Here is a 144,179-nt window from a genome sequence, read left to right on the forward strand (position 1 = left end):
AAAACACCAGATTATCTCTCATGCTACGGGCTTGTAAATCCATAACGGTCTCTTTTATTTTTTTATTTTCTATGTTTAATTGGGTCACATTTTCGGTTAGAGATTTGACCGAGTCCCGTAGCGTGACGTTTTCCGCAGCAAGTGTTTCCACCTGCCGCTGGCTGAACTCCAGGGATTCTTTTAGAGATTTAAATTCCCGGTGTAAGATCTCCACCAGGGACAGCCTTGCATCAAAACTGGACAATCACTTATCAATTGACTCCAGGATGTCGATGATATCTTTGCTGGCAGGCGATGTTGTGCCGGGGGAGTCTGCCGGGCGATATCGCCCGTCTCAACTTTGGCCGGGGAAGACGCGCTCTGGGCCTTCTTCATCACTAAATCTTCGAAGCACCGGTCGATGTAATCTTGGAGAGCGTCTAAACTCTCCTCGTTGTCCTCCAGGGTGTTAGAGATGATAGGACAGATGTTGTTAGTTATATGACAGTTGGTTAGTTTATTTGGCAATACTGAAGCTTGAAAAAACTTTGTTAAACTCTATGCTACCATTCACTTTTTTTTTTTCCCGCCAAATCTCCGGCGTCTGACGTCACCTACAACATGGGTCGCTTACCTTTCCCCGTCACTTCCGTCACTTATCTCACCTTCCGTCACTTCCCTCCTGGACGTAGCGTTTTCAGCGGCTGAGGGCATCAGCCACTGGCAGGGAGTGTTGCTCTATTTTCACCTGTAAAGCAGGAGTGAGGTAGGCGGAGGTTTACCCTGGTGCAGGTGTGCCGCGGTCAGTGGAAGAATCCGCGAGTTTCTCTGTGAGTTTCCCATTACGTCGTAGCTACTCGGTCCTTGCTCGGAAGTTTAGGGGTTTTTTCGCTGTAAAAAGAAGTTTTCTTCCCACGCACGATGGACACTAATGTTTTTGTCACTTTTTATGGAATCAAACTCAGAGTAAGGTCAGTACTTCCACGCTTTAAACGCTGCACGCTCATACTCTCTCCCGGACTCGATATATGATCCACTGTTGATCTGCACACAGCTGTTGTCACGAACGTCGCACTCGGTTACGTCACTGTCATGAGACATTCTCGCAAAAAAAAAAAAATCACGGTTTTCGTAACGCAGTAACGCAGCGTTCCTACGGGAAAGTAACTGTAATCTAATTACCGTTTTTGCAATTGTAATCCCTTACTTTACTCGTTACTTGAAAAAAGTAATCGGATTACAGTAACGCATTACAAGTAACGCAGAACAACCTCCAGATCAACACTAGCAAAAACAAGGAGCTGGTGGTAGACTTCCACAGGCACAAACATCCTCCACTGCAACCACTGGACATCCAAGGTATGGACATTGAGACTGTGGACAGCTACAGGTACCTTGGTGTTCATCTGGACAACAAACTGGACTGGACTCATAACTCAGACGCCCTCTACAGGACAGGGCAGAGCAGGCTGTACCTGCTGTGGAGACTCAGGTCGTTTGGAGTGGAGGGCCCACTCCTGAAGACCTTCTATGACTCTGTGGCGGCCTCAGCCATCTTTTACGGTGTGGTCTGCTGGGGCAGCAGCATCTCTGCCGGGGACTGTCATCCCTGTTGGACAACATCTCCCACCCCATGCAGTAGACTCTGACAGCACTGAGCAGCTCCTTCAGTGGGAGACTGCGGCACCCACAGTGTGGGACGGAGAGATTTCACAGGTCTTTCCTCCCCACTGCTGACAGACTCCACAACAAACTGTCAGGGCTCTGTGTGCGGGGAGGTGGAGATGTGGATCCAAGGACTCTGAGACGGAAATATAACTGAAAACCACAGCTTTATTGCTGGCACCAACAAAACAGAAACCAAACATGAAAACACTAACTGGAACACACAGGCAGGATCTGAGGGTACGACGTGACACTGGGTTGAGGACAACACAGGGCTAATATACACAGGGTGGTAATCAGGGAATGGGTAACAGAAGGGAGACACAGCTGGGGGAGATCAGGGCTAATGAGACGGGGGAGCTAAGCTGCACACACTAACATAAGACAAAGACTTTCACAATGAGACAGGAAACAAGAAACCACTAAACAAAGATGCAGACATGACACAGAGACAGACTAGACACTGAACAGAAACTGCAATACACATGAGAACGCAAAACCTAAGAACTGACACCTCACCAAGAATAACTGAAACAGATCTATAATGATAATAATAAGAAACTCAAAATGCTGACCCAGAACCGTGACACAAACACACACATCCAAAACACAATGATAACTTTCATCCTGTCTCTGCATGTTATTCTATCTTATCTTATTCTAGTCTATTGTTTTTTCTTTTTTTCTTCATTTTTACTGCTCTTGTACTTTCTACCATGACCAGATAAAGGTTTATCTTATCTTATAAAGTTAAAAGATTAAAACTAATAAAACAAGTTTTAAAAAGAGCCTTTTTTATTTGATTCAATTTCATATGATGGATTAGGCAGAAAAAATAGAATTGGCCTGAAAGGTCTGTTGCTTTATCACGTATTCAGGTTGTGTATCATGTTTTTAAAAAGTAACCAAGTAATAAAGTAACCAATTAGTTTTGAAAATAAGTAATCAGTAATGTAACGGGATTACTTTCTTGAAGAAGTAATCTGTAATAAGTAACTAATTACTGTTTTCAAGTAACTTGACCAACACTACTCACCAGTTAGTTAAACTTCAGGAATGTCTGAAAGACACACAAATGATGATCTCTAATTCCCTGCTTTGTTTGGGAAAATACTGAGGTCACTCTACTCTGTAAAAATCTTAGAAACATGGTGTTCATGCTTTTGCTAAAAGTAAATCATCTTTACTCTTAATCAAAGATAAAAATCCAAGTATAAGTTTCATTAATATGTATGTGTGTGTGTGTGTGTGTGTGTGTGTGTGTGTGTGTGTGTGTGTGTGTGTGTGTGTGTGTGTGCTTCTGTGCCGTCTGTACCAGAGAATGTGTGCAAACATGGCAAACAGCCCAGATCCTGTGAGGGTTCCTCAGACATACGAGGGGTGGACATCAGAGGCAGTTAGAACTCCTCACCCAGCAGCTCCATCTGCACTGCCTACTGGTAAAACTCAGCATCAGGAACTGGACTTTGCAAACAGAGAGTCAATCCATACTTCATGTATTGGGGTGCTGGTTTCACAGACTAACAGAAGGTAAACTGTAAGAAATCTTGGAGTCATTTTTGACCAGTATAATTTCTTTAATGAGCATATTAAACAAGGACTGCTTTCTTGCATGTGTGAAATATAACTGTTAAATTAAAACAAAAAAAAACCTCAGAGTGATACTACAAATTGACTTGATTTGCACTGGTTGCATTTCTTAACATTTAAGCTGGACTATTGTAATTCATTATTATCAAGTTGTCCTTTCAGCTGATCCAAAATGCTGCAGCAAGAGTCCTGACAGGGACTAGAAAGAGAGCAGAATTCTCCTGTATTGCTTCCCTTCATTGGCTCCCTGTTAAATCCAGAATTCAAAATCCTGCTCCTGTCATGGTCCTGAGTCTGACGACTCTTTATGCTTTTGTTTATCCTGAGTATGTATTCTGTTATGATTTGCCATTTCTTAGGTTTCTGTTCTGTGCCTGCCCTGGTCCCACTTCTGTCTATGGTGTCACACTGTCTGTGTGTGAATCTGTCTGTTCAGTTCAGTGTCTTGTCTGGTTCTCTGTGTCCGAGTTTCCTGTTTTATTCTGAAGGTCTCTGTCTCATGTGAGTGTGTCCAGTTTCCGTTTCCTCTGTCCCGTCAGCTCTGATTCCTCCCAGCTGTGTTGCCCTCCTGTCTCTCATCCCCTGATTACTGCTGTGTGTATTTAGGCCCTGTGTGTTCTCCTGTTGGTTCTGCGTCTCTCTGCCTCACACACCGTTTCGTATGTTCTCAGGTTTGTTATTTAGTTTTCCCGGTTTAGGTTTCTTTAGTCATTTGTCATTCCTCACTCCTCACTGCCTGTTCCATCACCCTATTACTTGCAAATAAACGTCACTTGCATCAGTCAACTGCCTGCGTTTTGGGTCCTTTTCCCTCCAACACCACACGGCTCGCCTCGACAGCGTGACAGCTCCTCACATACATCTCATCTTATCTTAATGACCTCGTAGTACCATATCACCCTATTAGAGCACTTCGCTCTCGCTCTGCAGGCCTACTTGTTGTTCCTAGAGTATTTAAAAGTAGAATGGGAGGCAGAGCCTTCAGTTTTCAGGCCCCTCTTCTGTGGAACCAGCTTCCAGTTTGGTTTCAGCAGACAGACACTGTATTGTAGGTCTACCTTACAATATAAAGCGCTTTGAGGCGACTGTTGTTGTGATTTGGCACTATATGAAAAAAACTGAATCGAAGTATACAGAACACATGTAGACAGGTTGGTCATAGGTTGGTCCCATCCACTCTCACACACTCTCAAGAGGATAAGGACCTGGTCCAGTGTTCCACAACCAGGACAAAAAAGATCTTGCTCTGACCGGACCTAACATTGGAGACTTAGGTCCAAAATTCAGTGTTCTGCTGACCCGTCCATCCACCTTAAACTTCTTGCAATACGTTCCTCATACACTCAACAAAAATATAAACGCAACACCTTTGTTACTGCTCCCATTCCCCATGGGATGGACGTAGAGACCTAAAATTCATTCCAGATACACAATATAACCATCCCTCCCAAACAGTGGTCACAAATCAGTCCAAATGTGTGGTAGTGGGCACATCTGCTATATTGAGATAATCCATCCCACCTCACAGGTGTGCCACATCAGGATGCTGATCTGACATCATGAGTAGTGCACAGGTGTACCTCAGACTGCCCACAACAAAAGGCCACCCTGGAATGTGCAGTTTTTTGCGCTATTGGGGGTCTGGGGACCCAGAACCGGTCAGTATCTGGTGTGACCACCATTTGCCTCATGCAGTGCAACACATCGTCGCATGGAGTCTATCAGATTGTCAGTTGTGGCCTGTGGAATGTTGGTCCACTCCACTTCAATGGCTGTGCGAGGTTGTTGGATATTCGTGGGAACTGGTACACGCTGTCGTATACGCCGGTCAAGCACATCCCCAACATGCTCAATGGGTGACATGTCCGGTGAGTATGCTGGCCATGCAAGAACTGGGACATTCTCAGCTGCCATCTGCCCTGAACAATGTGAACCATGATTCATCCGTGAAGCGCACACCTCTCCAACGTGCCAGACGCCATCGAATGTGAGCATTTGCCCACACAAGTCTGTTACGGCGACGAGCTGGAGTCAGGTCAAGACCCCGATGAGGACGACGGGCATGCAGTTGAGCGTCCCTGAGACGGTTTCTGACAGTTTGTGCAGAAATTGTTTGGTTGTGCAAACCAATTGTTCCAGCAGCTGTCTGGGTGGCTGGTCTCAGACGATCTTGGAGGTGAACCTGCTGGATGTGGAGGTCCTGGGCTGGTGTGGTTACACGAGGTCTGCGGTTGTGAGGCCGGTTGGATGTGCTGCCATATTCTCTGAAACGCCTGTGGAGACGGCTCATGGTTGAGAAATGAACATTCAATGCACGGGCGACAGATCTGGTTGACATTCCTGCTGTCAGCATGCCAATTGCACGCTCCCTCATTGCTTGTGGCATCTGTGGCATTTTGCTGTGAGACAAAACTGCACATTCCAGGGTGGCCTTTTGTTGTGGGCAGTCTGAGGTACACCTGTGCACTACTCATGATGTCAGATCAGCATCCTGATGTGGCACACCTGTGAGGTGGGATGGATTATCTCAATATAGCAGATGTGCCCACTACCACACATTTGGACTGATTTGTGACCACTGTTTGGGAGGGATGGTTATATTGTGTATCTGGAATGAATTTTAGGTCTCTACGTCCATCCCATGGGGAATGGGAGCAGTAACAAAGGTGTTGCGTTTATATTTTTGTTGAGTGTATTTAAAGACCAGAGATATAGCTTAACAGTCTGTGTGTCACACCCATGTCGCTCTCAGCCTCTTTTCCAAAGCGAAGGCTTCGCAGATGGTCAGTAACATAGCACAGGAAACCTCTTTTACACTGTTTGGTTCTGAAACTTGATTTTGGTGTGTTTCAGTATATGATTCATGTGGACAACCAAAACATTTAGTGACGTTTTTGTTTTATACTTAAACCTAATGACTGTGACGATTCATTTTTTCGTATTTGCTTCATCACCTCACTTAAGTCGAGTGTGGCTAACATACACAAACATTTGAAAAAATCATTTTCTGTCTGTACGTAGATAGCTGTAGCTAGGTGTTATCATTATCTGTGCTCACATGTTGGTCCAGTTATTTTTGGCCAATAAACACCTGTGAAAAATTCATTAGTAGCACCAGTATTATTTACGGCTTGAGTTAAACATCTGACAGAAGCTTACATCTCTTGATTTCAGCTATATCAAGCTTCATGCCACAACTAGGTCTGCGCCAGTGGAAATGCTTTTTGACCCACTTAAGTTCAATAATTTAATTTAATTGTTTGACAGCACTAATATTATTATATATGTATACTTACCTATTAGTATATGGGTTGTTAAAAAGTTGTATTTCACAGGAGAGAACCTGTGCTGACAGACTGAAGAAGACTATTCAAACTCTCTTTGGATTTAAGCATTTAACATTCTTTGAGTTATGTTGTTTAGATGTCAGTTACAGGCTTAAATATAAAGTTGAAAAAAAGTAATTGCAACCAAGCTATTGATCAAGTAATTGTGATTAATCGAGATTTTTTTTATCTATTGACAGCACTACTAATAATATGTTTTGGGGTTAGGGTTAGACCCCAGCCTGATTGTTCGGTAGAATTTCTAATAAAAAAAATCCAATTTTCATCCTGCAGACATTAAACATGTTATTTATATTAAAAAGGGAAATCACGTGATCACTAGTGACTACTGATGATTATACACACACCACATGGGTGAAGTAATCGTCTGACCTCCCTGAAGTGCACCGTGAACAAGTGTCTGTGCTCCCTAAACCCATTTTAAACATTATCCTTTGTGTTGGGGGTGAATTGATTTATACTGTGTATGTTTGCATTTTTGGTCATGGAGAAAATGTTATTGGGAGTATTGGGAGTTATTGGGAGCACTCCAGGTCATTTTCCCATTTGAGTGTTGGTAGCGCGATAGATACATCAGTGTTGGAAATTACTTTGCATAGTTTGGAGGTTATTCTTCTGGGGTGAGTGATTTTCATTATTTCTTCAGCTAATCTGGAGGGAAGCAGTGGATTAATTGTTTTCTTGGATTGGATTTAATCTTTCCGTCAGCTTCCACCTTGGGAGCGCTGTCTCCTTGAGCTGGCCTTTTCTTTTGCAGCAGTCAGTGAAAACAAAGTGTTTTCGCCTTTCGTGCGATTGTGTCGTTTTACATGTTGGTTGCCTTTCAGTCATTTTGATTTTGGGGAACATTTTCTTCAATCCCATCATCATCATCATCATCATCATCATCATCCATGAAGTTCTACGGTGTAATAGCATTTCTGTTAGGACTACAACCTATTCTCCTGGCAATTCTCGCTCCAGCTTCAAGCTCAGTGCTGTGCAATTGCAAGAGCTTGATTTACACTTTTCACATATACAAGTCTGTACCATCTGTAAGCTCTGGTGAGCGCAAACAGCATGTAAATCTCTCGCTCAGCTGGGAGCGCTGTCTCTGTTGTCCTCTGTTTATGCTAGATGAAATCGCTCCCTGGGCCACTCTTGCTTCCCCAGGCTTCAAATGCATCTTTTAACTTGTGCACAAGGATTCAAGAATCTCTGAGGTAAAGCCAAATTCAGTTGTCTCTCAATGTCAGCTGAAAATAACAGGATGTCAAAAAAATTAATGAATCTGAAATCCTCTGATTGTCGGCACATGTCTGCACCTCTCATTCTCCCCTTTGGCTGAATGGGGGGATAAAAGCTTAAGTGACCTTCTTCTGATAGGTTAAAAAACTATAGTAATAGCCTTAAATGCTTTGCAATCTTCTTGGATTGACACAGAGATGGTGATCCACTGCTTCCACAGCTTCCTTAAGTAAGCCAAGAAGCGCTCGCAGCATAAATACTAACATTCAAGTTCATCTTCCATCAACTGCATCTCAACACTGCATGCAGAAGGTGAGGAGATATTTCTCACCTTAGGCAGTAGACCATATGTTCTGTGCAACCAACCTATATGGAGGCGGAGGAAGGGGGGGGGGTCATCTCAAGTCATTTTATTCACCAAAAAACCCCAAAACAAAAACGGCATGTATATGCAACCATTTGCTCATAGTTCACTCTTGGGGAAATCTGCTCCAAAGCTGCTCCATCAAACATTGATCTCTAGTTGCGCTGCAATAGCTTATCAGCATTAGGGTGTTTAGGTTTTCATTTCCAAATGATATTCATCTGTGTAAGTTGTAGTAGAAGTGTACTTTCAGATTTCAGCTAAGGGGCTCAGTGACTTATTGGCTGGGCCTGGATGGCGAGGCTCATCCATACCCCAACACTGCTTTAGCAAGGTGGTGCATTCAGCGTGGCTTGCACATATCTGCATGAGTATGGAAGTCTATTCAGTCCACCATATTGAGTCTTTTATTTTTAATCTGTTTTTATTCCATAGTTAATTAATCCTCCTTCCTAGCCTTTTGACAACCACTACGCTTGGTGCCATCAGACACCAGCAAAGAGAAAAGCAAGCTAGTGACTCATACTCACGCTCCCTGTCTGAAGCTTCCCCAGCCTCCTCTCATAGCATCAGTTTCTCTTATTAAGCCTTTTGCATTGTATAGCTATCAGTCATGTATTGATTGTTATCCTGTGTAAGGACAGCAGAACTATTTCCATGATTATTCTGAGCAGATTATTAAGAAACCGTGATGTGGCTAAAAGGGGGATTTTATGTCTTTAAGAGATTATTTGGGGATATTACAATAAAATGATGTTAGAAAACTTATCCTACAATGCTACTATATATGGTTGGGATTAGGGGAAAGTGATGGCGATGACTCAGCATTAGACAGTGTGACTGACGTAACACAGGAATGTAAAAATCCACCAGTGTGACTTCTCACTTACTGACTTAGGAACAGACTGTATTAACAATGAACAGCATATTAAGCGCTGCATGCATTAGCAATAACATTTGGTACAGATGTAAAATAACAACAGAACCTCGTCCAGTACAAACTCAGTTTGAAGCATTGCAGTGTTTTACGGGTAGAAAAGCAAAACGATGCATTCCTGCCAACAGCTTAGACCAAAGCAGCAGCTACCATTCAAACCAAGTCAAAGGTTCTGAGTATATCAACAACAAAATAATAAAAAAACAGCAGTTTTCAGCACGTGACGTGTATGTTTGATCTTAACTCTCGAGCTGTAGATAAAAATGTACATGACAGCGGCCACATGTTTCCTGTAAAGTGTGGTGGAGCAGAATCGTTACATAAGAGCTGATAACGGGGTTACAGTGAGGACAGTTTACAACACTGCTGATAACTTTGGTGATCGGTCATCTATCCCTGCTGCTCTGGCCTTTTCATCTCAGCCTATCAGCACAAGAGACACTGAGAGTAAACCCGAGAAACACAAACACAAGTATTTTTACATTCCTGTCAAAACGATTCAAAGAAAAAACAAAAAAACATCAACAAAGAATTAAATACAATCAAATTTCAATTCCCTGAAATGAAACAAGACATCAAACAGTATAATAATCATCTAGACACGTGAGACAAGCACAGAGACAGTAGCTGGAAACAACAGTTAGCAGTTCTTTAGAGCCTCGGGTTTATGCTGTGTTCACACTGTGAGCAACAAGAGAAGCACTTTGTGATTCAAACAGGAGACGCAGGTGAAAGAGCTGGATTCTGTCTCTAATTCGCCACCTGGCAGGTTTAGCAGAACGCTTGACCATCAGCCTCTCTGGTATTTCGTCACACGTTCAGTTGGTAAAGTGACAAATGCTCTAACATCACCTGTAGACTCAGTAAGCAACCTGCCCTCAGTGTGAACACGCAGACCTCCACCACGTTGACTCTATTATTACATTTACACCTGAAGTCCTGCCAACTACAGTTTCAAGGACACATGTGGCGTGTCAGCCACATGTGTCCCAGTAAGGCATGGTTTATACTGAGAGCAGTGCACAAACATAATACCTCCTGCAGACATTTTACAAAGATCCTTGTCATTATTAAAAGCGAATCCCCGTGTTTCCCACCCCCGGACCCACACCCACCTATCCATAAAGGAGAGCATTAGTTTCAAGCCACCCATAAGAAAAAGTTCCGACTGGCCGAGATCACAGGCCTGACACCACCGCAGAAATGAGCAGAGCCAAGCCTGAGAGGAGGTGGGCATGGGGACAGGGCAGTGTGGAGGAGGCATCCTTCTGCACCATCATACCAGTCCCTACAACACAGAGAGCACATGGACAGCTCAGCGTACATGTGGCTATAGCTCTGACTTGAAACAGCATTACTATCACAGCTATGGAAGCCTAGACGACAACAAGAAACGTGCACAAATAAAAACATCTCCTGGCTTGACCTTCATTTATAACCAGCATGCACTAAACGGCTAACATTTAAAGCCATAAATGTTTATGATCAACATTATAAATATCCTTATCAAACCATATCTCGGAGATAACATGGCCTTGGATAAATGCAGGTTCCAGGGGTCGTTTTTCTTCTGCATAACTATTTATCGATAAGAGCGTACGTGCATGGAATCAAAGTGCTGCAAACAGGTAAAAAGGTGAATAGAGTTTGTATAACGGCTTTTCACTGGTCCCTGAGAGTGCACAGTAAACATGTTTCTATACACAGTCCCCAAAGTTAACAGGCTTCAAATGAGCTGGACAGCTGACCAATAACCACATTCAGGTGAGGCCTGCTCATTTTTTCACTGTCATCGTGAATATAAGCGAAGGACCCAATCACGAGGCTGGAAAAGCTATGAAAACTTTCCAAATCGACCTCAACCTTAAAAAAAGCAGAGCAGCGTGAAAAGGCCTGCAAGACCACAGAGGACTGAAGTGACAGCTAAAACAAGTCTTTGAGGAGGGGAGTGTATCACTGAGAGGCTCTGGAATCACTGCCTTCACCAATGGAAATACAGGGGCACAAAATCCATGTGGCTGGTTTCCCTCAAGAAGACTAGAGCAGACTCTGTCATAGCTAACAGAGTCTGTACAGTTTAGAAACCTTTAGACTGCGTGGAGACGATGCTGCAGCAGAGGCCTGTGTTGGAAACCACGAAGCAAATCTGGCCTAATGTAACACAGCCAGGGAGCAAAAAGTGTTTTCCTTTCATTATTTGCACTATTTTTTAACTAATGAACTATTAAACCGGAGAAATATATGGTTTGTGCTTCCTGATTTGTCACCTGAATCCCGGGACACGATAATCTCGTGTGCTGGCCCGTCCCCGCCCTCGCCCCATGACCAAATCTCCAACACAATGTAAGCCTTGTCTTTGGGCAGCGGCAGGCTCACTGACGTCTTCGTCTTGTCCAGAAACTTCAAAGCTGCCTGGTCCTCGTGCTTGTACAGAACCTGGAGACAGAACAAAGTCTTTTTACAGTGTTTATCTGTTGATTTGATAAAGTTATCTTTGGGTGATTATAACATGACACAAGCTTATAAACAAGATCTTTGACTTTGTTTTACAGCCAGTTTATTGGTTCACATAATTCCACGATGAGGTGAGCTGTTTCACGATGAACCTTACCGAGCATGAGCGCTGCAGCAGAAAGAAAGCAGTTAATCCAACACACCTGTATGTGCTCAGAATACAGACATGACAATCCTCGAGTCCCTGAATGCTGGAGGAAAAAGAAGGATTTTCCCCAGGATAACATTTTTATATTCCCAAAGCCAAATCACAGCACTGCTAACTGTCCAGCTGTGAGCTCTGATTGCAGGCTTGCTCTTTTCTTATGATCGACTGTTACAAACTTTCTTTTAAGTCACAAGTACTGTAAACCATGCTACATGCAAGTGGCTTTAAGTTCCGACCGTAAATACAGATTCAAATGTATAAAGCATATCAACCACCTCCTGCCCACAGAGTGACAGAACACGTTGGACCATTACAAATGAACAAAAGCTGCAGTTTAAAATAAGCACAGATCAAATGTTCTTGGGCCACGTTGGAGACATGCTCAGACTAATGGGCTTTCCTGCACTTGGTCAAGCAGCCAGTGCAGACCATCCTGCTGACTGGTATCCCAATCCCACTACAAGTCTTTTATTATTGTTAATAAGCATGCAGGTGGGTGACAGGTATCAACGTGTACTCCATATGAATATTAGGAGAAGATAACAACGTTCTCAGGGTCACAACCATTTAAGATTTTCCAGGGGAAACTCCAAAATGTGAGAAGCTGATGATGCTTCAGCATGCATGCACAGAGAGTGCTCAGGACTGAATAAGACCAAATAAACTGATCAGGAAGGCTGGCTCTGTGATTGGCTGCACGCTGCAAACACCTGCAGATGTGACGCTGCTGGTACAGGGTGGTGAAAGTGTATCACAGCTAATCTTGACCACCATCTGCATCACTGGACAGGCAGCAGCTTACTTCTGTAACAGCCTGGCCCAGCTCTTATGCATTAAGACTATGCAACGCGCTTGCCTAGCAAACACTCGGATTATTTCTCCACATGTGGGATCAATAACATAAATCGTATTTAGATCCAGGACTCACTTTGTAGCCCAGTATGGCTGACTCGTTGTGCATGGCTGTCACTTGGTCCCATCTCACCGTGACCCGCGAGCCGTGAGCCTTCCACGACACGCTGCCCGGAGGACGATTGGGAGCTGAGAAGGAAAAAGCACATTTCAAAAGAATCGAGCTCATCCCTTTCAGTAGAAATGATGCATCCTGAGTAACAGCAGCCATTTTCATGTGTATCACTGTGAGGGTATTGACCCTGTATAACAAAGTCACACCAGACAGAGTGGTGATTAGAAGAGCACAGACTGCTGGACGCAGCTTTACAGCTGCTCCATGAATGCAGCTTCCAAAGGGAACATTTGCATCTGAAGTGATTAAAGCTTCAGATCTGCTTTAACTTTAGTAAGCAGAGTAAACTCTCCTATAAAAGCACGTGGTTGACTCAGTCAGCAGAAGCAAAGCAGGATGGTTTCCTGTCGGGCATCACTGTGCTGGGGCCTGCTCGCCTCCAGGACAGAAACATTGAATTAATCTGATTTTAATGAGCTGTCATTCAAAATAAGTCCTGAGTCACTTACATGTAATGAATATTGAAGATATAAAATATGACATTTATGATTAAATTACAAGAAATAAATGTGTTCATGACATTCTCATTATCTGAGATGTATTATCGTGAAGCGCAAACACCAACGAGCAGCCAGCTGGATGTTACACCTGCATAATTTAAACGCAGTCGTATATGGTCTGAAAGGTTCGTGTGTCCTTTGCACGGGTGTGAGAGCAGACGTCTCTGTGAGTGAGTTGTCTTTGCTTTATGTTACGTGCTCTGTGCTGTCATCTTTCTAACAGAGAGCGCTGCACCCGTACGTGGTTTCCTGGTGGTGACGGCGGTGCGTGGCGAGGGCGGTCCTGTGCCGGCACTGTTGTATGCCAGAACAGCGACGTGGTATCGAGTGCTGGGTCGAAGTCCGGACACCCTGGCTGTCGGCTCCAGGCCCGCCGTCCTCACGCGGTCCGCTGCTGCTTCTCTTTCGTGCTGCCGCCAGTACCGGATCTGTTAACGCACAATGACACATCACTACAGACCTTTCACTCGTCTTTCTTCAGCTTATACATTTATACTCTTTTTAAAGCGTCCTTGGGTTTCTTCAAAGGTATTATTATTATTATTAATGTTGTCTTATAAACTCCATGTGAACAGTACTCAGAGCCTTCACTTTCAGACACACATGCTGTCCACAGCACATGACAAAGTTTGAAATAACACAAGGTTTTACATGATACAAAGCCATCAGACTGCTGTCATTTTCTATTATTTCCTCCACATATATGTTCCTGCTGTTTTTAAGCTCGTAGTTTGATATAAATTGATGATACATGGCTGCACCCTGTGGATGAGCATTCACTCTTTAATGAGCACACATACTGTGAGTATGCATGCATTGTGCTACTGCTCCAGCTATCTGTGTGCTATCAATATGTCAGGTTATTTAGCTTCCTTTCCTTTGACATTTTCCTGGTCTGTTATATTCTGAACATTATTTACTGAAACGTTTTCCTTACTGTGGTCATTTAGGCCGTGCGTGTCCCATACACACAGTTATCACCTAAGAGACCAGCTTTTTGTGACTGCACGATATGTTTTCTCAGTTGTCCACATATTTGTGATAGTTACAGGCTATGCTGCTTTACAGGGATGAAGTCACTGAGTTCGTCACCTCGTATCCTCTCAGGATGCCATTGGTGCTGAGCTGCTGCACAGGCTCCCAGGAAACCTGGATCTCAAAGGCGGACAGTGCCGTGGCATTGATGCTGGAAGGTCCCACGGTTGGCTCTGTGAGGAGTCAGCCAGAGTGTAAAAGGTTAGCAATGTGCAGTATGTGCACTGTCTCACATAATTATATACTCTTACAGTGTTGTCCACTTTTCTGCTGCAGCTTTGCTGACCATGTTCTTACTGTGCTTGATTAACCAGCCCATATGTATCAGGCTTTTCATTACATGGACTACTACCATCAGTCAAGTTGTAAGTGAGCTGACTGTGACCCTTTCTAAAACTATGGCTGCCCTCTAGTGGTTACAGAAAAGACTGCAGGTGGAGTTACATTAGAAATCTTCTTGTGATCTTCAGAAACACTGGAAACTGATCCCTGCCCCGTGCTCTCACAGCCTTCCATCGTGCATGGATCTGAAATGTTGTTTGTCTCATGTCTCTAAGTATAAGAATGGTGTATGGACCTGCAAGTGAAGTAGGAGCTGACTGTACACACCACTGTGTCTTGTCTTAATTAAGTACACAGATGTGTAAACTTGCTAACGACATATAGAACCAATTGAGCTTATATAGATTATGTATTGTAGACGTGCAGGTTGGGAGCTTCAGCTAATGTCCTCATTAAACATTCAGGTGAGACTTCCAGTATCTAGAGTTTATTCAGAAACACTGAGTGTCAGCTCTGCAAACAGAGGCAGGACCGCGGCTGGAACAAGACTGCAGTAATAATGAGAAAGTCTTTGCAGCTGAGTTAAAGAGGCATGGGTGCACTCCCACAGTTTGAGACCTCTTTAGGCTAGACTTCAGTCAGCCATGAACAGCTACAGAAGCTGTTCATGGCGGTGGTTTCAGTTCCAGCTCTGTACACTCGAGTTAGCGCGTCTGCGTTTCTGTATTCCTGCTCCACAAACTCAGACATGAGGAGGAGAATGGATGGATGCTTTCTTGATACCAGGTTCTTTCTGTTTCTTGTCCTCTGCGTCTCCTGTGCAAATCAGTCTTGTCTCTGTGTTCTTTTACCTGTCTGAGTAATCACCTGGTGTATTTCACCTCCCTAACTACCTCGTGTGTGTTTTAAGTCCAACATGCTAAGATGCTGCTGCTGGTAAACTGGACGTTCACTTCAGAGTGCTCTGGTAGAGTAGAAACCAGTACATTCAGCTTTGAATACCAACCTGCTGTTGACTGAATGTCACACAGTATCTGAGCAGTGTTCAAACCTCATATCTACAGCTGGGATGTGGTGGGATGGTGGACTGGTTCCATGATAGAAGCAGATTACACTGGAAACAGGAACCGTGGCACGCTTCTCATGTGGTCCCACAAACGTGTTTAGTAAGAAACAGTTTCTTGGTTCATTCATGTCATTTAAACAGAACGCTGTGCAGGTGAGCTCAGAGTCACTGAGTCAGTTCAACGTTTACAGTGAACCAGTCGACATCTTCGTGTGCACAAGCACATCCACCACAAACTACTTCTGTACAAAGCAGTGATGCGATCAGAGCAGTTCGGACGGACACTGGGACATCTGCCACAATGATCACACCGTGGTGGAAGTAGCTGAACGTCAGCGGTACTCACCTTCCTCTGCAGAGTGCACCACAGCCACCTGGCTAAACGGGCCTTCTCCTTTGCGGTTATAAGCTTTGATCTTCACTTCAAAGGGAGTGTACGCTGCCAGACTGCTGTTGTAGTAAACATGTCGAGAGGACTCTACACGTGGAACTCGCACCTCTGTCCATGATGATGTGTCCTTCTTTCTGAACCCCAAGATGTACCCGAAGCCGTCACCGTTCTGGTATTCTCTGGCCATGGGCTGGAGACAAAATCAGACATCCTCACACACCAAGTCTGAACCCAGCTGTCCCAGTAACACCATCATGATCACAGTGATACCACAGTATCTCCAGTACTGATCATGGTTAACTGCTCGTGTTTCTGTCTTTCTGTCTAATTGAATCTCTGTAAGTGTCTTATACTGTTTCCTACTTGTAATCGGAATACCACCGTTTTGGGTCTGGCCCAAGAGTGGACGATTAACACCTCGGTCTCATTAACACTGCCTCTAAAATCACAGTATCTGTTTGTACTGGAACACCCGACAATAACCTGGCCCATAACACTAGAATGAAACAGTAACAACTAACCTGATACTAGATTACATTTTATGAATGAAACGAAAAGAAAATGACTATTTGTTAACGAATGAATGAAAAACTTTGAAAACATATGAACCTAAATTCAGCTCTGTTTGGAAAATAGAGAAAACCCATTTGGCCTTTCCACTCACCGTCCATGTAACGATGAGCTCATCACGGTCTCCTCCACCACCTCCCAGTCCACTCGGGGCCACAGTGGGAGCTGAGGGCCAACAGGACAAAGACACAAGATGAACCACGAGTGTGGATCAATGTACCAAAGTGCCTTTGAAAACTGGAAAGTACTGCTTTCAAGAGACAGTGACACACCAAATCTTTTTTAGTATTTATATACTCTCAGAAAAAATAGAGTACAGCATCAAATCAATGAAACTTCCTGCTCAGGAGAGTGGGTTGTTAATCAGTTTCATATGCGTCAGTGTTAATGAAATGAATGGTGCTGTACACGGGCATATATACTGCCTGTGACACTGTTTAACGTGAGCGGTTTGATGGTCCGGGGAGGAGGATGCACAGACCTCTACAGTGCAACGGCTCAATCCTTGGACCTGCTGTCAGACCCTACGCTGGCTCCTCCTGGTGCATGAGGATGTGAGAGCTTGCAGGCACTTCCTGGATGATGAAGGAATTGATCCAATGAACTTGCCTCCAAGCTCACCACACCTCAATCCAACACAACATCTTTAGCACATGTTTCTGTACCTAAGAGTTTTCCAGCCTGAGCTCAGCGATGGTCCAGACCTGGGAGCAGATGATCAGGACACCATCAGGCATTTGGAATATGTCCGGATTAGCATACACACAGCACATGGAAGCCATATAAACTACTATCATTTTGAGTTAGATGGCATTTTGGCTTTCCACGTCATTTTTTCAATTCCAGGTTGTCTTTGAATTTAGCTCTCTGTCTTGGGTTGGGGGGGGGCGGGTGTCTCTGGCTCCGCTGCAGTGGAGGGGTGGTGCCAGGGCAGCTGCTGCCACTCAGTAATCAGATTCTCCCTTTTTTCAGTGACGTTGGGGCTGGAGTGGACCGCAGAGTGTGGAGTGGAGACTGAAACGCTGACTGCCCCGACGTCAGAGTGACGGAAAGGAAAAGTACGTGGGGTGCGTTCATTTCACACAAATGATGTAACACCAGATCTCAGTCCGTCAGAGGTCCTCTGGGATGTGACAGGAGCTGACAAATCAACTGCAAGATGCTACGATATCAGTACGGGCCAGAGGAACCATGGTGAACCTGTGCCAGAAAGAACTAAGGCAGCTCCGAACCAGCTGGTTCTGATGTAAACATCTGGTTCATGAACAGCTGTCCAAACTACCTCAAATGTGCAACTTACCTGCTTGCAGTGTCCGAACGATGTGGGAAGGCATGCTAGGCTCTCCACTGCCCAAGATGTTGCTGGCGATAACCTGGAATTCATAATCCGTCCAGGGAATCAATCCTGTCACACGAGCTGACTCTGCGTTTCCTTCAATGTTCACTGGATCTGGTGCACAGTGACACGTTTATTTCAATCAAAAACACTGATAGGAAAGTTTTACTGACCAACACTGTGCTAATGTATGAACACAGACACACCCAGTTCACTTTAATAACAACCCGACCCGATGAGTGTGTGAGTATACTGATACTAATGCTGTACAGGTTTCATGTATGCGCTTCCATCAGAAGCGTGTTAAAGAAGTCTGACATGCAGACGGACAGCAACATGTTTGAATCGCCACCATCTTCACTCGTCCTGTACGTCCGTCTGAGTTTCATCGTCAGCATTATTCCCTGTTTCACAGTGTGAGTCTGCCCTCAGCTCTGCTGCAGGTTTCCTCGCTGTTGTCACGGAGGGCTTGCTAACAGGGGCTCATCTGTTTGTTGGGGTTTTTCTCTGGGTCTTTACCTTCAAATATAAAGTGTCTGTATGTGACTGTACGCATGTGATTCAGGGCTGTATACATTTAATTCCAACAGTTTTTAGTTCCAGTAAAAACTGTCCTGACAAACATCTCAGTGTGTTATCTACAAGACCTGATAAATGACAAATACAGAAGAGAAAACAGAGTTATTTATAACAATGTTGGAGAGGCTGGAGTGTGTGCTACTGACTGACTGAGTCTCTGAGCAGGGATGTGATGAAAAAGCTGAGAACACCAACATCAGCCTGACATCTCAGAACAATCGATAAAAACTCCGTGAGAATGAAATCCTTTTGCTGCATTCTTGTTATCATTGTATTGTTGGTTGTGTTATTACTGTGGTTTTGTTATTACTAGAAGCACAACAAGAATACTCCTTTTGTTCAGGTGTATGGTTAAAGACACACACACCTGTCCTCATCTTCCTCCACTCAGACGACAGAGGAGAGCGGCCCATGATGACGTATTTGCCGATAGGACTGTGGTTATCGTAACCACGGCTCCACCTGAGTTCCACTGATGTCTCAGCCACGTTCTTCACCAACAAACCTCCAGGAGGTCCTGGGGGTCCTGTTCAAACCAGAGACAAGTTTAAACATATGACACAATCTCCACATCGACAGAGTAAAGCAGTAAAGGTTGGTTTACCATAACACACGTCACACAATGTCAGATGTCTGCCTACTGCTACGTAGATGCCAAATCCTTACTTTAACACCAGGAGGCGCTATGCTAACTCCAGACTTATTACAGCTGTATAGGTTGAGCTACTCCCCAGTAAAACCTGTGATTCCTTTTCTCCTTTGCAAATCCACCTCCTATTATCTTCTTGCTTTAGTGTGACTGCCCATCTTATCATTGTTCTGTGATTATTCTTGTCCAGCAGCTTTCCAAACCTTTGAGTTGCCTTTAATAAACACAGGCGGCTTTAGTGCATAGAATAAAGTGCTGTCTTTGAAAAACATGAGTGTGACAACTACAGTTTCATCTTTTTTAAAAACTACTATGTGAGTTTAATTACATTTGCTTTCATTAAAACAGAAAGCTATCATATGGGTCTCTTTGCCCTGAAGCTGTCTTCCCATGCAGTGTTAGCTTAAACATCACACGAGTCCATAGACGGGACCCTCACAGGTAATGCTTGGCAGTGTTCTGAGTGTGATCTAAAACTCATGCTCACAAGCATTATAATCTATGTTCAGTTCAATTCATCTTTATTTATACAAATCACAACAACAGTCACCTCACAGGGTTTTATATAGCAAAACCAAAACAGGCCTTATTATGTAAATGCAGAGTAGTGAGAGTATGACATCAGAGGACAGCTGTTTCACCTCGAACCACCAGCTTAGCTGAGGCTGCGGCGCTGTCCACCACGGTCTGAGCTGTGCACACGTACGTCCCCGCCTGGCTCAGCTGAGCCCTCACAATCAACAGGTCACCAGTGTTTTCCTTCTGAAAGGACACACACACACAGACACACACACACACACACACACACACAGACACACACAGAGACAGACACACACAGAGACAGACACACACACACACACACACACACACACACACACAGACACAGACAGAGACAGACACACACACAGACACACACACACACAGAGACAGACACACACACACACACACACACACAGACACACACAGAGACAGACACACACACACACAGACACACACACACACACACACAGACACACACACACACACAGACACACACACAGACACAGACACACAGACACAGACACACACACACACACACACACACACACACACACAGACACACACACACACACAGAGACAGACACACAGACACACACACACACACACACAGACACACACACACACACACAGAGACAGACACACACACACAGACACACACACACACACAGACACACACACACACACACACAGACACACACACACACACACACAGAGACAGACACACACACACAGACACACACACACACACACACACACACACACACACACACACACACACACACACACACACACACAGAGAAAGAAAACAAATGTCATGAGTCTAAGTGGAGTTCGGTCATTCTGAGTATATTTGGGGAATCGGATTCTTGAAGAAAACTGGTTCCCAGTACTCCAATTCCCACTTGTCAGTTCTTGCTCTCACTCTGATCAGCTGATTTCATTTCAGGTGTCAGAGGAGAAAAACAGTGAGTCCAGAGCGTGGACATGGACATTTATTTTTATTGTGCAAAGACGAGATAAAAAACGTGGAAAAGCATCCAGGGCCGAAACAACTGCATATGCTGATAACACAACTTCAGTTCTTTGCAAGCATCTGCACAGACCAAGAACCAGAGTGAAAGCTGAGGGAAAGCGACTGGATAAGTGATATCGGTACTGGAGGTTTAATACAAAGAACATGTTTATTATGAGGAAAAGATGCTATTTCTTCAGTGCTCAGGTCATGTGCATTCAAAAGCTTCAATGAAACTGGAACTTAAACATGCTAAAGAACAGCTAGGTATGCAGCCTATCCTTAGCCCTGACAATAGCTAGCCAAGACACTGCAGCCAGTTTTAAGCTAGTTCAGGGGTCACGACCTTTAAGACCCAAAGAGCCGTTTGGAGCCGGTTTCCACGCAAAAGAAAACTCTGGGAGCCACAAATACTTTGTGACATCTAAGATGAAGATAACACTGTATATACTGTTTTTTACCTTTATGCTTTGTGTGAACAACTAAGGTGTGCTGCTTATGACATCCATGAAGTGCTACAGAGAAAATTACATTTTATTTATGTAACTAACACATTTTGAACTCTTAAAGAAATATAACAAAAGGAAAGCTGAACTAAAATGATCCAGCAAACAAAAACTGCTGTGAGCCGCCCTTATATCGCCTTTGGGCTTTTGGAGCCTTGACCTGACTTTTAAAAAAGATATATATATATATATATATATATATAAAAAGATATAAACAATGAAAAATAGATATTTGCAGAATTCTGCCTAAATATGTATTTTACCTGGTTAATGTGTGTGGCGGGGCGTGGTCTGCTGCACCGCTGCAGGGGAGGCGACACACCTGAGTGGCACCCGCAATCATGCCTCGCCGCCTTAACGTCTGTGCTGTTGTGTTGGTGTGTGTCGGGCTGTGAGCTGCAAAGCTACAGCCGGCTGTGTGCGCACAGCAACCGTGTGTGAACAGTGGTCAATAAAGAGATGCTGAAAAGCGCGTTCATGGAAACATCGTCGGGTCTGCCGTGATATGTTTACAACGGGACGTCTGCTCCTGAACCTCTGCGCACAGCGTCTGCAGGTCGGGGCTGTACGAAGTCACTTTATCTTTACAGGACTGTAAGCTGTCGTCTGTGAGGCGTGAGCGTGTTTGTTTTAACACAGTTCACGGTGGAGCTGATGTGACACTTATTTTGAGCGATAATAATAGAATATAATTTTATTTTTATATTTTAATATCACAATAATCTTTCAATTTAGAACTACAAGTTATAAAAGAACATAAATAAAATACACTTCAGCTAAATACTTCTAATTTATTTTCCCAAACCACGTGGAGCCGCAGTGTAAGGACTAAAGAGCCGCGGCTCCGGAGCCGCAGGTTGTCGACCCCTGAGCTAGACCTTTATAGCAACATCTTATTACATCAACTTTCATGAAACAGTTAAATGTAAGGAGCAGGGACGTGAAATAGACATTAATCTCATTTAAAAGCATATACCTGTGAGTTATGCCACCGTTATATTCATTAATGAAGTAACTAGATCGCCTATAGCAGTTGTTGTTAAAGACTAGTAGTCAAACATATGCCATTTTATGACCAGTAGTCAATGTAGTAAATTAGCTTAACAGCTGCAGGCCATATATTATCCTTTAGTTCTAATGGTGTGTTATATACGTAGTTTAGTCTCTATTATACTCTTGAATAAAAGAAACATAATCATTTGTAGTTCATTAGACAAAATGTGCATTACTCTGTATCCTTGATCAGCTGTGAATGTCTGACACTGTTTTCTTGAGAATGTTTTACTGCTGAATCATGTGAAGAAGGCCATAAGAGGGAGACTAGGTGTCTGAACAGAAGAGATAAAACACATTCTTTACCCCCCTTCCAGTTTCACACAGAAAGACAGGGAGGCAAGGTCAGGAGCCAGGCTCACTAAGAATTAGAAAAACATGTGAAGATGCAGCTTTTATGACAGAAAGGGGGGCTGGGATTAGCTATAAAAGTCTGTGAAAGTTGCCACCATTTTGAGACATGCTGTCGAACCTCTGCAGGCATCTCTCCCGTCCGGACGTTGTAATGCTCTTATTGTGAATTGTACCGAAATAAATGATTGTTGATTGAGCATATATACACCGAGTATTGTCCTTCCTTCAGCCCAAAGATTCAAAGAACTGCTTGTTTTCAACAACTTGGTGCCGTGTGACCCGGATCTTTGGTGTGCTGAGGAGGTGCAGATTTGGCCTTTGGTGAGATCGTGGGGCAAGGCGAACGGAAGACCGGTCTAACAACAAAAAGGTAAGCACAACCTGTTGTATTATACCAAATGTGCATATTGGGCTTTCCAAATTAATCTGTTCGCTGAGTCACATGTATTTTCACAGTAAATTTGTCGGTGTCTGGTTTTTGGCGCAAGATACTAACAACATAAGTTGAGGCTGAATTCCAGTGTGTTAAATAAACTGCTTCTACCGAGATACTAATAACATACTACGTTGGTCTAGATTGCAGTAATCTGCCTCTACCGAGATACTAATAACATACTACGTTGGACTAGAGTGCAGCCACTTTACCTTCCACATTTAATTTTGTCTAATACTGGCTTCTGTAGCAATAATACGTTAGAATTTCTTCTGAAGACGCGGCCATTAGTTCAGTACATTGAAGTCGAGGTTTGTTTATTTTGTTTATGGTGTCAGTGACGTCCTGGCTTTTGCCGGCTATGAAATAGAAGTTGATTTAAGGACAAGCAGATACTGGCTTCACGGTGCAGTTGGACGCTGGCAACGCGAGAGCGAAACACGTCCGTAGGTTTGGTTTATGATACGGCGTGTTCCGGTGGTGCGGCCGTGAAGTGCAGTAGTGGTTGGTGCTAGTTTTAGTACATTTGATAGAGGTTTTGACGGTGGTTTGTGGCGTCAGTCGAGTATAAAGGGCTGCGGTCATAATACAAAGTAAAAATTTAAGTACAGAGCAACACCTGGTTTATGATGTCAGGTATAACTTCGGGGATGCAAGCATCACTTTTATGATGCGACTTTGCCCCGTGGTGGCGGTCATAATCGCAGAGAAAAGGGTATTTTGGTCTATGGTGCAGTGTGCTTTCAGAAGATCTAATAGTTGAGCTCAGAGGTTTCTGTGTAAAATTCCCGCTGAGGAAAAGTGTTGTGTGTGAGTGTCAAAGCGCGCTCTGGGTGAGAGAGTGTGTGTGAAGCTGCGAGGCGCGCTCTGGGTGCTGTCTTGTGGGTGAAGCGCGCACTGAGTGAGAGTGTGAGTGAGGCGCGCTTTGAGTGTGTTTTGTGTGGAGTGTGAAGCGTGAACACAGTGACAGTGACGGTTAATGTGTTTGATTAGGAGGACATTAGAGCAAACACACATTTTAGGATCAAAGGTTGATGCCTAGTGTACCTGTGGAACTTTGCCTATGGAGTAGCGACCCTCCTGTCCGTGGACGCGTGGCCAGGACCGGCGTTGTCCGGGTGCTGAGGTGGTGACTTGGGGAGGTGAGGGCCCCCGCATAGCCACGGAAATAACACTGGAACGACCGTGTAATCACGGGTTCACATTTATTTCCGGACTAGAACAAGACACATTTTGCGAACAAACGTTGAGTCTAGATTTAGTAAAGAAATATAAAAAGGTTGAATTACTCGTTTCAGTGGTTGAAATTGTTGTGTGCCTGTCCCCTGACGAGTGTGAAATTAGAATAAAGAGGGAATTCGGAGCCACATAGAGATAGACGGGCATAATTGGGTGTATTACTCTGTGGTGTAAACATTTAAAGTATTAAAAATAAAAAAAAAAGAGGGAGTGAAAGGGCGAGAAGCGTGTGGTGGTGTGAATATGTCGGGTCCTAAATCTGACATAGAAAGAGGAGAAATGCAGGGTGAGTGGAAAACTGTTGATGAGCAGGTGAAGGAGTTGTTGCGGGCGCTGAGGGTCATGCGACCTGGCAGCGTGGGTGAGAAAAAATCAAAGGCTGCAGCTGTGGCAGCCAAAGTAAAAAAGTTGTGTGATAAGGAAGGAGTGAGAGGAGAATCAAGAAGTTCGTTGGCAAAATTACTTCTGGGAATAGCACAGAAGCGCCAGGAAGAAGAACAGGACATTAGTACACAGTTAGAGGAGGCTGCTTTTTGGAGCAGGCGGAAACTCGGGAAAAAGTTGCAGGAAATTCAGGAGGAGAAAGCCCGTGTAACAAGGTGGGCTGTGACATGCCAGGGGGTGGAGCACTGGATGAGGGAGAGAAGGGAGGAGCCTGAGAAGCTGATGCTGCCGGCTTCTCCGGTGAAGTCATCGCTCACTGGCTTTCCCCCTCCCTATCAGGCCCCCGCCCCCCTCTACCCTGTGCTGAGGGTGGAGCAGGGCAGTCTCTCTAGTGAAAATGGCCAAGTTTTAGAAGTGACAGGAGGCTATGTAGATTGTGATATATCTAAAGAGCCCAAACGACCTACTCCACCCCCGAGGGGTGAAACAATAAAACAAAGCTCCACTTTTGTTAATGAAGAGGGAGCTTGTGGCGGAGTGCAGTCACCGCCCATGAAACAGTCTCCCCAGCAGGCAGAGTCTGAAGAAGAGCGGGCTGTGCGGCTGCTTGAAACAGCTATAATAACTCTAGAGCAGCGTCATCAAATTTCTGAGGATGAGACATGTAGTGGAGTAGTTGTTGCACCACAGGTTGAGAAAGGTGAGGTGTGCGGGCCCGATGGGGACGCATACGAGGGCTGGTTATCAGGCACACTGGATGATAATACACCAGTAAGTGTCTGGGAAAAGCAGAAATTAGATGCAGTGCCGGAGCTAGAAGAGGCCTTTTACAATAGAGCAGCTAGAGAAAAAGCAGGAAGAGGCAGAGTAGTTAAACCTAAACTTCCAAACAAACCACACCCCATGACACGTCGGAGCCAGGATGACAGGGACACTTTGTCTCTGCCGGGATCATTTCCCCTGGTGGTGACCGCTGGGGGTCACATGAAATACAAGCCATACGGGGTGGGAGATGTAACTGCATTGATTGAGTTATTACCTCCTATTACAGACGGAGGTGCAGGGTGGTTGAGAGAATTTGATAGAGCAACAACAGGTGTTCAACTGGCCATAGGTGATTTCAGAGCTGTGGTGGCCAGATGTGTTAAAGGCACAGCACTGGATGACATAGAAAAAATAGCAGGTACAGCATTGATGGCTGATAGCATCCCGTTTTGCCGTGTTGTGAATGAAATATCTCATGCATTACGTGAAAAATATCCCACTCCAAATGCTGCTAAAATTTTGAAGTTGTTGTGGAAGCCTGATCAAACTCCAAGGGAGTACATAGAACAGGCTAAAGCCACATGGGCCCTTAACACTGGCCAGCATCCTGGTAGAGAGGGGATGCAACAATTGTGGTTTAGAGACGCTGTGTTAAAAGGTGTGCCCGAAAAGGTCAGAGTGGCCATGACTGATAATCCCGACATGGAGGGAGCAGAGTCTCATGTGTGGGAGAAACATCTGGTGCATCGCCTGCAGACAGCTCATGATGAGGTTATGGCTAAGAATGAGGATGCAGATAACATGAAAGAGCAATTGTTGAAATTACAGCTGGGTGAAGCGAGGCTAAAAGCACAGGAGAAGAAAAAGGAGGAAAAAATAGCAAAAGTAATGGTAGCTCAAGGTTTCCAACAAATGGGGACTGATGTTGATCCTAATGCATTGCCAGTAGACACACCGGGACCCGCGCGAGGCACAAATTGGGGTGGCCGTGGGGTCGGTAGAGGAAATTGGGGCTCACGTGGTGGTCAACGGGGAGGAGGCGGCGGCATGGGCAGACAAAGGGGTGCGCCAAGAGGAGGTTTATATGTGCCAGGGACTGTGTGCTTCAACTGTGGTCAGACTGGACATTGGTTTCGAGAGTGCCCAGAACCACCTCAGCCGTTCAGCAACAACATGCCACGTTCAGCCAGAAGGGGGCGTGGACAATGGTCGGCCCCCAACTCACAGATGGCTCCTCCAGGCCAGTATTCAGTGGAATACGGGCAGCAGGGACAATACTGACACACCCCACAGAGAGGCCTGGAAATAGGGGGAGGGGCAGACCCCCTGTTGCCACTAAGGGTTCATGGACGTAACCTGCCCTTTTTAGTGGACACAGGAGCAACGTATTCCACCATTCGTACGGCTCCTGACGACATCCCACTCACAGACACAAAAATCAGTGTTATCGGCTTCTCTGGGGTAACCATGACTTTGCCAGTGACTGTCCCTCTAAAGACGGAGTTAGGACGTCAGTCCTTAACACATTCATACATGATTTCATCACAAGTTCCAGTTAATCTGTTGGGCAGGGACCTGCTCATTAAGCTTGGAGCTACTATCATGTGTGGAGCTGATGGATTGACAGTGACTTTGAGAGATGGCACACAGCTGTCCTGTTTGCAATCAGGAATGAGAGGACAGTGGCTGTTATCTGAGGATTGTGAACGTACAGCGCAGATTTACTGGGCGCGACTGACCACATCAGATGGAATTCTGGCACAATACCAACTCTGGCGTCCCTGGATAATGTCCATGTCTGTTTACTCTCCCTTGCGTGACCCCTACCACGTGACCTTGTTTTATGATCGCGAGCGCACTGAGTGCTTTGAGGAATTGTTTAACGAGTGTTTAGATGAGACAACTTGGGAGCTTAACTCTCAGGACATTTATGTTGGTACAGCTGGAGTGGCAGCGTTTGTTCCACTCCCTGAAGAGAAAATGAGCTGGTATAGAATGGGGGATGAAGCGGTTCCCCATGTGTCTTTGGCAGTACACGAGGGTCATCAAGCAAAAGATTTAGGCCCCATGGTGAGAACAGCCACAAGGGCCACAGATTGGCAACAAACACAACTCACTGATGTCTCATACTCACCCAGTTGTAAAACATATCGAATTTCTGTGACTGCTACTGATCAGAGTGTGTTAGAGCACAAATTTTTAAAGCGCACACATGGCAGGGAGAAATCTGATCACGAGGAAGCTGTTAAAGGCTTAACAGAACTCCCAGACACTCTGTGGTCTAAAGGTCCAACTGATGTGGGTTTAACATTTTGTTCACCCATCACATTTGAGTTAAAGGATGACACCCCTATTTGGCGTTCACAATACAGACACAGTCCAGAGGCAGATAATGGGATTGCAGAAACAATTTCAGGGCTCCTGCAGGTGGGTGTGCTGGAGTCGTCTTCCTCTGCATGGAACACTCCGATCCTCCCAGTTGAAAAGTCAGGCACGGGCAAGTATCGCATGGCACATGACCTTAGGGCAATAAACGCTGTCCTTAAGACACAAACAGTACCGGTACCAAACCCCTACACAGCTTTGACTAATTTATCTCCAGACCAGCGGTGGTTCACATGCATAGATTTGGCAAATGCTTTCTTTTGTCTCCCTCTGCATCCATCCTTAAGAGATATTTTTTCATTCACATACAGGGGCCAGCAGCTGCGTTACACACGGCTGCCGCAGGGTTTTGCCCTTTCGCCTGGCATTTTCAATCAGGTACTAAAAAATGCTCTTTCTCCATGTGTTTTACCTGAAGGATGCACACTGATCCAATATGTGGACGATTTGCTGATTGCCGCTAAAACAGCTGATGCTTGTTTTCAAGCGACACTGACGGTGCTTCGCCAGCTGGCTAAAACAGGCTTTAAAGTAAGTAGAGAAAAACTCCAACTTGTCAGAACTGAAGTTACATTTCTAGGTCGTGTGGTGGCGATGCAGACGGTGGGCATGTTGGCGTCCCAGAGGGAAACAATTATGTCACACCCCCAGCCACGTACAGTCAAAGAAATGTTGTCATTTCTTGGGCTCACAGGTTACAGCAGACACTACATTCCTGACTATGTGGGCAAAACCAAACCTCTCAGGGATTTGGTAAGAGAACACGGCATGAGAGATCTCACAGCTAATCTCAACTGGACCACTGAAGCTGAAATGCGGTTCATTGAATTAAAGCAGGCCCTGTCTCGTGCAGCAGATTTGGCAATCCCCGATTATAACTCTGATTTCTCAGTTGATGTTTCTGAAACAAATGGAGTAGTAAATGGTGTGTTGTTTCAGAAAAAAGGGGGAAAGAGACAAGTACTGATGTATATCAGCATTGGCCTGGATAACACAGAAAAAAGACACCCCATGTGCACACAACATGCAGCAGGGGTAGCAAAAATAATTCAGAAAGTGGCTCACATTGTAAGAGGGCACCCACTGAAAGTGCTCACAACACACAGTGTGGTGGCCTATGTGAACTCACAGGCATTTACAATGACCCCATTGAGACAACAGAGACTGACTAAGATTCTGGAGTCTCCAAACTTGACCTTCACACATGAAGGGATTAACATGGCAGATCAAATGGGGGGGGGAACACCTCATGACTGTACACAAATAGTAGAGGTTGAAGAGAAAGTAAGATCTGATTTGAGGGCAGAACCGGTGAGTGACGCAGATGATTACTTTACAGATGGATGTTGTTTTAGAGATCCGAGTGAAGGATTGAAAACAGGCTATGCAGTGATGAAAGGAGTTGGAGAACAGCTGCTGGTGGAAAAATCAGGAACATTAGAAGGGCCTCAGTCAGCACAGAGAGCAGAGCTTGTTGCAGTGATAGAAGCTCTGAGATTAGGGAAAGGAAAAAGAGTTAACATTTATACTGACTCAGCATATGTTTTCGGAGCAGCACATGTAGAGTTGGGGCAATGGAGAAGGGCTGGATTCAGAACAGCCACAAATAAACCAATCAAACATGAGGAGGAAATGAGACAGCTGGAGGACGCTCTGAAAGAGCCTCTGGAGGTCGCTATCATAAAGTGTAAAGGGCATGACGACTCTGACACTTGGGTGGCGAAAGGAAACAGAGCAGCCGACGAGGAAGCAAAACGGGCGGCAGGCTATAAGGAAGGAAAACAAATGGTAAGTATGGGTATGGAATGGGGAGACCTGCCAGCCCAAAAGCGAGAGGACATCGAAAAGGCGCAAGGGGGAGCCTCACCCGAGGAAAAGGCGGTGTGGCAGGAAAGAGGGGCTGTACAATCAGAAGGATTGTGGAGAGGGCCCGACGGGCGACCAGTGCTCGCAGCAGGAGTGGCCCAGGAGAAAATCAAAGAAGCTCATGGGTTAGGTCATGTGGGCGTGGCCCAGATGGAAAGGGATTTGTGTCATTGGTGGCATCCCTACATGAAAAACCTGGTAAGGGAACATGTGAGAGCCTGCCTGATTTGTGGACAACACAATCCGAAGCCCACCGTGAAACCAGAAATGGGTAAGTTTCCTTTGCCAGAAAGACCAGGCCAGGAAATTGTGATTGATTACACTGACATGATAACCGCCGTTCGAGGGTGTAGATATCTGTTGGTGTGTGTGGATGGACTGACTGGTTGGCCAGAGGCGTGGCCTACCCGCAGAGAGGATAGCAAAACAGTGATCAAATGTCTGGTGAATTATTATGTCCCTTGGCATGGATTCCCAGAGAAGGTAAGATCAGATAATGGCACTCACTTTAAAAATCGAGATCTCGCTGAGGTGGAATGTATGTTGGGGTTGCAACATAGATATGGTACAGTTTACCATCCACAGTCTCAGGGAAAAGTGGAGAGAATGAACCAAAATCTTAAAAACAAATTGGCAAAAATCTGTGCACAGACTAACATGAATTGGGTTGATGCTCTTCCCATAGCCTTAATGAGTGTAAGGTGCGCCGTTAATCAGCGCACTGGGTTCACTCCATATGAGCTGCTGACAGGAAGACAATTTCCAGGCCCTGCAGCAGGTGTAAGAGAATTGAGAGAGGAAGTAAAAGTGTCTGAACATGTGAAACAGTTTAAAGCACTAAAAGCTCTTGTCTCTAGTTTCACTACGCAGGTGGGAGATCCAACAGGAAAGGAGGTGACCACGCCAGAGGCAAAGTGGGTGTGGCTGAAGGTGTATAAGCGAAAGTGGGACGAGCCAAGGTGGACAGGACCTTTCGAGGTGACCACTCGAACCTCTCACGCGGTCCAGCTGAGGGGCAAAGGCGACACCTGGTACCACTGGAGCCAGTGTGCAGCGGCGGAGGAGCCTAGGCGATCGGAGAGGCTCTTGGCGAAAAAGGGGGACACGGCTGTGACCCCAACAAAAAACACAGATCTTAGTATAGAAGGGGAAAAATAATACCCTGATCTGTGTAACGACCAAAGGGTAGTCTACCCCTGAGGTTGAAGAAAGAAGTCGAGAATCACCCGACGAGAAGATAGAATTAGCTACAGCAAAATTAAAATTTAAAAAAAAAAAAAAAAAAAGTGCCATAGGCCTAAAGCTATAGTCTACAAGTTATTAGCAAGTATTAAAATGGGGGAGGAAAAGTCTAATGTAAAAATAAAGCTTCTGGAGAACTGGAAACTGATGGGAGTGTTAGCTATGATCACTATTGGTGTGCTAACTACTGTTTTTCTGTTGTGTGAGTTGCCCAGTTACAGAACTCATCCACCTCCTCTTCCTCTCGCGGACCCTGAGGCGACCAGCTCTGAGCGTGATGTAGGTGAGAAACCAGATCCTTGTTTGGAGTATTATGGAGGCATAGAGGTGGATTACGTTAGAGGATCCACCACAGCCTTCACTTTTGATCTGTGTTCTGTGATAGACTGTGGAAAGGATCAGACCAGTTGGCGCGGGTACGAAGTGTGGACATGTCATGACAGAAGATTCACAAATGCTTGTCTTGTAGGTAAACCCACCGCCACGGGGTACACCCCGTGTGAGGAGTGGGACATGGTGACCGGTTACACCCTCCCAGGATGGGATACACGGGGCCGTTGGGAGGGGTTTGCAATCCAGCGTGATTTCAGTAACACACAAAATCCACTTACAATGTCTATTGGTGGGTGGCAGGTTACACCGCAGCGGTACAGGAAAGAAGATAAAGTGTTTTATTTAGTGTTAGGAGTAGATGTATTTGGGAAAGACCCGAGGGGCGTCATAAAGATAAACTTTAAAGATCCACCCTGTAAATTACCTAGCCACAACACCACATTGAGCTGTAATTTCTCTAGCAGCGACACCGCATCAACCAAAGCCCCACCTTCCGTGTCTAAGGTAACAAAAATGGACTACACAAAGTGGAAACCCCGACAGCTGATGTCTCGTGCCACAGGATATGTGGACAGCAACCTGTGGTTGGACTGGCTGATTGAAACTACAAAAGAGCAAAAGGTGTCGGATTGTGTGGCATGCGCTACAGCACGCCCACGTTTATTTATTGAACCGGCACCTCTGTATCCAGAGGACCCCTGGGGTTTTGATTGCATGCTCCGACTTACTCGGAGAGCAGTAAATACAGGAAAATGTGCTCCATTATCTGCTTTATTTCCCCCAATAGATAATAACACCATTCCCGGACCGTTCACACCTAGGAAAGCTAATTATACTTGTTTTAATTTTACTGCAGATGATCCAGGAGAGCAGGAGTATGACGCTGGAGAGATCCCGGCAGATTGGTGTGAGGCCACATTTCCAGGAAGAGGAGAGGCAGCGCGTGCGAGCGCCACGGTCGTGGGTACTTGGGCTCGAGCCGGTTTGTACTATTATTGTGGAGGTGGGAGTCTGCATGTGCGAATACCAAATGAAGCGGTTGGTGTTTGTGCCATGGTCAGACTAGGAGCGCCTCTGCTGATAATAGGGGGTAAGGATAATTCTGAGAGGGTAGAGGGACATGCGCGACGACCACCTAGGCGCAGGCGTCAAGGGTGGCCTAAAGGATCATCTTGGTCGTTTGATTTGACTGTTAATTCGCCCACATATATAGATTCTATCGGTGTTCCGCGTGGCGTTCCAAATGAGTTTAAATTAGTAGATCAGATAGCAGCCGGCTTTGAAAACATTCCAGTACTTTCTGCCTTGTTTCCCGTCACCCCCAACAAAAACGTAGATAGAATTAACTATGTCCACTATAACGTTCTCCGACTGTCAAATTTGACCCGTGATGCAATTCAGGGTTTAGCAGAACAAGTAGGTCCAACCTCTCTGATGGCAGTGCAGAACCGGATGGCGCTGGATATGGTTCTGGCTGAAAAAGGAGGGGTTTGTGAAATGTTTGGACACATGTGTTGTACTTTTATTCCCAATAATACAGCTCCGGATGGCTCTGTAACTCGAGCACTGGAGGGGCTACGGACTCTGGCCCATAATATGCATGAACATTCAGGTATCGATAATCCGCTGGAGGAATGGATGACTTCTGTTTTTGGGCAATGGAAGGGATTTGTTATGTCAATCTTGGTCTCACTGTCTGTTTTTACTGCTGTCTTAACCACATGTGGTTGTTGTTTGATCCCATGCCTCAGAGCTCTGGTAGTTCGTCTTATTGACAGGGCCGTAACCTCAGGGCCGGAGGGCCGGGGGGTTATGATGCCTCTGTTAAAGGATGATCCTGAGGAATGGAGAGACGTGGACCTTGTGACCCTGGAATGCGTCTTGTAAGTGATCTCTTTGAGAAAAGAGATCAAAGGGGGTGTTGTTAAAGACTAGTAGTCAAACATATGCCATTTTATGACCAGTAGTCAATGTAGTAAATTAGCTTAACAGCTGCAGGCCATATATTATCCTTTAGTTCTAATGGTGTGTTATATACGTAGTTTAGTCTCTATTATACTCTTGAATAAAAGAAACATAATCATTTGTAGTTCATTAGACAAAATGTGCATTACTCTGTATCCTTGATCAGCTGTGAATGTCTGACACTGTTTTCTTGAGAATGTTTTACTGCTGAATCATGTGAAGAAGGCCATAAGAGGGAGACTAGGTGTCTGAACAGAAGAGATAAAACACATTCTTTACCCCCCTTCCAGTTTCACACAGAAAGACAGGGAGGCAAGGTCAGGAGCCAGGCTCACTAAGAATTAGAAAAACATGTGAAGATGCAGCTTTTATGACAGAAAGGGGGGCTGGGATTAGCTATAAAAGTCTGTGAAAGTTGCCACCATTTTGAGACATGCTGTCGAACCTCTGCAGGCATCTCTCCCGTCCGGACGTTGTAATGCTCTTATTGTGAATTGTACCGAAATAAATGATTGTTGATTGAGCATATATACACCGAGTATTGTCCTTCCTTCAGCCCAAAGATTCAAAGAACTGCTTGTTTTCAACACAGTTCAGTCCACCTAAAATCAACTCTGACTTTTTAACTGCTTTTTCTAACTTTCTCGCTGAAACCCTGCTCTTATCTCCAAATATACTACTGCTTTTAACATGGACAACACATCAAATTCAGCCACAAGAGATTTTATATGCTGTCTGGACAATTTTGGCTTACACCAATATATGAACGTTCCCAAACACTCCAAAGGACACATTTTGGATCTTGTTTGCTGCATTGGTGTCACCCCTAAGAACTGTGCTGTTTTGGCCTCTTTCAGACCATAAATTAGTTTTATTCAGTGTTAGTCTCCCACTATACAAAAATAAACAAAACCGCTCAATTACTTTTAGAAATATTAGGGGCATTGATCTATCAGCTCTTTCCCATGGCATTAATAACTTACCTACCATTGATGCCTCAGCTTCCATAGACGACCTGCTATCTCACTATAACAATGAACTTATCAACCTCTTAGATACCTTGGCTCCCCAAAAAACTCGAACTGTTTCTTTCTCTCGCTCTGCACCATGGTACTCATCTGAACTTCGCCAACTTAAAGCTACTGGACGCCGCCTGGAACGTCTCTCCAGGAAAACAGGACTTACTATTCACAAGGACATGTATCTCAGTCATATACAACACTATAAAGAAGCTATTCATCATGCTAAATCTGCTTACTACACCTCTGTTATTGAATCCGCTGAAGGAAACACTCGCACTTTGTTTTCTACATTACACAATACTGTTAAACCCCCAGATACCTTTGCCATACATACACACTCTGCCAGTCTGCAACAAATTTATGGACTTGTTTTACACCAAGACTGAGAATCTTCATCAACACTTGCCCTCGTCCTGTGATATGGTCAAATGTATCTGCATTTTTTGTCCTTCTCAGCTGTCATCCTCTCTGTCCAATTTTGAACTTCCCACAATAACTCAGCCATCTTCCATAATTACAAACTTAAAGTCGTCATCGTGTAAACTTGATCCACTGCCGACAATTCTGGTCAAACTCTCATTCCCGTCTCTTGCCCCACTGATTGCTAATATCGTACACTCCTCTCTTATATCTGGTTCTGTTCCTTCTTCCCTTAACCCTCTGAATCTGTTCAAAAACACCACCCTTTCAGCTTGTTCGTGGCCACAAGTGGCCACCTACAGATTAGGTCTGTAATTTTTTATTAATTTTGTTTTGTTGCCATTTTTTTTTTGCATAAAGCTTTTAAGTAACTTCAGTTCTTTCCATAAATATAAAATAATTATTACTTTTTTATATTTTAACCCTTTAAACACCAGTTTGTTTGTCCACTGCACCAGCTGGACGACAACCTCAAATCTCGCAATTTTATATAATTGCATTGCTACTGAAATTTCTTGTATTATTAATAGTAGAGTCTGGGGCATGTAATTGATTCACATCAACATTGATTATAATGCATTGTTATTTTAGTGCAGAGAGAGCAAAAACATAAAAAACCCCTTTCAGACTGTTCGTGGCCAAAAGTGGCCACCCCTTGTTTACATTTACAAAATGCTATAAAATTATTATATATTAAGAAAAATGTCCAGTTTTTTTTACATGATTTTTTAGATTAGCATCAGGGCTGTTCATCAAAATCAAAATTTCATTAAAATTCTGAAATTTAACCCTTTAAATACCAGTTAGAGCACATAATCATAACAACTCATAAATAGAGAAAATCATAAAATCCCAGTTTTTTTTCTAAATAATACATGCCATCTGATTTATTTGCTAACCATGATGAAGGTTAGATGCATAGCAATAATTAACACCATCAATGACATTTATGCAACATTGTTTTTTTCTGCAGTGGCAGAAAAACATAAAAAAAACCTTTCAGACTGTTCGTGGCCAAAAGTGGCCACCCCTTGTTTACATTTACAAAATGCTATAAATGTCCAGTTTTTTTTACATGATTTTTTAGATTAGCATCAGGGCTGTTCATGAAAATCAAAATTTCAATCAAATTCATAATTTTAACCCTTTAAATACCAGTTAAATCACATAATTGTAATGATTTACATAGGGATAAAAGCATAAAATCCCCATTTTTTTCTAAATAATACATGCAAACTGATTTATTTTCTAACCATGATGGAGGTTAGATGCATAGCAATAATTAAAAGTATCAATGAGTTTTATGCATCTTGGTTTTTTTGTGCAGTGAGAGAAAAACAAAAAAAAATCCCTCTCAGCTTGTTCGTGGCCAAAAATGGCCACCCCCTGTTTACATTTACAAAATGCTATAAAATTCATATATATTAAAACATTTTTCTACTTTCATTGACTTGATTTTTTAAATTAGCACCGCTTCTAGTCATAAAAACCAAAATATAATTCAAATTCTGATATTATACCCTTTGAATACCAGTCAGGCTATGTATTATTATAGTAAAAATAGTAATAAAGTTCACATCTTTTAGCATATAAATGGTGAAACCTAATATGTTTTTTTTATCATCATTGCAGGTCAGTAACAGTAACTGTTACAATGATTTATTTTTACTTTATTTATTTATGTATTTATTCTTTCTTTTGTTTGGGGGGGGAGGAGGAGATGAATGGCCAAAAGCAATGTCACACATGGTGTGTTAGTGGCCAGTGAGGCAATTTAGTGACCAAATAAAAGAGCTCAATATTGAGCCGGAGAACGCAATTTCATTGTTCTTTGACAATGACAATAAAAATAAATACTTGAATACTTGAATACGATCCGTGTCCTCAGCCAGGGAGCGATAATCCTTCGTGCCCGGAAGCGGAGAGTTGGCGAGGCCGGCTCTCACGAACGCCGGCAGCTGTCTGAGGAAAATGTGGGCGAAGAGAAATCCCCCGTCGTCCGGTCCGAGAAAGGACAGCATGTGCGCCATCAGTTCGAGAGCCGTACCACCACCCAGGCCTGAGAGGGAGAGGAGCTTCTCGGCTCGCTCTGCGTCGGTGAGGGCATAGCACCGAAGAAGAAGCTCCTTAGGAGCGGCGTACTCGGGTGGGTGGGTCCCGGAGGAGCGTCAACGCACGACGGGTTGCTAGCGGGTCGAGAAAAGCCACCACGTGGTGATATTTCGTGTCGTCAGCCGAGATGTCACGAAGGGAGAACTGGGCCTCCACGTGCACGAACCATGACGGGGGATCGTGAAGCCAAAAGTCCGGTGTTCTGACAAGGTAGGACGTTTGCGCCACAGCAAACGTAGCTGCAGCCGGAGGCAGAGGGCTGGCGCTGCTGATGCATCCAGAGCGGAGTCTGCGCCACCATCGGACTGCAGCATGTTCGAGTCAGGGGTCACCAATGTGGAGGTAAACGCAGACGACACGAGAGCTCTCAATAAACACTGCTCGTTTATTGCTCATCACCACAGAACTCAACACTTTCACTCCAAAACACAACAACAACACTTCCTGAGAACTGGGTGTGAGTGGAGCCCTCCAGTGGTCTGGAGTGGAGTGGAGTGAGTGGAGCCCTCCAATCATTGGGGGGGGGGCTCCACCTCCATGCCCCCCAACCCCAATCCTCCCCCAAAGAAGAGGATTCGGGCACTGGCTAGAACTCATCAGTGGTGATGCAGTCAGCCTCTTTGAAGATTGTCCCCTCATCTTCTGGAGAGGAGGTTTCTTCATCTTGGGCAGATGTATTTTCTTCAAGGACAGATGACTGCTGCTGTCCTTGCTCTCTGACCAGATCATATAGGCAGTGCTTGAAGCAGTGATGACCTTCTTGCCATATTGCCAGAATAAATGATCTGGAAGCTGTTAGGCTTACTTACAGCAGTAGCTCTGTCTGCACCTGCATAAACTCCAGGACACGTTTACAAACAGTGTTTGTTGTTTGCGCTCCAGCTGCAGCTGCAGGTTTGAACTCTGCAAAATGTCCTGTGATTGGGGTTTTTTTTTGTTTTTATTTCTAGAGTTAATATTTTGGGTATGGTATCTTTTGATGAAAAATACAAGAGTAAAAGTGCTTTTAGCATGTGCTTCAAAGCTAAGTGACTGGGAACCTCAAAGCTCAATATCCTGCATCCACAAAAATTCACTGCAGCCTATGTAATGTTTGAATTTATTCCAGTCTATCTTGCAAATACATGTTTGTACTGCAATGTCATGCATAAACACAAACTATTAGATCCTTAAGATCAAACCTATGTCAAAATTGTTTCATTATTTTGGTCCATTGGAGTGTGGTAGGCCATCAAAGGCTGCTACTAGAAACTCAGAATATTACATGAAATTGCTTGCTTGGCCAAAAATGGGTAAATGATGTCATTTGGTAAAAAACATTAAAAACTACAATTTTCATGTGTTGACTTTAGAATGAAAGCAATTTTACCTAAATTGCATGATATAGTACTGTCAGTAACAAGGAATCAAAAAAGGTGGTTATAATGGGTTTCAATTGGCCACAAATGGCCACGATAGAACCCAGAGGAACTATTTAGTGTATAGTGAATATTATTGACATTATTAAGGAGCTGATGTTGAAAATTAAAAAATCTGACAAAAATACACACCTTTGGGAAGTTTCATTCCACTGGCATTAACAGAACAAAAATGGTTGAAAAGCGAAAAGCAAAGTGGCCACAAATGGCCAGGATAGGATTCAGAATTTATGGACTTGTTTTACACCAAGACTGAGAATCTTCATCAACACTTGCCCTCGTCCTGTGATATGGTCAAATGTATCTGCATTTTTTGTCCTTCTCAGCTGTCATCCTCTCTGTCCAATTTTGAACTTCCCACAATAACTCAGCCATCTTCCATAATTACAAACTTAAAGTCGTCATCGTGTAAACTTGATCCACTGCCGACAATTCTGGTCAAACTCTCATTCCCGTCTCTTGCCCCACTGATTGCTAATATCGTACACTCCTCTCTTATATCTGGTTCTGTTCCTTCTTCCCTTAAAACTGCAATAATAACTCCCATACTAAAAAAGAACGGTTCAGATCCCTCCAATCTAAATAATTTCAGGCCAATTTCAAATCTCCCTTTCTTAGCAAAAATTCTTGAAAAGATAGTGGCTGCACAGGTTCATCGTCATCTCACTGGAAATAACTTGTACGAACAGTTTCAGTCCGGCTTCCGTTCATGTCACAGCACAGAAACATCTCTAGTAAAAATCACCAATGATCTTCTGCTTGCAGCTGACTCTGGACTCATCTCCATCTTCATTCTCGACCTTACAGCAGCTTTTGACACTATCTCCCACCGCATCTTTCTTCACAGATTAGCATCTATTGGCATCAATGGTACAGCACTCGCCTGGTTTACCTCTTATCTCTCTGGCTGCTCACAGTTTGTTCAGTTACTCCCTCACAGATCAGCATCTACTCCAGTTAATTCTGGTGAACCCCAAGGCTCTGTCCTGGGTCCTTTACTTTTTATCATCTATCTCCTACCCCTAGGTAATATTTTTAGGAAGCATAACATCCAGTTTCACTGCTACGCAGATGACACCCAGCTCTACTCTTCGTCCCTCATTCACACCACACAGTACCGCCATACTTGTCAATGCTCTCGTCACATCTCATCTGGATTGCTGTAATTCTCTTCTCTATGGTTTACCTCATAAATCATCCATAAACTGCAGTTGGTTCAAAATACAGCTGCTCGTATTATTTCCAGAACTAGATCCACTGAACATATAACACCAGTTCTTAAACAGCTCCATTGGCTCCCAGTTCACCTCCGTGTCAAGATCCTGCTTCTCACTTTCAAAGCGCTTCATAACCTCGCTCCTCCATATCTATCCGATCTTCTCCACACATCCTCGCCCCTTCGTACACTCCGCTCTTCCTCAGCTTCCCTTCTGTCAGTTCCACCTGCTCGCCTGACTACCATGGGACTCAGAGCCTTTAGTTGTTCTGCCCCGAGACTTTGGATGCACTCCCACTTGCTCTCCGGACCACACACTGTCTCACCACTTTTAAATCACTACTCAAAACCCATCTGTTTAGAATTGCATACACCTGATCTGTCTTAGGCCATTTTTACCTGCTCAGTTTTTATATTTGCTTTTATACTTTTATGACTGTTTATGTCTAAATTTTATCTGCCATGTTTGCTATATATACATTTTTCTTATGTTTTTTATGGTATTGTTTACGTGCTACTGTGAGGTGACCTTGGGGGTCTGAAAGGCGCCTATAAATAAAATCTATTATTATTTATTGTTATCCGGTTGTTCAGTCTGACGTCACTAGCCGTGTCTGGGCCTAAACTCCGCTGCAGGTCCATATATCAAACGATCACTATGGCATTACTGAGAGTTGAAAAACTGTCTAAAGTCTTTCATATTTAATAAAATGATCAGCGTTCTGCTCTACCAGGTGTAACAATTGAGTTTAACATCCAGGCATCCATGAAAACGGAATTTATGACATTTAACGGAGTTAGAAGTTAGCAGGAAGTTAGCTCGCTAGCTTCTATCTAAATACAATATAGCATGTCCTGACTGCGGGGTTTTGGAAACAAATTAAAACGTACAGCTCTGTTATCACTTCCAACATAAATGAAGACAGAAAACTAAACAGCAGTGACGTTTGTAGGGTTACTGAAGTTTGGCTAGCTGGTATATAATGATGTGCTACGTGACCGCTAGCGACACAGCTATGTTAGCATAATATAAACAAGCTAACTTTTTTCCCACTCGATAAAAGTTAACGTGAGTGTTCTCGGTGGTCAGGAACAAATGTAATCGCATGGCAGGATGCTGTAAAAGGACCAAACTTCAGCCAGGAGAACAACTGAGATAATCCATCCACAATACGAGGTTAGTCATTCATATACTGCTGCATGGGCTGGGCTGTAGCTACATCCTAAGGGTTTAAAAACTGAGCTTAAATAAATGATTAGCGGTAATAAAAGCCGAGGGAGGTCAACAGGGATCACTGACTGTTTTAGGAGCTTTTTGAGATCAAATAGAAGAAAATACAAAACATTAAACATGTTAACAACACAAAAGCCATATTAAACGCAGACTACTTTAGGTCCGGAAGTAGGATTCGTCGTGTCATCCCTGAACAACCGGATAGTTTCTTTCAGTGTTTTGGAATTTTGGTTTCTTTACAAAATAAATTCAGGTGAAACTACATTTTCATGGAGCAGCAGTTTTCTGTCACGCTTGTTTCAGACAAGCTGCCGAGCTGTGAACCAAAGACTGAACAGACTGGGTCACTGCAAATCTGTGTGATGGAAATACCTATTTATTGATTATATCACATATGTGTTTATTGCACACGGTCGTGAGACAGTTGGAGACATCCGGGCACCGTTTATCGGGTTAAACAGATGGTGGAGCCTTTTGTTCTTGGCACCTTGGGGGGGACCAGCGTAGCAGCGCCCTGCTGAAGGCCCACTCGCTCTCATCCACACCAGAATAAAGGTGTCGATTACAGCTGACTGTGTCTGTGGACTTTGTTAATTAAACTTCCGCCACACCTGCACGTTTCACGATCAAAGCCCTGTTTAAAAAAAATGAAAGGATTTTGGTGATATTCCTTTTTTATTATGATTATCCACAAATACTTCAAAGCTCAAACTAACATTCACTGCATCCTTCTAACAAGCATAGATCTGTGTGTGTAACCTATTTATTTAGACTGAAGCTACATGCAATGTTTGCTAGCATTTAATTGGAGGAACAAGTGGATCTCTTTCTTTTATCTGGATTCATTCACCCTAACACGTGTGACCAGAGGCCTGGATTTTGGCTTATCCCAGTAACTTCAGTGTAAACTCAGACGAGCAGACTAGGCATGAAATCACCGCCTACTGACCAATCAATTCTCAGAAATAGCGCCACCTGGAAAATCTCTCTGCAGGAAGGTTTGATAGGCTTTTCAGTTGCATCTAAAGTCTTTGTGTTTCCATGATAAGCAAGCGAGTGTGAGATCCTGCATTCAAGGTGGAAGGCCAAAGCGGGCCAGCAGAGAGGCGAGTGTGAGAGCCTGAGACCAGGCTGGAGGGCTGGCATAGATCAGGAGGGAGGCAAGTATGAGAGTGCAGAAAGGCTAGAGAGAGAGGAGGGCCTGCGAGAAGGTTGCAGGGCCTCTGGAGACCGGGATGGTGAATGGATAGCATAAAGAGATGCAGCAGCAGATCTCAGAGAATGACTCGGCCTCTGTGTGGAAAAGTTTTAGGAATATTACAAACTACAAGCCTAAAACCCCCCACTCCACTGATGACTGGCTCTTGGCCAACACCCTCAACGACTTCTACTGTCGTTTTGACGAGCCATCAGGCAGCCTTCACACCTCCAACGGCCCCAACAATAGAGACACTTTGGACACCCATTCCCCCACCTCCCCCCCCTCCATAGAGCCATCACCACCTTCAAACTGTTCACCTGCAACACCCGCCCCCTCACCCCACACAAAAGAGGATTTCACACCACCTCCTCCCACCACAACTCTTCATATTCATGAAGCAGATGTGAGGAAGCAGTTTAAGAGTCTGAATGCTCGGAAAGCTCCCGGCCCAGACGGTGTGTCTCCTGCCACCCTCAGACACTGTGCAAACGAGCTGGCCCCAGTGTTTTCTGGCATCTTCAACTCCTCACTGCAGGCATGTCATGTGCCTGCCTGCTTCAAGTCCTCTACCATAATCCCTGTCCCCAAGAAACCTAGGATCACTGGACTAAATGACTACAGACCCGTGGCTCTGACATCTGTGGTCATGAAGTCATTTGAGCGCCTAGTTCTCTCCCATCTCAAGACCCTCACGGCCCCCCTCCTGGACCCCCTGCAGTTTGCATATAGAGCCAACAGGTCTGTAGACGACGCCATCAACATGGCCCTACACTTCATCCTGCAGCATCTGGACTCCCCAGGAACCTACGCCAGGATCCTGTTTGTGGACTTCAGCTCTGCCTTCAACACCATCCTTCCAGACCATCTCCGAGACAAGCTTTCCCAGATGAATGTGCCTGATCCCATCTGCCGGTGGATCACTGACTTCCTGACGGACAGGAAGCAGCACGTGAGGCTGGGAAAGAATGTCTCGGACTCCCGGACCATCAGCACCGGCTCCCCTCAGGGCTGTGTTCTTTCTCCTCTGCTCTTCTCCCTGTACACCAACTGCTGCACCTCCACCCACCAGTCTGTCAAGCTAATCAAGTTTGCAGATGACACCACCGTCATTGGGCTCATCTCGGACGGGGACGAGTCTGCCTACAGGAGAGAGGTTGAACGTCTGGTGTCTTGGTGCAGCCACAACAACCTGGTGCTGAATGCCCAGAAGACAGTGGAGATTGTTGTGGACTTCAGGAAGCACACAGCCCCACTCCCCCCCATCATCCTGACTGACACCCCCATCACCTCTGTGGACTCATTCCGCTTCCTGGGTACCACCATCACCCAGGACCTGAAGTGGGAGCCCACCATCACCTCCGTCATCAAGAAAGCCCAGCAGAGGATGTACTTCCTGAGGCAGCTGAAGAAATTCAACCTGCCAACACGGACGATGATGCAATTCTACACTGCAATCATCGAGTCCATCCTCACCTCCTCCATCACCGTGTGGTACGCTGGAGCCACTATCAGGGACAAACAGAGACTGCAGCGTGTTGTGCGCTCTGCTGAGAAGGTGATTGGCTGCAGACTCCCATCTCTGCAGGACCTGTACACCTCCAGGACACTGCGGCGTGCAGCCCGGATCTCAGCTGACCCTTCTCACCCTGGACACAGTCTGTTTGACCTGCTCCCCTCAGGCAGGAGGCTCCGGTCCATTCGCACCAGAACCTCTCGCCATAAGAACAGTTTCTTCCCCTCTGCTGTTGGACACATGAACAATAACCACATGATTGTCCCCGCCACTAACATATGACCCTACGCTGTGTAACTGCATCATTTCATGTTTGGCACTGATCACCACCTGCACTCATGTATATATCTTTCTACGTAGCACTCATAATTCTTATTCTCATGTATATATCTCATGTATATCTCATGCACATATCTTTCTTTCTACATAGCACTTTAATTCTTATTGTCTGCACTGAAGCACCGCAGCAATTTCCTAATGTTGTAAACCTCAACATCTGGCAATAAACCCATTCTGATTTCTGATTTCTGATTTCTGATGCAGCTCAGAGGATGAAGCACTTGTTAACAGGAGCACAAATGTGACTTAAAACAGACGAGACTTTGATAACACCATCTTGAATGCCAGCTTTATGTTGACTTACCCTGACTTTAAGATTTGAGTGCCTTAGGAACAGGAAAAGCAGAAACCATACGTAGAAGAAGAGAAAACACAGAAACAGGATGGACTGCGGGTCAGCGGTCCATTTGTGGAAAAGAGGAGCTGAAAACACCAAAGGCACACATTTCCTGCCTATATATTTCTTTAGTGATGAGCTTTGAAATGTGGCCATGGAACATTATGAACAGAAATAGAAGCTTGCAGGTTCTAATTGAAAGCCTATCCTAAATTGGATCTTGAATTCGGGACAGGTGATATGGTGACAGCCAGAATTTGCCAAGGGGAGGATTTAGCCCTCAAAAAATGTCACTCATCCAAGCAATCTGAGTATGAACGACTGGAAAAGGGGCTACAAGGGATCACTAAGGGTTTTGTCTTAGGCAGCAGTTGTCCTTCTCTCCTGGACGGCCTGGAGCTTTCGTTGGGTGCCCTCCCAGCTGGGATAACTGCATTTACTTGATGTGATATTCTTCTGCTTCACTGGGCGCTACATCTGGTGACACCCAGTTTGTGCTTCTGTGGATGTGTCAAGCTGATCCATATGCACTGGTTTACAGTACATCATCAATGTCCCCCCTTACTCACCATCTGCATATGATTGATCGTGAAACTGACCTCCCAGCCCATTGTTCCTTCAGTGGGCTGGTTTCAGTCACTGTGCAAATGTCCTGTTTATAAGGTTGAAACCTGCAGTCAGCTGAGACTGAAGACGTCACCTGATGAGTGAAAACGCGACGCCCTGATGAACTGAATCAACCTTTGGAACATGGATGACTGAGCATGCATCAAGATGGAAAGCACATCACAGCAATTAAAATTCTGAAATGACCTCTTAACTATTACTGACTCCGGGAAATCTGCTGCTTTAGTACTTTTAGACCTCGGTTCTGCTTTTGATATCATATATTATGGTGTCCTTATCTCCTGGCTGTAGGACTTAGTGGGCATCAGAGGGACTGCACTGGAATGGTTTCAATCTGATTTTACTAATCACCTTTGGCTCTGCTTTTAAAGCTCTCCTCACTGAGGACAGGTAGCTAACAGGTGACCAGTTTGTCACACAACCATTCACACTCATGGGAAATTTAGACTCACCAATTACCTAACTACTAATGGCATGTCTTCAGACTGTGGGAAGAAGCTAGCTACCAAAAGGAGGACCTACACAAACACGGGAAGAACATGCAAACTCCAGGCAGATGACGGATTTGAACCTAGGACCTTCATTCTGCGAGGTAACAGTGCTACTCGCCATGGCACAGGGTTAGCCTAAAGCACCAATAAAAACTCAAAACTGAAATTTGTGCTGCTATTTTCTGTGCTGTCTAAGTTCAACTCAATTCAATTTTATGTATATAGTCACAACAACAGTTGCCTCAAGGTGCTTTGTATTGTAAGGTTGACCCTACAATAATACATACAGAGAAAACGCAACAATCATATGACCCCCTATGAGCAGCACTTTGGCGACAGTGGGAAGGAAAAACTCCCTTTTAACAGGAAGAAACCTCCAGCAGAACCAGGCTCAGGGAGGGGCGGGGCCATCTGCTGTGATTGGTTGGGGTGAGAGAAGGAAGACGGGATAAAGACATGCTGTGGAAGAGAGACAGAGGTTAATAACAGATATGATTCAATGCAGAGAGGTCTGTTAACACACAGTGAGTGAAGAAGAAACACCCAGTGCATCATGGGAATCCCCGGCAGCCTACACCTATTGCAGCATAACTAAGGGAGGATTCAGGGTCACCTGGTCCAGCCCTAACTATATGCTTTAGCAAAAAGGAAAGTTTGAAGCCTAATCTTGAAAGTAGAGATAGTGTCTTGAAACCTTGATGAAGCTAAAAGTTAAATATCACAGTCTCAAGAGTGAATGATAGAAGTTACCAAATCAGAATTTTCTGCAGGCTTTCAAACCTGCACTGGTACTAATATAGCACTCCATTTAAATACTCAGAGTTCTTTCTACTACAGGTCACATACATCCAAGCATACACACTCATGCTTCAGTATTTTGCCCAGGAATACTTTGACACAGAGACAGGAGGAGCTGGAGATCGATCGACCATCCTTCCGATTGGTAGGCAAGCTGCAGTATCTTCGCAAGAACCTTCTTTTCAGCACAAACATTATAGGACTCACCCCCTCCACCCGATGGTAAGGCCCAGCAGAGTTCTCCAGGTCCAAAAGGACACCATTGAGAGACCATGTGAAGGTAAGATCCATAGCTGCATCATGGGAGGCATGGCACTGGAGCGTCACATTCTCGCCCTGATTTATGTCGGCATTAGAAGGGGCCAGCGTGATCTTGGTGGCATCTGTGAGGGGGTAAATAGTTCTGATTAGCAAGACCTTGTCCAAATGTCTGAAGATACCAAAATAAAAAATAAACAAGTCTGACAGTTTGGAAAATGTATTCATAGATGTTCTTGTGTACCATTCAAATGCTTTCTTGTTTTCTTCAGTCAGCGGTGCAACATGTCCTGGCCTTACAGAGGGCGTTTTTTAAATCGACAAACAAACTCGTTTTTTCCAGGATAAATGAAGAACTTCTAAATAAATGAGACACCATTTCCTCTCCAGCTTATCTGGAGGGGTAATGTTGGGTTTGATTATTATTTGGGATTAATATAATTAAAAATCTTTTACTGATTGAATAATTATGTAGAAACCTGCAGAAATATCAGTGAAAATGTAAGAATGTGTGGGGCAGATGTAGACATGATAACTGGTACCAGCAGCTTCTCCCCACCAGATTGAACCGGTTAGATAGACAGATGCACGTTCACATGTAAAACTCTGCCAGGGGGTCACTCTCTTTTGGGAAGACTGAGTGTTTTACGCCTGTGGTTTTCTAAACAGACCAGTTCCATGTACATGATACTTTTTAATTATTCAATGCTTTAATAAATAGTAATCAAAAGAAGAAGTGTTTTACTGGTGATTCGTCAGGGTGGATAAACAAACATGTTAACAGCTATCTGCCTTAAGGTGTGCATTTAAGGTCACCAGGTCAAATAATTCTGATTGGAGGCTTTCTTTTTCGGAGGAGCCGCAGTAGTGAACACAAGACAATCAACCACTGTGGGACTAGAGCAGCGGTCCCCAACCCCCGGTTCTCGGACCGGTACCGGTCCGTGAGTCGTTTGGTACCGGGCCGCGGTACCGAGGCTCAGGTGTGAAATGTCTGGTTTTCAGGGTTTTTATCGGTTTTCAGCGTTATTTTGTTATCGTTTTTATCGTTAACTCGGTTTTCCTGGGTCTTTTCACGTGTGTTATGAATAAATCTTCTTTTTTTCGGTACCGGTACTGGTTTTATTTTGTTGTATTTATCTGCGACACCTTAAAGGCCGGTCCGTGAAAATATTGTCGGGCATAAACCGGTCCGTAGCGCAAAAAAGGTTGGGGACCACTGGACTAGAGGACTCATATCCTTTCATTACAGGGACACTGGTGTTCCAGCAGTCTCCAGTTCACGTACACTTTTTTGAATTGGTGGGTTGATCTGTGGCTCCTCCAGTCTCCATGCCAAAACTAAGTTTGATTAAGACAGTGAACCCTGAGTTCCTCCTTTTGCATTCATCAGAGTCTGAATGTTATATATTGTCTCGTTCATGCTTGATACAGTCGAAGGTTCAGGACCACTCAGTTCTATTAATTTACGAGAATGCGTTTTCAAACATAATTACATTTCAATGAAATAATTAATTCATGGACGTGTGTCAGAAGAGAACACAAGCAATCCAAAGTGCACAGTTAAGCTTATCTCGACTTTGAGATGATTATAGCGACTAGCAATAGGAACAAAGGCTTCAACTCACTGACATGTGGCATGAGGTTGTTTGTTACTTATGGCTGAGTTGTTGAGTTGTGTACCTCTCACAGACAGGTGTCCAGTGCTGTTGGCTTTGCCGAGGTAGTTTTCAGCAAAGCAGGTGTACTTTCCTTCATCTGCTCTGCTGATGTTATAAATCCACAAGATGCCATCTGGAGTTACTGCTATTCTGAGAAAAGACACAGTACAATATAACCCTTAATTTAATCTAAAACATTGTATGTGTTTGTACATGGAAAACTTAACTTATTCCAAGTTGTCTACGGAGCTTAGAAAGAAAGAAAGACAGCGACTGGACTTCTTAAAGGTTCGTGAAGACATTTCTTTCCTCGCCTAAGAGGTGTGTTCAGTGCTAAAACCAAATGTTTAAGAGTCCCAGGTATTTAAACTCTAGAGGGGTTGACCCTTTAGTCGATACTATTTATCATTTACCTCATCACATGAGCCAAGCTGTCATTTCCACCAGAGGTTTCAGGTGAAACCACTGTGAGCCCTTCTCCCACCATGTGACCTACTTAAGTCACCTAACGCAACAGTCAGTACGAGACTTATCAGTCTTTTAAGTGTTGTGGATGTTATACATGGTTATGCTGAGGATATGTCGGCCAGTTTCTACTGGAAATGCCTTTTGTTAGTGAGGAATTTGCATTTGCACTGTTACATTTTTATATTTTTACTGAAGAAAACAGCTGCTTGTTTCAGTGAAAATACATTGATGGTTTTTTTTGCACTAATAAAGTTGTGGAGTTGTAAAGTATTTTGTCTCACGTCAATTATGTTGTCAGTTATATCGTTATCGCAAATTTCCAAATATATATCGTGATAAATATTTTTGGCCATACTGCCCTGCCGTACGCTCAAATTAAACTTTTCTTTGCTCAAATTAATTTTCTCCCCAAAATGCAATGTTTGTATACAGGCACAAACATAACATTGGTTTATTTTGAGTGTTTTTCTTCTTCATGGGAGGCACATACATTGTTCCATATGCTGAAGTTGAATGCTTTTTGGCAAGTGCTGTTGTGCAATACATATAAACGTCAGAGAGCTGATATTTGACCTCACTGAGATGTTGAGTTCTAGTTTTGTACTCGCCAATGAGGAGTACATTCTTTGGGAATTAGAGTATAACATGCTAACATGCTCATTATGAACAATGATCATAATGCACGATGCGATGTGCTGCACAGTTAAGCATTATAGCGGAACGTGATTACTCGTTTTTTTTAAATGCCTTTGTTATTATATTTTGACATTGTCCATTAAATTGTTCTTAGTATTTCTTAGTTTCAGACTCAAATGTTTTTCCTCATTTAGTCAACTAAGAAATTGGTCACCAGGAACATCCAACCTGGTAATGACCCACGCCTTTTTTCACACCTTGGCTCATGTAATGAGGCACATGATTAAAACAGGTCAACAACACTCTTAAGGGACAACCCCCACTAGGGCTTCAATCCCTGGGACTGGTTTTAGATTTAAAGAAGCCTCTTGGATGAATCCAGTCGGTTTCTTTCCAAGCTCTAGGGTTTAAAGTTTGTCTGCTATTATTGTAGCCAAACAACTTTGAATTCACACCATTTGCAGATGAGTTTTTGAAAGAATGACAAACTTACATATATCATTAGGTGTATAAATGTACACCACTAAAGTGAATTTTAAATCAAACAATCAATATGTAATCTACCGTACTTTTTGGACCATAAGGCGCACCGGATCATAAGGTGGACTGTCAATGAACGGGTCTGTTTTCATACATAAGGTGCACCTGATTATGAGCATTAAGCAAACAAAACAGTCAGATAAATCAAACTTTACTCAGCTCATTCTTCTTGCTTCCTCCACTTCTGTACCATTGATTCATTAATGCTGTATTCTCTCACAGCGGCTCTATTCCCATGTTGTTGCAGTATATTAATGACTAACCTCATATTGTGGATGGATTATCTCAGTTGTTCTGACTGAAGTTTGGTCCGTTTACAGCATCCTGCCATGCGATTGCATTTGTCTCTAACCATCAGGAACCTTCACGTTAACTTTTATAAGTGGAAAAGTGTTAGTGTTCGTCCTCCAGCTTCACTGTTTATGTTTATGCTAACATAGCTGTGTCGCTAGCGATCACGTAGCACATCATTATATACCAGCTAGCCCAACTTCAGTAACCCTACAAACGTCACTGCTGTTTAGTTTCCTGTCTTCATTTATGTTGGAAATGATAGCAGAGCTGTACGTTTGAATTATTTCAGAAAAATCTCAGTCAGAACATGTTTAGGTGGAAGCTAGCGAGCTAACTTCCTGCTAACGTCTAACTCTGTTATATTTAATAAATTCTGTTTTCATGGATGCCTGCATGTTAAACTTAATAGTTACACCTGGTAAAGCAGCAACACTGATGATTTTATTACAGATGGAAGAATTTAGACTGTTTTTACCTCTCAGTGTTCGTTTGACTTTAGGACCTCAAGAAGAAGGAGTTTAGGACTTGAAGCAGGCAGAGTCTGGGACCCAGATCACTCCGCGAGGCTCCTGACTACAGTAGCTGTAATGCTCCAACAATCCATCAAGCGGTGCGGCTTCGAAGCTTAGCAAAGTCATACTAAAACATTTTTGACAGATTTTTGAGCGCCGTGTAGCACATAAAATCAGTTTGAGGTCAGTAAGCACAACCAGAATTCATACATAAGGTGCGCTGTCGATCTTTGAGAAAATTAAAGGATTTTATATATATATATAATCCTTATATTGCAGAAAATACGGTAAGTGCACACTTTAAATTTAAATTCAAGGTATTTAACAAAGGTACTATATTAATTGTTATGTTATTACAGCCAATTTTGTATATTGTCTACCATCTCCAAAAACTTAAAATTAACAAAACTGTCTCTGTCTATATATTGTTTTTTAAGTATAGGTTATATATACTTGGCTACTCTGACTGGTATGATAGACTCCTTTACTTGCAACAACATCTCTCTGGACCTCGTGTTGAAAGTTCCATTAAAAATAATAATATACAAATCAATGAGTTCAGTGCTTGGAACAACAGATATTTTATCTGTGTCATTTATCATAGAATAGCATGGGAACAGGCCTCAGCTAGCTGTGAGACTGCTTTCAGTTGTTCTTGTACTATTCATGGAATAGAAGCTTACAAAAATGAAAGACCAAGCAGCCAATGTTCTTTTGCAGCCATCTGTGTGCATCACACTTTGGCCTGAGATGCTACATGAGGGTGCACAAAACAATCAGTGCTAGGATCGACTTTACTGACCATGGTAGTTGACCATACATGCTGTTTACACTGTAGTATGAACTGTAACACTGGCTTAGCTAGGGAAATACCTGCTGCTGTTGGTGAGCAACTCTGTTCCACGACTCCAGAACAGACTGGGCTTCGGGGCAGCTCGAGGGCGACAATCAATCATCACCTGTCCCCCTCTAGCTGCTGGAATAAGCTTCCTTACTGGATTCAACCGGAAGTCTGGAGCCTGAACTGAAAGGAAGAGACACACAAGGATAGGGGAACAAAAGAGAGTGGTGCATTGCTGTCAATTGTATCTCCTGTTTGTTTTAATCCAACGAAAAATTAATACGTTTTTTTACACGTAATGGCATGCTTTTATTATGTTGTCTTTAGGAATTATCAATACACCTTTTTACAGGTAAAAGTAGAATAGATTGAAGTAACAAGAGTCCTATTTATGGGCCAGTAACTAAAGAAACGGGTATCTGTGTCTATCACATAGACATAAGTGAGAATGCTGAGACAGTGACAGTCAGTGAGAAGGACTCTCGCTGGGGTCAACCCACAAAAAGTTACTGGACCAGACAATATACCTGGACGTGTGCTCAGAGCCTGTGCCAACCAGCGGACATTTTCAACATCTCCCTGAGCCAAGCTGTTGTGCCACAGTGCTTTAAAAACACCACCATCAGACCAAACTGGACCCACTACAGCTCACATACCACACAAACCGATCAATGGATCTCAGGTTGGACATACAAGATCCATCACACTGAGCACAGGAACTGTGTTCGACCCCTCCAGAGGATTGTGTGGAGCACATCGTTGGCAGCTCTCTACCCAGCCTACTGGACATTTATACCTCATGCTGCATTCATAAAGCCACTACCATCATGGCTGACCCGCATCACCACCCCCTCCAACTTTTTACTTCTCCCCCATCCAGAAGACGACTCTGCAGCATCAGGAGCAGGTTGGCGAGATTGTGCAATAGCTTTTCCCCCAAGCAGTCCAGCTCCATGCTGCCCCCCTCCACACTGGACTCTCTTCTCCACACACACTTCTTTGGACTACATAACACTTTCCTCTCACTGTCCTCTGTGCATCTTCCTTTTGTTTTGCATATTATAATTTGTATTTTTATTGTGTTGTTGTTTGCAGTGTATTGTGTTGTTTCACTTTCAATTAGTTTAAAAGGAAAAGGCTGAAAATTTAAATAGTTAAAAGTTGAAATGTAAATAGTTGGTCTTTGTATTTTATAATTTGTTTATTGCATTTTATGTGGAGTAAATAAATAAAAGTATACTTACGGTGGCCCCTACAGACAAAGCCCGTACAAACTCCGAAGCATGTGAAACCTCCAAAACGCAACAGAAGTGCTCCAGGATGCTAGGGGGCAGTGTGGAGCTTTTGTTACCGAATGGCTACACAAGCCAGGAAGTGACAACGACCGATTTGGTGTGTGGTAGTAACAGGTGAGTGCTTGTGTATAAATACACAAACAATACACATATGCTTTCAATTGTGTAATAATAATAATAATGGATTGGATTTATATAGCGCTTTTCAAGGCACCCAAAGCGCTTTACAATGCCACTATTCATTCACTCTCACATTCACACACTGGTGGAGGCAGCTACGGTTGTAGCCACAGCTGCCCTGGGGCAGACTGACAGAAGCGAGGCTGCCATATCGCGCCATCGGCCCCTCTGGCTGTAATTTAAGTGATCTTGGTAGCTCTGTTTTGGAAGTTCAGTTAACTCTAGAAATGTGTTTTGGAGTTTGTACGTGTTTTGTCTCTAGGGGCCACCGTATATATTTATATATAAACATATATAAATAAAACCACTTTTTTTTACATTAGTAATTACTTTTGTCCATAATTTTATATTGTTGTTGATAATAAATTAATTAAAGCAACAAAACAACCTGAAGAGCCGGCTGGGAGCCGAAAGAGCCGGAGCTGGAATTCCCATCACTAATTCTTACTCTATTTCTATTCAAGTACAATACTGTTGTACTTATTCGTAGTTTATCTTGTTTCTGTATAGTTGTACGTATGTATTTGAATTTCTTTCATTGTACAGTCTGCACCTTTGATATAGGAGGACGATATTTCACCCGACTGTATACTTGAGTGTATATTGTTGGGTTGACAATAAAAACTACTTGGCTCGAGAATGAAAAGTCTCTATCTACCTTGGACCCTGAGCTCAGCAGTCGAGTAGATGGTGCCATGCTTGTTTTCAGCCACACACTGGTACATGCCAGAATCCTCCAGAGCAAGGTTGATGATTCTAAGATGAACTCCATTCACCTCCACACGATCCTTGAGGTCCGAAGAAGGTAAAGAAGAGATAAAGTTACAGAAAGCACAAACCGATCTGTGACATGTGTAACAAAGCATGCTGTACAGTACTGCATTATTCAGCTCACTGTTTGCAGAAATAACTAAAGTGACAATTAAACTATTAAAGGACAAAAGCCATATTCATACACGCAGGTGTTCTTAGGTCGAATCATTAACTGAAGCACAGCTTTCCTTATTTGTCTGATTATGCTTTGGCTCCTTTTTTCACTGCTTTTAAGAGGCAGTATCCATGGTTGGGATCAAGACGAAGTCCCTAATAAATAAGGAACTTATGAAAGTTATGCCACAATGTGCTCATAGCCCTCTCCATAAACCCCATGCCCCATTTTAAGGAGTTTTCAGATTTACAATATCTCTAAGGTCTTGGAACTTCAGAATACTATTCCAGAAGGTTAATGAAGCCATTTCTGAACAACTGCAGATTTTGAGGTCAGTTCTAGAAATTGGACATAAATACAAGTTATTCTGATTTGCTGTTGTACTCAGAATCAGAATTCTTTATTAATCCCTAAGGAAATAATGTGGGTTACAGTTGCTCCTGTACAGTAACAAAAACAGACAACAAACTATTTAACAATACAATATGTTACAGATTTACAAATTTAAGAAATAGCACAATATATACAAATCACTCAATAATAAATATCAATGATTGACAGAGGTGGTTATACATAAATATCAAGAAAGTTGAGAGCAACATTAGCGAGTAAGAGAAGAGCGTGTGCAAAAAGGTGTAACTATTACAGTGTTTAAAGCCTATTAGATGGAGGAGTGGTGCAGCGATATCCTATGTCGTTCAGTGGTGCATCATGGGTAATCTCAGTCCCCCACTGAGTGTGCTCCTGTGACTGGCCAGCACGTCATGGAGTGGGTGGGAGGTGTTGTCCAGTATTGTCTTTATCTTGGACAACATCCGCCTCTCAGACACCACCCTAAGAGAGTCCAGCTCCGTCCCCACTACGTTACTGACATTACCCTATTGTAGGGTACTGTAGGTGAGGTAACTGTTGTTGTGATGATGTGCTATATAAATAAAAACTAAAAATTTAAATTGATCTGATTGAAAATCCAACCTGTCACCCACCCATGAGAGGAAATTTGTTAGGATGTAAGACCTACCATAGAACCAAGTCCGCCAGAGCTTACTTTATATTTTTACATGCTGTGGAGCCATTTTTGGGAGCATTTCAAGTTTCTATACATCAATACAACTGTTATAGCCCAGATTTTAATAATATGTATGCATTAAGTCCATAGTAACTACATTAATTACAAAAAAGTGCAATAAACTACAAAAGAATTGAAAATCGTTTTTGGTTTTTTTACATATATTTCTACTTGGAGAAATTTAAGAGGCTTATCCCTCAAAACTTTAAATACAAAAAAGTTGCAAAAATAGTTTCCCACCACAGGAAATTTATTTTGAGTGTCTTCATAGTTTTATTTTGGAGATACAGCAATTTCTATATACTGCAGGAAAAACAAAAAACAATCCTATGATGCAAATTTGCAAAGAAAACAGCATCAAAATAAACTATTTCCAGCAGTGCAATTCGAGTTCTAAGCATCCCAGCAACTATTCAGAAAAGCATAAAGTCAACCATGACTTATAAAAACACCAGTATAGGCTTTTAAGGCCTACAAGTAAAAAACTATATTTTTCACGAATGTGACGTCACTTCCGGTTTCAGGCAGGAAATGGCGGACATGTGACAGTTCGCGCTGAAGTCTGTTTCACTGTGGGAAGTGTTACGAACAGCTGATCGGATCGGCAAAGCGTGTTTCTGGAATATTATGTTTTTGTTCCTGCAAGGCTTTTTATGCAATTTTTGCAAAGCTATATGTGGAACGAAACCGTGACCGAGGACAAGCTGATGGCATCAGATGTAAGTACAACTCCTCCGGTTTCATATGCAAAACAAATTATTGCGCTAGCTCACGCGGTTCCGGTTCTACAGGGATTTAAAAATAGTTACGCAAAACAGAGCGTGCCGCTCTGACCGGCTTTAAAGGGTTAAGGAACAACACAGAAAGCACCAAGGGTTGAGGCTGCCACCAGCTGGAACTACTGGAATGCCCACAGTACCATCATGATGGGCTGAGAGGTTGTTATCAAAGAAATATCTCTCTGCTTCAAAATCGAGTCCAAAGGATAACTGTACCCACATGGTCATGTCAAATGCCTTCTTCAGAAGTTTTATGGTCAGGTGTGTGTGTGTGTGTTGTGTTACCTGTGTACTAAGTGGCTGTCCATTGCGTAGCCAGCGTACAGAGGGTCGAGGTTTTCCAGCAGCCACACAACTCCACTGAAGATCTGAGCTAATCTCCACTTCTGAGTCGGTCATCACCTGCAACCACTCTGGTTGAGCTGGACGAGAAGAAAGTCAAGAAAAAACAAATACACATGAGCTATAAAATGAACACGAGTGCATTAAAATGAAATGACACATGCTTTGCTGCACAATGAAGAACCTGTAGTCACCTTGGACATTAATGCGTCCCTGGTACGTGTCCCTTCCTTCTGAGTTGTAGGCTTCACACTCATAAATGCCCTCATCGTCAAAGGAGAGTTCAGGAAGGGTCAGGGTGGGACCCTCCACAGTGGGGCCTGCCTTGGATGGCATTAGACCATCCACCTTCCTCCACCGCACCTTTGGAACTGGACTTTAAGATGAAAAGCAAAGCGAGAGTTGAGAGATGGAAGTAAGAGGTCAATAAAATGCAGTGCAGCGATCAGAGAGTGATAATTAGGTTTGAGGTATGAGGATGTAAAAATGGCTGGACATGTATTACTACAGCTGAACCGCATCACTCTATAATATAAGACACATCAGAAGCATCACACAGCAATTTCTGCGATGGACACTTACTTTCCATAAGCAAAGCACTCTAACTGGGTGGTGTGTCCAGCCAGGGCATAGGTATCTGCCAGGAAGCGCACTTTAATGGTTGGAGCTGACTTCCTGGGATTGGCTGGAATGAAAAAGCAAATCTTCTTAGATTAGATTATCACTTAATTCTGTGCCATAACCTCTTTTTAGTGTAAAAATCCAAATCCTTTCAGTCTAAATGAGATCCTTAGTGGAAGGCTTGGGCCAGTATTCCATGGGCTGACCAGCAGGGTTACTGATGAGAAGGAGAAAGTCAGCAGCTGTCTCTGAGTCGACTTTGCTTCAGCCTTTAGTAAACTGATAACAGGCAAGCTAATGCCACAACTTAAAACTGGACGTTGCACTGGGCTATCAGTGAACAACAACACCCTGTTATCCTATGTTTTTAGAATCATTGATGCTCAACTACAGACAGCGGAACAACTATACGTTAGGATGCTAAGAGACGAGTGATGCAGCTGTAGGTCTTTCATACCATCAGGGACTACCGTGAGCTGGTTGGCCTTGCTGAATGTGCTCTTCGTGCTAACTTCCATGTTGATCGTTGTGAAGCAGAAGTAGTTTGCTGTGTCATTAGGTTCAGCTTTGGCCAGGTACAGATTCCCCGTGACCTGTGACACAAACCAGCGCCCATCATCCTTCCTGATGAAGTTGGGAAACTCGTTGAGAAACCAGCGGTAAGACAGCGCTAGAGAAGAAAAGAATCGCCGTCAGTCACTTTAGTCGTTTCATTCTGTCAGCGCTTAGATTTCACTGTAAAAAGTCACAATCATGACAGTCACAATGTATCAGTGAGAGATTTCATTTCATATTTACTGTCATATTCTGCCCCTCTGACCTGTTAATCACCTTCTGGCCCTGGGCACTAGTGGTGAAGTGGCTAGCTGCAGCACGACTCTTTTTTTCTTAGTCAAGGAAAATGATGCAAAAGAAAAAACTAATGTTCCAGCCACACACAGGACTATTCTGTGGCTCTCTGACAATATATATAATAAATTATCATTTTCAAGAACAATGAAACAGAGAGGTACCTGGGTAATGTGGAGGAGGTTGGCAGGCCAAGAACGTTCCTTGACCTTCAATTATTGTTTGAGGACTTCTGCCATCTGGAGGGAAGTCATGGAGGTCTGGAACAAGCAAATGCAGACAAATAAGTAATAAATGCTGAAAAAAACAGAGAAAAGTCCTAAAACCAGCGAGCTCTGATCCAGAAGCAGACAAAGAATGTAAACTCGTGTTTTTGTCTGGTGCCTTTTCTGCCATGTTTTTAAAGCCGGCAGCTCAAACAAGTAAAATGACTGAAAGGTCTTTATTACTTACAACCAAACTTGAGGTTGGCTGCTCTGCTAATGATGGTGCCACAGCGGTTGATAGCTAGACACTGGTAAGAGCCTGTATCCCGGATGGGGTCGGGGCTGCTTATCACCAGGGTACCAGCCACCAGGGAGTATCGGTCCAAATTCAATGGAACCGCAGTCCCATTCACAAGCCACCTGCATGATAAATGGAAATAATCATTTGATTCAGGCTTTTTTTTATCCTGCAGTATAAAAAAAATAATTCAAATTTTATGGTAGTTTCATTTTAATGGAGTGAAAAAGAAACATTTGACTTTAAAGATCCAAACTGATTTGGATGTCACTGAGTTAAAAAATTCCAGCTCTCACAGATTAGCTGTGTGCCCATGGAGCAGTCACAGATATGGCTGGGCAGGTTTAGCTAACAACTGAGTTTGTTCAGCCTGAGATGCTGCAACTCTGGCTTCCTGTTGCAGATAAAAAGTTCACTTCAACTTTGAGTCAGTCACTGGGGTCTGTGATACTAACATACTCACGGCCAGCTTTTCTCAAACAAACCCCAAGTTTCTCTCTAACTCCTCCCATCCTGCTGACTGACTCTCCGATCCATGTCCTCACTCATAAAGGAGTGGACACATTTCCAGAAGGACTTGACCTTAGCAGCTAAAGAAGGGCAGGAGACTGATGCTGTCCAGTGGAGCGAGTGATTTATTCACCATTTTGTGACCAAACAATATTTACAAAACTTAATAAGAAACTCAACTCCATAGTTAACTCAGTTCAAATAAACATAACTGAACTTAATTCAATGGAAATGAAGGTGAAAATGTAAACAGCTACACTGACCTGGTTCTTTTCTGCTTAAATGGTCCACTTAAACAATCTCACCCTGGACTACTCCATTAGATAGGTAAGACAAACATTTCTGGACTCAGACACCATACGTATTACAACAAATCTATTTCTCTATAAACACAGTCTAAAATCAGTTTTATTAAATTACAAAGGTTCTCCTGCTTCTTCACCTGGTGTCTTCCTGTGACCTCAGATTAACCAGGAAGCTATAAATACAGTAAAACTACATTTCCTGCTTTTGTTCCTGGCACACTGGTAGGTAAGGTGAGTTCAAACTAAACCAATTAACAGTTGAAATGAAAAAAAAAACATGTTAACTTAACAAACCTGTCAGAATCGATTTAAACCAAGATTTTACATGATATAATCTGTAAAAGTGGAAAACATAACCAAACTCGGCCAAATGAAGCTTTCTGAAGTATTGAAGCACGTTTTCATTACTCGAAGCTTTTAAACACAGTCCTCTCTGGTTGACATCTGGTGGCCAAAGATATGAAGAGCAGCTTGAATCCACAAAATAAAACCAACTGCTTCATTATGACTGCTCACGCTGCAGAGTGGAGTTCTGTTTGACACTGGGCCACCGCTGTGCTGCTTTGAACATGTTTTTGTTTGTTTATTTATTTAATAAATTATTGTGATCAATAAAGTTCCCTTGTTCAAACATGCACCATGATGTGGTCTTTCTTTACTTCTGACTTCTTGATGTTGGCAAATACAATAAGTGAAAAATACATATAATAATGTACAACACATTATTGAGTATGCTTCTGCTGTGAGGTCCTGCCTCCATGCACTAATCGCTGGACAGCTGGACAGGTATGTTTATAAATAATATTATATTAGGCCAATTTTCTTACACATATTTTTGACCTGGGGGTAGATTGATTGTGAACTGGAAAGAGATCATGCATATGTACTTGCAAATTAAAGACATGATCCATTTAAGGAAACCCTTTTAAATTTTTATTTAAAAAGAGAATTTGTTCCTTCGTGTGATGGCTGAGATGATTTCTCCTTTGAAGAAAATCCTCTCACACAGAAACTGTAGAAATGCAGGTGTACGGTCTTCCTGGGTCCCACAGACTATCAGCCAGAAAACATTTTGAGATTATTTTTAAAATAAAATATATTTTATTACATTAAATAAAAAGAGTCAAATGGATGTGTTTCTAAAGTTATTTAATGATATTAAATAACGTTTCACGTTTTCAGAAAAAATAAACACGCACTAAACAAAAACAAACAACAAGAACACAAAGCTGGAAAACCCAACCAAAACTGACCAAAATCAACTCTAAATACTCCCACGCGACAGAACCTCCTCGCTTCCTCGCTGGCTCCAAATCTCTCAATACAATAATCAGTGGTTTGCTGTCTCTCACCATCAAAACACTCCATGAATCCCGCGAATGATTCACTTCCCTATAAACCACCGAAGCAGTTAGGTTCTAAATGAAGCTTCGGACGTCACTGATCACGTGACTCTGGCCAAACAAATCAAGTCTCCACACAGTGCTTCTTTTTGACACACACAGCGTCAGCTTCAAGCGGGCCACCACTAATGTTTGATATTACAGAATACATATGAGATATGGCTAAATCAAAACAAGAATGTTAACTAAGAATATAGACAAGTGGTGTTCTCACCCACTTGGTTTACATTAGTTGGCTATTCTGTGATTTTCCAGTCGCTCAGTTATCAATATAAAAGGACAGAAACACAACAATGTGTCTAACGACTGGATCTTGGAGAAAATGTAAATATTAGAGTCAGAATGAGGACTTAACACCTGAAAACATATTAAAAGTATTAAAACTAATAACTGAAATTCAGAGTCTGAGTCTGGCCTCAGCGGGCTGATCCACCCAAAGATATCATAGGTTCTGTAAGAGATCGGCTACTGTGTCCAAGTCTATTTGCACGGTAGGATGAATCCAATGAGGAACACATTTCAAATCACAGATTCAGCATGATCAGTCAATGCTGACACCTGTGTAACCCATATTTAAGTATGGCTTGGATAAAATGTACCAAAACATAAAAAAAGACTATCAATCTTAGCAGTCACACTCGGTTTATAGTGAATGAGCCACAGGTTCAGCAGTGAAAGAGTTAAGAGTTCTGAAGTAAACGTGGGTTGCTCTTAGCCAATGAGCTGCTGCGACGTGGTGCAGTGCCCCGCACGCCATCTACGGCTGAGAGAGCGCAGGTTTGTCCTCCTCTCTCACGAATACCCCATGAGCACGCTAGCGAGGAAAAAGAGACGGAGATTAACTGAAACGAGGTACGGGGAAAAGTGATATAAACGGAAGAGTTAGCACTTGCTGCTTATGAAAAATTGTTTTATTGCATGTGTATTGGTAAGACGAGTAACTAGTTTGGTTCCTTTTACATTGTTAGGTCGGGGAAGGTCGAGAATTAGACAACGCCATTTCATCGTTCCTGCGCCATCTCGCGCTCCTGCGCCATTCTTTTTTGAGATCGGTGAGCATTTTAATTGTTTATTGTTTATCTGCACTTTTCATGAGTTCATTGTAAGCAAAATTTTCTAGTATTTATTAGGAAATTGTTTACAATGTTTTGCGAAAAACTTTATTTTACTTATTGAAAAAAAAAGCTTTTGAAACTGTTGCACAGATTGTGTGTTTATTTTCAATTTGTAACATGGGTAACGTTACAAATAGTACATCTTAAGTGATAGCAAGTTGTGATCTGTGATTATATGGGAACTTAATGTCCTATGACACTGTCGTGGACAGGTCAGATTTTTTCCTTTGTGTCCTTCCTATCGATGCATTGCAACGGATCCTGTAATCGATGGCGAGCCAACCCCGTTGACGGACCAATTGACTTTGTTCTGTGCTGCACAGCAGAGTGTGGTAGGCCAGCTGCAACAAAAAAACACACCACGCCACTTTGATATTACTGTTCCCTTTCTTCACACAAACCCCCTGGACTTATGGACGGTTTATTTTAAGGACTTTTTACGGACTCTATACATCCCATGAACAGGAAGAGAAGTGGGTGTGGGCCGTTGGATCTATTTTTCCAACTCAATGGTTGTTGCAATCAGCTAACAAAGTCTGTGAAGTTGCTGATGAACGTTGCTATTTGGATTTTGGTAATTGAGATTGTGGTTTATCTTGAACTTGAACCCTGATTATACACTTAGAAGGGTGCACCCAGGTAAGGTTTTTTTTAAGTGATTACTGTGATTGTACCACAGGGTCACTGAAGGAAAATACTGGTACCAAAAAGGGATACTTTCATTTGAAAAGTATGTTTGTTATTAATTTTCATTCTTTTATTTTCTGAATGAGTAAAAATACACAAGCCAGCGGTTTTCTAAACTCACAGTTGCCTGAGTCTCATTCAGTTTGCCTCTCCTGTACGTAGCCGAACCTACTGGTCCAAAGCAGTGAGCTCTTTTGCATCAAATGTGGGTGAAGTACAGTTCAGTCCAAACTGAAGGCCTATAAAAAAGTGTCTCATTACCAATGCACCCGATAAACAGCTTGTGATGGGTAAAACCAATGAGCTCTCACAAGGTCTTTGCAACCTAATTGTTGCAAAACATACTGATGCAGTGGTTAGTCCACAAGTGGAAAGAACATCATTTTGACATAAACTGGCCATGACCAGGTGCCCCCTGCAAAAAGAAGAGTGAAAAGAATTTTTACAAGGGTTGTCCCAGAGCCAAAGACAACCTGTGGAGAGCTCCAGGAATCAGCAGGTACAACGGTTTCAAAGAAAACAATAAGTAATGCACTTAAGTGCCATATGCACACTCACCACTCCAGACAACATTGCTGAAAGAAAAAGCATGTTGAAGTGTGTTTAAAGTTTGCTGAACAACATTTAGACAAGCCTGTGAAATGTTGGTTGACTAGAGTCTGGTTAGATGAGACCAAAACTTCAAGATCAAGTTTTTGAATGCAATAATATGAACCATGTTTGGAGGTCACAAGGCACTGCATGGACATCTGTGGCTTGATTTCTTTACACGTGTGAACTGGATGTGTTGTTACTGATATCTGATGAGAATTTCATATCAAAAGCACTTTTAGAAATATATTTACTTAGAAAATTGGTGACGTGTTCAGTACTTATTTTCCCCACTGTACAAATTCACCAGGGGATCAAAAGATTATTCGCCCCATTCTAAACCAAAATAAGACAGCAATTTAATATAGGAATCAAAGTAAGTACCCTAAAACAAACTTAGAAGACCAACTCATTTTATAAAATGTGGGCTCCACAGGGAATGAGTGTGTAAGACTCACCTATAAGCAGCAGCTGGATTTGCTCTGGCCTGACAGCTCAGGGTCACTTTGCCTTCAGTCAGGCCTTCAGGGTAAATTAAACTGCTCGGCTGTTCTTCAAACACTGGCCCGCTGTCATGACCTGCCACACACACATCTCCACCTGGAACCAAAATAACAATGATAACATTATAAAAACACCCAGCACGCCCCTGCGGGTGGTTTACCCTTCAAGCTCGGGTCCTCTACCAGAGGCCTGGGAGCTTGAGGGTCCTGCGCAGTATCTTAGCTGTTCCCAGGACTGCGCTCTTCTGGACAGAGATCTCCGATGTTATTCCCGGGATCTGCTGGAGCCACTCGCCTAGCTTGGGAGTCACCGCACCTAGTGCTCCGATTACCACGGGGACCACCATTACCTTCACCCTCCACATCCTCTCGAGCTCTTCTCTGAGCCCTTGGTATTTCTCCAGCTTCTCGTGTTCCTTCTTCCTGATATTGCTGTCATTCGGAACCGCTACATCGATCACTACGGCCGTCTTCTTCTGTTTGTCTACCACCACTATGTCCGGTTGGTTAGCCACCACCATTTTGTCCGTCTGTATCTGGAAGTCCCACAGGATCTTAGCTCGGTCATTCTCCACCACCCTTGGGGGCATCTCCCATTTTGACCTCGGGACTTCCAGGTTATACTCGGCACAGATGTTCCTGTACACTATGCAGGAACATTGGTTATGGCATTCCATGTATGCCTTGCCTGCTAGCATCTTGCACCCTGCTGTTATGTGCTGGATTGTCTCTGGGGCATCTTTACACAGCCTGCACCTGGGGTCTTGCCTGGTGTGATAGACCCCAGCCTCTATGGATCTTGTACTCAGAGCTTGTTCTTGTGCTGCCATGATTAGTGCCTCTGTGCTGTCTTTCAGTCCAGCTTTGTCCAGCCACTGGTAGGATTTCTGGATATCAGCCACCTCCTCTATCTGCCGGTGGTACATACCGTGCAGGGGCCTGTCCTTCCATGATGGTTCCTCGTCTCCCTCCTCTTTCTTGGGTTTCTGCTGCCTGAGGTATTCACTGAGCACTCGGTCAGTTGGGGCCATCTTCCCAATGTATTCTTGGATGTTCCTTGTCTCATCCTGGACTGTGGTGCTGACACTCACCAGTCCCCGGCCCCCTTCCTTCCGCTTAGCGTACAGCCTCAGGGTGCTGGACTTGGGGTGAAACCCTCCATGCATGGTAAGGAGCTTTCTTGTCTTTATGTCAGTGGCTTCTATCTCCTCCTTTGGCCAGCCTATTACCCCAGCAGGGTACCTGATCACGGGCAGGGCGTACGTGTTGATGGCCCGGATCTTGTTCTTACCATTCAGCTGACTCCTCAGGACTTGCCTGACCCTCTGCAGGTACTTGGTGGTTGCAGCCTTTCTAGCGGCCTCTTCATGGTTCCCATTCGCCTGCGGGATCCCCAGGTACTTGTAACTGTCCTCTATGTCTGCAATGTTGCCTTCTGGTAGTTCAATCCCCTCAGTTCTGACTACCTTCCCTCTCTTTGTTACCATCCGACTACACTTCTCCAGTCCGAACGACATTCCAATGTCATTGCTGTATAGCCTGGTAGTGTGGATCAGTGAATCGATGTCTCGTTCACTCTTGGTATACAGCTTGATGTCATCCATGTACAGGAGCTGGCTGACAACTGCTCCGTTCCGTAGTCGGTATCCGTAGCCTGTCTTGTCAATTATCTCACTGAGGGGGTTCAGGCCTATGCAGAACAGCAGTGGGGACAGAGCATCTCCTTGGTAGATCCCGCACTTGATGGTGACTTGTGCTATGGGCTTGAGGTTGGCCTCCAGTGTTGTCCGCCACATCCCCATTGAGTTCCTGATGAAGGCTCTCAGGTTCCTGTTGATCTTATATAGTTCTAGGCATTCCAGTATCCAGCTGTGGGGCATTGAGTCATAGGCCTTCTTGTAATCAATCCAGGCAGTGCACAGGTTGGTCAGTCTGGTCTTGCAGTCTCGGCTGACTGTTCTGTCTACCAGTAGCTGGTGTTTTGCGCCTCTGGTATTCTTGCCAATTCCTTTCTGTGTCCCACTCATGTATTGACCCATGTGCCTGTTCATCTTAGCCGATATGATGCCTGACAGGAGCTTCCATGTAGTACTGAGGCAGGTTATTGGTCGGTAGTTGGAGGGGACCGGTCCCTTCTTGGGGTCCTTGAGGATCAGGACCGTTAGCCATTCCGGGTGTCTCTCGTTAACTAGCAGCTGGTTCATTTGTGCTGCCAGACGCTCGTGGAGTGCAGTCAGCTTCTTCAGCCAGTAGGCGTGAACCATGTCGGGCCCTGGTGCTGTCCAACTCTTCATACTGGAGACCCTTTCTTGGATATCTGCCACTGTGATGGTTACTGGACCCTGTTCAGGGAGGTCGCTGTGGTCTGCCCTCAGATCCACTAGCCACTGAGCATTGCCGTTATGGGTTGCGTCCTTCTCCCATATGCTCTTCCAGTATTGCTCCGTCTCCAGCCTTGGTGGTGCTGTTCTCTTATTATTGTTCCCTTGCCACTGAGAGTACACCTTTGCTGGTTCTGTGGAGAACAGCTGGTTTATTCTCCGGGCTTCTATCTCTCTGGTGTACCTCCTCAAGCGGCTGGCCAAGGCTGTGAGTCTTTGCTTGGCAGTTTCCAAGGCCTCAGGTATGGACAGCTTGCTGTATTTCTTATGCACCTTCTTTGTCGCACCTTTCTGCAACTCCGTTAGTTGGCTAACCTCCCTCCATGCTACTTTGAGCTTGCCCTCTAGCCTCTTTCTCCATGGAGGGTACTGCCCATTGTGGCTGTTCAACTTGTAGCCAAGCATCTCACTGATCACTGACCGTATTGTAGATCAGCTTGTTAGTGTCGGTAATCGTGGTTGTAGGTATTGTCCGTAGTGCTGCATTAACATCATCTAGCAGACCTTCTGAGGGTACTTCACGTAATCTCGGTAACCGGCTACGGGGGATCCAAGTTTCAAGCTTGGCCATTATCCTATTTTTCAGGTCAGTTCCTCTCGCACTCAACGATCCTTCTCCTATCGCCCCAGGCAGGAATCTAACCACTACGCTATCCAGCTATATATATATATATACACACACACACACACACACACACACACACACACACACACACACACACACAGAAATGTCTCTTTCCAAAATAAAAGCTATACTATACGCTTCTTCTGGGCTATATTCTCAGCAGCATATTAAACATATCAGGTCCCCATAAGGAGAATCATGTGCTAACGGCTGTCTAAATGACTCGGGTAAAGTTTGTAGCATGCGTGCTTGTTGTTTTTGTCTGCTTCCACTTGTCTTTGCACTAGGATGATGTCAGCGTAAATGTGCAGTCATATTCGTTGTGTTCCCACTAGTGCTGTCAGCGTAAATCTCGTTGAAATGACGTTAACGCCACAACACGGCAAATCTCCGTTAACGAGCTACCGCGGATCACCCCGTGCATGGGGCTGGACGGCCAACACGTTAACGAGCTAACTGCGCTAACACACTAGCTCCCACCCATGTAATTGAGCATTGCGTGGCACATCCAACATACTGTTTTACTTTAGTCCATGACGCGCTTACCTTCAGGGTCATACGTCACATGAAGACCAAAATAGTTCCAAACGCCAGATCTGAATGAGGGTGGGGGAGGTTCAATTTGCCATGTTGCAAGGAGAGCTTAACTTCTGTCTCGCTAGCTTGCCCTGCGCTCAGTGAATCTGCACTCGACTGCTCCGCTTAGGTTGCACTGTCGAGTGCAGATCCACTGAGCGCTCAACACAGACAGCATCGTCAGAAGAAAAGTTGATAAAATAAATTAAAAATTTTGTATTGTTCGATACATATGCGTACCGAACCGAAAGCACTGTATCGAACGGTTCAATATCGATACGAATATCGTTGCACCCCTAATATTTATATATATATATAGCAGCAGTGATCAGTGAGATGCTGGGCTACAAGTTGAACAGCCACAAGGGGCAGTACCCTCCATGGAGAAGGAGGCTAGAGGCTAAGATCAAGGTAGCACGGAGGGAGGTTAGCCAACTATCGATCGGAGTTGCAGAAAGGCGCGATGACGAAGGTGCCTAGGAAGTACTGGAAGCTGTCCACACCTGAGGCCTTGGAAACTGCCAAGCAACGACTCACAGCCTTGGCCAACCACTTGCGGAGGTACACCAGAGAGATAGAAGGCAAGAGAATAAACCAGCTGTTCTCCATGGAACCAGCCAAGGTGTACTCTCAGTGGCAGGGGAACAATATGAGAACAGCACAACCAAGGCTGGAGGCAGAACAATACTGGAAGAGCATATGGGAGAAGGCCGCAACCCATAACGGCAATGCTCAGTGGCTAGTGGACCTGAGGGCAGACCACAGCGACCTCCCTGAACAGGGTCCAGTAACCATCACAGTGGCAGATATCCCAGAAAGGGTCTCCAGTGTGAAGAGTTGGACAGCACCAGGCCCTGATATGGTTCACGCCTGCTGGCTAAAGAAGCTGACTGCACTCCACGAGCGCCTGGCAGCACAAATGAACCAGCTGCCAGTTGACGAGAGACACCCGGAATGGCTAACCGAAGGCCGGACAGTCCTGATCCTCAAGGACCCCCAGAAGGGACCGGTCCCCTCCAACTACCGACCAATAACCTGCCTCAGCACCACGTGGAAGCTCCTGTCAGGTATCATAGCGGCTAAGATGAACAGGCACATGGGTCAATACATGAGCGGGGCACAGAAAGGGATGGGCAAGAATACCAGAGGCGCAAAACAACAGCTACTGGTAGACAGAACAGTCAGCCGAGACTGCAGGACCAGACTGACCAACCTGTGCACTGCCTGGATTGATTACAAGAAGGCCTATGACTCAATGCCCCACAGCTGGATACTGGAATGCCTAGAATTGTACAAGATCAATGGGACCCTAAGAGCCTTCATCAGGAACTCAATGGGGATGTGGCGGACAACACTGGAGGCCAACCTCAAGCCCATAGCACAAGTCACCATCAAGTGCGGGATCTACCAAGGAGATGCTCTGTCCCCACTGCTGTTCTGCATAGGCCTGAACCCCCTCAGTGAGATAATTGACAAGACAGGCTACGGATACCGACTACGGAACGGAGCAGTTGTCAGCCACCTCCTGTACATGGATGACATCAAGCTGTATGCCAAGAGTGAACGAGACATCGATTCCAAACGAGGAGATAGAAGCCACTGACATCAAGACAAGAAAGCTCCTTACCATGCATGGAGGGTTTCACCCCAAGTCCAGCACCCTGAGGCTGTACGCTAAGTGGAAGGAAGGAGGCCGGGGACTGGTGAGTGTCAGCACCACAGTCCAGGATGAGACAACGAACATCCAAGAATACATCACGAAGATGGCCCCAACTGAAAGCGTGCTCAGTGAATACCTCAGGCAGCAGAAACCCAAGAAAGAGGAGGGAGACGAGGAACCATCATGGAAGGACAGGCCCCTGCACGGTATGTACCACCGGCAGATAGAGGAGGTGGCTGATATCCAGAAATCCTACCAGTGGCTGGACAAAGCTGGACTGAAAGACAGCACAGAGGCACTAATCATGGCAGCACAGGAACAAGCACTAAGCACAAGATCCATTGAGGCTGGGGTCTATCACACCAGGCAAGACCCCAGGTGCAGGCTGTGTAAAGATGCCCCAGAGACAATCCAGCACAGCTAAGATACTGCGCAGGACCCTCAAGCTCCCAAACCTCTGGTAGAGGACCCGAGCTTGAAGGAATGACCATCCGCAGGGGCAAGTGGGGAATTTTTAATTTTTTTTAATATATATTTCTGTGCTCACAAATGATAAAATCTCTAATAAAAGATTATTTTTTGTGTGTGTATTTAATTAGGAAATAGTAAGTGGAACCCCCCAAAAGACGTTTCTGTTACCGAGACTAGATAAAATATTTATAATCTTGAAAAGTGGAACTTACCAACAGCAGTCATCAGGGCCACTGAGCTGAGGGTCAGGAGACAGACCAAGAGCCACATTTGGACCATAAACAGATCTGAAGCAGAAGGAAAACCATTCAGACAGGACATGTAGGTATGCAATTTATGCTAAAAAGATAACAAGACTGCTTTAACGAAAGCACCAACAGGAAATTCCATCCAGAGACAGAAAACCATTCAGGTCTCTTTACGGTCACAAATTAGCCTCACAAGTTCACCTTTGGACTGTCAAAGGATGTCTTAATATCTTGAGGACGGTGCAGGCACACAGAGAAATTGAAAACTCTACAGATAAAAGACATAAAATAATACCTGTGGTTGCCAATTCTACCTGTTAGCCTACCAGTAGATGCACCAATGGCATCTATTTCAAAATCCTAGGTGCACAAGGTAAAACTTGAAGTCTGATCTTAAGGATCAAACATAGATCAGATGAAACTAGACCGTACACTCCATTCATATAAGCCAAGCACACTGAAAGACCAACATTGTTTTCATGGCCGTGCATGGCCGTGGATGGGGACCTGTAGTGTTGGATTATTTTTCAGGAGCTGGGTTTGAACCCTTAGTTCCAGTGAAGGGAACTCTTAACGCTTTAGCATACTAATACATTTTGTACAATGTTATGCTCCCAACTTTGTGGGAACAGTTTGGGGATAGCCCTTTCTTCTTCCAACATAACTGTGCATCATTGCACAAAGCAAGGTCCATAAAGACACAGATGTGTGAGTTTGGTGTTAAAGAACCCTGACCTGACCACAACCTGATAGTGAAACTTTGGCCTCCTTGTCCAACATTAGTGTCTAACCACACAAACGCAGTTGTGAAAAAATCAGAAATTCCCATAAATATACTCCAAACATTGTGTAAGGCCTTTCTAGAAGGTTTGAAGATGTCATAGCTGCAAAGGGTGGGCCAACATCACATTAAAGCCTATGGAATGGAAATGGGACATTACTTGAGTTAATATTGTATGGTCTTAACCTCACAATACAAAGCAGCTTGACACAACTGTTGTTGTGGGCTGGTGATATATGAACACAACTGAATTGAATACACGTGTGAAGGCAGATGAGAAAATGCTGCTTCTTCTAACCAGGTAGCGTTGTTTAACTTGGTTTGGCAAAGAACAGAAACTTCAGTCTCCCAGGTAACAGCCCTGTGTTTGATCCCTTCATCCAACACTAAAACAACATTCACTTCAATAAGGAGAACTCATTAGAAGGACTTGACTGATAGTCACTTGATATATTTTTGGTTGATATTTGAATAATCTTCAGTTTTCTGGGTCAGGGAAGGAGATTCTCGTTCAAGTTATTACAGTACATGGCCGATTCCATTGATCGAACTGTTAAGGACTTTGGATTAAAGTTGCCCTTTTGAAAAAATATGTGGGGATTCTTTTGCAGCTCAAATTTCTGTGAGTTTAACTGTGTTTTGTCCTCAGATCATGTCTTATGCATGTGTATCCCATATGGAAAAGAAATAGTAAAAACTTCTATGATTTACTCATGAAAGTGGCCACTTTCTCATTACTTTCATATATTGTTTTAGTAAGTATCCAAAACATACAAGTTTCATTTATATAATTTTTCAAGGGATCTTATATCTGTTTTCACTCTTGTATGCTTTTCATACAAGTTTCACACAAGACAGATAAAAGCTTTATAAGATTTATATATATATCTTTTCCATATGGGATGGATTTGTCCTGAGGTTGACCTTTACAAGAGCCCACACTATGAAATTACTGTCTACGTCTCTGCTCTGTGTGTATCCCTTTGCTTTGGGAGTGGCACATCACAACCAGAACAAAAAGGTAATTTTTTTATTAATTTCTTTTGATATTTTAGACTAAAACAACCCAAGGGTCTAAATGAAAGCTGCTTTCAGTGAGTATCAAGAGACTTGTCTTCAGCTTCTAACAAGCAGCTGATTTCACAATTACAGATCAAGATCTTTCTTAGATTGTTAAGAGATTATCTCGTTATGGTGTCCATTAAACCTTTCCATTTTCTGGACAATCTGGCATAGTGTGTTTTTTTCTTAGTTTTATCAGTGAGGAAGAAACAAGTGCTGCAACTGCACATCAGAGTGATGAACTGTTGCTCCCAATCAATGTGGTTAAGGCAACACATGATGTGATGTCAAATTCAGCTGGCGACACAAGCAATGCGGTGAGCTTAATGGAACTGTTACAAGACCAAACAATTTGAAGTCCATCGTTCTATAGTAAGCATGATTATTCGTCAGTGTCAAAAATTCAAGACAGCTTCCCATCAGCAGTCCCAGGAGTGGATGTCCCAGCAAATGTATACCACGGTCATGCTGTGCATTGCTCAGAAACACTACAAAATCCAAACAACACATCTTAGCCAACTAAGACTCTACAGTTGCCATGTTAAATTTTAAACTTTGTCCGAATAAAAAAATACTAAACAAGTATAGCTTGTTTGGAAAGGTTTGCAGGAGGGAGCAGCTTATCTCCAAAAGTAAAATGGCAGCATGGCATAGGTTTGAAAAGTTGCATCTGAACAAACCACTATACTGGCACAATGTCCTTGGAACAGATGGCAATGGTGCAGAGTGCCATGTTTAGTCCCACCTTTCTGGTGGGAAGGAGCTTGACCCAGTGCGTGAGTTAATAAGAAATACTGACTACATTTAGTTGGGCTGACCTCAAAGCACAGCTCGGGTTCTAGAGCCAGTATCATGGCGAGGGGCGGTTTCTGTCTCGAGTGAGAGGTGAGAGGCAGCAAGCAGGGGTAGGTATCATAGTGTCCTCTCGAGGGCTGGGTATCGTCACTGATTTCTAGAATCGATTCGATTCACAAGGTCCCGAATCGATTTGATCCACGATTCGATTCGATTCAATTCAATTCGATTTTGAATCAGTCTGAAATATTATTATATGAACCATAATATATATAAAATTATGATTGTTCACCTTGTATATGTACTGTCAAAAGAACCCTCTAAGCCTTGTGAATGAATTACATAAATTTCAAAATTAAGAGCAGATACTAAAGCAGTTACAATAATGTAATTTTTAATTAACATCAGTATATATTTATTTTCATACATACATTAACAATAGTGGATCAGGGATCCAGTGCAAATAGAACATATCTTTTGTAAACATCAGTAACGCCTCAGAGAAATAGTTTTGCTGTTCGTGTCTCACACAGCTTTCCTGAAATCCACTCTTGTGTTTTGGAGACACACAGGATAACACAGCGTGTACAAGTGAACTGACAGAAACTGACCGATCACAAAAGGAAAAACTGCCTTTTAAAATACTTCAAAAAATGAAAACATACTGAACAGTATTGTAAAACCTCTGTGAAACTCTTGCAATTTAGCCTCATTTATAACTACCCCCTCACTTCTTTGAGACTGTAAGGTTTTTCTGCAAGAAGAGAAGCTGGTCTACATGTTGTGGAGTCAGGCAGCTCCTTTGTGCGGTAACAGTGTCACCAGCAGTTGAAAACACTCGTTCAGAAGGAACACTGGTCCCAGGTATGGAAAGATACTGCTTTGCTTGAAGAGCCAAAAGCGGATACTCCCTTTCATGGTCCCTCCACCAGATCAAAGGATCCTCAGAAAGTGCAACAGGCTCAACGCCCCTGTATCGATTCACTTCTTCCTTTGCCTTCTGAGTTGGTGTTTTCTGTGGCGCTGTGGTTTTTGTTGAGTAGGCGGGCCCAAGGAGAAAAATTAATGCAGAGTCCTTTGACCTCTTAATTGGAGGGGCATAATCCACTTCATCAACACCACCGAGAGAGATGTCAGGGACAGTTTCTTCAGATGTGTCACCATCAGACTGTCGCTGTAGAAAAATGAAAACTTAATTAATAAAGAAATTACTATTTATATTCTAACTCGAGTAGTGCAAAAAAACCAATAATTTTTTGTTTTTGTTTCTGTAACTCACAATAGCTGTGTCCACGTTCTCCAAACCTGCTGCTTCCAACACCAACTGAGAGAATGTGTTGTTACAGGTCTCTTTGGACAAGAATGGCAGGGCCTTAAAGCGAGGATCTAATGCTGATGCAATGTACAGCTTGTCCTTTAGGGCCACATATCTTGAAAAGAGATTTTGCACATTTAACTCAGTTTATTATGTTGGATATACATGTGCATGGTTACATACACTCATGCAAGATCAGAAACATTAATATACGACTTTGTTTCCATAATTTATATATAAACATCTATAGATAGATAGATATAAAATCAAAAGGCCTATTACTGGACAAGAGGGCTTAACTAACATTTTTATAATATATAGATTTTTTCACTATAATAAGAATTTTCATGTAATACATGCATCCATACAGTTGCACTCATTCATGGCATACACACACAATTCATAAGCATACCTTGACTCCAAGTTGTCGTATACAGCAGTCTTGAGGTCTTTAATCAGTGAGGAGTCGTGAGAGACACTGATCCTCTTCTCCAGCAGCTGTGCATGCAGAGGTGCAATGATGGAAAGGGTCGGGGACTTTTCTTCAGACATAACCAGTGTGGCTGCTTTCAGCGGCTTCAAAGCTTTCACTATATCTTCTCCATGAGTTATGTCAGCCTCTGTAAGACTACAGCGATTACTGTCACTTCTCCTCACTTCAGGTGAGAGTAGAGCTGCAGAGATTGCTGGTTGTTGCTCCAGGAAGCGTTCCAGCATCTCCAATGTGCTGTTCCATCTGGTCACCCCATCAGTCACCAGCTTATGGGCAGGGAGATTCAGTATCTTTTGCTTCTCTTTAAGCTTGCGACTTGCAACAGTGCTGCGATGAAAAAAGGATGCTATGCGTCTCACTCGGCCAAGCAGCTGCGCAACAGCTGGAACTTTCAGTCCTGCTTGTGAAGCTAAATTGAGTGTGTGGGCAAAACAACCAATGTGCAACCAGCCCGTTATTTCCACAGCTCGCACCATATTTGCAGTATTGTCAGTTACGATGACTGGATTTTTGTTTGTAAGCTCCCATTCTTCGATTGCTTTGAACATAATTTCAGATAAATTAGCTGCTGTGTGGCTTGCTTCGGTGGTTCTTGTCTGTAAGACATGAGACACGAGTCTCCACTCCTGGTCGATATGGTGTGAGGTGATAGCCAGGTAGTTACCTGTTGCTCTGGATGTCCAGCTGTCACAGGTTATAGCGACTCTCTCTGCTGACGTGAGTGAGGCTGTAACATCGTGTTTCACTTTTTCATACATGTTTGGGATTACCACTTCACTCAAATGTTTGCGTGTTTGTAAAACATAGCGTGCTTCTAGCGTATTAATGAGGTTTTGGAAGCCATCATTTTCAACAACGCTGTACGGACGTATATCTTTACATATGAAAGTTGCCACAGACTGGGTTATTTTTTGGGCACGTGGAGAAGTGGATGCCAACTTCACTGCAATGCCTTCAATGCCTTTTCGAGTGAGCGTTGCTTGGTGTCGGCCGTTTTTGCTAGCGGGATATCTGGATGATGCCTCGTTAAATGATTTCTGAGATTTGTGGTATTTCCACAGTGCTTTACCTCCATTTTGCACATCTTACATACGGCTTTGCTTTTGTCCGGCTCTTCACTGTCTTCACAGTTCTTAAGGTCAAGGTCAAATTTATTTATATAGCACATTTCAAACAGCCGATTCTGCACAAAGTGCTTAACAATATAAAAATGGTATTAAAAAGCAACAATGTAATACAATAATAACAGTAAAAAACAATAATAGGACAATAAAATAATTAAAACAATAACTAAAACTAATTCAAATAAGACCAGAATGCTTGGGTCATAGTGTGTTAAAAGCCAGGGCATAGAAATGTGTCTTTAGTAAAGATTTAAATTGATCAAGTGTTTGTGCAGATCTAATATTTAGGGGGAGACTATTCCAAAGTCTGGGACCTGCCACAGAGAAGGATCTATCACCACGGGATTTGAGGTCAGTCCGTGGGATGGACAGCATTAGTTTTGAGTTGGACCTCGTGGTTTGTCCTGGAGCATAAACAGAGAGGAGCTCAGACAGGTAAGGAGGGGCTCGGGCATTAAGTGACTTAAAAACAAAAAGTAGAAGTTTAAATTGGATCCTGTAGGAGACAGGAAGCCAGTGTAGAGAAACTAAAACTGGGGTTATATGCTCTCTCCGTTTGGTACCAGTTAGCAGGCGAGCAGCTGCATTTTGGACCATCTGAAGACGATGAATGGAGGCCTGATCTAGACCATAACACAATGAATTGCAGTAGTCCAATCTGCAAGTAAGGAAAAGGTGAATAACACGCTCAAAGACGTTAGCCGGGAGGTATGGCTTTACCTTGGCCAGCTGTCTTAACTGAAAGAAGCAGGACTGAACTACTGCACTCACCTGCTTATTCAATTTAAAAGAACCATCAATGTAGACACCGAGGTTTTTTACATGTGTTTTACGATACGAGGAAAGGGCGCCCAGAGTGCTGTCGATATGATTCAAGTTGCCAAAAATGACAACCTCAGTTTTATTTTCATTTAGCTTTAAAAAATTTAATGACAACCACTGTTTGACATCATCAAGGCAGCGTAATAAGAGCTGGGGATGGTCTGACCCTGCTTTTAAAGGTAGATAAATCTGCAAATCATCAGCAAAACAATGAAATGAAATGCTGTACCGCGAGAAGATGGAGCCCAATAGCAACAAATAGAGTGCGAACAGGGCAGGACCCAAAATGTGTTGCCAGACATCTGCCTTTAGGCTCGGTGGCACATTCTCGGGAGTAGCCATGATGGTTCATGCGTCCAGGTCACTTAACTCTCGCGTGACTTCCTCATGTTAACCGCTTGCAAGTTTCATACGCGGCAAACTACATATGTATAGAAAAAATTGATTTCAGGATTTAATGAATCGATATCGTTTTATTCCAGTTAGAATCGATTTTAATCGATGAATCGACTTTTTAAACCCACCCCTAATCCTCTCAGTGCCTATACACTGGGGGCTTTGGTAGTAGACAGACAAGTTGTGTTTCCGTGTCTTTGGGTTAAGGATTTGGTCCAAACTATTGTTTGTGTTTATGTGTCAAATGACACTACAGAGTGCACAGCTTGGAGTCACTGGGTGGTGTGCTCGAGGGTGCTCCATATGGTAGCTCTGCTGTCCTGCTGGGAGACAATGGCAGCAAAACGTGGAGGGGCGTGATTGGGAGGAACTACCTGCCTGAGCTGAACTAGCGTGTTGTTCTGTAGAGATGACAGTTTTTCCATAATGAACTCATTTCAATTCAATTTTATTTATATAGCGCCAAATTTAAAAAAACACAGTATTATTATTATTGTAAAGTAATGACCCTAAAGTAATACAGAGAAACAGAGAAGAACCTTGGTGACAGTGGGAAGGAAAAACTCCCTTTTAACAGGAAGAAACCTCCGGCAGAACCAGGCTCAGGGAGGGGCCATCTCCTGTGATTGGTTGGGGTTGAGGGGACGGAGACAGGACATGCTGTCCCAGAGATTAATAATAACTAAGTGGAGAGTAGTATACGGACACATGGTGGTTGAAAAGGGGTGAGAGATGCTCAGTGCATCATGGAAAGCCCCCAGCAGCATACACCTATTGCAGTATAACTAAGGGTGGACTCAGGACCAACTGATCGAGCCCTAACTATATGCTTTAGTAAAAAGGAAAGCTTAAGTCTAATCTTTAAAATAGCAGGAATGTCTTAAAGACATAAAGACCTGGATGGCCGCTAACTTTCTGCTTCTTAATTCAGATCAAACTGAGGTTATTGTACTCGGCCCTGAAAAGCTTAGAAATATGGTATCTAAGCAGATTCTTCCTCTGGATGGCATTACCTTGGCCTCCAGTAACGCTGTGAGGAACCTTGGAGTCATTTTTGACCAGGACATGTCCTTCAATGCACATATTAAACAAATATGTAAGACTGCGTTCTTCCATTTGTGCAACGTCTCTAAAGTTAGACACAGTTCCACCCAGACTGGGTCTGATCATGTCTCAGGTGAACATAAAAAGGGAGTCACCTGTTGTGACTGTTTGTTGTCTCAAATATAACGAGTGACGTCTGGTGCTGCCAGTGAAAAAGGTTTACTGCTGAAGCAACTTTCAGATTCACTCAGAGATTATTGTAAATTAATTAGTGTTTTTTCACAGGATTACTGGGTTTATGTGTGAAGGAAACTGTGTTCACAGGTTATATCTTGGTTATGCTATTATACTGTGTTGTTGAGAAAATGTGAATATTACTGTGAGAATGTGTAAACAATGTGAGACATACTGTGTTGAAACCAGTGTCACTCCTTTTCACTGCTGTGGATGGTTAACTTTGACCTTTCTGCAGCACCTCTGGAATCTGTTGATCAGCACTGACCTCCAGGATGCTTCATGTGTTTTGCTAATGTTTGTTTCCCTCTAAGAGTGCTTGTGAAGGATTCAGCACAGACAGACAAGTGATGTTACAGCAGAAGTGCAATGATTAGAGGACATTTTTAAAGGTTGGGCCCATTATCTGACTATTGTTGAGCTCATAGTGATGAAATGAGTGAGTGGCATTACTTAAGGAAAGTCACTGATTACAGTAATGTGGAATAAATAATAAATAAATTTGGGGCACATTATGGCAATAGTAGTGGTTTAATGATTTGAGAAAACCTGCACATGATACTTGTCTCTGTGTTGCTGAATACTTTATTAATGAATACTTTATTGAGGTGGAAGGTCGTGCTGTTTGGGGCCCTACTAGTCATCATGTGACAATTTCAGAACCACAGCAATGATCATAAAGCTGCGTTGGAATGAGAGCTGTGCCATGAGGCTTTCCAGAGGTCATCAAGAGATGATTGTGGACAACAGATGGGCATCTGAAGGATGAGGGGAGCGTGCCAAGCTCCGATCGACAGCGCAGAGGGAGTTCAAGGATGCCATCAGAAGAACAAGAACAGGAAATTGTTCGGGTTACATCCGAAGCAACCAAGCAAGGAGCGCTTAAGTGGGAAAACTGCACGAGTGTTTGCACTAATGGAGCAGCAGCCATGGTCAGGCGCGCCAAAGGTTTCGTTAGCAGAGTGAAAGTGATACAGCCAGATGTTATTGTTACACACTGTTTCTGCACCACGAGGCACTTGTTGCCAAGACTTTACCAGCAGACCTAGCTCCTGTGTTGGATGATGTTGGACCTCTGAAAACTCGCATATTTGCATCTCTGCCACGTGACAACCATCGGACCTCTGCGTGGAGCAATAAGGCTTTATGATCCGCTCCCATTTCCTCGCACAAAGTACTGGCCCATGTGCATGAGCTGTGGGAACAGCTAGAAGTGTTTTGAGTGATGAGAGGTACAATGATGCAAAGCTGCTTGCAAGTGATGAGTGGTGTGCAATAGGGCTGGGCCATATCACACCATTCACGGTAATACCAGTATAACGTTAGGCAACGATAAGAAAATGAAATATGGCGATAGAATATGGGTAAAACGCACATGTGCAGTGCCTTTGTTTTCATACGCACATGGTGGAAAAAGCATGGCGGCGACGGAGAATGAGAAGGGCGAAAGCAGATCGTTGAGTGAAACAGATGAACCAGAACTGGTTTGTAAAAACGCTGCAGCTTCAGTGGTGGAACTGGTTTAGCTTTCGTCCGTCAGATACACAACAAAGCACTATTTTTGGTGGCGCATGCTAGCGGGCCGTCGTTATTACCTTTATTACCGAACTGATTTTATGTGATACACTGCACTCAAATCTGTCAAAAATGTTTTAGTACGACTTTGCTGAGCTACGAAGCCGCACCGCTTGATGGATTGTCGGAGCATTATGGCTACCGTAGGCGGAGCCTCGCGGAGTGTGCTTCAACATAATATTACCGTATTGTGTGTGCATATAACCTCTTTTTATACATGGTTATGCTGAGGAACTGTTAAATTTTTATATAGCTTTCACTAGCTGGGACCACAACCTCGGAACGATGAGCAATGAGGGGGGGAGGGGGGGGGGCATGAAAATGAGAACAGCGGGTATTGGAGAAGGAGACATTTATAGTCTGAGGAGACTATATATGTCCCTATTTATACGCTTGAGCAGAAGCTGTCCGTTTATTTTGCCTCAGTCTCCGCTGAATGCCATAACTGGGTAAGGGACCCGTATAGCTCAGCAGCAGTTTCTGGAAGGATATGACTTTGCAGGAGCAGGAGGAACTAACTGAACTGAGACAAGAGCGTGGTTTAAAGCTAAACTTTGCTGATCTGGACAGTTTTTGGTTGACTGCTGCCAAGGACTTCCCCATTCTGGCAAAGAGATATTGTGACATTGCATTTCCCACAACATATCTATGTAAGCAAAGCTTTTTGAGCCTGCCAGAATATCATCTTTGTGTTCAACTAGCCAGGCCGATGTTTGTTTTTTTGTAACGGTATAAACAATGAAAGGTGGTGGATTGGCCAGATGCTGGCTGATGTGTAACGACAACTCAGTTGTTTGGTGGTGGCTATGGCGGAGCTTCCACAGAGGGAAGGAGAGGCAGGAGTAGGAGAGACCAGAGTTATTCTGCGTCTTTACGCTGCAGCTGCCTCTTCTCCTCTCATTCTCTCCCCTCCCTCTCCTGTTTCTACTTCAATCCTGAAACTGATCAATGATCAGCTGATCATCTCTCTTGTTTGTTTATCGCTCACTTTGCGCCAGAAAGAGGAAACCAGCGGATGTCGCGCTAAACAACAGCAGCACGTTTAAGCTTGATCAGCTGTTGTTAGAATTTATTTAATATTAATTTCTAGTATCAGCTGATGTTTGCTGGAGCCACAGCTGTAAAGCTGCTGGTCATGATGTCGGTTTGGATATGTGGTGAGAGGGAAACATGAAGATGAAACCAGGAGATGTCCTTACTGAATCATCAGAGCTGAACAGGTGATGGAGAAACAGGTTTACCTTTTAGGTGACATGGATGAGTTGAAGTTATGAACTGTTTCTGAGAGACAAATAACACCTGGATCCTTTTCTAAGTAGCTGACAGCTGGTAACTGTGCAGGGGCGGGTCTAGCAAAGTGTTGCCAGGGGGGCAGGTAGGGCATTAACAGGGGGAGGGGGGCACAAAGAAATACTTTTCTTTCTTATTCTCATTTAAAATATCTAGCTTTTATTAAATAATTATCTGAATCTTACAACCAAAGTTTTAATCTGATGTCAAACGTATAGAAATCATACATATACCAACAAGACTGTACATCACTGTCACCACAGTGTTTGTTTTTATTCAAAGGCTTTATGGCTTTAATACCTGGTGGGCTGAGTTAATCTGAGAAGGTGCATTAAAAAATAAATGACCAGGCCAGCGGTGCACATCGCAAATCAGCTCGCATAGACACATTAGCTGTGCCGCTTCTTAATGACGGTATCTTAGCTAACAACCCCAACTACCAGATTCAACTTGTAGTTGGCTAAAAATAACTTAGCCTACAGGTGAGAGGGACGTTGTTAGCTGGCATTCTGACACTTCAAATGCTTCAGGAGCTGTCCGCTCAGCGCAGCATCAGCACCACGGATACATCCGTAGACTTTTTCGGGACTTTCAGGTGTTTGGACCAATGTTTTATTTTCTGATCAAACCAGAAGCTTTAATGAGCAGCTGGATTTGTCTCACATTAACTGGCTGAGTTAATGCCAGTTAATGTAACATCGAAGCAGCTGGAATCCACAGCTGTGCGTGTTCATGGAGCTGCATGTTCACCTGCTGGACGTCACTACCTGACAGGTTTAACTGGCTTCAGAACATTGCAGAGGCCTTATTGACAGTGTTTGGCTCCACATGTCTGTGTGAGCAGGTTTTCTCTCACATGAGTCCTCAGGTAGCCTCTGAATGCTGGACACTCGGAGACCACAGATCACATTAACATGTGTGTCTCTGTATCAACAAACATGCCATATTGGCCCAGTTTATTTTTCTTATCATTGTTGTGAGGAGACCATAAATAGCATTTGTATTTTCTGTTGTACAGTTCATTTGCTGTTATGGATAAAAAGTCTTTTTTTGTTTCAAAATAGCTGATAACTATTCGCTGATAGCTGCCAACATCTGCGAACAAATATAATCCTATAAAGTTGTTCTATATAGTGTTTAACTGTTAATATAGAGCATTATTAAATTTGTTGCTAATGCAGTCATATGGCACACTGACCTCTGAGGAAATTTTAGATGCACTCGTCATCAGAAAGGTTGCCGACCCCTGGGCTATAGTGTGTCATTTTGATACGTTTGGTTGGTGGTACGCCTCGGGACATTTTCAGGACATTCTATAAAATGTGCCATGACTCAAAAAGGTTGAAAAACACTGGTCTGAAGAATTACCAATAGTAACTTTATTAGTGAAAAATGCACAAAGTCGTTACTGGTTAAAGTTAAATGAACACTTGGCTCGATAGAGCTCTGAATCTTTGTCAGCCTGGCTCCAGTGCTGAAGAGAAACCTGGTGTTGTTCTTCTTGTTATCGCTGATCAATAGTAAAATATTCTATCCTTATGGAGGGCTTTTGGAATTTTAGTAAGATGCCATTTCCTCCCTGCTTTATGGATTATCTGATTTAAGGTGCACATTGAGAGTTATACCAGGGAGTCAAGTACTTCTTATTTGTGGCTTTTGTTATCAGAGGAGCCACAGTATCCAGAGTTGTATGTAAGGTTGCAACACTATTAACATGATAATCAATCTCTGTGGGAGTAGTAGTTCCGTAGCTGCTTTGAACTGTGTTGGCACATTTGAACACCATGTTCAAACATAAGGATGTCCACATGTGACAGCAGGGAAACCTAGGTCACATGATCGACATTATAATCGTATTATTGTATCTGCAGCTGTATGTTCTGCACAACTGGGTTAAAAGAGATGCTGAGCTATCCATTCATAACCACCGGGTTGTGAGTTGGATCACTGGGTTGGGGAAGAATGCTGTGTGGAAAAATTTGGTGATGCAATGGAAAAAGACGTTCAGTCTGCCTCGAAGCGAACCATCAGACAGCTTAAATGCTGGGCTCAGATCTACCCCCCGGCCCAATCCCTTTTTGTCCCCCATAAACCCCCCACCAGAGCGGCCAAAGGTTCGCCATCGAGCCCCACCCTCAACAGAGCAATCGAAGTCACATTGCCCAGCCTTGCCCCCCTTAGTTCCTCTTCATGCCCTGTCTCCACAGTCTGATGTGTGATGTGTGGAGGGTCCGAGCTGCGAGGATTATGGCAGTGGTGACTTTTCCCAGGAGAAGCTGGGACCCTGTTTACTAGAAGGTTTTAAAATTTCTGTACTTTTAGGTGACAGAAGGAGACATGTGGCCTGGTCAAAACACAGAGAGCTGCACTCTAAAAGATCTTTAAATATAGTAAACATACCTTGTGTGCCACAGACTGCTCCCAAACACGAGGGGACAAGTAATGCCTCTAAAACACTTAAGTTGGCTTTATTAAACGTTAGATCTTTAGCTGGGAAAACATTTTAATTAATGATTTAATCACTGAGCACAGCCTTGATTTTATGTTTCTAACTGAAACTTGGTTGGACCAAAGTAACAGTGGAGCTGTTCTCATCGAGACGACCCCTCCTAACTACAGTTTTATCAGTGAGGCCAGGGCGAGCAGGAGAGGAGGAGGGGTTGCTGTCTTATTTAATGAATCATTTCAATGTAAGCAGCTATCTCCTGGAAGTTTTCAGTCTTTTGAATATGTGGCTTTACAGCTGAAGGCCCCATCCAAAGTTGTGTTTCTTAATGTTTACGCCTCCCAAATACTGCACAGACTTTTTTAATGACCTCAGTGAACTGCTGTCTGTGATCTGTGTTGATTTTGACTGTGTAATTATTGCTGGGGATTTTAACATCCATGTGGACAACCCTCAGGACAAAGGGACTAAAGACCTGAGTAACACTCTGGGCAACTTTGGGCTGACTCAGCATGTAACAGAGGCCACACATAATAGAGGACACACTCTCGACCTACTGATCTCCAAAGGCCTGAGCATTTCAAAGGTTACTGTGTCTGATGTGGGCCTGTCTGATCATTACTGTGTTTTCTTTGAAAGTAAAATCTCAGCCCACACAAATATATCAACAGCAGTGATCACAAAACGGTGTGATCCCTCAGGTCATCTGGATCCGGTCTTTTATCAGTTCCCAGAGTCAGAACCAGACACGGAGAAGCTGCATTCAGCTTTTATGCTCCTTATATCTGGAACAAACTCCCAGAAAGCCTCAGATCAGCTGAAACACTCAGTTTATTTAAATCCAGGTTGAAGACTCACCTGTTCTCAGCTGCATTTGAATAAAGCACCAAATCCACACTTTTAAGCTTAAATTTCAAAACTTACACTAACTACTGATCTTATCTATTTCTGATTTTATCTGTTTGATTTTATATACTGTTTTGTTTGTTTGTTTGTTTGTTTGTTAAGTGGGTTTAGAGCTCTGGGTAGCTCCCCAGCTGGGTCTAGAGAGTATTTTAAATTCAGGGAATTTAAAATAGAAAGTAGCTCGTCCACAGAAGGACTGGTAGCTCCCCTTACGATAAGGGTTCAGATCGCGCGAACAGGTGTGAAATGTGTGTGTTTAGTTAGTTTGTTTGTTTGTTTGTTTGTTAATTAGTTAGTTAGTTTGTTTGCTTGTTTTAATCAATTTTAAATCGTGCTTTTTATTTGTTTTTGTTTCTAATGTCTCTGTAAAGCACTTTGAATCACCTTGTTGTTGAATTGTGCTATACAAATAAATTTGCCTTGCCTTGCCTTGCCTATAACTGAACACAGTAGTGCAATTTTTAACCAGGTCTTCCCATTAAACAAATGTCAGTCCTAGTTTTACTGGATCTCAGTGCAGCATTTGATACAGTTGACCACAACATATTACTCAAACGACTGGAGAACTGGGCAGGTCTTTCAGGAACTGTACTAAACTGGTTCAAAACATACGTAGAAAACAGGAAATACTTTGTATCAATAGGTAACTTCACATCTGAGCAGACAAGTATCACATGTGGAGTTCCCCAAGGTTCCATCTTGGGACCCCTTCTGTTTAACATCTACATGCTCCCACTGGCACAGATTATAAACAACAACAAAATAAACTATCACAGCTATGCAGATGACACACAAATATATATCACAATGTCACCAGGAGACCGAGGCCCTGTACAGGCTCTTGGTAAATGCATTGAGGAAATCAATGACTGGTTGTGCCACAATTTTCTCCAGCTAAACAAAAACAAAACTGAGGTAATAGTCTTTGGCGCCAAAGAAAAACGATTACAGGTCACCAGAGAACTTCAATCTATACATCTAAAAACCACAAACCAGGCGAGAAATTTGGGTGTAGTGATGGATGCAGACCTAAACTTAGAAAAACACATTAAGACAATAACAAAGTCAGCTTACTATCACCTCAAGAATATATCAAGGATAAAAGATCTGATGTCTCAACAGGACCTGGAAAAACTAGTCCATGCATTCATCTTTAGTAGGCTTGATTACTGTAACAGCATCTTTACAGGTCTACCTAAAAAATCAGTCAGACAACTACAGCTCATTCAGAACTCTGCTGCTCGAGTCCTCACTAAGACCAAAAAAGTGGACCACATCAGTCCAGCTCTGAGGTCTTTACACTGGCTGCCTGTCCGTCAGAGGATAGACTTTAAAGTCCTGATGCTGGTCTATAAAGCTCTGAATGGTTTAGGACCAAAATACATCAGTGACCTCCTGACCCAGTATGAACCTTCCAGATCCCTCAGGTCATCTGGATCCGGTCTTTTATCAGTTCCCAGAGTCAGAACCAGACACGGAGAAGCTGCATTCAGCTTTTATGCTCCTTATATCTGGAACAAACTCCCAGAAAGCCTCAGATCAGCTGAAACACTCAGTTTATTTAAATCCAGGTTGAAGACTCACCTGTTCTCAGCTGCATTTGAATAAAGCACCAAATCCACACTTTAAGCTTAAATTTCAAAACTTACATTTAACTACTGATTTTATCTACTGTTCTGATTTGATCTGTTTTGATTTTATATACTGTTTTGTTTGTTTGTTAGTTTGTTTTAATCAATTTTAAATCATGCTTTTTATTTGTTTTTGTTTCTAATGTCTCTGTAAAGCACTTTGAATCACCTTGTTGTTGAATTGTGCTATACAAATAAACTTGCCTTGCCTTGCCTTGCCTTAAAAGGGGAAAGCAGTGCTCTACTCACTGTTCTCACTTACTAGTGAGAACTTGGGCTATCTAGACAGGACCAACTTCACACCCGATCAGATCTGCACACTGTTAGACCTCTGCCTCACCACTACATATTTCAAATACAACGAAGGCTTTTACAGACAAAAACATGGCTGTGCCATGGGCTCCCCCGTATCACCTATTGTAGCCAACCTTTACATGGAGGAAGTGGAAAGGAAGGCTCTTGGCTCTTTCAAAGGAAGAGTACCCAGCCACTGGTACAGATATGTGGACGACACCTGGGTCAAAATCAAGACACAAGAAGTGGAATCCTTCACTGCGCACATTAACGCTGTGGATAAAAACATCAAGTTCACCAGGGAAGACACAAAGGACGACTGTTTGCCTTTCCTGGACTGCGCCGTGCACATTGAAGAGAACGGCAAACTCAACATCGAAGTTTACCGGAAGCCCACACACACGGACCAGTACCTCCTGTTTGACTCCCATCACCCTTTGGAACACAAACTTGGAGTAATTAGGACCCTACACCACCGGGCAGAACATGTTCCCTCTAAGCCTGAAGGAAAAAAGAAGGAACACACACATGTAAAGGAAGCACTCAAAACGTGCGGCTATCCTAAATGGGCGTTGTTAAAGTCAGCAAAGAGGCACAGAAAAGAAGACCAGACACCAGCGAGGGAGGATAAGAAGGACAGACGCAACAACATTGTCATCCCCTATGTAGCCGGCGTATCAGAGAAACTCAGGAGAGTTTTCTCCAAGCATGACATCCCAGTGTATTTCAGACCCAGCAACACGCTCAGACAAAAACTGGTTCACCCGAAAGACAAAACGCCAAAACACAAACTTAACAATGTGGTGTATGCTGTACAGTGCAGCGAGGAATGCCCAGACCTCTACATTGGAGAGACCAAACAGCCACTTCACAAGCACATGGCACAACACAGAAGAGCCACCTCCACAGGACAAGACTCAGCAGTCCATCTGCATCTAAAGGTCAAAGGTCACTCTTTCGAGGATGCCAATGTTCACATTTTGGACAGAGAGGACAGATGGTTTGAAAGAGGAGTGAAAGAAGCCATCTATGTCCACTGTGAGCGACCATCTTTGAACAGAGGCGGGGTTTACGACACCAACTCTCTGCCACCTATAATCCAGTTTTGAGATCCCTTCCCAGACGCCTTAACGCCCACTCACATCCTGGGCCATCTGACCTCAGGAATTCGCATGATAAGGTGGGGCCAGGTTTCACAATGAACACACCCGAAACTCTGGCTGATTGGGACCCACACCCAGTTTCACACCTTGGCTCAGGCGATTAGAGGATCATCAGGGGGTCCTTTTGTCCCTCTGTGGGGGGAAACTCCCACTAGGTTTATATCTGGGACTCTCCACCATTTGACCTTAGAACTGAAGAAGCTTCTCGGATGAGAGGTGAAACGTCTTCAAGCAACTTAAAGAAGTCCAGACTAGGGATGGGTATTATTTAGGTTTTATTCGATACCAGTGCCAAACCGGTACTTTTGAAACGGTGCTCGAACCGGTGCTTAAACAATGGAAAAAACACAAACTTTGTCCAAAAACCTCTCATGTTTAGCTGTTTTCCACTTTTTCTTTGGTCATTTTAGTCTTTTTGGCCAGGGTGAAGGGAGTATCTGCCATCAAACAAGCTTTAATATTTATATTAATAAATGTAAAAGCAACTGAGATAGTATTTTATATAATTTCACTTTTAATCGGAAAAATGAATGAAATGAATGAATGAAAACCTTAAAATGAATATGGTCTAGTACACCCCTTGCCCCCCTTTAGACTCACCCTGTCCGTGTCCATGTAAAACAGGACAGCTGCCCTCAGCCTTCAGTAAGCTGTATATTTAAACCATTCTGGTCTCAGACTGAGTTAACAGTTCCTCTGCGTATTTTAAACACCTTCTGGAGGCTTACTGCAGATTGTTGGCTGTGTAAAACAAATGGTGGTGAATGTAGCAGCTACAAAGTTCACTTTTCTTCATGTCAGAGTTTGTCGATCAGGTGCTTTGATTTTTGTAAAGTTTTAATGGTGATCACAAGAACTGTGCTGCTGTTTTAGAGGCTAGAAACGTATTTTCTTTCACTCAGCCTGAGCTCACCATCACAGTGACGGCTCCGCCTCTTTGCGCTTTACGGTGTGTAACAGATACTGGTTCCAAGAGTGCAAAGCTGCAAAAGTGAGTGAGCTATCTGGAGCAAGTACAAACTGATATTAATCTTTAATGGGGCTGTCAAAATTGAGAGCAAACAAAAAACTGCTGTACAATGCCGTCCGCCATCTTAGTTGAATTGGTCACATGACTACATCATATGACTAAAATGCGTCAAACAAAAGCCCCCGTTTTTCACAGTCCACACTGCGATGCAAAAATGGTGTTTTCAAATGTATCCACTTTGGCGAGTGTTTTCAAAACACTCAGTTTTCCTTGACGAAAAATGGCCAAAACGGAGAGAAAAAGATGCGTTTTCAAACGAAAATGTATTAGTGTGGACATTAGTCGCAAATGTTCTATACATGATCGCATTTGCATTGTTAAAATTGCACGCTACAGAGCGTGCACTACAGAAGCATCGAAGCAAAAAAGTTGTGTAGAGAATATTTTAAAATCCAATTATTCAAAGTATGAATGATTGCAGCCCTAGCTTCAATTAACAGTTACACAATCTGTCCAACATTGCTTATCATGTTAATGTTATGAGTGATTGCATAAATATCCGTCGCAATGAATTGAGGGACAATTTTTTTCTCCCTCACTTTTCCTAAAAGATGGCCCAGTTTATTCTATGCTACAGGAAGCAATAAATGAAGCACAGCGGGGTGGCTGTAGCTCAGGAGGTAGAGCAGGTCACCTACTGATCGGAAGCTTGGTGGTTCGACCCCTGGCTCCTCCTTCCTAAACAAAAGCGGCTACGGGAATGTACAGTGTCATGTCTAATGTCATTACAAAAATGTGGTAGCACTGTTTTCTGCCTTATTGAGTGATGAAAATATTGGACAACATGGATGAGTGGTTACAGCAGATGATGGCTATATGGCCTTAATTCTAGTCTTGTGTTATGGAGGTTTTTTTCAAATAAAAAATGTAGGTATTGAGGAGACCTTATGTCTCCAACAATTACAGGTGCTCTTTTTAGACGCACCCAATTCTACAAATATCATTACTAACTTTAGAGTCTAAATTGTGTTTTTCGTCACAATCTCATTATGATGACAGCATTACATGAGGACCCGCTTGTTTACCTGATGATCTTTCCATATAGTTTAATTATACAGTCCATCTCCTCAGCACTCAGTCAAGAGGCCTCCCAGATGAGTGAGGGCAGCTTTAGAGGAGGAGTCAATATGCACATCAGTATATACACTATCTCATAAGAGTGAGTGACCTCTCAGATTTTTGTAAATATTTTAATGTATCCTTTCAAGGGACATCACTGAAGATGTGACACTTTGGTACAATGTAAAGTAGTCAGTGTGCAGCTTGTATACTGTAAATTTGATGTCCCCTCAAAATAACTCAACATACAGCTGTTAATGTCTAAACCACTGGCAACAAAAGTCAGTCCACCCCTGAGTGAAAATGTCCAAATTGTGCCCAGTTAGCCATTTCCCTCCCTGGTGTCATGTGACATGTCAGTGTTACAAGGTCTCAGGTACTGAACTGCAGCACGGTGACCAAGACCATACAGCAGTTTAACAGGACAGGTTCCACTCAGAACAAACCTCGCCATGATCCACCAAAGAAGCTGAGTGCATGTGCTCAGCGTCATATCCAGAGGTGGTCTTTTAAAAATAGACGTATGATTGCTGCTGGCACTGGGGAGCTACAGTTAATTGAGGGAACCATGAATGCCAACATGTACTGAAGCAGAGCATGATCCCCTCCTTTCAGAAACTGGGCCACAGGACAGGTTCCAACATGATAACAACCCCAATCACACCTCCATAAAGACCAGTGCCTTGCTAAACTGAGGGTAAAAGTACTTGACTGGCCAACCATGTCCCCAGACTTAGACCCTATTGAGCATCTGTGGGGGTCATATGATTGTTGAGTTTTCTCTGTATGTATTATTGCAGGGTCTACCTTACAATATGAAGCGCCTTGAGGTGACTGCTGTTGTGATTTGGCGCTGTATGACTACAACTGAATTGAATGAATTTACTTGGTATTGGAATGACACGTTGTTATGGCCCTGGCCATAATGTGTTTTGGTGGCTGCTTCTTTCGCTGTGTCTTTAAGTCTCTGCAGGTCCCTGATTGAATTAGCTGGGGGCTGCTGATCGGTCCCCTGATCATGTGGTTGCTTCAAAATCTGTCACCAGCAGTTGTCCCGGGGCAGCAACTGACCTGAGCCTTTCCTCCAAACTGTGATATTTGTGATTCTCGTGACTTACTGAGCTTGTATATAGTGTGTAAATCAGCCTTCTCTTGTAAATAGTCACTGAAGCCGAAGGGGTGAGCTTCCCTGTTGTTTTCTGTATAGTTTCCTCCTGTTATTCAGTTAGGGAGTTAGGCGTAGCATTTGTCTTTTGTTTGTTCTTTTCATCACGTAGGGTTTAGTGCGCATGCGCCAACCAGCGTGCAGCCTGTTACAGTCGCTCCTGCTTTTCTCTTAGTTTAGCTTTTTTTTCTTACGTATTCTTTTTTTTTTCTGACTTGTATTTTCCTCCGTTTTCTATCTCTTACTCAATCATGTGGATTGAGAGAGTTTTTGTTCTTCTGGTGGCCGTGGAACTCTTACTTTTATCAAGGAACGGGACCGCGGCACATCTCCTACACGCACGGACTGTTTACTCCAGAGATCAGCTGATCGCCCTGATGCCGGCCGGTTCGCTGGCCAGGCCCGCAGAAGTACCAGCTGAAATTTGGAGGAAAACACATCGGGGATGCAGAGGTCAAGGACAGAAGAGAAGAAAAAAGGTGACGGTGAGACAGCGGAGGCTCGAAGCGAGGAGGAGGTTTAAACCGTGTCTGCCGTCTATCGTGATGGGTAATGTGCGATCGTTGGCAATTAAAATCGACGAGCTCTCAGCACTGGTACGGAGTCAGAGGGAATACCGAGAGTGTAGCCTGATGTGTTTCACCGAATCATGGATGCACCAGGTCATTCCCGATGAGAATGCTTCCGTGGAAGGCTTCCACACTGTTCGGGCGGACAGGGACAGCATCGCTAGCGGTAAGCGGAAAGGAGGTGGGCTTGCTGTTTTAGTTAACAACCGGTGGTGTAACCCTACCAACATAACAATCAAAGAAAGGATTTGTTGCCCGGACACTGAACTGTGTGCTGTTGGACTCAGGCCGTATTATTTACCCAGGGAATTCTCTCACGTCATCTTGGTGGCTGTTTATGTTCCTCCCTCTGCTAACCCCACAGCTGCATGTGACACTATCCACTCTGCCATAGCTCGGCTACAGACTCAGCACCCGAGTGCCTTTATTGTGATCTCGGGTGACTTCAACCATGTATCACTGGACAATACACTAACAACATTCAAACAATATGTGGACTGTCCCACCAGGGGAGAGAAAACTTTAGACTTACTGTATGCTAATGTCAAGATGCATACAGCTCCTCCTCCCTCCCCCCACTTGGTAGGTCAGATCATAACCTGATTCACCTCACCCCCCGCTATGTGCCAATTGTGAGGAGGGAACCTGTGACTACCAGGACTGTTAGGAGGTGGTCAGAGGAGGCCTTAGCAGAACTACAGGGCTGTTTCGAGGTGACCGACTGGGAAACACTCTGTGAGCCTCACGCCGAGGACATCAATGGGCTTACTGAGTGTATCACAGACTACATAACTTTCTGCACCGACTCCATTGTTCCAGCTCAGACTGTTCATTGTTACCCAAAATAACAAGCCGTGGGTGACTAAGGACATCAAAGCCCTCCTCAACAACAAGAAGAGGGCTTTCAGAGGGGGCAACAAAGAGGAGGTGAGGAAGGTCCAGGTGTTACTAAAGGACAAGATCAGAGAGGCTAAGGACAATTACAGGAGGAAGCTGGAGTGGAAACTCCAGCAGAACAGCATGAGAGAGGTGTGGAGGGGCATGAAGACCATCACTGGATTCAGGCCAACCAACAGCAGGGGAGCTGAGGGAGGTGAGAATAGAGCCGACGAGTTGAATCTGTTTTTCAATAGATTCGACACCACAGTGTCTGCTCCCACCCCCACAACCTCACCTGCAGTCAGCCTGGAATCCAGAGCCACACCACTGTGCCAGCCTCTCTCTTCACATGTTGCCTCCTGTGAGATTCCTGACACCCCTCCCCCACCCATCACCTTCACTCAATACCAGGTTGAGATGCAAATGAGGAGACTTCACTCAGGCAAGTCTGCTGGACCAGACGGAGTGAGTCCCCTTGTCCTCAAGACCTGTGCCCCCCAGCTGTGTGGAGACTTTCATAAACTGTTTATGCTGAGTCTGAGTCTGCAGAGGGTCCCGGTGATGTGGAAGACATCATGCCTCGTCCCTGTACCAAAGACGCCACGTCCCAGTGGCCCCCAGGATTACAGGCCCGTGGCACTGACCTCCCACATCATGAAGACCCTGGAAAGGCTCATCCTGGACCAGCTGCGACCCATAGTAAGACCACACCTGGATCCCCTTCAGTTCGCTTATCAGCCTCGTCTCGGAACAGAGGACGCCATCATCTACCTGCTCAATCGTGTCTACACCCATCTGGACCAGCCGGCGAGCACTGTGAGGGCCATGTTTTTTGACTTTTCCAGTGCTTTCAACACCATCAGGCCGACCCTCCTGGGTGATAAGTTAGCAGCGATGCAGGTGGATGCTTCTCTGGTGTCCTGGATTGTTGATTACCTGACAGGAAGACCACAATATGTACGTCTCCCACAGTGTGTGTCTGACAAGGTGATCAGCAACACAGGGGCACCACAGGGGACTGTCCTCTCCCCCTTCCTCTTCACCCTCTACACCACAGACTTCAGCCACTGCACAGAGACATGCCATCTTCAGAAGTTTTCTGATGACTCTGCGGTGGTTGGATGCATCAGCAGGGATGATGAGACAGAGTACCGGGCTGTGGTCGACTCCTTTGTCACGTGGTGTGAGCAGAATCATCTGCAGCTCAACGTGGCAAAGACCAAGGAACTGATCGTGGACTTCAGGAAGACCAGGAAACACTTGACCCCTGTTTCAATCCAGGGGGTCAGTGTTGACATTGTGGAGGACTATAAATACCTTGGAGTACACATTGACAATAAACTGGACTGGGCTAAAAACACCACAGCACTTTACAGGAAGGGCCAGAGTCGTCTCTATTTTTTGAGGCGACTGAGGTCCTTCAACATCTGCCAGAAAATGCTGAGGATTTTCTATGAGTCTGTGGTGGCCAGTGCGATCCTCTATGCTGTTGCATGCTGGGGGAGCAGGCTGAGGGTCGCAGATGCCAACAGACTTAACCCTTTAAGACCTACCATAGAACCAAGTTCGCCAGAGCTTATATTATATTTTTACATGCTGTGGAGCCATTTTTGGGAGCATTTAAAGTTGCTATACATCAATACAACCATTATAGCCCAGATTTTAATAATATGTCTGCATTAAGTGCATAGTAATTACATAAATTGCAAAAAAGTGCAATAAACTACAAAAAAATTTAAAATCGTTTTTGTTTTTTTAACATATATTTCTAGTTAGAGAAATTTAAGAGGCTTATCCCTCAAAACTGTAAATACAAAAAAGTTGCACAAAATAGTTTCCCACCACAGGAAATTTATTTTGAGTGTCTTCATAGTTTTATTTTTGAAATACACCAATTTTTATACACTGCAGGAAAAACGAAAATAAATATTATACTGCAAATTTGCAAAAAAGCAGCATATGCATCAAAATAAACTATTTCCAGCAGTGCAATATGAGTCCTAAGCATCCCAGAAACGACACAGAAAGTCATAAAGTCAAAGATAACTTTTAAAAAGAGCAGTATAGGCCCTGAGGCCCTGATCGCAAAAAAGACTACATTTCCGCGAAAATGACGTCACTTCCGGTTTCGGCCAGGTAATGGCGGAAATGCAAAAGTTCGCGCTGACGTCTATTCCAACGTAGGAAGTGTTATGAACAGCTGATCGGACCGGCAAAGCGTGTTTCTGGAATATTATGTTTCTGTTCCTGCAAGCGTTTTTTATGCAGTTTTTGCAAAGCTTTATGTGGAAGGAAACCGTGACCTAGGACAAGCTGATGGCACAATATGTAAGTACAACTCCTCCGGTTTCATATGCAAAAAAAATTTTTGCGCTAGCTTACGTGGTTGCAGTGCTACCGGGATTTAAAAATAGTTACGCATAACAGAGCATGCCCGCTCCGATCGGTTCTAAAGGGTTAATAAACTAATCCGTAAGGCCAGCAATGTTGTGGGGATGGAGCTGGACTCCCTCAAGGTGGTGTCGGAGAGGCGGATGCTGTCCAAGATAAAGACAATGTTGGATAACACCTCCCACCCACTCCATGACATGTTGGTCAGTCACAGGAGCTCGTTCAGTGAGAGACTGAGATTACCAAAAAGCACCACTGAACGACACAGGAAATCTTTCCTGCCTGTGGCCATCTCCCTGTACAACGCATCCACTTAACACACTGTTTGCTGCTACAGCTACACATGTTTCTTTTCCAACTATTTATTTATAAGTGACTTATGTATGTATGTATGTATATATATGTATATATTGTACTATTCTTAGTTAGTGTATTGTCTGTCTTGTCTTAATGTTGGTTTAAAATGGAGCACTGTAACAAAAAATAATTTCCCCCAGGGATCAATAAAGTATTCTGATTCTGATTCTGATTCTGATTTAGGTAGCACCTCCTTGACTGATTAAGCTGGTTTTGTTTGTTATTTTGGCCTTTGTTCACCCCGGAGTCACGCTTCAGTTTAGACCAGGGGTCGGCAACCTTTCTGATGGCGAGTGCCATTTAAAATTTCCTCAGAGGTCAGTGTGCCATATGATTGCATTAGCAATAAATTTAATAACGCTCTATATGAACAACAACAACAAAAAATCAGCCCGGGCATTTTGACGAGAGACCAGCCCCCCAGGTATTAAAGCCATAAAGCCTTTGAATGAAAACGCTGCTGTGACAGTGATGTACAGTCTTGTTGGTATATGTGTGATTTCTATACATTTGACATCAGATAAAAACTTTGGTTGTAAGATTCAGATAATTATTTATTAAAAGCGAGACATTTTAAATGAGAATAAGAAAGAAAAGTATTTCTTTGTGCCCCCCTCTCCCTTTTAATGCCCTACCTGCCCCCCTGGCAACACTTTGCTAGACCCCCCCCTGCACAGTTACCAGCTGTCAGCTACATAGAAAAGGATCCTGGTGTTATTTGTCTCTCAGAAACAGTTCATAACTTCAACTCATTCATGTCACCTAAAAGGTAAACCTGTTTCTCCATCACCTGTTCAGCTCTGATGGTTCAGTAAGGACATCTCCTGGTTTCATCTTCATGTTTCCCTCTCACCACATAACCAAACCGACATCATGACCAGCAGCTTTACAGCTGTGGCTCCAGCAAACATCAGCTGATACTAGAAATTAATATTAAATAAATTCTAACAACAGCTGATCAAGCTTAAACGTGCTGCTGTTGTTTAGCGCGACATCCGCTGGTTTCCTCTTTCTGGCGCAAAGTGAGCGATAAACAAACAAGAGAGAAAAGACGATCAGCTGATCATTGATCAGTTTCATGATTGAAGTAGCAACAGGAGAGGGAGGGGAGAGAATGAGAGGAGAAGAGGCAGCTGTGCAGCGAAGACACAGAATAACTCCAGCTTTGTGCCTTTTCCATTCTAGCTGAAGGACAAACTGTGTTCCTTCTCAGCTCAACATGAAACGCGTAATATTTTCTCTGAATGCGAGACGATTCTGTCTTTTTACAGGACATTTGGCAACTCTACTAACTAACCTTATGAATAAAACAAAGTTCACTATCAGTAACATCATAGCACCACCCAGCTGTATAGAAACTGCTAGCAATAACATATAACATGCTAGCTAGCAACGAAAATAAACTCCACCTAAACTTGGTTCATATCTGACCCAGAGAGACTGCAGGTCATAACTTCTTACCTGAAGTTCAGTTCACCTGACGCTCGGACCGGCGGCCGCCTCGGGTCTCTGCTCCTCCACCTGCTGGCCTCCACCACTTGTTACTGAATCTGAGGAAGCTCCACCACAGCCACCATCAAACAGCTGAGTTATTTTTACACACCGGCCAGCATCTGGCCGATCCACCACCTTTCATTGTTTATACCGTTACAAAAAAAATAAAATAAAATCATCGGCCCACCGTGCAAATGCCCGGTGGGCCGATGGCCAGTCCAGCTATGGTCGTGCCATCAGTTAACCCTTCGCGTGCCAACTGTGGCACGCGTGCCTAGGGTTGTCGACCCCTGGTTTAGACAACAAACCACTGTTTCACTAAGAAATCGTTTTCCCCTGTGTATGGTTTTGGGGACCAGGGCGGGGTCACTTCCTTTTTTTCTAACTCTTATGTTGCGTACCAGTATCCCTAGATTGGGGCGTAACACACATGAATATTGCTGTGTAGTATCACACAGCAATATTCCCCACCTCACAACAAAACTTTATAAATTGTAGTTTAAATATAATTTTTTAAACAAAAACTGGAGTGAAAATATACACATGAGAAAAGCTTCACCGCCGTGATGGATTTTTAACTTTAAGAAGCAGTTTGTTATGGCTTTAATAAGTGCATGGTGCTTTTTGAAGTTTTACCATCGTTTACAAGTATTTGCAGACAAATATGGAAACTACAGACAACCGTAGCAATCTGTTAGCAACCAAAGGAATCACAAGGATGTTTTTGCATAGCACCTTACTTGCAACCAACTTCCAGAGCAAAACTGTAAATATCATGCAGGATGTGCCCAACAGGTGCAGTGTCACATGATAGTTATTACTATAATGCAAGTCAAATGAAACAGCAATGTTTCAAACAGCTTGACAAATACCAGCACAAACTGTTCTCTATAGTGCAGTGGCTGTCTTTAGTGTGTCTTTAACTGTCAGATATGGAAACTCCTACATCCCCTCGTTCTCGACTTCATTCGCCTGTGATTGATTTTATTAATCAATGGCATTCACTAACACCGTTTTAACAGACAGGGAGAGATGGGGTTGCTGGTTATCTACAGATGGGAAGCTCTTATTTCATCATTAAGAAGTGATGAGATTTTCAATATAATGCACAACAGCCAAACAATAAGCACTGAAATGAGAAACACAAAAATGCCTCATTTCAACGTTTTCCTAAAGTTGGGGAAAATACAAGGCCGAGGACTATTTATATACCACTGATCTGTAAATACTTTGATTCATGGAAAGGGGACCGTGTAACATCACAGCCAGACACAGATATTTGAGCAGGGTTTGGAAGTTGTTGGCCTTACGTGTGGGATCAGGGACCCATTTAAATGGTCGTCTCATGTGTGATAAAGAATCTGTTGCAATGGTAATGATAATCTGGGCCAGCTGTCTGAAAGGGTTATTTTGGGCCTCAGAATGACTGTAGCGATTCATCAGAGATGTGCAGAGCGCTGAAGGAGAGTTTAAAAGATGCAAGTGGTTCACAGTTTACTGCATTTTAAAATGAAATCCATACATTATTAGTAAAACTAATGTTAAGAGTAGTGCTGTCAGTGTTAGTCGTTAAAATGACGTTAACGCCATAAACGCGTTAACGCAGCAAATCTCCGTAAGGGAGTTAGCCAGGATCGCCCCGTGCTTGGGGCTGCATGGCGTCAACGCGTTAGCGCGGTTAGCTCGTTAATGTGTTAGCGCTGTGCAGCCCCATTCACGGTGCGATCTGCGTCATTTTAACGAGATTAACGCTGACAGCACTAGTTAAGACATCTAAGTAATACATTTTGTGTTTATTTGCTGTAGCTTTTTTAAACTCTCCTTCAGCGCTCAAAACTGACCTCAGAACAGCAACGTTATGTCTACGTTAAGTATTGGTGAACCACAAGGGTCATCAAGTTCACCGTTCGCCGACAGTCATGGGATGGTCAGTCTTCACTGCAGATGTGTTAGTTTCTGTTAGCCTGTTAGGTTAACACTACAGGCCCAAATTGTGTGTTCTAGCAAAAGTAAACTGAAAGACTTTTTGTTCTTTCCCAACATCAGTCAGGATTCAGAAAACAACACAGCACAATAACTGCTGCTGTTAAAGTGGTTAATGACATCGTTGATTCAATGGACTGCAAAACCTCCTGTGCTGCTCTTTTTCTTGACTTGACCATGCTATTTTATTACATAGACTAAACAATATTGGTCTATCTGTAAATGCTGTAAGTTGGTTTTCAAATTACTTGTCAGCAAGAAACCAGTGTGTCCATGCTGCTGGGTCTTCTTCCTCTTTTCTCCCAGTATCCAAAGGAGCTCCACAGGGCTCCATATTAGAGCCATTGCTATTTCCTCTTTACATAAACAACCTTTGTGATAATTTGTCAAATGCAGCATTTCATCTTTATGCAGATGATACAATTATTTATTGTTCATCCCCTTCAGTAGCACAAACCCTGCAGTTTCTGCAGTCTGCCTTTGATGTCGTTCAGTCCCATTTAACTCAAGTTGGTGTTAAATGCAGAGAGATCCAAGTTCATGTTATTCTCAAATGGCAAAGAGTTGTTAGCTACGTCTCCTAAGATTAAAACAATTCAAGGAACTGAAATTGAAATGGTCACATCCTACAAGTATCTAGGGATCATTATAGATCAGAATTTGTCATTTAAGACTCACATCCAAAGGCTTGTGTTGAAGTTAAAACTAAAACTAGGTTACTTTTTTAGAAACCAATCCTGTTTCTCCCTCCAAGTGAGAAAACATTTGATTCGTGCAACCTTTTTACCTTTATTGGATTATGGTGACCTGCTTTTTATGAATGCACCTGCCCACTACCTAAAGAGGTTGGATACTGTGGACCATTGTGCTTTACGTTTTATTACTGGCTATGGAAATCATGTACATCATTGTTCTTTGTCTGCTGCTGCTAAATGTCCATCTTTGCATATTCGCAGACTCTCCCATTGGTTGATCTTTATTTATAAATCTCTCCTTGGGCTGGTTCCATCTTATTTATGTGTTTATATGTGTAAAAACCACAACCAATACAGCCTTCATTCGCACAAAATCATACAATTGATTGTCCCAAAAATCAGAACAGTATTGGGGAAAAGGCTTTTAAATACGCTGCCACTGCTTCCTGGAATAATCTGCAGGAGGAACTGAAATTATCAGAACTGGTTACCTTGGGAGAGTTTAAGTCTGTCTTAAAGGAACGAGAGAACAGGGCCCTGTGCTTCGTACGTCGCTTACTACATCCAAGATCAAATGAAACATCCAAGACCAAATCATCGCGCTAACTCTGAGCTCGCTATTCCGGTTCCCCGAACACACCTGTTGTTGACGATTAGTATAGCTGGATGAAGTAATGTGAGATCACTGGGTGGCCCAACAGGGGCTACGCATCGATAGTAGAAACATTGATCGGCAACCCTTTGATTGGTCGGCGAAAATGTCGAAGGAGCGCGCTCGGTATTTTTCGGCAGCAGAGCAAGAACTCTTGAGTGAGGGATTTCAGGAGTTTCAGAGTTTAATTAAAACGCAAGGGAACACTGCAAAGGCTGCAAAAGCAAGGAGCGAGGGCTGGCAGAAAGTTGCTGACAAATCAAACTCGTAAGTAATTCAATAATAACAATAATAATGGAGTGAATTTATATAGCGCTTTTCAAGGCACCCAAAGCGCTTTACAATGCCACTATTCATTCACTCTCACATTCACACACTGGTGGAGGCAGCTACGGTTGTAGCCACAGCTGCCCTGGGGCAGACTGACAGAAGCCAGGCTGCCATATCGCGCCATCGGCCCCTCTGGCCAACACCAGTAGGCGGTAGGGTAGATTTATTATATTACATTATATCCTCTTTCACATTAGAGCCACAACAGGACCCACTAGAACATGGGAACAAGTAAAAGTGAAATATAAGAATGTTCTACAGAATGGTAATATTTATCACTTATATTGCTTGTCGTCTCTTGGAAAGAGACCCTGGAATAATCTGTTTGTTTGTTCATCACAGCAACCAAGAAAAGGGCAGAGCAAAAAAAGACAGGTGGTGGTCCTGCACCCCCTCGTCAACAAGTTGGTTAAGTAAATAATACCCTCACGGGAAAATCGATATCTCTCTATGAGCACACTGTCGCGCTGAGCTAAAGGATCCTGTCTATCCCGCAATATACGCTGAATTCGGAGGACTCTCCTTATCAATCTTGCACCTTCCGCAATGGGTGGCTCGCGTATACGGACAGGACATGGCTGCGACAGGCTTCCCAAATCCACCTTCGCTTTTATAGCCGTGGTCTCTCATCTTGATTACACGAAGTAATTTACAATTACTACTCTGAAATATGAATTACATCTGTAATAATCACATACATGTAATAGAATGTTAATAGTAGATTTCCCTTTTTTAGGAAATGACCTGTATGTATCTGTGTGAAATCAATAAAAGGATCAAGTGCTGCATTATCTTTAGTTACATTGATGTTATTTATTTATGGTGAAACAGTGGTGGAATATCGCTGTTGCTTTCGTATGAATGACGCGGGCATACCTGCGTGGCCGCGATCTAATCCTGTTTACATAAAGTAAACCTGCTCCCCAGCAGGTTTACGCTTACGGCTCTGTTGCTATGACAGCAAGTCCCGGATGGGCTTCGGGGAACCGAACGATCCGGGATCACGCGAAATCGTCAACAATCTCATCCAGCTAACTTACTTAGCGAGGTACGAAGAACAGGCCCCAGCTCTTTTACTCAGTGTGATTGTTTTTAATGTACTCTTAATTTGATCTGTTATTGTATATTTTACACATGTTGGTGTGGGATACTGTATTTGTTTTAAATCTTATATACCTATGTGGTATGTGACTTTTGTTGCCATGATGCCAGGTCTCTCTTGAAAATGAGATTTTTAATCTCAATGAGATTTTTTACCTGGATAAATAAAAGACTAATGATAATAATAGCTGCAGACGTCCTGTACAGGGGTAACTGTACGGGACAGCCTAGCTGTAACTGACTAGGTCTGCGGACAATCCTAACATCCTCTCATGATGCGACCAACTAGCAGCCCTCACAGTTAGCTGCAACCAACAGCCACGCTCGCCCCTGATCCTTGCACTTGATAAAATGGCTAGGTCATACTTTAGCGGTCAGGAAAAGAAGTCCTGGAGATCTGTTTACAGGATTAGAACAGCCAGGAACCATAAAAGATGCATACACGGTTTAATCTTTACCAGTTCACAGGATTAAAAAGGAAACGATTAAATGCAGGTAGGATTTTTTTTATTTAAACAATTTAGCAGGGACAAAGCAAATATCTGAACCAAATAATATGACTCATAAGATCAAATCACATAAATCCTATAAATTCTCAACTAACCAGTTCTGTGCTAATGCTTCTTGTCTACTACTGGACTTGAATTAGTTAGAGTTTACGCCCATGCCTGCAGCACAACAGTCTCCCGGTCGTGCCCGAAGAAGTGAAAACGTGGAAACAGAGACTCAGTACAAAGTCGAGCAACTTCATCAAGGCCTCATTCCAACACAGCAGGATGAGAAAAGACTTTTAGGTCGTAGGTTTATCTTCCAGGACTCCAGCTGTGAACTTTTCTTCAAGAACAACTCATTTTACACATAAACATCACAGCCACGCTGATCTCAAATGGACCTGACCAACGCAACTACGAGATAAAGGTGCAAACTTACAGTTCTAACAGTTCCGTCCTGTAACTGTAAAATATAAGCTTTCTGTTAATTCACAGAAAATGTGAATGACTGAAAAAACCTCTGTCATTATTGTAACTGAGTGATGGATGACTGATACCTCCTGTTCATGATGCTACTGCATTTCTCTCATTCAAAATCATTACTGATCATTTTCATTTATTCTCTTATAATTACCATGCTCACCTCATACGGCTGCATCCTGAGCCTTTTATGCAGACGGACTCAGGTGGATGAGGTTTATTTATATGTGTTTAATAAGTATTCATTTGTTTGGTGTTTGAAAATAGCCGTGTTAGTTATCTTATTATAAACAGTAAACATGAACAACAAGAACATGATGATAAATTTATATTTTTTACACATCAGCATAGTAAAAAGTGCCACAGTAATAAAACAACACATGTAAGATGTGTAGGCCTGTGCCACTGTACAGGCGTCCCCCTGACACCGAGTACCAGAGAAATACTTCCTTAGACACTTTAGTTTGTGAACTTATAGCCATAAATTACAGCTGAAAGATTAAGGTAAGGTATAAAACAAGTTTTCAGCAGGTCTTCAAAACCAAGCACCGATTCGGCCAACTTGATTGGCTGAAGAAACTTATTCCAAAGTGCGGCTGCCTCTTTTTAAAACAAGAGCGTCCAACAGTTAAAAAAGACTCAGAGCAGATGATCAGAGGAACTGAATGCTGGAGGAAGGTCTCAGTAGCTGATATATGTGGGAGCCGGTCATGTAGGGATTCATGTTATTAATTACATTTCACAATGAATTTCACTTGCAGCCGCTGAAGAGATAAAAGAATAGGCGTGTTGTGTAAGCAGCCTCTGGATGCCTGAGGAGGACTGATACATGTGCAAAGTGATTTTTGTAATGGTTCATGGATTCAAATTTCAAATGCTGTTCAAAAGTTCCAGATTCTTAGCAGATGCCTTTATAGTGGTGGGAAGAGCGCGATGTAATGGCTGACCATCATTAGAGAGCCTGGGAGCCACAGGAACCTCGGTTTTCTTGGATGGGATTTCGGGAGATTACTGGGCTGTTTTTCTGCTCCTCATGCCCACCCTACTCACTCTGTTTGGAACCGAAAGATCGAGCTGCTTCAGTGTCCCCAGGAGGCTGAGCCGCTACACGAATATGTGTCCTGCATGGATGCAACCCCAAAGCAGCAACAATAAGAAGATGATCTCTGACATATACAGATCTTATCTGATTCTGCGACCCCTCGGTTAATGCAGGACGCTTCATTATTTCATACAGGCAGAGATTTCCGGTTGAAATGTAGCTAATAACGCACAGCACATTACATGTTGGCGTTATGAGTCAGTGTAAAGGAAGAACACATGTGACAGATGTGTGAACACCACCAGATCAAATGTTAGTGCTGCTGCCAGTGAGGAAGCAGAGGCGTCGCTGTGTTTACCTCGCCGAGATGCGGACACTTTCTCTCCGGCACTGAGACGCAGCCGCGGATCGTGATGCTGCTCTGCGTCCTCAGTCCTCCCTGTCTGCCGTCCGTCTGCTCTCCTCTTCTGCGTTATCAAACGCTGGTACTGCGATGATGGGCCAGCCTCCAGCCCTCCCTGTCTTACTCCTGCTCGAATTTCTTCCTCCTCACAATGTCTTGCCTTTCTTTCGATCACCTTCTGGTCACTTCTCGCTACTGTCAAGTCTGCAGAAATACGGCAGCAACACTTCCGGTCCCCACAGCCGATAGATTTGATCTACTAACCCGGGACAACAACTTACATATTTACTGCCAAAGAACATAAGATACGTATTTTTCACAACAGAATCATTCCACTTGATGTCAGTTTGACTCAGGTGCTACTAACACTAACTACCTGCATGATGACCGCTAAATATGTTTTTCTTCTCCTGCTATTTTTTTCAGCATACCGAGACAGTAAGAAAAACATTACCACCGTTTTTCTTTTAGCGATAGTTGGCCATGATGTGAAAGCAGGAACTGAGTGCTTTATAGTCTAGGTGAAGAAAAGGTTTCAGTGTTGGTCAGTGTGCAATAGAGTTGTTAAGCTTCATATTTTGTGATGGGTCTCCCTCATACGTTACAATTTACCCTAAGTTGTGTTATAACTAACCACAGCAATGAGGCAGGTTGAAACAGCTGAACTCCTTGTGTTTGATACCAATTCATTCAAGTAAAAACATTGTCACTTCCGCTGGAGAAATGGGGATATTGTCTCATCTGATAAATCTCATAAATAAACTAAATATATGTGTATATATATATCATATTTCAGACAAGCACAAACGTACATGGTGAACAGTTAAAAGCTGTGCCTCAGTAATACTGGTGCGTTTGACCTACATTATTTATTAGTTAATGTATTTTATTTTTTAATTTAGTGTGAAACGTGACACCAAACGTACAACAGGACACAGGGTGGAGACAAGGCGATGACAAGACAAAATAAAATACGCATATTTACATATTTCATCAAACTTTGTGAAATATATTCTTGAAATATATAAATTAGAACAAAAATATCAAAATGAAGATGTTGACTTTTGTCTTCATGTGTGCTGTATTTGATTTATAGCCACTATGATCCTCGCATATTTTTTTTAACTTTATTTGAAATTATAAAGCGAACAGTCAGTCATTCCAGTTCATTTAAAGCAAGTACAGCAAAACTAATGGCGTCAGACGGCTGGCCAAAAACTCTTATTTTGAAGGCAAATTCAAGCTACTTCCGGTACTATTCGCTCTCTCGGTCCGTGAGCTTGACGCAGCTTCGCCATCTGTCAGATACAAAGGCGGCATTTTTTCTTTCCCTTTTGTTGCGGCGCTAGGCCGCCTACCAATGAAGCAGAGCGGCGGCAGGTGTTAGCGCCCATCCTCCCACCACACCCCGTTTCCCCGGGGACGAGGGGGAGAGAGGAAGCCCCCGAACAAGCCCCAGAACTGTATGTCGATACAGGGCTGATGTCATGCATACACACATGCATGACATCAGCCCTCTATCTGGCTTTTGGCAACAAACGTTTAAAGAGGTTAGCATTTAGTAGTTCTGTATTAAACATTTCTATTAAAATGTAATTAGTAATGTTGTTTAAGCTTCTGTTCGTTGCTGTCCAAACACAACGGCTAATTATTAGCAGTAATATAGATAACAAGTCAATAAGGAAAAAATATTTATCCATTCCACAATAGAACCGCTGTCATATGTTTTTACAGCTATATGGTTAAAAAATATGGTTCTAAGTCTGAAATTTAAAGCCATGTTGGTCCCTTAATCCAGGATTACATCTACTGCCAACAGGCTGAACTCTTCTGGCTGCAAAGACACGTCCGATTGTGTGGAAATCTTTGCAGAGATTGCCCAGCTCCTCACTTGGTCTATGACCTCACCAGACGCTTTCACAATGGGTTCATGGTCCCAGCTGCTGGCCTCAGCACTTCTGAACACTGGATTCAACACATACTGTGTTCAAGAGTGTTCCTTACAAAGAAAGGAACACTCTGTGTTTTTATGATAGCTTCATTTTAGTGGAGAGAGACAGAATATCAACCAGATATTCACAAAAACACATGTACACCCCGCATAAAGTAACAACATATTAGGTGGACACAGCACACAACCAATGTCAGATGCAGATAGATCGACAGACAGACAGACAGACAGACAGACAGACAGACAGACAGACAGACAGATAGATCAATAGATCGATAGATAGATCGACAGACAGACAGACAGACAGATAGATAGATAGATCAATAGATCGATAGATAGATCGACAGACAGACAGACAGACAGACAGATAGATCAATAGATCGATAGATAGATCGACAGACAGACAGACAGACAGACAGACAGACAGATAGATAGATAGATAGATAGATAGATAGATAGATAGATAGATAGAACGACAGACAGACAGACAGACAGATAGATCAATAGATCGATAGATAGATCGACAGACAGACAGACAGACAGACAGATAGATCAATAGATCGATAGATAGATCGACAGACAGACAGACAGACAGACAGACAGATAGATAGATAGATAGATAGATAGATAGATAGATAGATAGATAGATAGATAGATAGATAGATAGATAGATAGATAGATAGATAGATAGATAGATAGACCGACAGACAGACAGACAGACAGACAGACAGACAGACAGACAGATAGATAGATAGATAGACAGATAGATAGATAGATAGATAGATAGATAGATAGATAGATAGATAGATAGATAGATAGATAGACCGACAGACAGACAGACAGACAGACAGACAGATAGATAGATAGATAGATAGATAGATAGATAGATAGATAGATAGATAGATAGATAGATAGATAGATAGACCGACAGACAGACAGACAGACAGACAGATAGATAGATAGATAGATAGATAGATAGATAGATAGATAGATAGATAGATAGATAGATAGATAGATAGATAGATAGATAGATAGATAGATAGACAGACAGACAGACAGACAGACAGACAGACAGACAGACAGACAGACAGATAGATAGATAGATAGATAGATAGATAGATAGATAGATAGATAGATAGATAGATAGATAGATAGATAGATAGACAGACAGCCCTACATTGATTAGCCTAATCACCCAGTCTCCATGTTTTACAGTAAAGCTAAGTCCCGAGCAGACTGAGCTCTCCCCTAACACTTCACTGAGCCAGTGTGAGGAGCACAATCAATACTTCTGATGTTAAGGACAGCTGAAAGCCTGCTAAGAAATCTGAGCGGTGTTTTCATCCCTGAGCTGGAGCTGCCACCCGAGTGGCCTTCTGAAGGCAGATTCACCCACATATACTCAGAGAATGGATGTGTTACAGATGACACGTACAGTTCCTTTTGTTTGGATTTAAACATTAGATGTGTACAAAATGTGTAAGAAATGTAAACATCCATAAAAAGCACAATGCACCTATGCTGCAGTTTAACATGTTATTGTCAAAAACGCCATCAAATAACTCAGTGTGTGCCCATCATACATGCTCTTAAAAACTTAATTAGTATATATTAGATTGTGTTCATTCTTGGCCTTGGTGCCATATTTGACTTCTTTACTATTATTTTTTACTGCTAGCATTTTTATGCCTCTATTGCTCCCATATTCATCTGACCATTTATTCAGAGTGTTGTTTGATTAATTGTTCACCTTCATCCCATGATGATTTCATATTCAAATGGCGGGTGTAGGTGGTTATCATCACCTGGATAGGTAATGTAATTAGGTAGGTTATTTGCCTACAGATAAAAGCCAAGCATTACTCCATATTTGGCTCTAAGAAAGGCACAGGGGTCATAAGCCAGCATGCTCCTAGCACAGGTCCTAAGCCTGGATAAACGAGGAGGGCATCGAGGACATTCAGCATAACATCTTTGCCAAATCAAACATACAGATCACCAAGAATCAGCATTCATACCAGATCGATCTGTGCCTGGGTCAACCATGACACCCTCCAGGGCTGGTGCCAACAGAGTGGAAACACTGGAAAAAAGGGATTGGCCATCTCGTGGATTTATGTAAGCATCTTGTGTCATGCTTTAAAGTTAAGTGTAACTATGTAGTGTAGAAACTACATGATATGCAGAGAGGGTAGATTAAATTATTCATATCGTGCTCGAGTGAAGTAAGTACGGTGGCCCTGAGAGGCCAAACAGACAGCAACTTCAGAAAACACTTGCAAAAAGAAAAATGCTGCAAAAGCACACAAGACACAATGGAAATGTTTCTGGGGAGACGATAACCAGACGGACCAGTTGCACGAACCAAGGAACTGGGAGACACTTCAAAGGAGTGAAGGAGAGGTAAATGTGTTGTAATTTCATGATTCTTATCATACTACAGATATGTTTGCAGTGTTGGGGAGTAACAGAGTACATGAACCGCCGTCACGTATTTAAAATATAAAACATGAGTAACTGTATTCTGTTACAGTCACCGTTTAAAAAGGTGGTAATCAGAATACAGTTACTTTGATGAAATAAATGGATTACACGGCGGTCTTTTCCTGTTACATATGTTAGGCTGTCCCCTCTCTGTTTTTGGTTTCCACGCCGGTGGAAACCCAAACAAAACACGCATTCAGAGGCTCTGATGTCTGTGTCTCAGTCTCGCGGCCCATGTTACCTCTACTTGTGGCCTGCATAATGACGTGAAGAAATATTTTCAATAATTATTATTTAAAAAATGATTTAATATGAAGGCAACAGGAAGTGTTACAGGCATCGCCTTAAAGCATGTAGCCTGATGGGCAGTGTAGTCCGTGCTGCAGGGAGAATGGACTGCTGTACCCGTGATGTGTCTGTGAGGAGGGAGAGAAAGGAAAAGTACGAGCTGTCACCGGGCAGAAACGGGAGCTGGAAGCATGTAAATATAATAATAACCACTGCAGCCAAACAGAGAGCCTGACGAGCCCAGCTGTAAGTAAGCTGTTAAGACTCGACTGTACACTGTGTTCCTGTTTTCCTCTGAAACAATAAGTCCTGTTGCAGCAGCCTTTCAACGCCTCTCTCTGTCTCTGCTAGCAAAGTGACCCAGACAACAAAGTAAAGCTAGTTTTCAGCTACGAGCTGACACGAACCCGACGTATTAGCCAGAAGTCCTTTACTACGGCTCGGAGCCGCTGACCTGTTTTATATACGCGCTGAATAGTTTTCTACACGAGATCGCTGCAAAAAGTGCAGCCTTACCTAATGTCCACCTACTGTTACTCATTATATTAAGATTTAAACATCTAGCTGGTGTTGGTGTGGAGAGTAACCTTCAGTAATAGTAATAAATCACAGCAATAGTGCATTCATGTAGTTGTAAACAGCATGATAATATATTATTAAGTAATCCAAAGTATTCAGAATACGTTACTGTCATTGAGTAACTTAATGGAATGTTACAAAATACATTTGGGGCATGTAATCTGTAATCTGTAATGGAATACATTTTAAAAGTAACCTTCCCAACACTGTGTCTTTGCTATTAGATGTTAAGTATTAGCCTAAAAGCTTAATACAACATATGTTAAAACCTCACTTGTTTTGTTTTGTTTCGTTGTGGTTTTTTTATTTATTTATTTATTTTGTTTGTTTGTTTTTGTTTGTTTGCTTCTTGCTTTTGGTTGTTACATCTCTGTATTTGCTGTTATAAAATGCAAAATCTAATAATACTTGAATTATAAAAAAAAAAGTATTAGCCTAAAAATCCGTCGTCTGTTGAAACCAACACAATGTTTTATTTGACTGCTTTGTAAAGTAAATTGCTAAAATCATGAACTCGTGTTTTTCAGGATAAGATGTATTGTCCATTCTGTGGACTCCAGTTTGAGAACTTGACAACATTTTTCTGTTCCTTTGGAAAAGACGTAAGTTTTGTAGCAGCTAAAGATGCTTCCACAGAACAAGAACACTCAAGAGGTAATTTTGTGTGAGCTTCCTGCTATTGTAACTCCAACTCGTTCTATAAGGAAAACATTGAAAAGGGCAAGATTTGTTCAGGTGTTTGTACTTTACAGATAAGATAAGATAAGATAAGATAAGATAAGATAAGATAAGATAAGATAAGATAACCTTTATTAGTCCCACACGTGGGAAATTTGTTTTGTCACAGCAGGAAGTGGACAGTGCAAAAGTTATGAGGCAAAAATTAGAATACAATAAGAATAAATACAGTACACAACTGTACAGAATAGAATAAAATAAATATACGATATACAGTAGAATAAAATAAAATAAATATACAATAAGATAAAAATAGAATACAAATACAAATACTATATACAACTGAGTAAAAATACAACGATGACAGAAAGGATTATTGCACTTAGTATTATTGCATATGTATGGATGTGTGTGCTTGATCAGTTAAAGTCTTTGTTGTGGAGTCTGACAGCAGTGGGGAGGAAAGACCTGCGAAATCTCTCCGTCCCACACCGTGGGTGCCGCAGTCTCCCACTGAAGGAGCTGCTCAGTGCTGTCACAGTCTGCTGCATGGGGTGGGAGATGTTGTCCATCAGGGATGACAGCTTAGCCGCCGTTCTCCTGTCACTCACCACCTCCACTGGGTCCAGAGGGCATCCTAGAACAGAGCTGGCCCTTCGGATCACCCTGTTCAGTCTCTTCCTGTCCCCAGCAGAGATGCTGCCGCCCCAGCAGACCACACCATAAAAGATAGCAGAAGCCACAACAGAGTCATAGAATTTCTTCAGAAGTGGGCCCTCCACTCCAAACGACCTGAGTCTCCGCAGCAGGTACAGCCTGCTCTGCCCTTTCCTGTAGAGGGCGTCTGAGTTATGAGTCCAGTCCAGTCTATTGTTCAGATGAACACCAAGGTACCTGTAGCTGTCCACAGCCTCAATGTCCATACCTTGGATGTTCAGTGGTTGCAGTGGAGAATGCTTGTGCCTGCGGAAGTCTACCACCAGTTCCTTGGTTTTACTGGCGTTGATCTGGAGGTAGTTCAGCTGGCACCAGTCCACAAAGTCTTGAGTCAGTCCTCTGTACTCCTTGTCGCTAACAGTTGCTCTTTTACAGTGATGTGCCCAGGGTTACACCATCTGTCGTTCACAAAAACTGCCAGTCCCCCTCCTTTCCTCTTACCGCTGTCTCTGGTCCTGTCCGCTCGCAGCAGCTGGAATCCCGGTAGTGTCACGCTTGTGTCCGGAGTTAGCGATGTTAGCCCCGACTCCGTTAGCATCATGATGCTACATTGCCGGTACTCCCTCTGTGACCAGGTTAGCGACATGAGCTCATCCATCTTATTGGGCAAAGATCTTACATTTCCAATAATTACAGAAGGAAGAGATGGTCGATAACGTCTCCTTCTCGGGCGACGGCGCTCCTATAGTGTCATAAATGAAAAAGTATTGTTTTAATTGGGAAATTATAGACACCTGGTGTCATGTGACTGAAAGCAAAGACATTTTTCTGCTGGATGTGACTGTGGGGAAGAGGTAGAGTGTTAGGTGCATTATGTTCATAAGTTTTTTGAATAATGACTTTTTCATGTTTGCTTTTGAATTATAAACAACAATCAAAGGAGCTTGCAAAGAAAAGCGTCTGGACTTCTTTAAGTTGCTTGAAGACGTTTCACCTCTCATCCAAGAAGCTTCTTCAGTTCTAAGGTCAAATGGTGGGGAGTCCCAGATATAAACCTAGTGGGAGTAACCCCCACAGAGGGACAAAAGGACCCCCTGATGATCCTCTAATCGCCTGAGCCAAGGTGTGAAACTGGGTGTGGGTCCCAATCAGCCAGAGTTTCGGGTGAGTTCATTGTGAAACCTGGCCCCACCTTATCATGCGAATTCCTGAGGTCAGATGGCCCAGGATGTGAGTGGGCGTTAAGGCGTCTGGGAAGGATCTCAAAACTGGATTATAGATGGCAGAGAGTTGGTGTCGTAAACCCCGCCTCTGTTCAAAGATGGTCACTCACAGTGGACATAGATGCTTCTTTCACTCCTCTTTCAAACCATCTGTCCTCTCTGTCCAAAATGTGAACATTGGCATCCTCGAAAGAGTGACCTTTGACCTTTAGATGCAGATGGACTGCTGAGTCTTGTCCTGTGGAGGTGGCTCTTCTGTGTTGTGCCATGCGCTTGTGAAGTGGCTGTTTGGTCTCTCCAATGTAGAGGTCTGAGCATTCCTCGCTGCACTGTACAGCATACACCACATTGTTAAGTTTGTGTTTTGGCGTTTTGTCTTTCGGGTGAACCAGTTTCTGTCTGAGCGTGTTGCTGGGTCATGGTTTTGGGGCATTCTGCACTGCTAGTTTTCTGCTGTCTAACAGTGTTCTGCCTTCTCCTGTAAGCTTATGTCCGAGGTACGTAACCTCTTTGCCCCACAACTGTAACTTGTGTTGTGAGACTTTATGACCCTGCTCTGTTAAGTGTTGCGTGTCTCCTGTAACGAGAATATCATCAACGTATAGAAAAACCTGACCTGTGGCAGGGAGCGTGCATAATGACATAGATTTCTTTAAAGCTTCTGCATACAGGGTGGGGCTGTTCTGGAATCCCTGAGGCAACCTTGTATAGGTATACTTCTGGTCGTCCAAAGTGAGTCCAAATAGCTTTTGTGAGTCAAAATGTAGTGGTACAGAAAAGAAAGCATTGGATAGGTCTACCACAGAAAACCACTGTTCCTTTGGTGTTACTTGATTTAAAATGGTGTGTGGATTTGCCACCACAGGTGGGATTTGTTCTGTTATGTCATTTATTGCTCTAAAGTCATGTACTAGTCGATATTTCCCCGTGTTTGCTTTTTTCACTGGGAAAATCGGAGTATTACAGGTTGTTTCAGTTGTTTTTACTAAAATGCCTGCTTTTTCCATATCTGCAATTACTGGCCTGATCCCTGTTTTTGCTTCTGTGCTTAAGGGATATTGTGGTTTAACTGGCCTGTGATTTGTGGTAGTTTTTACTACAACTGGATCTGCTAGATCTGACAACAGAGGGTTTGTGTTCAGAGCCTAGAAGTAATTGTTCTATGTTATACACGTCCGTGTTTCCATTGCTCTTTGCTTCCTCGTCTTTGGTTTTTTTTTTGTTCATTACATTTTCACCTGAGGCATTCCTAGATACCTTCTAGTTTTTCAAAGAATTCACACATTTCACACATCTTACATATTTCAACTTTGAAGTTAAAGTTTTCTTATTTTTATCTCTCTATATATACATATATTTAAACTTTGAATTGCTCACAGTTTACAGCTCTAAAACTGGGCATTTGTAAATCATGTACGTGAATTTGCATATGTTGCTTTTGCAGTGTTTCAGACTCCTGCACAATTCTCCGCTTAAGCAGTCAGTTTTATTTCCCAAATTTGCTAACCTATGGGTTTCTTCCGACCGCTGCACCTGGAGAATTGGTCCAGGTCTGCTTTGCTCCTGAAGAAACACAACTAAGACATTTTCATTATTATCCTGAGTACTTAAACTACCCGTTTCCCTCTCTCTGGTCAGAAATACCAACTCATGTTATGTGTATAAGTGTAAGCAGGTCTTCATTACATCTCCTATGCATGTTAATGTTCAGTGAGTGTAAGCTGCTTCCTTCATTGCCTCTGTATGTTATTATCAGGTTTAATTCATGCATCTTTTCACTGATTTCTTAATTCAAAACCATCTCACTTCTGATTCTTTCCAAAAATAATTTCACATGTAACAATTTGTGTATGTGTGTTTCCTATTCATTGACAGACAGCTCCCTGTGCTGTCCTCTATGCAGCTTCTGCTCTAAAAACAAATAAATAAAAATGTTTAATTCGCTCATTAGCTTAGTAGTGTCCACATATTTAAATCAGCTTCTCAATCTTGTAGCTTTAGCTATTATCTACAGGGTTTGGCTTATTAGTTGTTATTATAAATGTGCTCTACATCTCAGTAATATTTATCTAGGATAAATGACAGGTTTTCAAGCAGGTTAAGTGCCTCTATGCACCTAATTGGTTTAGATATTGCCTTTATTTTCTTCATCTCATATGCCATTATACTGAGTTTGAGCAAACCTTAAACTTGATGCAGACTACGTCATAACAATTATCCATCTCACATCATACTGACTAGGATACTTGTCATTAATATTATATTTTTATTAATATTATCATCTTTTTCTTTCCATATAATAACAACAGTATATTACAACATTTTATCAGTGTAAATCACTATACTACTACTGAGCCAATTTAATAGTTTGGATCGTTTTACTCAGCAAACAGATAATTTAGAATTCATCCAATCTGTACAAATTTGTTTTTTCTCTGAGCAGGTTTGTGCCTACTTTTTAGACTGGTCTTCTGTTTGGGTCCGTGTACTTTTCGGTATTTGAAGTTTCGTTTCAGAAAGTATAATTTAAAAAAGAAAATGAGACACTTATTTAATTCTCAACTTAAAAAGCTAAAATGAAAAACGTAAAACAATTGTTTTTTTCATTTTGTCCTTTCGCACATCAGAAACGAAAAACCCAAGAAAAAAGAACGAGAAAGGGCCCTTTATTTATTTTGTCTGAACCGGAAGTTTTAGTAGGTCAACAACCTGTACAAGTGATGCGCAAACTTATGGCAAACACTGTAGTGTGGACATCATGACGTTGGAAAAATACTCAGACGTGATCATGGAGATGGCAAAACAAGGCCTGTCATCGGAAATTATATCAGAGCGTCTGTCATATGAACACGGGGAAGTGAGAGGATTTTCTGCGAGAAATGTTAGAAAGTTTTGTGCTGAGCAAATCACTAGCTGTCGACTCTCGGACACACGGTTGGAGCTTGAGGTGACACAAGCTATAAATGAGGTAAGGTACTTTCTTCCTTCACCTTATGACTGTGTATGGTTGTCTTAACTGGGTTGTAAGGGGGTTAGTCTAGACTGTGTGCGCGCGCCCGCGCGTTTTAGCGTCTTGCGGGTGGTGGGTAACGTTAGTTATTTTAAAGATGTCTCTCACTGGTATTTGTACAGTTAATTAGCACAATACTTTAGCTTTACACATTTGCTTTCAGAATAAGCTACTTTACATTTGTTGTTCTAGTAGTAGCATGATCTTTTATTTTAAACAGGTGGGCCCAACATATGGCCGCAAAATGATGAAGGGCTATCTGTCCACAAAAGGGGTACATGCTGCAGAGGGACGAATTGGGTCAATTTTAAGAGAGGTGCATCAACCTTATCATGAAGCAAGACGCCAGGTAGCCTATGTTATTTAATCTTCCACTAGAACTGTATTCCAATGTTCTTTGTCATATTTGTGATATACATCATGTAATGGTAGGGCCTAATTCTGTTTAACAGATGTACGCCCTGCTTTAACAGTTACTTGACTCTTCCTCAAACGTATGATCAAATCTGCCTTTATCCAGTCAGCTGTCATTTATTTTTGTGATTTTTTTGTAAGGGAGCTCGGAATCTTAATCCCACACCGTACCATGCTGAATGCATGGGGCACAAGGTTCACCTGGACCAAAACGAGAAACTTGTAATGTTTGGAGTCACCCATGTTTTAGCTGTAGATGGATTCAGTAAAAAGATTGTGAGTCATTCCACAATGCCAATCAAAAACAACTTGAGCATCTATGAATATGTTTTCAGGTAATACAACCTCTCAAACCATTTATTTCATCTTAAGTGTTTTGATGGACATGTTAGTCATATTGGACATGAGCTGCACCCAAATTTACAATATTTGAATTTAAATTAGACATGCAACAGATGGGTCTGGTTATGTTCCTGAATATAATATATTAAGAACTTACCAAACATTTTGATCAACATTTTCTATTAATGTAAAAATAAATAAAATGGAATTGCACATGAATCATTTAACTACTTTATTGCAATTAATCAGTGTTCATTTATGAATGGAACAAGGTTCTTGGATTTCCACATATCTTTCAATTGTTCTGACATACATCTAAAGTCTGAGCATGACAGTGACATTGCAAAGAAACTTAAGAAATATATGTTGTCCTACTACAACTAAAATATTACCCAAAAAAAACATGAATGAATACATTCAAAATAATAACACCTTTGCTGGTCTTAAAGCAAAATAGTTAATAAATGTTCTTTATTTTTCCTGTACCAGACCTGCAGTGATCACCTATGGTATGTGGGACCAGGTGCGAGTAGACCATGGAAAGGAATTTTATTTAACACTGTTCATGCAAGAGATGCTGTCACATCATCGCTTCAATCAGGAGAGACTGCCTTATTTACAGACCTCATCCACAAGAGTAAGATTTAAGTACCATTAACATCAGCTGAAATTCTTATACTATTACGTGTACTACTACGTACATTTAAGACATGTTTCTTTTAACTCTTTTAGAACCACACAGTTGAAAGGATTTGGCCTGAAATCAACAACCGTGTCAACTACCCACTAAAAACTGTCCTACTCCAGCTGATGGACCAGGAGGAGATAGATATGGAGGATAACCTTGTGCGATACTGTGTGTCCAATCTAACCTGTCAGCTGTGTAACATTGGTCTTGCAAGTGTGGTAGAATCATGGAATGCTCATAGAATCCCAGGTAAAAAAAAAAAAAAAAAAAGTCAGATTGCTTACAACCCTGATAATGAACATTTAAACACCTCCTCTATTTTTTACAGGAAAAGGCATACCAAATCACTTTGCAGAACATGGGTGTAAAAGAAGAATTTCTCCAGAGCTCTTGCCAAATGCACTTGAAGCAGCAGACCTTTACAGGCAGCACTTGGGATCTGCACTCAAAGAATATTCGACTTTTGGAGTTGATCCCTTCACAACCGAACAGGACAAACTTAGAACAGAGAGTCATTTTGCAGAAAAATATCCTGATATTTCACATTTGTTTTTTAGAGCCGTAAATGGTGACTTTATGCCATACAAAGAAGCTCTGCTCTGTCTCATAAACATAACTCAGAGAAATGTATGAACCACTGCATCTGTAAACTGTACAGAACAGACAAAAAAAAAAATCAACTGACTGTAAACATTTGTGTGTACACACTACATTACTCCTCTGCAAAAAAAGATTTCAATACAGAAAATGCAGCTGTTAGACCAGTAATTTGTAGAACTCCGTTGTTACTCTCCCTGCATTTTGCACAGTGCTGTGATGTCTCTTGCCACTGTTCCACACATGTCTTGCAGCCAATAATGCTTCTGCAGCACAGTGAGAACACTGGATCCTCAATGATGTCTGCAAAAGTAAATCAGATAAGTGAGACTGTTATCCATTTATGTTGAATTTAGTTCAAACTATAGGTTCAAAGTCAGTCTTGACATAAATTTACAGACAGCATGCAGAATATCTTTGGTTATTCTGTAATTCCTCTTGTTCACGCTGTTCTGAGAAAGTCCCTGTCTATATTTTTGTCTATAATTGATGAGGGGCAAAATCAGTACATTTTCTCAATTAGCAAGCAAGAAAAATGAAAAAGTTACAGGTACTTGATTCAATATATGCAACTACAGTACCATTTTAAATGTGAACTTTTTAGTTTTACATTACTGTGAACAGTGTACCGTCACCCATACTGACATTGTAATCAATTTGAAAAGCTATACTTTCATAGTCAAGATTGCAAGGAGAACCCAAATTAAATGTGCATGTAAACTTTTGAATGTTATGTTACAGTAGACCTGCATCTTGATTGTCTGTGCCTAAGTATTTAAATGGACACTGCTGAATAAAGAGCCTATGTTTGGTAAAAAAATGTTTGTCCAAAGTAATGATTGAATGTGGTTTGACATTGTTTTAATTGTAATTAAAATGTTAGTGTAGATGTAATGTATTTACTAAGCAACATTTGAACATACTCATACAAACCACGCAGCTAAATCCCTCCTTGAGTGTCTGCAGCTTGGGGGTTGTGACTTTCTGGGCAACTGCAAGATCAGTGAGCTCTTTGATTGCTGCTGTGACAGCTGGCAGACTTTGAGATGCCAACACCAACTCTTCTATTTTGTCACTCACTTCTCCCAAACTGGCACTGTCATCATCTTTACGGCTGCTACAAATAAAAATGGATAATCAGATGTCAAAGCTACTTACTGGCTTAAAGAAACATCACATCACTTACTGATAGATGATGATTTATGTAGTGATGTCTTACTGCTATTATAGGATTTAAATCAAATTAATTCTTCTATATTGATGTTCATCCTATAGTATATACATATTTATTCACATACCTCAGTTTCTTCCTCTTTGTTCCCTGGAGGCAATTAAAGTCTTGTTCAGGCACAGCAAGAATTTTTCGTGCATTTTGTCTCCAGTACTGTGACCCTACAGATGAAAAACAAAACCAAAGAAACCTGTTTAGAAGCCAATACCATATTACCCAATAAATATTACAAAGAGTCTGGTAAGACATGTCTCTCCATAAGATATGGGCTTTAGCTGTAATATTATGGCTCACCTGTTGTGCCCTCCGACTCCAGAATTGCATTGCCCTGTGCATCTGTCAAAATTATTGGGTTGTAATTACCAATGGCATCTTGCACTTTTCCTACTATCCCTTGAAGCGTAGCCTCAGACTCCAGGAATCGTACAACCACCATTCTATTGGGAATCAACCTCCCACCAACTACATCTGCAAAGTACACTGATCTGTAAAACAAAACATAATAATTTTACATATCTTGTAAAAGACAGCAGGCCACAAATCCATTCAGTGATTGCTATAGGCAAATTGTACTAAAACAGCTTTGCTATTCTTAACAATTCAACTATCCATGCACCTTATGTTTCTTTTTATTTTGCCTGTTCTGTAATTTAATATTCAAGAACACAGACTCATCCTACCTCTGAAATGTTTTGGAGGACATAGGGGAACTTGAAGTAGCCTGCTGTGAACGTGAAGGTGCAGACGCTGCCACAGCTGGTGCTCGCATAAATGCAAAACGCTGCCCGCTGGAACCTGCTGTTGGAATTGACTCCATGTCTTCTCCGTGGACTTCATAGTGACCTCTGGGTGTAAGGTCTAATGCGCTGAAAACACCAGAGACCGCACCGGGGAACATAGCCACGTTTGAATCATCCGTGATGTACAGAGTATGCGCGGATACCTGTTTAAGAAAAGTTTCCGTAAATCACGTTGCTCTGCTAACGTGTTACTCCTGTGCACACGGTTAATAGGCTCTAAAGGCTTACTTATTAGCTAGTAGCCGGTAAAAGTCAATGAATAACTATTTACACATTAGCACATGTGCACAATTCACATATTAGCACAATGAAGACGGCTAGACATAGTATTAGTAAAAGTAGGCCTACATGAAATCACCAAATGTTAACGTTAGCCGTTCCGCAGTAAGGAAGAACAATAACGTTCATAAAAAAACTGCTGAAAGCAAAGTTTGCGAAGTTTACATATCTACCTGAAAGATGCGACCCAGTTTTTCTGCAGTCATGTCTTCGTCCCGGAGTGTCACTCTCTTAGTTTTCCTAAAAACAACGTAATGGTCCATCCTCTGTTTATTCCAGTGTAACTTTAAGGCCGTCGATCTCTTGTGTGGGGGACGGTGTGCGCGCGCCATAAAAAAAGCGCGCAGAAGAAGTACTTCCCGTTTCAGACATTGAAAATGCGTCTATTTTTTTGTTTTTGCGCTAGTATACTTTCATTATTTGAATCACGAAGAAATCCAAAAAAGCACGTCTAATTTTAAGTGTATGACGGCTATTTGTTACCACCGAATGAAAAAACAAGTTATTTTCGCCCATTTTATTCTTTATCAAAAATTAAAAAAATGAAAATTCTTTTAAATATCGTTTTTTCGTTTTGGTTTCTGAAACAAAACTTCAAATACCGAAAAGTACACGGATCTGTTTGCCTCATCTCAGATCCAACCTTCAGTCACATTCATTCTCTCTGTTGCATGTCGAACCAAGTAATTTATTATTATTTTTATTTCTATATTTTATTTTGTATCCATCAAGGGCTTCGGGTGGGCTGCAGTCCCACCCTCACCCAGGCTGGAGACATTTACCTTTTCACACACTTTCCTCGGCTGAACAATGAGACAGCCTTAATCTACCTTATGCATCTCTCTTTTTATAGAAAAGGTTTTCATGTGAATGATTTCCTTTTATTTATTTCATACAATCTGGGCATGATCGTCATGCCAACTATATTTCATTGTTTAGTTCTGTTTGTAAGGTTCCTCTTAAAATAGTTACTGCAGAGGGACTGCAAACCATTTGGTTTCGTTTTGTAGAAGGTTTGTTTACAAGGTATTTTATCGAGTTAAATATACAGACAGACCCGTGAAGCTGTCACTGGCACGAAGAATGAGAGAAGTTATCAACAACAGGCTTCTACTTTCAAGCTATTCTTGAAAGCGGTTGTCGATTTTACGTGATGACGCACAACTTTTTCCTCATTCAGCCAGTACGTGAGCTATCAACGGTAAACAATTCAGTGGAGTAGTTCAGCCACCTTAATGTGCTGTTAAATCAACTTACTCCACCAACAAAACAGTAAAAACAGTTTATGCGCACAAGATTTATGCTGGACAGTCTGAGTCTCTCTTTAGTATCTACCACTAGCCGTCTTTCAGGCGTGCTGCTAACCGTTACACGGCTTCCAGCCCTATTTCAGGCGAGCGGGTAACTTGTCGGGCTTCCAACCTCTTACAGGTGAGCGGATAGTCAGTCTTTCTATAGACTTATGTTAGCGAATAGGTCACTTCCTATTTAATATACTTAGAGCAGACAGACTGTCCCAGCCGATCGTTTTACGCAAGGTGTGTCAAATGTGGAATAATCACCTGGCTTCGCTGTTGCCGGTCTGTCGGGCGTCCACTTTCAAGCCCCAGCGCCGTGGGCCTGTATAACGTCGGCCAGGACCCGAATTTAGCGTCCCTGGACTTTCAACCCTTCCTGGAGGGCGCTCTGCAGAGACTTCGACGCAGGCTTGTCACGGCGTCGGGACTTGAGGAAGGATACCACTGTGAAATGGAGCATAATAGTATTATTAATACCAGTCCATTAACGGCTTCGAAGGACCAATTAAATGTCAGAGATTTACAGTTAACAAACAGTCAGGTGAATAAACAACACTGAGACACTTAAGATTGACAACGTGCGGCACGGGTGAAAAGCTCAGAGCAAATCACACCGAACTGCAGCATTCGTTTATTTTTATAGGTTACATCGTCAATATGCAAATATAATCACATTTCCTGTTACGCAGGTCCTGATGCTGTCTGTGCGTTAGCTGTGTGTGTGTGTCACAAAGTATGTTTGTTGCAAGTCAATTTCTAAGAATAATATAATGCAAGTCAACTTCTGCGGATATGTATTTCTGTACTGGTCTCTTGTCAGTGTCACAGGGTCAGCTTCCTGTTTCTACAGAAAACTGTGTCTGGTGGAATATGTGTAACATAACTTTTGAAGCATAAGCAAATAAAACAATAAAAACTCCCTAACAAGATCCCTTCCCAGACGCCTTAACGCCCACTCACATCCTGGGCCATCTGACCTCAGGAATTCGCATGATAAGGTGGGGCCAGGTTTCACAATGAACACACCCGAAACTCTGGCTGATTGGGACCCACACCCAGTTTCACACCTTGGCTCAGGTGATTAGAGGATCATCAGGGGGTCCTTTTGTCCCTCTGTGGGGGGAAACTCCCACTAGGTTTATATCTGGGACTCTCCACCATTTGACCTTAGAACTGAAGAAGCTTCTCGGATGAGAGGTGAAACGTCTTCAAGCAACTTAAAGAAGTCCAGACGCTTTTCTTTGCAAGCTCCTTTGACTACGATGACCTGGATGACTGAGAACCTTCACAGACATATAAACAACAATAGAGCAATAAAGAGTCTCTCTGTCTTTCACCCTTTTCTCCTGTTCAGCCAAGACAGTTGTTCAGCTGTTCTTCAAGTACCGTGAAGGTAAACAGGCAGAAAGGAGGATGTTCTCAAAATCCAAAAAGAAATCAAGGAAAACAGTGGAGGAATAAATACAAAGTTTTTTAAATGTTAATCTGTTGTCAGACAACACTTTTCTAATATGTGACCACTTTTTTTCCTGAAATGTAATCTAGATTTCTGTTGGGATCGTGAACAAAAAGAGGACTGGCATGAGACCCATAAGAGGGAAATCACTACCATTACATGTTGACCCAAGCTGGTCATCTGAGAGGCTGTTGGGTGCTGCCATTAAAAAACTGAAAGATTTCAACCAAGATATGAAAGATGGAGAATACCTCCTGCTCTACCCTGATGGCTCTCAAATAAAAAAATATTCCAGGAGCTAACACACCCTTTACGATTGAACTCTACAAAGAGGCCGTTGGCAAGTCTTACCAAAGAATTATACTATTTGTCTGCACACTTGAGGACTTTTTGTCAGAACGTAAGTTAAATAGAATTGCCTGTCACTAGTGATGGCCCGCTTGAAGCATGTGTCAAAAAAATCAACACACTGCTTCAGACTGTGTCGAAGCTTGATTCGTTTGGCCAGAGTCACGTGATCAGTGACGTCTGAAGCTTCATTTAGAGCCTAACTGCTTCGGTGTCTGATTCAATGGTTTATAAGGAAGTGAATCATTCGGGGGATTTGTGGTGTTTTGATGGTGACAGATAGCGAACCACTGATCATTCCACTGAGAGATTTGGAACCAGTGAGGAAAAGAGGAGGTTCTGTTGCGTGGGAGAATTTTGAGTTGATTTTGGTCAATCCGGTGGGTTTTCCAGCTTTGTGTTCTGGCCGTTTGCTTTTGTTTTGTGCGTTTATTTTATCTGAAAACTGGAAAAAGGTAAAATGTCAAAACTCTGCTTCCATAATATAAATATCATTAAATAACTTTAGAAAAACTTCCACTTGACTCTTTACATGTAATGTTGTGAAAATATATATTTTGTTTAATTAATCTGAAAATGTTAGTCTGCCAAATGTGCAGCAATTGAATGTATTTATTCTCTTTAGCTGATAGTTTGTGGGGCCCAGGTAGACTGTATACCTGCATCTCTACCAGTTTCTCTGCACTCCAGCCTCCTCTGTGCCATGTGAAGGGATTTCCCTTAAGGCAGGAGAAATGATCTCCACGAAAAGGAACAGGTTCAGCCATCGCACACTAGAACAAATTCTCTTCTTAAATATAAATGGAAAAGGGCTACTTTAAATGCATCATGTTTTTAATTTGCAAGTTCATAAGCATTTTCCCTTTCCATTTCACAATCAATTCTACCCCCCAGGTCAAAAATGTCTGGGACAATTTCCCTAATATAATATTATTTATAAATACATCCGTCTAGCGATTAACTGCATAAGTGCATGGAGGCGGGACCTCAGAGCAGAAGCATACTCCATAATGTGTTGTACATTATTATATGTATATTATATGTAACGTGGTATTTTTCAATTATTGTATTTACCAACATCAAGAAGTCACAAGCAAAGAAAGACCACACCATGGTGCATGTTTGAACATGTTTACTGGTCAAAATTATTTATTAAACAAATAAAACACATTTTTTTAAACCACCAAAAAAATACACGTTCAAAGCAACACAACGGCGGCCCAATATCAGACAGAATCCCACTCTGTAGAGTGGGCCATCTTAATGAAGCGGTTGGTTTTATTTTGTGGATTCAAGCTGCTCTTTGTATTTTTGGCCACCAGATGTCACCAGAGAGGACTGTGTTGAAAAGCTTCGAGTAATGAACCGTTTTCAATACAAGCTTCAATGCTTCAGAAAGCTTCATTTGGCCATCACTACCTGTCACAATCAGCAGGGCTGACTGTGTGTAGAGTGAAGGGTGGACCCAAATGCAGACGGAAACAAAATGTGAAACATGACTTGAATAACAGAAAACGAGGCATTTATTGAGGCTGGCAAAATAACTGCAAACAAAAGGCAAAATGCAAGGCTAACAATAACTAAACTGGGTCAGCTAAATTAACTAAAAACTTACTACAGGAACATGGACTTGACATGAGGAAACTTCTTGGCTTGCAAACAAAGCAGACGATCTGACAATAACACACTGAAAACAGAGGACTTAAATACACAGGAGGTGATTAGGGGAAGTGGGAACACATGGAGGAACAGCTGACTGACATGAGCCTAATGACAGGACAGGGGAAGTGAAACTAAATACAATGAACAAAGAACACACAACTCCTTCAAAATAAAACAGGAAACACTGAAACTAGACATGACAACATGAGCTTAACAGACCTAACACGTGATGAACGATACAAGAACTCAAACATAGAAACCAAGGAAACAATAAATAATAACTGCCTTTCCTTAACTAAAGCTAAATAGGAATGACACATAAACTAATCACAAATTTAAAATGAGTCAAATACAAAATGAACTCGGGGCGCTGACCCAGCCTGTGACAGTTGCCATTAATTCTTTTTTATAGTCATATTGTTAAAGAATCTTGTGATTACTGTCTTGAAGATTTTAACCAAAGTATTTCATACGTTCCCACAGATGTTAGTGTTTCAGAAGATGAGGAGAATGATGAAGTTATCGTTAGGGTACCACCCGTTACGTCACCCCTCTCTGACACAGTGGTATGTAAATCTCATGGATTCATTAGTTTGAGATGTTAGTGCTCTCAGTTCCAGCATAGTGCATTCAATGTCTGGATATAAGACTAATATCATTCTATTATTGTGTATATATAGTTGTAAGAATCTGAGCAGCCATAATCAACGAGTTTGGTGTTTGATGATTTTATCTGACAGCTTTGGTCAAGTCCAGAAAGCAGTACACCAGAGCCTATACGTCGGTAAGTTGGCTACCTTCTAGCACATTGATCTGGCGTCTGTGGCAGGTATATAAACATCTAATGTTCTTGACACTTTAATGTTAGCATTTGATGGCCACTAAAGGATGTTATGTTTGTTAAGGGTTCAAATTTTGAGGAGGGATACAGGAGGGATTCAAAATCACAACACTGGTCCAGGAGGGTTAGGTCAATGAACACACGCGTGGGGAGGTGTACACTGCAAAACATCAGCTGTAGCTCTCCGCCCAATAATACACCAGCAGTTGTTTTTATAGCATCAGGGTATTATTTATGACGCCCCCTCATGCGTTAAGAAGATACATCACATCTACATCACAAATGTTCTGTTGACGACCGTGACACAGTCAGAAAAGAACATTTTCTTTGTCTCCATGCCAGGTGCTTCCTGTAGCTCGTCTCGCTCTCGCTTCTCCAAAACCTCAGATGCATGCTCTGCAACAAAACTGCAATTCTGCAGGCACAAAATGCAGTTGCAAGCAAAATATGTCTGAACTCTTACCTAGAATATAAGTCTACCTACAGTGTGTGTGTGTCCTGACCTCAGTTGCACTCTGTCTCACCTCTCACCTCGCCTACTAAAACTCACAACCAAACGGAGGTCACTCTCATACAGGGAGTGCAGAATTATTAGGCAAATGAGTATTTTGTCCACATCATCCTCTTCATGCATGTTGTCTTACTCCAAGCTGTATAGGCTTGAAAGCCTACTACCAATTAAGCATATTAGGTGATGTGCATCTCTGTAATGAGAAGGGGTGTGGTCTAATGACATCAACACCCTATATCAGGTGTGCATAATTATTAGGCAACGTCCTTTCCTTTGGCAAAATGGGTCAAAAGAAGGACTTGACAGGCTCAGAAAAGTCAAAAATAGTGAGATATCTTGCAGAGGGATGCAGCAGTCTCAAAATTGCAAAGCTTCTGAAGCGTGATCATCGAACAATCAAGCGTTTCATTCAAAATAGTCAACAGGGTCGCAAGAAGCGTGTGGAAAAACCAAGGAGCAAAATAACTGCCCATGAACTGAGAAAAGTCAAGCGTGCAGCTGCCAAGATGCCACTTGCCACCAGTTTGGCCATATTTCAGAGCTGCAACATCACTGGAGTGCCCAAAAGCACAAGGTGTGCAATACTCAGAGACATGGCCAAGGTAAGAAAGGCTGAAAGACGACCACCACTGAACAAGACACACAAGCTGAAACGTCAAGACTGGGCCAAGAAATATCTCAAGACTGGTTTTTCTAAGGTTTTATGGACTGATGAAATGAGAGTGAGTCTTGATGGGCCAGATGGATGGGCCCGTGGCTGGATTGGTAAAGGGCAGAGAGCTCCAGTCCCACTCAGACGCCAGCAAGGTGGAGGTGGAGTACTGGTTTGGGCTGGTATCATCAAAGATGAGCTTGTGGGGCCTTTTCGGGTTGAGGATGGAGTCAAGCTCAACTCCCAGTCCTACTGCCAGTTTCTGGAAGACACCTTCTTCAAGCAGTGGTACAGGAAGAAGTCTGCATCCTTCAAGAAAAACATGATTTCCATGCAGGACAATGCTCCATCACACGCGTCCAAGTCCTCCACAGCGTGGCTGCAAGAAAGGGTATAAAAGAAGAAAAACTAATGACATGGCCTCCTTGTTCACCTGATCTGAACCCCATTGAGAACCTGTGGTCCATCATCAAATGTGAGATTTACAAGGAGGGAAAACAGTACACCTCTCTGAACAGTGTCTGGGAGGCTGTGGTTGCTGCTGCACGCAATGTTGATGGTGAACAGATCAAAACACTGACAGAATCCATGGATGGCAGGCTTTTGAGTGTCCTTGCAAAGAAAGGTGGCTATATTGGTCGCTGATTTGTTTTTGTTTTGTTTTTGAATGTCAGAAATGTATATTTGTGAATGTGGAGATGTTATATTGGTTTCACTGGTAAAAATAAATCATTGAAATGGGTATATATTTGTTTTTTGTTAAGTTGCCTAATAATTCTGCACAGTAATAGTCACCTGCACACACAGATATCCCCCTAAAATAGCTAAAACTAAAAACAAACTAAAAACTACTTCCAAAAACATTCAGCTTTGATGTTAATGAGTTTTTTGGGTTCATTGAGAACATGGTTGTTGTTCAATAATAACATTATTCCTCAAAAATACAACTTGCCTAATAATTCTGCACTCCCTGTATGTGTACTAGCCTAACTGAAAGTATATATGTAATATATCGAATAAATGTTTTAATCAAATGGCCCTACTTAAAGCTTAATAAAAACATAAATGAACAAAGGATCATACTGAATAATATGTTATAGTTGTTTTAACTCACTTTACTCAATAGATCGGCCGGACATCGCGCCGACCGAGGCTTGAAACCTCCAATTACTTGACTGAGCTCAACTCTTTAATAAGCACAGAATGCAATGTGTATAAAATGATTATAGCCGTTCCTGTAACAAAGGTTAAATGATGCCAGTATGTTTGTCTTAAAGTTATAAGCTATATTTGTTAATAGAATATAAATGCCGCAGGTTACATGATAGCAAAAGAACATTTTGTTTAATCCCACATGTTTTATAACATTTTCTTTTTATCATTGGATCTGTATTTTATAGGTCACCTTCAATATCCCAAACATCTGATGTGCAAGTATATAATAGTCTTTTGTATAACAATGTTGCATATTTAATTGTTAAGTTTCATTTGCATGCCATTACATCTGCAGTTGTTATGGTATTGTGTTGTGTTTGTGCTCAAGGTTCAGTGTGGTACAGAATCTCAAATCCACATCAGGAGAACATACTACAAGTTACAAGTTAGTCTTAAGCAGTGTTGGTCAAGTTACTTGAAAAAAGTAATCAGTAACTAATTACTGATTACTTCCCCAAAAAAGTAATCCCGTTACTTTACTGATTACTTATTTTCAAAAGTAATTAATTACTTAGTTACTTAGTTACTTTTTAAAAACACGATTTACACCCTGAAGAGGTGATAAAGTGATAGATCTTTCAGCCTAATTCTACTTCCTGCATAATCCATCATACAAAATGTAATCAAATGGAAAAGTCTCTTTTTAAAACTTGTTTTATTAGTTTTAATCTTTTAACTTTATGCATCAAGCAAATATTTAATTATATGCAACATTCTCTGACTGGAAGAAATTAGTTTAATATTTAAACCTATTTTCTGCACATTCCAGCTCATAAAATAAAATAAAATATTTTTTGTGTTTACACTCAGTCTTTCAAATAGATGCAAGTAAAACACAGCAGAAAATAAATAAAGGCAAAGACTCAGCGGTCCTGTTGCTCTATTTTCACCTATTAAGCAACACTGGGGCAGGCGGAGGTTTACCCTGGTGCAGCTGAGCCGCGGTCAGTGGAAGAATCCGTGAGTTTCTCTGTGAGTTTCCCATCACGTCGTAGCTACTCGGTGCTTGTTGGAAGTTTAGGGGTTTTTTCGCTGTAAAAAGAAGTTTTCTTCCCACGCACAGCGGACACTAATGTTTTTGTCACTTTTTATGGAATCAAACTCAAAGTAAGGTCAGTACTTCCACGCTTTAAACGCTGCACGCTCATACTCTCTCTGCACTCGATATATGATCCACTGTTGATCTGCACACAGCTGTTGTCACGAACGGCGCACTCGCTTACGTCACTGTCGTGAGACATTCTCGCAAAAAATCACGGTTTTAGTAACGCAGTAACGCGTTACTGCCCATCTCTGGTCTTAAGTTATAAAATTACATGATTTACCCTAGGGATCAATGAAGTATTCAGATTGTGATTCTAAAATTTAAAAAATATAAAATGATATAGCTTATAAATAATTATAAAGTAATAAGCTCAGTGAAACCGTTTGTTGTTGTTGTTGTTGTTGTTTTAATTATAGAGGCTCTCTATCTAATCCATAACTTGAGCAATTTCAGTCACGGTGAAGTACTTCAGACCCAACCCAGCCAAATGTAGAGCCAGAATTACTATTGCATAAAATGTATTTTAATCTTCTGTTTTTACCAATATGTATGCACCTGTCGTTATTGACAGCAGTTCTTCAGATGCTAAGGGAGAGGAGCTGCAAAAGGAAAACTGGTAATTTCATATCCTGAATAAGTACAATAAACCCATAATGTGTGACTAGTGCTGGGTACTGCTGCTCTTTTTGATCCTAACCTTTTACAGGAGCAAACATAGCTGAACTGTTCCTGTGAAGTTATTCTGCTGATGATTGTATTCAGATCACTATTTTGCTTTTTAAAATGAATTAACAGAAAAGGGCCAATTGATAAAGCAAGAAACATTACTTAAAAGATATTAAACAAGAAAAACATAAAGTGTAAACAGTGTAAATATTTAGTTGCTTTTCACTGACTGATTCTACAGTGATGAACCTGATGGATTGACGGCTGCAGATGTCATCTCAAATCTGGCTCTGAAGATTAACCGAGCCAATGTCTGGGATGGTGCCTACCGAGGCGTCAGAAGGTCTTCATATAGTCCCAACTCTGGCATGATGGTGAAATTCTCTGATGACGTGGGGCAGGCTGAAGAGGCAATAGACACAGGTGGGCCTACCCGAGAATTTCTCACCCTTTTGATGGAAGCCATAAGGACGAGAAGAATATTCGAAGGAAAAGACTATGCCAAATATCTCACGTTTCATAGTAAAGGTGTTTATTTTTTTTCACATTTTTTTCCATGGTCAAAATTACTTTATTATAATGTAATGTCTTTATCTTTAGCTGCAGATGAAAATGAATATTTCTACATTGGAAGAATGATTGCAGTTTCCATTGTCCATGGTGGTCCATGGCCATGTTGTTTATCTCCAAACTTCTTAATGTAGCTTGTTGGAAAAGACAAGACATTTGAGGCTCCAATTGATGATATACCAGATGAAGAAATCAAGAAGGCTCTACTAGAGGTGAATTTATGATGTTATGATTATGACAAATGCCAATTAATGCAAAGACCTACATTTAATAGATTACTTAACATAATCTTGGTAACTAACTGATGCCTGAAATGATTACTGATTTTGTAATTCAAGACTGTGTTAAATTGCAAAGGATATCACTTGACTGAGTGTATTTCTGTAGCCCAAATATATGGTAATAATCGTAACTGTCACAATTTCCATTTTGAAAATTGATGATATACATATTCACCAAAGGGTGTGTGTTTATTTCTCTCTCTCTCTCTCTCAATACACACACACACACACACACACACACACACACACACACACACACACACACACACACACACACACACATATATATATATATATAAAACACCCAGCTCTTTTATTAGAGATTTTATCATTTGTGAGCACAGAAATATATATATGAAAAAAATTAAAAATTCCCACTCGCCCCTGCGGGCGGTTTATCCTTCAAGCTCGGGTCCTCTACCAGAGGCCTGGGAGCTTGAGGGTCCTGCGCAGTATCTTAGCTGTTCCCAGGACTGCGCTCTTCTGGACAGAGATCTCCGATGTTATTCCCGGGATCTGCTGGAGCCACTCGCCTAGCTTGGGAGTCACCGCACCTAGTGCTCCGATTACCACGGGGACCACCGTTACCTTCACCCTCCACATCCTCTCGAGCTCTTCTCTGAGCCCTTGGTATTTCTCCAGCTTCTCGTGTTCCTTCTTCCTGATATTGCTGTCATTCGAAACCGCTACATCGATCACTACGGCCGTCTTCTTCTGTTTGTCTACCACCACTATGTCCGGTTGGTTAGCCACCACCATTTTGTCCGTCTGTATCTGGAAGTCCCACAGGATCTTAGCTCGGTCATTCTCCACCACCCTTGGGGGCATCTCCCATTTTGACCTCGGGACTTCCAGGTTATACTCGGCACAGATGTTCCTGTACACTATGCAGGAACATTGGTTATGGCGTTCCATGTATGCCTTGCCTGCTAGCATCTTGCACCCTGCTGTTATGTGCTGGATTGTCTCTGGGGCATCTTTACACAGCCTGCACCTGGGGTCTTGCCTGGTGTGATAGACCCCAGCCTCTATGGATCTTGTGCTCAGAGCTTGTTCTTGTGCTGCCATGATTAGTGCCTCTGTGCTGTCTTTCAGTCCAGCTTTGTCCAGCCACTGGTAGGATTTCTGGATATCAGCCACCTCCTCTATCTGCCGGTGGTACATACCGTGCAGGGGCCTGTCCTTCCATGATGGTTCCTCGTCTCCCTCCTCTTTCTTGGGTTTCTGCTGCCTGAGGTATTCACTGAGCACTCGGTCAGTTGGGGCCATCTTCCCAATGTATTCTTGGATGTTCGTTGTCTCATCCTGGACTGTGGTGCTGACACTCACCAGTCCCCGGCCCCCTTCCTTCCGCTCAGCGTACAGCCTCAGGGTGCTGGACTTGGGGTGAAACCCTCCATGCATGGTAAGGAGCTTTCTTGTCTTGATGTCAGTGGCTTCTATCTCCTCCTTTGGCCAGCCTATTACCCCAGCAGGGTACCTGATCACGGGCAGGGCGTACGTGTTGATGGCCCGGATCTTGTTCTTACCGTTCAGCTGACTCCTCAGGACTTGCCTGACCCCCTGCAGGTACTTGGTGGTTGCAGCTTTTCTAGCGGCCTCTTCATGGTTCCCATTCGGGATCCCCAGGTACTTGTAACTGTCCTCTATGTCTGCAATGTTGCCTTCTGGTAGTTCAATCCCCTCAGTTCTGACTACCTTCCCTCTCTTTGAACAAGAAGGCATCGGTGGGCAAGAGACGAAAACAGGGTATTGTTGGAATGCTACTACGCAAGTAACCCTGGCGGAAGGGGTTACATGAATAGGATGAGGGACCTATGGATTCTTCGATACCCAACATCCACAATGACGGCAAAACAACTAGTAGCTCAGTGTTCCAACATTTGAAAGAAGGGACTGCTCTCACTGCTAGAGATTGACGAGGTACAACATAAATGCTACGGCAAGGGGGAGCCAGGACGCCAGGTCAGGGAGGAGATATCATCACCCCCACCTGAGATTGGGTACCAAGACCCAAGTGCGATAGGAGAAGGATATATATATATATATAGATGTATGTATGCGTGTGTAATATACAGTGTTGGTCAAGTTACTTGAAAAAAGTAATCAGTAACTAATTACTGATTACTTCCCCCAAAAAGTAATCCCATTACTTTACTGATTACTTCTTTTCAAAAGTAATTAATTACTTAGTTACTTAGTTACTTTTTAAAAACACGATTTACAACCTGAGTAGGTGATAAAGCGATAGATCTTTCAGCCCAATTCTACTTTTTCTACATAATCCATCATACAAAATGTAATCAAATGGAAAAGTCTCTTTTTAAAACTTGTTTTATTAGTTTTAATCTTTTAACTTTATGCATCAAGCAAAAATTTAATTATCTGCAACATTCTCTGACTTGAATAAATTAGTTTAACATTGAAACCTATTTTCTGCACATTCCAGCACATAAAATAAAATAAAATATTTTTTGTGTTTATACTCAGTCTTTCAAATAGATGCAAGTAAAACACAGCAGAAAATAAATAAAGTCAAAGACTCAGCTGTCCTGTTGCTCTATTTTCATCTGTAAAGCAGGACCAGGGTAGGCGGAGGTTTACCCTGGTGCAGGTGTGCCGCAGTCAGTTGAAGAATCCGCGAGTTTCTCAGCGCACTTGGTGCTTGCTCAGATGTTTAGGGGTTTTTATGGAATCAAACTCAAAGTAAGGTCAGTACTTCCACGCTTTAAACACTGCACGCTCATACTCTCTCCCACAATCGATATGTGATCCATTGTTGATCTGCACACAGCTGTTGTCACTAACGGCGCACTCGCTTACGTCACTGTCGTGAGACATTCTCGCAAAAAATCACGGTTTTAGTAACGCAGTAACGCAGCGTTCCTACGGGAAAGTAACGGTAATCTAATTACCGTTTTTGCAATAGTAATCCCTTACTTTACTCGTTACTTGAAAAAAGTAATCAGATTACAGTAACGCGTTACTGCCCATCTCTGGTAATATATGTTTTTTTATTTAGATAGAGAATGCAACAACTGTAAGTGAGCTCTGGGTAGTCTTAGAAAAACACCCAAGCATGCTCCAGACAGCAGGCTGCTATTGATTCATGAGGACACTGGAGGATAAGAAGAAGGTAGTAGCAGATTACATTCAGTGGTACTTCATCTACTGAAACCATCTTTCCATCCAAAGGTATAGAATTCAGACTATTATGTGCCCATTTAACAAAATCTTTTCAGAAGATTAAATGGTTACTTTTTTTATTCCAGTGAACTTTAAAGGCCTTTTTCAGGAGGACTTCTTTTTTGTAGCAGGATGACTGTCTTAGCTAGATAAGAATGTTGGTTACTTTCTTAACACAGTATTTTGCCATGTGAAGTTTTGCTTGCTTGTTGAGAGGAAGATGATGCTGTAGGTAAGGCACCACAACCTCCACAAATAACATTAAACAATTTATTAAAAATGAGACTGTTTTCTAGTTTCAGAGAGGGTCTAGCAACACTGGATTTTCTAAACGCCCTGGAACAGCATCCTTCACTCTTCTCATTCATGTGCTACACTGAGACCAGGCTGACAGCTGATCTTCTGGAGAACATCTTCCATGTGCAATTTGGTCCACCTGGCAGCTCTAGGCGTCAAGAGTACTGAGCTACTGGCAAGACTATCTGCTTTCTGTAGAAGGTCTTAAATTTGGTTGAAAATGTTGACATGAGTACATTTATGTCAACAAAGTGTAATGGCCCCTTTTTGTGTTTATTATCATTAGAAATAACTTTTTCTTTTTACATTCACAGAGAAAAATGGAAGTCTGTCTCTTGAAGACATCCCTATGTTTGCAACTGGACTGAGGGAAATTCCTCCTGCAGCAATTCAGCCAAAGTCACAGCTTCTTTTCCAGACCACTTCACGCTTCCCTGTAACAGATGTCTGTGCAAATACTATCAAAATCACAGTGTTACACAATTATGAGGACTTCCAAGGAGCCATGGATTATGGCATCCAGAACTCTCCTGGGTTTGGGCTTCCCTAAGGTCCAAGTCCTTTTGCTTTTAAGCCACATTTATGGTTTTTGCAAACATGTGAAGTTTCTGATTTTAAAATATGATAATGTTCTTTCTAAATTTCATCCTGCAGTTTATATGTGTAGAGAATTTCTGGAAATAAACATAAAGTTTATTGCATCGCAGCAAGTTCGATCAGGTTTTGGAATTTCAAAAGCATAATATCATAGTGGGACAATTGAACAAGTTAGAAATATTTCACTGTGTTAAGAAATTGCCAAAATAACAAAAGAAAACATTTCTGAATGAATTATTAATTAATTAATTTTCAATTAAATTCAATTAAATGTTATTTATATAGCACCAAATCACAACAACAGTCGCCTCAAGACGCTTTATACGGTGGCTAGGAAGTGCAAATCACATTTACAACATCAACAACAAAATAACATTTCAGAAAACACTTTAACAACTCCGCAACAAATTAACAAGTGGCTCTTGACGAAAAGGGATTGTCCGAAATACCGGAAGTGACTCAACGATTAGGCTTACTCCATATTTGTAGTACAGAAAAGTGATTTGTAGTCAGCTAAATGAGGGCTTTTCAGAGAAGTAGTGTTCAGTTAATGTTTGAAGAGATTTTACAAGAGTATGGGTGAGATAATGAGGTTCAGATTTTTAAATGTCACAGGGATTTTCTTTAGAAAATATCTAGGCCTTAAAACCGTCATGGTCCACACTCCAGCCCAGCAGGTGGCGGTAAAGTGCCTTTAAATTAGCGGCAGAAGAAGAAGCAGCAGCTAAACGCGGGATGTCAAGTCAACAAACGCCGAGAAACTTTAATGGTGTGTTCACACCGAACGTGATAGACGCGACCAGAGCATCAGGTTTATATGTAAAGTCAATGGAGAAGTGCGATGACACGCGGATTGTGGGTACCGCGAAAACTCAGAAGCACAAAACTCAGAAGCAGACACGAAAACGCGTCAAACGCGCGTCAAAGTAGCACGTCTGGCGCGCTTGACGTCAGTTTTTGTGTTGCATTTTGTGCATTCGCGCGTATCGCGTCTACTGCTCGAGTTGGAAAAATCTGAACTCCAGCGTCAATTCAACAGCCAATCAGGAGCCTGGTGACGTGGCTGTGACCTAGGTCAAAGGGGCAGATCCAGCCAAAGCCCTTCATACTTCAATGGAGGAAAGGCTAATCAACGCCGTAGCAAACAACCCGGAGCCGTACAACACCAGCTGCTTTCTGTACCAAGACAGGAATATAAAGGACCGAGCTTGGAGGGCAACCTGGTAAGTTCATTCATTTCTCTTTTGAAAGTTTTCACTGACCTGGGGAAGCCGCGCTAAAGCTAGCAAGCCACCGCTATTTTCCCACTGACGTACAAATACCGTTCTGCTTTTATGCATGTTGTCATATAGGAATATATTTTGTTTATTAATAAACAGCACACAGTGGTCCCGCTGTTCATCCGTCACTGCTTCGCTCATCAGTGGGAAAATAGCGGTGGCTAGCTAGCTTTTGACGTGCGTTTGACGCGTTTTCGCGACACAAATCTGCTTCTGAATTTTCGCCTGTATGGCAAGCCATTAGTGCCAAATATCGCCACTTTTCTAACCTGTTTGGTTAAGAAATGGCGTAAAAAACGCTGTTTAATTATTCAAAGCGCCACTCACATGGCGCCCAGTATGTGACCTGCCCCACTGTAGGCAATAAAACATTGTACTTAATGTATGCCAATGAAAAAGTGTCATACAGTTTATCACCTCTCCCTGACCTGGGAAGATCTGATCGTAACCTAGTGCGCCTTGTCCCTGTGTGCAGCCCTTAGTGTGCAGGGAGCCACTAATCACCCACGCAGTGCAGAGATGGCCAGTGGAGGGCATATAAATAAGTAATAAAAGCAAATAAATGACAGAATGCTTTTTTTAAAACAAGGTGCGATCGTGGCTCAAGAGTTGGGAGTTCGCCTTGTAATCGGAAGGTTGCCGGTTCGAGCCCCGGCTCGGACAGTCTCGGTCGTTGTGTCCTTGGGCAAGACACTTCACCCGTTGCCTACTGGTGGTGGTCAGAGGGCCCGGTGGCGCCAGTGTCCGGCAGCCTCGCCTCTGTCAGTGCGCCCCAGGGCGGCTGTGGCTACAATGTAGCTTGCCATCACCAGTGTGTGAATGTGTGCGTGAATGGGTGGATGACTGGATATGTAAAGCGCTTTGGGGTCCTTAGGGACTAGTAAAGGCGCTATATAAATACAGGCCATTTACCAAGGTTCAAGGTTCAAGGTTCTTTATTTGTCACATGCATAGTTATACAAGTATAACACACAGTGAAATGTAGCCTGACACGCTCCTCGACATGTGCAAAAATTGGGGGGTGTGTGTATATATATATATATATATATATATATATATATATATATATATATATATATATATATATATATAGTATATACACTGGGTGAATGTGCAGTAGTAGCAGCAAGCAGGTGAATTCTGTACATTAATATGAATAGACATCTGACTATTTTACAGGATAGACAATATAAACATATTTAAAATTAAAGGAATTTGAAATGTACATTGTGCCTTGGTTTAGTGTCTGGAAGAGTCCTGTCTCAGTCAATTATAGATGATGTGAGAGGGCGGGTGTGTGTGTTTAGGGCACGGATGGCTTGGGGATAGAAGCTCCTCTTGAGTCTCTCAGTCCTTGCCCGGAAGATGCGGAACCTTCTACCAGATTGCAGAAGTTGGAACAGTTTGTTGCCAGGATGGGACGGGTCCTTCAAGTGGAGACATTAACTTTGATCAAAATCCTTTTTTGTTCAGTCTAAATTAATAACACTGTATAATAGCCTTCAGTTGTAATATTATTAACAGCATCTCAGGAATATTTTGCCCCTTCAACATGCATTTAAAAAGAACCTGATATGCAATTTTACACCACCGTCATTGGCCTCATTCAAGATGATGTTGAGTCTGCACACCGGCAGGAAGTTGAGCGGCTGGTGCAGTCAGCACAAGCTGGAACTGAACACACTTAAGACTGTGGAGATATCCCTCAACACTGCCTCCCGTCACCATATCTACAGTCATTGACTCTGTCCTGTCTCCATCACAGTCTGGTATGAAGCAGCCACTAAGCAGGACAGGAGCAGTCTGCAGTGGACTGTACTGGCAGCAGAAAAGATCATTGGCACCCCCTGCCCTCCATCCAGGATCTGTACCTCTCAAGAACCAGGAAATGGGCAGGGAAAATCATCACAGACCCCTCACACCCTGGACACAGACTTATGGACTCATTGCCCTCTAGCAGACGGCATAGAAACCTGCAAACCAGGACCACCTGACATAGGACAGTTTCTTTCCCCTTGCCATCTCCCTCCTAAGTGGTTGAACTGTCACACAGCTTCACACTGTAGACTGCAACTGCACTCTTTGGTATTAACTTCTGTAATCCTGTAATTTCTGTATAAAAGAATTAGATTGTGTATTATATTGTTAGTTTATGCACCTGTGTGCATATGTGCATGTGTATTTATGTATGTCCATGCACATAGATGGATTGTGTTTTACATTTTTGTGCTTGACAGACGCCCTCAATCGGAACCTAATTCCTTGTATGTGTTTGCGCATATACTTTGCCAATAAACGCGATTCTGATTATGAGGTATTTCCCTCTGGATGGCACACACGAGTAAATTAAGTAGAAAAAATGTCATGTGTATAGCCTCTTTTAAAATTATTTTTTGGAAACCACAAGAAGAGAAATATGTGGCATTCCCTTATGTCATTTTACATCTTCACTGTCAGTAGACAGTTGTGAACATATTTTGATTTGGCTTTTTTTCCTTAACTCAATAGACCTGGCACACATTCTACAAAGACAACTCTCTTCCTCTGCTTCAAGCGCTTTGCTTTAAGGTGTGAAACAGCTGTGTACTGCCTTTTGTTCCTGGAGAAGGTATTTCACTGAGAGCCATGCTGGGCTCAGACTCTGCTGACCGTCTGTCCCGCGGTCATGCAGGGACTTCATCAAGCTTGGTTGTCTGTTCTTTGTGTGTTTGATTAAAGAATTTTAGCTACCGCTCAACGCTCGTCTGCAGCTTTATTTGAATGGAAAACTTCCACAACAGGCAAAAAAAAGCTTTTTGCTAAAAAAAAGATTCAGAGCAGAAGTTTTTTGCACTGCATTTTAAAATGAAAACATATTGCATTTATTTACAATTAAAGACACAGAGCAGAAAGTGTGTTACTGTTTTACATCCACAGACACACAAGAAAAGAAGCAGGCAACATGAGGTCAAGTTATGGCAATTTTATTTGTGTGTTTCAGTGCATGTATTTAGATTAGAGTTTTAAAAAACAAACAAACGTCCCAAGAAGAAGGATGGGGAGAAAGAAAGGTGGAGAGAGGAGGAAGAAACTATTGATGTCCTCAAACTGGATGCTGCTGGGTCAGTTCTTCCTCAGCAGTCTGCTCCAGAATCCCCTCCTGTCCTCGGCTTGCTTTGCTTTTGCCTTCAGTTCTTTTAAGGTTTTGTTGAGCTGCTCCTCGGCATCTTTAAATGTTTCTTTCAGCTGCTGTTCGGCCAGTTTCCCTTTGTGTTTGAGGAGCTCTTTAGCTTCCTTTTTGTGCTTTCGTATTTCTTTAAGTGCGTCTTTGCAGTCTTTCTTGGTCACCGCAGAGCCGCTCATTTCTTTCTTGAATGCCTTCACCTCAATTTTCTCTTCTGCAAGTTCTTCTTGCACTTTCATCAGTTCCTTCTTCATGTTTTCATTGTGACTCTTTGTATCTTCCATTTCTTTCTTTGCTTCCTGTGTTTTAATTTTCTCTTCCTCCAACACTTTTTGAGCTTCCAACAATTCTTTCTTCATATTTTCAATCTCATTTTCTGCCTCGTGTTTACGTTTTTTCTCCTCTTCAAGTTGTTGCTTCACATGCAGTAATTCCTTCCTTAGTGTTTCAGCTTCAGCCGTTACATTTGCAGCTTCTTGTGTTGCCAACTGCATTTTCCTTTTGCCCTCTTCAAAAGCTTCCTGCACCTCCTGTAATTCCTGCAGCACATTTCCTGCCTCCTTCTTTGCAGTTTGATATTTCTTTTTGGCTTCTTGAGCTGTGCTTTTCTCTTCCTCCAATGCTTTTTGAGCTTCCAACAGTTCTTTCTTCATGTTTTCATTCTGGTTTTCTGCCTGTTGTTTTCCCATTTTCTCTCCTTTAAGTTTGAGACCCACATGCAGTAATTCCTGCAATACTACTTCAGTTTCAAACTGTGAATTTTTAGCTTCTCCTCTTGATTTTTCTGCCTCTTCTTTTAATTTGACACTTTCAGCCTGTATCATTTGAAGTTCTTCTTGCAGGTTAATCAGCTGTACTGAATTGTGAGGTGAAGCACTCGCCGATCCTCTTCTCGTTCTCCCCTGATTCATTTTGGCCTTTTAAACAAAGGAGCCAACGTATTGTAGAGGAGTGAAGTGAAGTTTTCGATGTTTCTTCGTCAACTGTCGTTTGTCCTGCACAGAGATGCTGCTGTAGATGTGTCTCTAGCTGTGTCTGGATACAATGAAACATGCTGGAACTAAGTGCTTGTGTTGCACAGTTCTACTGAACATTCCATTTCATGCATGCTCCGCCCACATGGTCAGGAATGTCAGGTGCTGCATGACCAAATGCTGCTCCCGTTGCCTAGCAATAACAGCTGTTTACTTTTTGGGGTCTGGTTCATTATTTAATAAAGAAAACATGTCCAAGTATTGGGTGCTGAGGCTCAGCGCATATTCTAGCCTGCTGTGTGGGTGGGCAGCTAGAAATCACTGGTGGGCAACATGAGTGAGGAGAAAACTGGAGCAGCCAAGCAGGGAGCTGCAGGTTGCTGGTTTGAGTCTCTGTTCAGATGCTGGTGTCTCCTCTCTCTGAGATGTCTGCAAACAGTCCCAGATAAAACAATAAGGATAATAAACAAACACGTGACTAAAATAACAATTATGACTCTGATGTGTTTCATGTGTAGCAGGATGGCCTCTATACAGCAGTCGCTGCAAGCATCCACATCGCCACACTCACTTTTCTTTAAGCAGGCGTGCTGGGCTCCTCCTAAGGAAAGTTTGAAACTTCATTTCCTTCATGCTGGTGAACTTTTTACCAAATATTTCCATCAAAGCTTCTCCATCACTGACAGGGATTGTTTGGATCTTCACACTCATCTCCACCAACCCTAAAAAATGAGTCTCACTTTGCTCATATAATGCCAGGAGTGTCTCCATATTCCACAAAAGTCTGTGCAAACATGTAACAGTATCCCATATTCATATAAATATTATTGATATTATAACAAAAGCTGTCACCAACACAATTGTCCCAAGTGCTTTTTTATTAGTTATTGCAAATGCTCAATTGCAGTTCTTGCTAGATGACAAAACCACTTATTAGGTTTAGAAGGAAATGACTTTTTCTACATGAGGTAAAGTTGGAGCTGTTTCCCCAAACTAAATGAAATCATCATTTAAAAAACTACAATCTGTATTTACTCTGAACATCTGTGTTAACATTTGGAAACATGTAAGTGTAACAAACATGTTAAAACATAAGAAATCAGGAAGGGGCATGTACAGGAATTTCTTTTACTTATGTATTAATCACATTATTTTATTGTATGATACCTTGGTGCCACTGGATTTTAACAAGGGTCTGTTATGCAGAAATAACAGATTGTGCACTTACCTCACTAAAATAAAGGCATTTGCAATGGCATAGATTAATATTCATGCTTCATGGAATTAGCTTCATAGATCATATTCATAGATGTAATATGCTTCACAGAACATGCCGTATTTCTCCAAATTATCGCCCAGACATATAATATGCAAAATTAATTTGGACCCCAGGTGTTTAAAAGAACCAGGTTACTATATGTGGCCTGCTGAATAATTGGGGACGTATGATTATGAAAACAATTATTAAGCACTGATGTTCTAACACTACCCAATACAATATTAAATCAATTCAAAAATACTTTACTTGATCCCACAAAACAAAACGCAGGTGCAGCAACAGTGGGTATTTTCACACATACTAGTGGGATACAGTAGTACTTTGTTTTATTTTTTAACATCTGCTGTTTCAATATTTTAGAAAAAGCTAGCATTGACTAATTTTTAAACTTAAGCAGTCAGACAGTCATGCACAGGCCTGGACTGGGACAACATGTCAGGCTGAGAGCTTTACCCCCCCCGCTTTTATTTTGGTGTGACACCCTGGGCAACTTCAGCTACTTTCGGTCAGAGACCGTTGGCAACACTGATGGTCTCATGAGACGCCCTCCCTCTCTCAGACACACTTGTCCCGCCCCGTGAGCGAGTATCTTAATCATCAGTAAGTAGGAGAGACTTTCTATCCAATCAGAGGTGAGGAAGGTGGGACCTGCCCCTACTTACTGAACGTAAGATACTCTTTAACCACACATCAATAAATACAGTTAATAATTCAAACTCTCAGAGCAGTCTTTGTTTTTTATTGATCGTTTCGCGTTGGTTTTATTTGTTTTGCTGCTGAAAAATCTCCCTATAGCTGGAGTTCATGATGCTGCTGTGTCCCAGTGTTTCCCCGCAGTGCGAACAGCTGAGCGGATTATGAAGCAGATACGGGAGCAAAGCAGTATCTGCATGACAGAACAAGCGACTACTGCCGCGCACATTTTTAAATACGAGCAAACATGCTTCAGAGCTTTTTCAGAAAGTTCTGGTGCTGCTAAAACAAAGGCGCCAGTTACAGCTGGGAGAAAGCTTTCAGTGAGCTCTCCGGGATGATGAGCTACAGTGAAGATCAATGGGGAGACGCAGACGGATGCAACAGCTGCTTTTTAAGAGTTTTAAAACACGACTGTTGGGAATAATCTGCCCAACAGTCGTGTTTGAGGGCAATGAGGCATGTTGTATAGAGCGCTTTGAGTACTCCGGGAGAGTAGAAAAGCGCTGCTGAAGAATCAGTCCATTTACCAGTGTTCATAGAATCTCAAAGACATACCGGATTTAAGTTTGTTTACCTGCTTTATGTGTTGACCCAGGAGCAGAGCCACCACAACTTAAGGATTGCCGCTCTCATTTCTCAAAAAAATAATAATTAAAAATCGTCTGACGTCCATTTTCTTTTCCATCAAGGCAGGAAAGTAGTTTGCAAAGACCGCGATTGTAATTATTGGGGGTGTCCAAATTCATGGGCTGCATCCTCCCGGGGACGCATTTATAGACCGATTACGTCACAGCGACGCGCCGAAGGCTGACCAATGCGTCCTCCTTTTCCCCGAATTTGAAGGATGGGTCGGGTGTGTCCTTCGTGGCCCACCATATCCCAGAATTCATAGCGCGGCCCAGCCAAACTCCAGTTTCCGGCAATGGCGGCCACTACTAAGTTTTAAAATTACTCTTATCAATCTTTCTGGGTCACATAATAAACTTTTAACATATTTTCATGCGAGAATGTGAGTGTGTAAACTTCAAATATCTGCTCGGTTTATCAAAATATCGCATATTTGCAAAAGTGCTTCGACGTTTTCAGAGACGTCTGTTACCCACCAGCTCGATAGCTAGCCGAGAGCTCGAGGGTCACTAGAGCCGCCGAGAACGGCACAACTCCCGGCACATCATTTTCAGATCACCGCTGTCTTTCACTACTCAGGTTAAACGTAGGTTTACATCCGGCCTACCCGACCTTCTGAGGACCCGGCCCACATAGCCCGCGAAGGCTGGGTCCTCAGGAGGTTTCAGCCCATGAATTTGGACACGACCTCAGTGTTCCGATTACCAGTCCGGGACTGGTCATGCATGCTGACTGATAAAAAGCGCACCACGAACACATTTCATTGCAACTTACCGGCAGTTGTCTAGACGGTTAACAGACAGCAACAGATTCAGAGTTTCATTTCAAGTAATGGTGCATTACACAGACGCAAGCAATACAAGTAAAGTGTAATAGCTCATCACTTCAAAAATTACCATTTGCATGCGCTATTATATATTATTCACCCTGTGTAAATAGCTTACCTTCACTTCTGTGGTTCGGGTTCGATGGAAGCCGAAAAAAAGACCCAGAATTTTCTTGCAGTCCCGCTCAGTCAAAATGTGCGGTCTGGCGCATGCGCAACTAGGAACATAAGACTCACGGTTTGGGGGTGTATTTTACTGCATTTGTTAATGTAATGTTGTTACTCTTAAGAAAAGGGTATAATAAACCCATTACTTTATAATTCCTTGGCTGAGTGCAATAATAGAGTAAATTTTATATGATTTGCATAGATTATATATACCTCTCTCCAAAATAGCTTTTATCAGTGTGTGCATAAGATTTCTGCTTGCAACTTAGAATCTCAGGTCTACATGAAATTCAGATGTTTTTTTAAGTATGGCTAATGTATTATTTGACTTCTAAGGCACACACACACACACACACACACAGGCACACACACACACACACAGGCACACACACACACACACACACACACAGGCACACACACACACACACACACACACACCAAGTTACTTTTCAAAATACTTAGCATTTTGCACATTTCCATTGCACTGTGTTGTCTTGTTTATTTGCAATTTTTTTGCACATTGCACTTTACGTAGTCGTGTGTTTGTCTGTTATATGTCATGTGTAGCACCAGGGTCTCAGAGGAAAGCTGTCTCATTTTACTCTGTACTGTACCACTGCACATGGTTGAAATGACGATAAAGCCACTTGACTTGTATATCTGTACATTGTCCGTACTACATCTGTATATTTGCTTTTTGTATAGTAATTTAAACATCTGTACACTTAGCTTATTTGTACATACTCTGTTCATAACTGTCCCCACCTTTCACACTATCCTTATCTGCATATAATCTGCTCTTATTGCACTTACTGCTCTTGCACATCTGATTAGATGCAAACTATATTTCAGTCTCTGTTTATACATTTGTAATGACAATAAAGTTGAATCCTAATCCTAAAGTCAACAAATTCATCATTTATTCAATTAAATGCAATGAAATTTAAGGATTTATTAGATGATAATATTAAAAGACATAGAAGACAGTTACCAGGTAACATCCAGAAGCTGTTTGAAACGAGGGATAAAGGAGGGCTCAAGTGACCCGACAGAGATAAGCAGAGGAGAATGGATGGATTTAGTGTTTGAAGCAGAGGTTTTGTTGGTTTGGTCTCTTTCTAACGTGTTTATTGGGAAGACAAACAGATGCCTGACTGACATGTGCACTGTGAGTGTATTAATAAACACTCACAGAAGGCTGAAGTCACCACACAGAGCAGACTGTGTGAAACAAATCAACAGTGTCCAAATAAAGTGAATAATTAAACTCTGAATGGAACATTTAAATGAAAAAAAAAAACTTTACAAAAGAGGAAGTGATGTCACAGACGTCACAGAGCAGTGTGATGTTGACTCATGTCATTGCATGCTGACCTTTGATGACCGTTAACTATGAAATAATCGCCAGAAAATAAAGTTTTTTTTAATTGAATTATTTATTGAACCTTCTGACGAAAAATAAAAAACAGAACTTAAAAAATGTAACATTCATTTGCATATGTGAGTTTTAATTTGTATCACATTTGCTGCATCCAGCAGGTTATTGTGTAAAATGTAAAATGACGATGTAGAAGTGTGAAAAACTCACGCATCAAATATGAGACACTTGGAGTTAAAGGGTTATTATTTTGCTTTTCTACAATCTGCTATTTGCTGACATGTTCAAATAATTTGTTGGTTAGTAAAGAAACAAGTTGATAAATAATGAAGTGAGATTAGGACACAGTTTGGTGCTTTCTGTCATCAAACAGGGCTGAGGAGGAAAACCAGCTCAGAGAGTTTGAAGGTTCTTCAATGACACAGTAGAAGAAGAGCTGTGAGGCCACAGTAAAGTTTCAGAACTGAACTAACTCTATCAGATTTTCCACAAACACTGATCAACACACTTATTAAACCTCCTGTCATCTAACCCTCGTTTTTGCTGAGTTCTCCCTGTTTTACCTTTTGGAATCTGAATTTGTTTTTTATAAATCCAAATTTGAGCCGACACACTGGACATCTCAACAAAACTCAAAAACACAAAGTTCCTCTTCAGGGATGAAAGTAAAAAACTGTAATTTGGAATCTTAATGGAATACAATCTGGTTTAATTTTATTGTTTTATCCATGGCACTGAAAATTCATGGATCTGAGCGTTGAAATATCATTTTTTTAAAGAGGTCGTGCACACTGCTGGATTGACTGTATTTAGTCAGCCGTGGCAGAAACCTGGGATTGGTAATAAATATGATAATCTCCTAAAACTACATGGCTTTTTTTCTCCTGCTGATTAAAATAAAACCTTAACAAAGCTGAAGAACTCAAAGTGCATCAACCGTTTCTTTCACCATCATTCTGTAAAACGCCGGCGAACGCTCCCAGTGTTTGATACCATTTATCCCAGTGTTTCCCTACCACTGTGGCGCAGCACATAGGTGTGCCCTGAGAAATGATCAGGTGTGCCGTGGACGATTATCTGGTTCCACCTGATTAGTCCTCGAAGTAATCGAGTAACGGGTGGAACAATTACATTCTCTTCCACTAGAGGGTAGTACAACTACCAGCTCTATTTAAATGAGTTGCCAACTGGCAGTAAAACAATCGGACCTGGTCCTGGAGAAAACTCAGATGCAGATGAAGGTCCTAGCAGGAGTAGTGGTCAGAAGAAAGTACAACAGGTACACTGGGGACAAACCGAGCCAGGTGTGCAGGGAAAAACTATCAATATACTTTCTGTGATATTTTTGTTGGTGGTGTGATTTTTCTAATGTGAAATATGTGCCGTGGCTGCCAAAGGTTGGGAACCAGTGGTAAATAAATGAAATGCAGTAAATAACTTGAGAGAGGTGCACAGAGATTTCAATGTTTGAAGATGCTAACAATGTCAAACAAAGCTTTCATCCAATAATTCAGTAATTCATCAGTAGTTTGAGGGTTATTGATCGATCAGTGAACAGATCAGGTTCTGATTGAGAAACTCAGAGTG

The 144,179-nt window shown here is 42.6% G+C and overlaps 3 protein-coding genes and 2 long non-coding RNA genes across 9 annotated transcripts; 2 read left to right on the forward strand and 3 right to left on the reverse strand.

The window, feature by feature from the left end:
* Window positions 1–5,903: 5,903 nt before the first annotated feature.
* On the reverse strand, window positions 5,904–102,564 carry cntn2 (contactin 2). Of its 2 annotated transcripts, XM_080890329.1 has the most exons (23): window positions 102,311–102,564; window positions 68,828–68,902; window positions 62,858–62,999; window positions 57,738–57,910; window positions 57,449–57,544; window positions 56,893–57,105; window positions 56,397–56,499; window positions 56,009–56,190; window positions 55,758–55,894; window positions 53,355–53,484; window positions 51,254–51,404; window positions 47,953–48,080; window positions 46,219–46,394; window positions 19,848–19,968; window positions 18,925–19,083; window positions 17,943–18,092; window positions 16,737–16,807; window positions 16,028–16,262; window positions 14,391–14,506; window positions 13,540–13,726; window positions 12,700–12,812; window positions 11,377–11,545; window positions 5,905–10,397 (listed from the first exon to the last, which is right to left on the reverse strand). In XM_080890329.1, the coding sequence occupies exons 2-23, from the start codon at window positions 68,892–68,894 to the stop codon at window positions 10,288–10,290; spliced, it is 3,129 nt and encodes a 1,042-aa protein (XP_080746455.1). In that variant the 5' UTR covers window positions 68,895–68,902; window positions 102,311–102,564; the 3' UTR covers window positions 5,905–10,287. The 2 variants fall into 2 exon arrangements, with proteins under 2 accessions (XP_080746456.1, XP_080746455.1); XM_080890330.1 differs by lacking the exon at window positions 12,700–12,812 and having other exon boundaries at window positions 5,904–10,397.
* Window positions 22,901–33,811, forward strand: LOC308401885. Its single transcript, XR_013972640.1, has 2 exons — window positions 22,901–23,041; window positions 30,601–33,811. It is a non-coding gene; the product is annotated as an uncharacterized lncRNA (long non-coding RNA).
* LOC308401878 (E3 SUMO-protein ligase ZBED1-like) lies at window positions 72,005–79,834 on the reverse strand. Its single transcript, XM_080890332.1, has 3 exons — window positions 73,229–79,834; window positions 72,781–72,931; window positions 72,005–72,675 (listed from the first exon to the last, which is right to left on the reverse strand). The coding sequence occupies exons 1-3, from the start codon at window positions 74,065–74,067 to the stop codon at window positions 72,229–72,231; spliced, it is 1,437 nt and encodes a 478-aa protein (XP_080746458.1). The 5' UTR covers window positions 74,068–79,834; the 3' UTR covers window positions 72,005–72,228.
* Window positions 102,565–112,699: 10,135 nt separating the features above from the next.
* Window positions 112,700–114,605, forward strand: LOC308401886. Of its 2 annotated transcripts, XR_013972641.1 has the most exons (4): window positions 112,700–113,183; window positions 113,446–113,574; window positions 113,781–113,974; window positions 114,471–114,605. It is a non-coding gene; the product is annotated as an uncharacterized lncRNA (long non-coding RNA). The 2 variants fall into 2 exon arrangements; XR_013972642.1 differs by lacking the exon at window positions 112,700–113,183 and having other exon boundaries at window positions 113,199–113,574.
* A 210-nt stretch (window positions 114,606–114,815) lies between these two features.
* LOC308401881 (uncharacterized protein) lies at window positions 114,816–118,158 on the reverse strand. Of its 3 annotated transcripts, none has more exons than XM_080890337.1 (6): window positions 117,750–118,158; window positions 117,178–117,440; window positions 116,792–116,982; window positions 116,565–116,658; window positions 116,200–116,383; window positions 114,816–115,569 (listed from the first exon to the last, which is right to left on the reverse strand). In XM_080890337.1, exons 1-6 carry the CDS (start codon window positions 117,906–117,908, stop codon window positions 115,426–115,428), a joined length of 1,035 nt encoding a protein of 344 aa, XP_080746463.1. In that variant the 5' UTR covers window positions 117,909–118,158; the 3' UTR covers window positions 114,816–115,425. The 3 variants fall into 3 exon arrangements, with proteins under 3 accessions (XP_080746463.1, XP_080746462.1, XP_080746461.1); XM_080890336.1 differs by having other exon boundaries at window positions 114,819–115,569; window positions 116,190–116,380; window positions 117,750–118,157; XM_080890335.1 differs by having other exon boundaries at window positions 114,822–115,569; window positions 116,190–116,383; window positions 117,750–118,153.
* Window positions 118,159–144,179: the final 26,021 nt, after the last annotated feature.

This window comes from Rhamphochromis sp. 'chilingali' (genome assembly GCF_963969265.1).
Source record: "Rhamphochromis sp. 'chilingali' genome assembly, chromosome: 9".
In the NCBI taxonomy this organism is placed as follows: domain Eukaryota; kingdom Metazoa; phylum Chordata; class Actinopteri; order Cichliformes; family Cichlidae; genus Rhamphochromis; species Rhamphochromis sp. 'chilingali'.

Bases quoted from the DNA above. Each gene is read 5' to 3' on its own strand.
- cntn2 (XM_080890329.1), bottom strand. From the start codon at position 68,894: ATGGTCCAAATGTGGCTCTTGGTCTGTCTCCTGACCCTCAGCTCAGTG. The intron at 16,808-17,942 runs GTAAGTTGCACA...GTTGGCCCTCAG, and splicing joins CGTTCGGACACTGCAAGCAG to CTCCCACTGTGGCCCCGAGT. The intron at 14,507-16,027 runs GTGAGTACCGCT...GACTCCTCACAG, and splicing joins GGTGCACTCTGCAGAGGAAG to AGCCAACCGTGGGACCTTCC.
- LOC308401878 (XM_080890332.1), bottom strand. From the start codon at position 74,067: ATGTATGAAAAAGTGAAACACGATGTTACAGCCTCACTCACGTCAGCA. The intron at 72,932-73,228 runs GTATGCTTATGA...TCTCTTTTCAAG, and splicing joins TACGACAACTTGGAGTCAAG to ATATGTGGCCCTAAAGGACA. The intron at 72,676-72,780 runs GTGAGTTACAGA...ATTTTTCTACAG, and splicing joins AGAACGTGGACACAGCTATT to CGACAGTCTGATGGTGACAC.
- LOC308401881 (XM_080890335.1), bottom strand. From the start codon at position 117,908: ATGGCGCGCGCACACCGTCCCCCACACAAGAGATCGACGGCCTTAAAG. The intron at 117,441-117,749 runs GTAGATATGTAA...TTTCTTAAACAG, and splicing joins AACTGGGTCGCATCTTTCAG to GTATCCGCGCATACTCTGTA. The intron at 115,570-116,189 runs GTATGTTCAAAT...TTACTTTTGCAG, and splicing joins TAGCTGCGTGGTTTGTATGA to ACATCATTGAGGATCCAGTG.